The sequence below is a fragment of the Lygodium microphyllum genome, chromosome 3 (genome assembly GCF_053477565.2).
Source record: "Lygodium microphyllum isolate KBCC chromosome 3, Lygodium_microphyllum_v1.1.10, whole genome shotgun sequence".
NCBI classification, from domain to species: Eukaryota; Viridiplantae; Streptophyta; class Polypodiopsida; order Schizaeales; family Lygodiaceae; genus Lygodium; species Lygodium microphyllum.
This window is the reverse complement of record NC_141137.1, coordinates 8,410,564-8,554,742: the sequence shown is the minus strand read 5'-3', so window position 1 is coordinate 8,554,742 and position 144,179 is coordinate 8,410,564. Positions and strand designations below refer to the sequence as shown.

Sequence of the window (144,179 nt, the reverse complement as noted above, 5' to 3'; positions counted from 1 at the left end):
CCTCCCACCTCCTCAAATCACCTGACAAGCCTCTTCCTTTTCTTTTCTTGATATATAAAATTGAATTTGCATACATCTTGGCTAAGGTATAAAGACCCTTCAATTGTTGAAATGGGACAAAAGGTGTTTGACATTTTTTTTCCTTTCAACATTTTTTTAATGTGAGCCTTTTGGACTACACATTTTACATTGCTTCATAATTGAAAATTTGCCAAGAGTTACAAAAGCCAAATGCTATTTCACAAAAGATGTTCCCATGTTGAGTACATTTTGGTGCCTTTATTTGCACATATTTTCCGGTCATCATTCCTCCCATGCTTAAGTGTGAAGTGTCCCCGCAAACAAATAAGAAAAGAACCATGATCAGCACTTGAGAAATCTTCATCTTCTTTCTTCAATCTTCATTTCTTTTCTTCATCGTCTCTAAATTGTCATTGGATAGGGAAGGAAAATAATACACAAAATAGAATCACAACTAGGATGTTGAGCGCCTAGGTTTACAAGCACACCAAATTAAACCACAAGCAAAATCCAAAGATAGGGCTCTTCAATAATTTTGCTTAAGGATGATATCACACCCAAGATAGGTTGAAACACAACCACACCATGAAGCAAATAAAAAAACCCAAAAAGGATATAAAAATAAAGCACCAAATGAATAGCACCCTGCCACTGCACAAATTGAACCACAAACCGGCTAGGTAGAGGCTACAAGCACACTTGTTGGCCACAAAAACCTACAAGAAAACCCGCTTCTTCACCAAGAAACCATTTCTCCAAGAACACACAAGAGAAAGACATGCAAGAAATTGAACAATGCTTCCATCCTCACTCTCTTCCTCTTCCTCACTCTCCATTAGATTAGGCAATGAAGCACAAGAGAGAAAGAAACAAGAACAAGAAAGATGAGAGTTGTGCCAAAATGAGAGAGAGAGAGAGAGAAATGAAGTGTGAGAGAAGAAGATAAAGGAAGAGAGAGGTTGTAACCACCTCAACCTCCCATCTCCTCAAATCACTTGATAAGCCTCTTTCTTTTCTTTTCTTGATATATAAAATTGAATTTGCATACATCTTGGCTATTAAAGGTCTAAATATCAATTTTTGAAATGGAACAAAAGGTGTTTGATATTTCTTTTCCTTTCAACATTTTTTTAATGTGAGCCTTTTGGACTACACATTTTACATTGCTTCATAATTGAAATTTTGCAAAGAGTTACAAAAGCTAAATGCTATTTCATAAAAGATGTTCCCATGTTGAGCACTTTTTTGTGCCTTTATTTGCACATATTTCCCGGTCATCACTTGTTGATTAAGTACCCTAGGATCTCCAATAGCTCTCCTCTATTGTTTGGGACTTGGAATGAAACAGGATTGAGTCTTTCGAGTGGGCTTCCAACCATCATGCAGACTGGTACTAAGGGTGTATCCTTGGGCTTGCCACACGTCCTGGTGGCTTATTCATACTCCTCATTGTCCAAGAATGGCAGGTCAATGGTAGCAAGAACATGCATCTAGTCTCGCTTGTCCTCATGGCACAAGATATACTTGGTTAAGGCCCCATATGATTTCCTAATTTGGCCATCACCCTTTAGCATGGTAGAGATGGCATCTAGGCCAACCGGCGTAGTCTTCTAAGTGTCCATGTCTACTCTTACAGCCTCTGTTCAATTGCCTAAGAAGATGAGACCATTGCCCCAATCTTCTATGACTCTCGTGTTGCACATCCAAGGTTGGCCTAGTAGGATGTCGTAGTCCACTCCCTTCATGACTATAATGTCGACAAAGAATTGGATTCTTGCTATCTTTAGTGTCCAAATTTTCAATACTGCAAATGGTCTCACCTTCATTCTGTTAGCCAGTGAACCTAGCAATCTCGACCGGTGGGTTACCCCAAGTTTGTAGTACTACATGGCTTAGCACACTCACTCTTGCCCCCATGTCCACGATTCCATTTCTTGTGACATCCCCTAGAGCTAAGACTGACAGGATTGCATGCATTTTCGTGCCTTCCCAAAAAGCATTGACGTGCAAGAATTCATGCATGGAGTGCAGTGTCAGACTCGGTATTTGTATTTTTGCATCATGCTCAGGCAAGTTTGTAGTAACTAGCTCATATGATTCCTCGACCCACTATTTCAACTCTTGCCATAGCATTGGATGCTGCCTAAGCAAGCCGCCTAAGCTTAGAGTCACAAGGGTGGTCACTAGTATGGTAAGGAGGTTGCTAGCCACTTGCCTTTCTCCCAAACTCTGTGGTTCTTGGCCAATGGCCCTGACTGATTTGTTGGCTTGGAGCATTTAGAGTTTATCTAGGTGGCCCTGCTTGTGGTGCCATCACCTCCCATGATTTTGGTTGTGGGAGAGAGACTAGCATGCTTATGCTTGAGAGATCATTAATCTCATCTTCTGATATGGGCTCAGTGTCGTTTAGGTGCTCTTGGGCCTCCTTCACCCACTCTTTCACCTTCTTGATGGCTTCAAGTTGGTGCTTTGGGTTGGGGTACTCCCCAACCTTAGCGCTTCTCTTTTTAGCTATCTCTGGAGTCGACGTTGTCATGCCGCTACGCGCACACCATGTAAAAACATCTAGAGTGTGGCTTCCTTTTAGATTTAGAGAGCCAATGCCACTTTAGGCATTAGTATTAGTGTCCATGGTTTAAAATATTAGATTTTTTTAAGACAAGTTTTTAGTTAATTTTTTATATTCTAGATATTATCTCTTGTAAAAATCCATAAAACTATAGATAACTTCTAGATTAGGAGGTCATGTAAAAGAAAGCATGTAGCTTTTAGCCAATTTGAGAGGATTTTATGTAAAAAAAGAGATTAGCAAAATCGCGCGACACGTGATCGCTGTTTTGAGGCAATGAACAACACTCCAAAAGTGGGAGATGAAGAAGGAGTGATCTGGCAGGATTTTGGCCAGGTGTCTTGGTATTTAACTCCCCTTTCGGAGCCATTGGAAGCATCAAATTGGCGATCTGAGCAGCATAGAGGAAGGTATTAATTTGTACACGTTTTTGTCTATTAGAGTTATATTTTCTCATAAGCTGAAAGAAACTGACAGGCTTCATCTCTATTAGTATTCTTTTATATTTTCCAATTCTTTTTGGAAGTATTATTTTACGTCTTCAATCTCTTCAATCCCCTTCTCTTCCATCTACTCCTCTCCTTGAATCTACCTACACCCTGTTGTCTCTTATCTTCAAGAACTTGGCTTGAAACCTTCAACCCTTCTCTTATCTCTACCATCTCCGAAGTCTAAGCTCTTGAACCCCCATACATTCTTCTCTTGCCAAACCCCTGTGGTGACCTTCAACCCTACGCGCTGTGACAATGTTTCTCCTCTGGGTCAATGACTTTCCTTCGAACAACAGGTAGTGTTGTGGCACTTTCAATTTTGAGGGTGACTTAGCGTCTGGCCTTTTCTTCCTCCATCTCTGACTCTTCTTTCCAACAATTGAGATTGCATCAAGGTTGCTAGGCCTTGGCAATGATATGCCGGCCTGCTTCATCTGTGCACAGGTCATGACATGCAATGGGATAGGCGTGGCCTCCCCATTGAGTGTCTTGACACTGAACAACCCTAATGGAACCGACGGCTCATTTTTCAAATTAAGGGATGACCTCCATTTAGGGAAATTGACAAAGAGATGAGTGATTCCACACTCATCACATCTCAAGTTAGAGCCGTATCTCGATTAGGTGACCGCAAGTCCAACACACGATTGGCTCTTGGGTCTATGCTCCTAGGTCTCTGCCTCTCCCTCTATCTAATGTCATCACCAATATTGGTCAATAGTCCAAAAGGATTGTGTTTCCTTCTTCATCATATGATATGTATGGGTTTACATAAGGCTCATTGCCGCTAGGCTCATAGTGGATTGGAGTATCACTCGGTGGATGGGTCACGTAGGGTCCAGGTGGTCTAGGGATACCTGTAAGATTTATCTCCATTCTAGGGATGGATGGCTTGGCATCATTAGGTGTAGGGAGGGCCAATGGGGCTCCCCCTCCAAAGAAGTTTGGTGGCATGTTTGCAAGGTAGGGTTGATTGTAAGGCTGCGGGTATGGGAGTCTCTCGAGGTAGTCGATAATGCATGGCGTCATGGCCAAACATACCATAATTAGCACAAGGTTGGGACCTAGGATTTGACACTTGGCTGGCAAGTGGTTTCCACCACAATGTAAGCATTGGATGTGTGGGCACGTTAGTTTCCTCATCATCTCCTGCAGTTTGGATACGTCCATCCTAATCTCTGCTAGCTCTTGTCATGAATCAGTGCCCTTCTCTTTGTCCTGCATGCTTGGGCCTGCTTTGTCACTCGGTGTTGAGGCCCTCTCAAAACTCTTGGCACTAGACTCTTCTCAATTTGAGCCTTTGGAGCTTCTTTCCTTGAGTTAGTCATCCACTCTAATAGCTTTTTCAAAGACCCTTGCTAGTGTATCTCACTGCAAGCTCCAGCTGTCGGCCAAGGCTTTGTAGAGCTCTTCACTTTGTATTCCATTGATGAATACTGTGGATACCACTCTTTTAGTTGGTCTCTCGCCCATAGGGATTCTCTTGAAGAGGCTCCTCGCATGGGTTACATAATCTCGAATATCCTTTTTCTTTCTCTACTGATGTTCATGAGTCACACTAGCTGATTATCTAAGTATCCAGGTTCAAAAAATCTCTTAATGAAGAGATTTTTCAAGCCATTGAAATTGGCATGCTCTGCAGTATCCAAATTCGTGTACCAGGTCAAACCTTGTCACCAAAGCATAGTTTGAAATCTTGGGAGTGTTGAGTAGGATCAGTGAGGCTCCACAAAGCTGTACGGGTCATCATTTGCTTGGTGTTTGTCCAGCTACTTCGCCATCACATGAATTTTTGATTGGCTCTTAGAGCCTTGGTTGACTCATAACCCCGCTAGCAGTGATGTTGCTAATGTTGCATTGCTTTGCTCTGCTACCATGTTATCTAGCAGTCGCTTCATTAGGAGCTCGCTCAGTGTGAGGTCTCCTTCTAGCACTCTCTCACTAACGATTGATTTTTTCCTGCTAGGGCTAGCATTCTCTGGATCTCTTGCATTTCCATGCTTTGCGCAAGCTCCTAGTTTGCTGGTCCTAATTGTATGCGGCTAGGTCTTGTAGAGCCTTGTGTGCCAGCATCCTCTCCTCCTTGAGATATGCTATGATGTCCTCCACAGGTCTACCGCGGTGTTCTAGTCGGATTTGAGCATCGTATTTGTCCACTAACAGTTGGACAACCTCAGGAAAGTTTCCTAGGTCAAGTTCCTCATTGCTTCTACGGCATGAGCTGTCCTCTTCCATGTCTAGGACTTCTTGTTGCACCAAGTTGTCGATCAAGTTGATGAGGTCGCATAGATCCACTTCCCTGATAGTGTCGATCCTCGCTGTGTCTGGCTCTTTGGTGGCATTCCTCGCTTGATCCTGCTTTTGGGGATTCGATCACCCTTCTATGTCTTGGGATCTTCTCCTACTGGTGGGTTCCTTCAAGGTTTTATGTCTGAGAGAGTTCCTTATTATTTGCAACCAGTCCTCAACTTACCCTCACTCTGTACGTGTGTGTGCGGGTGTATTCTTTTCAGTGCACTGTGCGCAACCAGGCTCTTTGCTCTCTTTAAGTGTGTTTCAGGTGCTAGAAATCATAGTGAGTGAGAAAAAAAAGGGTCTGCACAACTCTAGTGCTCTTGTCTATGGGTTGACTTGATGGGGTACGTGTTCGGTTTCTAGTTGCCCTTGCCGGCTTATAGGGTTTTCTGTCGTGATATTTTGTTCAACTCGTTCAGGGTAAGTTTGGGTCTTACAACCAACCCACAACACCAAACACGTCAAGCTTGCAAAAATGCACTGCTACATAATTCCTGACTGTTCAACCATAATTTTTAGGTCTGTAACTACCTGTGAGGCATTCGGTGGATTCTTCCAGCATCCGACACGGGTCACGCTCCTCGTTGGCCGAGTTTGTCAAATTTCTAGATTTTCTCTCTTAGGATGTGTTCGATTAACCATTGTTTGATTCTAAGAATCAGACAGGGTCAGGTTTGATTGTCACAATTGGACAAGGTGTGTCCAATCGGATGGCTTGAGTTGGTCTGATTGGGATATGTCTGATTCTCAGAATCGGACAGGGGCACTTGGTCCGATTTGAATGTACGTCCGATCGGGGATTGGTCATTGGGTCCGATTGTTGCGATCAGATAGGAGAGCGTCTGATCGGACGGGGTTGTGTGCCCAATTTCTTCTCGTCCTATTCTGAAAATTGGATGGAGGTGATGTGTCTGATTATGAGTTAGTCTGATTTTCAAAATCGGATGGGTATGTCTGATTGAATTGGATGGGCTTGTCTGAGAATGGACTGTCCGATTCTTGGAATCAGACACTGCAAAAAATGCACGTCGATCATGTTTTGCTAAAAATATCCACTCTAGTGTCGCCACCACCTACAAAAGCTTCCAGGAATCAAGCAAGGGCATCTTATACCTGAATATTTCCAAAAGCTCTAACATGCTTCGATCGATCCAAAGTAGATTCAATACCTACAAGCTCTCTCTCTCTCTCTCTCTCTCTCTCTCTCTCTCTCTCTCTCTCTCTCTCTCTCTCTCTCTCTCTCTCTCTCTCTCTCTCTCTCTCTCTCTCTCTCTCATACACACATACACACACACACACAAAGCCAGGACTGCAAATGAAGCTTTCCTTGGTCACCCAAGACCTTAAACCCTTGTTGCGTATCACCTTAGCCTTCACAATCACTCCCCTTGTGACTTCAACACATCTAAGGACTCTTTTTTCCCTATTTTTTCCTTGTTAGTGCCATGTTTAGGCTTGTTTTACAGCAGCAAACCCTAAGCTTTCCACTTCAATTTCTCCCTCATATCCTACTCTAAATGCAACAAAAATCAAAAGAAAAGTACTGAAATGACTTTTGCTACTCAACTAATCATCAAAAACCAAAAATACCTACTTGTAGCACAGATTAAAAACCCAAAACCTTCTATCTATCTCAAGCTCCAATTCAAGGATGAAACCCTTACTTCGATGCTTGATTTGAAGCGTGCAAGAACTCAAGCTTGAATACGTTGGTCCCGGCAACAGAACCAAAATGTAGAGGTGACCGCCAAGACCCATGGACCGCTTATTGTTCAAGCAAGCACTAATGGCTACCTCTCATATAGTCAATGCACTATCCCTCTCTACGAGTGTAGTGAGATGCCCGATTGAGTTACTTTCTCTCTCAAGCACTTCTATAACTCCACAATTCATGATGCAAGCTCAAGCATCCTCAAGCCTCTTCCTCCAAGATCCATTCTCCATAGCCACACACGAGATGAGAGAAGAGAAGAGAAGAATAAGAGAGGAGATAGTGGAGGGCTTCACCTCTAAGATCCCTCACCCTCACACACTCACTCACACTCCCTCCCTCAAGCACTCACAAGCAAGCAAGAGAAGAGAAGAAGAGAAGAAGAAGAGTCCACTTTGCCACACACCAAAGAATGAGCTCTCATTCTCTTTTTGAACTTTATATACAAAACCCTATTTTCCTTTTGCGGTCATCCCTTTTTTACATGGCTAGCCATGGCCTAGGCCCTTTTTTCCAATGTTCTCCACAATTTGCATGGCAGGCCAATGCTCCTAAAATAAATCATGATGTGCCTTGCACTCTTATACAAAAGTATTGACTTACGCTTTTTCTTATGTGTCTTTCTCCTTGATTTAGGACTCTGCTGCACTTCTTGTGTTTCCCCTTTTTTTTTAGCGCACCTTCGTCTTCTGCTTTAGATTTCCCAGATTTTCTACCTTGTTTGTCTGAGGGTTAACAATCAATCCTCTTTAAATATTTATACGACCATGCAAATACATCAAAGTTCTCTTTCAGGAGGTCATGGAGGGCCGACAGTTCTTCTTCCGGAAGACAAATACCCACCTTCAAGTGATGTTTCGTACCATCATCATCTAGGAAAGTTAATTTCTTTTCACCTTCCACTTCTTGGATAAAGGTCCCATGGGCTGCTTTTGGGTATAGACTCGACTCCTTCAAGGGAGTGATCTCCTCTTCCAATGCTCCACTAGGACCGCTTCTTCTATCAATGGAGACTTAGCTCGCTCCTTGGGATGTTGAAATGGTACTAGGGCTATTTCGGGTTTTGTAGGAGGTTTATTTATCTCTTGACTTGAAGATTCATCTTTCGAGGATGCCTCTAGGAATGTTACATAATAGGAACCTTCGGAGTTTTATTTGGGTTGCCGGACTAGTGGTTGTTGGCAAGGTGCATCGTCATCATCCTCTCTTGAGAAGGGTAGATTCAAGCGACAAGAGCCGCTATTGAAGGAAGGATTATTCTGCTTAATCCATTTTTTATAAAGTTGTAGATGAGGAGATCGATTCGCCAGTCCAAAGGGTACCATAATCATTCTGTCCAACAGTATGCGGTCTTTTTCTCTTTTGTAGCCTTTGGAACTTCTTCCTCATTTGTGCCTTTTGCGAGTAGGATAAGTTTCTCTAGCTTGCTTTCATAGTCCTCTTCTTCACGGTCATCTTTCTCCTCTTTAGATTCTATTTTTTCCTATGTGGGGGCTCTATAAGAGAAGAATAGATTCTCTGTTGTATCCTCTGCCTCTGCTTTTGTGTATATCTCTGCTTCTATTTCTGTCTCTCCTACAATCTCTGACTTTGTCTCTGTCTCTCTCTCTATCTCTGTTAGAGCCATGTAATAGGGAGAAGAATGCATCCATGCTTATATCTCACTATCAAAGGCGACTTCAGAAGTCAATTTGGGTTCAGATAGGAGGTATTCACCCTTTGACAAAGACTTTGCTTCTTTTGGGAGTTGGCTTATAGTGCCCACTGTCAGGGACTATTCCTCTCTTTTCTTGGGAAAGATCTGTTTGACAGCTTCTTCAACTCCTGATGGGCCATCTGTTATTTCATCGGAAGAGTCTGTAATGACTTCAATGGAAGTGGATCCATTACCTTTTTGCAAGTCATACAACTTTAACACCACTTTGTTGGGTCCTTTGCCTAAGGTTAGGGTTCCATTGAACCAATCCATCTGTGCCCTTGCTTCAAAAAGCCATGGTCTTCCCAACAATAGAGGATATGAGGTCCCATAGGAACTTGACCACTAGATAGGTCAGCCCCAATAGTCTTTTCTTGCAAGGGTTGTCTTCACATATGGGAGAATGCCCAAAGGCTTAATTCTGCTTTGGTCTGCCTGTTTGATAAGCCACTACATAGGTTGCATACCTTGAAAGCCTAAATCCTTCATTGTCACATTCGTCATTATGTCCACTGATAAAACTTCATCAATCAATTCATCTACTATAAAGTATCCTTCAATCCACACGCCAATCTCTGGGTTTCCAGGTTTCAAGAAAGCGTTAGCCACATCCACTTCTTTCATAGGCTCTGGGACCTGATTGGACTTGGTTGCTATTGAGGGAGCAATCCTTAGGCCACATCTTCTTGTTAGTATACTTTTGAATTTCTTTCGATAGTCAGGAGACAACATCAACAACTGATAGAATGTTAGGTTTGGTTTAAAGATGTCTAGGTCTTTGACCAAGTCATATTCTTTGATAGGATCCACGGGCTTCTCCAATTGGCTAGGAAATGGGGCAACACCCACTTTTATCTTTCATTTTTCTTCCAAGAGCGGAAATATCTACACTTCTACTTTTAGAGGTACTTCAGTACCCTCCATCTCTTGGATCTCTGGTCTTAAATATGCAACTGTCTCTGTGACTCTCTGTGGCACTACAGTGCTCTATACTACACCATTCTACTCTGCACTGTTTTGTTTCTCCCTGGAAGATTGAACTTCACCATTTTGGTAGAGGGAATGTTCTCTTTTGTGGGTTCTCTTTTTTTCACACACGTTATTGTGGCAACTTCCAATTCCACCAAATTGGAGGAAGGTTCTTGGTTCTTCTGTTGAGTATCAGGGGTAGCTTTTACAGGAACTCAACTAGGATAGTCTTTTGCAATGTGGCCTTCTCATTTGCATCGACTACATAAGGGTTTGTAGTCCATGGACCTTCTAGGGTTTTGACACTATGGTGAGATATGCCCCTTTTCTCCACATCTGTAACACTTAACTTCTGATCTTTTCCCACCATCAAATTGTCGTCTTCTGTAACTCCAAGAGGGAAACCTCATTGGGCCAAAAATAGGACCGAACTCTCTAGGCTTTGTTCCGATAACTTGGGTGGTCATCTTAGATTCCAACAAGTTGAATCTTACTTCTTCATCTTTCTTCCTTCTTTTATGCATCTCCTTTCAGATAGCAAATATGTTCTATATGGTTTTTCCTTAAATAATATGAACAGATGGCCCCAAGAATAGTCGGTTTTCATGTATATTCAGTGGCTAGATGTGTCTCTTAATGGCACTTTCCACACTAGGTTAGATCGCATCACATCTCTTCCACCTCCTATAAGACTTGATATGTTAGTGGTATTCACCTTCAGCATCTGTAGCTCTTTTGTAATCACATCCATCAACTCCTTGATGCTTGCAAGTAAATTGGACATGTAGTCCTTCAAATTTTCTCCTCCTGGAGTACTTGTAGTAGGGTTTTGGGAAGCTTCTGTAATCAACACATCGACTGGTTGGGTTGATCCATAGGGTCCTCTATTCTAGTTTTGATTCAAGGCTCCTGTTGAGACTGAGGATTGTTGGTTCCAATTGGTAGGGTTCCACTTTTGTTGTTGAGTTTCCATTGGGGGAACTGTTTGGGGCCACTATTGTTGTTGTTGAACCATCATTTGAGGTACTGGCATTTGCAGCTACTATGTGGATTCAGTGTACTGTATTATAATACTTGGTTCACAGATCGGTCGCGGTATGCACGCGTTGTGAGCATCAGAAGGTCCCCAAGAACAAAAGAACTCTACTTTTTACACAAAAACCAATGAAGAAAGCTTGCACGACATGTACAAGAGACCAATTGGGTGCAATCTCCCCCCATGCCTTGTGTGAGCACTCCACAAAGCATGTATTTTATATATTATTCATCTTTAAGATCAAGAAATAGCCCAATTTACAAAATAGCACGCTTTAGCTTTTGTGTTTGCTTTTGTGCCACTAAAGAATTAAAGCTATTGGGCGCCCAAGAAGTCAAGCGGTACCCAAATACAATGTCCAATACAAATATTTAAATCATGCGCCCATGCACATACAAAAATAATATCAAGTGCTTTAATAAATAAGCGCGACAAAATATAGGTGCCATGCCTAAGATACGCGCCCATAAAAAATTGATGATAATTTGAATACACGCTATCTTCCAATGCTTCCCAATGCCACCACTGCTCGCTCTACACATCAATTGAAGCATTCACAATTGTTAGAAAAATAATACAATTAAACCGACAAAAGTGAATACCTAGCAGTCTTCAACTACAAAAATAAATTGGTTAGAAATCAATCCCAACCTTAATTTATTACGAGTGCGCACTCAAAACTCATAAATGTTTATTAATTTAAATATGTATTTTGCAGAATCACCCGCTATGGAATCACCCACTTACACATTAAATTAACAAAATCCCCGAAAAAGATAGGCATCCCCATCAACTTCTCGCACAAAGAATCCACTTTGTGTATGAGCCCTAGTAATAAAATTTTACGGAATCCACCGCAAAACCTCACGAAATCCACCGTGGAATATGCCTCCTGGCATCATACCCCCGAGGTGGGATAGCAATTGTCCTCAATTGCTATTAGCTCAATGTGGAGCTAACAGTGTGGGGAAATCACTTAGATCTCTAGCATACATCCATTGGGCCTCTTCAACAGGATGATTTTTAAACTTGACCAAATATCTAGAATATTTACAGCTAATTCTAGTGGTCATAAAGTCAGTATCTATAATAGTTTCGGGCTCAAGGATTTCAGTTTCATCATCTAGCAAAGGAGGGTTTTCATAGACAGGGTGAACATGTAATTGGCCTCTAAAAGGTCGTAATAAACTGATATGGAAGGTGTTGTGGATTTTCCAATGTTGTGGTAGTTCTAGTTTAAATACATTGTCATTGATTTTGTGTATGATCTTGAATGGTCCATAAAATCTAGGTGCTAATTTGACAACGAGGTGTTTATCTACACTTTGTAATCTGCATTTTTCAATTCGTAACCAAACATAATCATCAACTTTAAAATTCATAGCCTGTCTTTTCTCGTTTGCTTATTTTGTGTATGATTGCTGGGCTTTGGCAATCATATCTTTAACTTCATCAAAAATAGTAGCATGCATGTTAGCAATATCATCAACAGTTTGAATTTTGTTTGACAATGATGTAATAGGTGTAGGCAATCGATATCCATAAATAACTTCAAATGGTGCTTTCTTTGTAGCTGTATGTGGTGTGTTATTATATGCAAATTGAAGTGAATGTAGATATGTATCCCATGTGTGTGGTTTTGAAATGGTGTAAGCATGCAAAAGATCTAAAATAGTACTGTTAGTAGCTTCTGTTTGACCATTTGTTTCAGGATGAAATGTAGATGAAAAATCAATCTTTGTTCCTAAGTTAGCAAACAAAGTAATCCAAAAATTATTGCAGAAACTAGAATCACGATCAGAAATAATGACTGTTGATAAACCATGGTTAGTGAAAACTGTTTAAAAAACAATTGAGCAGCTTGAGATGCAGTTAAAGTTTTCTTGCATGGAATGAAATATTCTTGTTTGCTAAACCTATCTACAATAGTCCAAATCATATCATGGTTAGCTTTAGTGTTAGGTAGACCAGTGATAAAATCCATTGAAATCTGTTCCCATGGTCGTGATGGAATGGATAATGGCATTAGTAAACCATATTGTTTACCATGGTGTCTTTTAACTCGTTGACAATTTAAGCATTCAGATACAAAATTAGATACATCAGTGTCCATATGTGGCCAATAAAAATCTGGTAATCCAGGTGGTAAATCAGCAGCAAAACAATCTTGAAATTGGGTAAGAAATTGTGTATGCCTAGGATGCATCTGTTTTTCTTTAGCTTGAATTTCATTCACCCATATTAAATAGGATTTGCTACTTTTACGTAATGCACGTTTAGCTTGAGTATGTGTAAGCAGTGGAAAATTATTGGAAGCGTGTATACCATGCAGTGTGATTTGTTTTCCTTGAAAATAAATTTTAATTGAATGCGTAGAATAATCTATATCAGGATTGTATTGATGACGCCAAGGCATTCCTAAGATAATGTCACTAGACTGTAAAGGTACAACTAATAAATTTCTTCGTTCAATATATTCACCAATTTTAATTTTTATATTATGCACCTCTTGTGTTCCATTATATCTTGTACCTAGGAATGCAGCCTTGATGCAATAATGTGTAGAAACAGTGTGTAAATTCAATTCTTTGACTAATTTTGCAGAAATAAAGTCATGTGTGCTCCCATCATCATGTAAAATAGTCTTTTCTTTACCATGCACAAAACATTTCATTGTTAATAAAGAATGGGGAGTTCACATACCTGGCAAAGTATCCGAAGTAGTACCAATGTCGTCATCATCTTCCGTAAAGTTCGGCATTTTCTCACGTTCTTCATCTTCTATTGCTCCCAGATAATTGATATAGACAGATGGCTTTTTGGATTGACAATTTGCTTCTAGATGTCTAGGTTGATGACATTTGTAACAAACTATGGGTTTTGCTTTGGATACATTATTGGTAATGGCAGGAAGTTTAGGAATGTTGGGATTTGATTGTGGGGATGACTTAGTGTTTGGATTTGGGTTTAATGGCAAGGCAGGTGGTCGTGTCCAAGATTTACGGAATGAAGATGGAAGAAAACGACTTTGATTGAATCTTCGAATATTTGAATTGAATTGCTTGGAACCATAGTTACCATTAGTTGGAAATTGTTGTGGTCGCTTGTCTCATCCGCGAATTTTGTCTTCAGTGTCATGGGCTAAGGAAATTTCATCTTCAAGGGTTGTTGGCTTGAACATATTGACTTCCGCATAGAAATGTCCAAGTACTTGCATTTATGAGTTGCTTCAGGTACATCTTCGAGCATACGTAGTTGTAATAGGGCATTTCAGAAACGTTCAGTATATTGTGAAATATGTTCGCGATCCCTTTGTTGTAGAAGATCCCATTGCTTGATGGCTTTTTCGTGGAATTGGGGAGGAAGGAAATTCTGTAAAAAAATCTTTTGGAAAGTCTCCCAAGTAGTGGGACAATCAACGCTTTTACGGACCACAGTCCACCATAAGGATACTCGGTCAACTAAATGGTTAGTGACACATTTAATTTTTCTTTCTCAGCATATGTTTCTTTATGGAAGTAATCATCAAATTGACTGATAAAAGAAAGAATAGTCTTTCCATCGTGTGATCCATTGAAAGTACGAAATTTGAAGTTTCTTTTACTTATCTTTGTTTCTTTGCGAATAGATTGGGCTTCAAGTGTTGCATCGATGGTACGTCGTATAAGATCTTCAGGTTGCGATCCATCCTGTTCGGTGGTAGATCGTTGCAGATTGGCCAATTGAGCTTGCAAAGCTTATCGTGCTCTTCGTTCCTCTTGTAGCTGCATCATAATCAAATCCAACTTTTGCTCCATTGTTGGTTCGGGTAAATCACCTTCAGCCTAAGATCATCCATGTTTTGATCAGTCATCCTGCAAAATTCCAAAAGACCTCACACACTCGAAACCTTGTTAGCGGGATGAGCGTAGATCAAAAGCGGGTTTCCAAGGCTTGTATTTTTTTTAAAAAAGTGTGGCTTTTGTAGTATTTCTCTTTTACGATTGCAAAATTCGATGTCACAACCATCTTCCAAGAAAAGAATTGTGTGTACAGACTGCGTATAGTCTGTGTGTGGACTTTTGCTTTTGCTGAAACTAGTTCAGCAAGACTGCAAGTGTGAACAGGGACTTCTTGAGAGTAATAAAGTGAGTTGTGTGTTGTTGAATACGAACTGCCGCTATGGTAATCGTTGAAGATGACTTGTAGGACCTTATTGACTTGGGCAACTTAGAGAACTTAGAGTTTAAAGCTTTGTTGACTAAGCGTGATTTTTGAGGACCTCAATATCTTTTCACCAGCGTCGACGACAGCCAGTTCATACTGCCGCTGCAGGCGGAATAAAAATGATTAAGTAAGATTTTTAATAAGCTTCTTCTTTGAAGCTTATAACTTATCCCTTAAAGCTTTGAACGCTTTGAAGCTATGGAGGAAAATTTATTATCTGTATCAACGACTTGATGAAGGAACTATCTGTGTGGTCCTCCGCCTACAGAGGCTGGTCCCTCGCGATCTGAGTGTACAGCAGGGGGTTCTTGACTACCAGGAACACGTTGGTATCGACCGTTTGCCACAAGATTGACTTTAGAGCTCGATCGTTCCAGGAGCTCCACCTTCGCGCGAGATGGTAAGCGCTTGGAAGCTCTCGATCTCAGCTTCGCTCTGATACCACTGATGCAGAGATCGGTCATGGTATGCGCGCGTAGTGAGCATCAGAAGGTCCCCAAGAACAAAAGAACTCTACTTTTTACACAAAAACCAATGAAGAAAGCTTGCATGACATGTACAAGAGACCAATTGGGTGCAATCTCCCCCCATGCCTTGTGTGACCACTCCACAAAGCATGTATTTTATATATTATTCATCTTCAAGCTCAAGAAATAGCCCAATTTACAAAATAGCACGCTTTAACTTTTGTGTTTGCTTTTGTGCCACTAAAGAATTAAAGCTATTGGGTGCCCAAAAAGTCAGGTGGTACCCAAATACAATGTCCAATATAAATATTTAAATCGTGCGCCCATGCGCATATAAAAATAATATCAAGAACTTTAATAAATAAGCGCGACAAAATATAGGTGCCATGTCTAAGATACGCGCCCATAAAAAATTGATGATAATTTGAATACCGTCCTCCAATGCTTCCCAATGCCACCGCTGCTCACTCTACACATCAACTGAAGCATTCACAACTGTTAGAAAAATAATACAATTAAATCGACAAAAGTGAATACCTAGCAATCTTCAGCTACAAAAATAAATTGGTTAGAAATCAATCCTAACCTTAATTTATTACGAGTGCGCACTCTAAACTCATAAACATTTATTAATTTAAATATGTATTTTGCGAAATCACCCGCTATGGAATCACCCACTTACACATTAAATTAACAAAATGCTCGAAAAGGACAGGCGTCCCCATTGACTTCTCGCACAAAGAATCCACTTTGTGTATGAGCCCCGGTAATAAAATTTTACGAAATCCACCGCAAAACCTCACGGAATCCACCGTGGAATATGCCTCCTAGCATCAATACTATTTGCATCTGAGGGTAGGGATGGAGAACTGTCCTTGCAACTGCATTTGTTGGGTATACCATGCCTGGCATGGGAGGAGGTAGACTCCTCTTCTTGAGGTCATCGAGACAACCTTGCTTCAACTTCATTATACAGTCTTGCACCTTCCACTATAACTTGTAGGTTGACTGGTCTCCTCAATTCTACAAACGTACAAACTTTTGATTGTAGGTCTCTAAGAAAAAATCCCTTCTGGATGCCTTCATCCAATTGATGGTTGGTCCATATCTTCAGTATGGATTCCATTTTAGAGACATATGCTTCCACTTTTTCACTAGAGAATTGACTTAGGCTCATGAACCCCTCTTGCATCCACTCTTCAAAACCTTCACGCCTAAATTTAGTGAGGAAGGCCAACTTTAGGTCGTCCCATGTGCCAAAAGTTCTTGGTGCTTGTTTCTCATGTTGAGATATCGAGCTCCACTTGTGACATGCCAGGGTGACCGTTGTGCATTTATGACACCGACTTGTTAGTTGCATATGCGGTTGGTACACCGCCCATGAATAATTGCTAGATGATAGCTATCCTTATCTACTCTAATTCGTGGTTCAGTTAGTATGCCACCTTAGTTAGTTGAGTTTGGTTTGAGACCCATATATAGGGTTCTTCTATTTCTTTGTATGAGAGTTCTTTATACTTACACAACTAAGAAGAGAAAAACTGTTTTCAGCCTCCACCTTTGTGTGTATTCCCCCATTGTGTAAGTGAGAAAGCTACAAGTGAGACTCCTTCCTTCTCTCCCACAATCTTGACATGGTATCAGAGCCTTGTTCGTGGTAAGGAGCTCAAGAAAGCAAACCAAGTTCGCGGTGTTCTGGTAAAAGGACCAGTGTTGCTTTCATTTTTCTGTTTTGGGAACAAATCTCTGCAGGTAGCACAGCCAGAAAGTGCAAGAGTGCATTGTCTCAGATTGAGACGCCCTTCACGGTGTACTAAGAGGGCAGTATATGCTACGAGTGTAGGCTTTAGCCCTCGGTTGCTCTGTTTTTTTGATTTGAGGCCATTTCGGGGCCTGTTTTGGAGGTAGAAGTTTTCCGCATGCATTGAGGAAAAGGCCCTATTTATGCTGTGCGACCACTGTTCTACAGGTTGGTGAAAAGTTACCGTAGAAATTACATCGTATGCCTGTGCGCAGAGACATTGGGAGTTACAGAATCATCCTTGTTGCTTGTTGATGCAAAATCGTCACTAGGAAGTGACTGTGTGGTCAAATACCACTTTCGTTAGTTTTGCATATTTGCCCTTGTGAGGTTGAAGCTGTGTTTTTTACAGTGACAGAATTTTTTGCAGTGTTCTGTAATGGCGTCTGATTCTCTTTCACAGATTGTCACTGAAAAGCTTGACAAGAACAACTTCCAAGCATGGAAGTTTAGAATGACGAATTTTCTTATGGAAAAAGGATATTGAGAATTTGTGGCAGGAAATGAAGAAGAACCAGTTCTTCCTTATGTTCCCAATCAACAGCAAATGCAGGCATTTAAAGGATGGCATGAGAGAGCCAGAAAAGTTATGTACTAGCTGTCTATCAGTATTTCAGACTCTATGATTGTGCATATTCAGGATGCAAGTACGCCAAAGGAGGCGTGGGATACTTTGTCAAAAATGTATAGCACAAATATGCAAGCCAGGAAAATGCAGCTCAAGCAAGAGTTGCACAATGTGCAAAGAGAAAGTATGAGCATCAATGACTACCACATGAAGATGAAGAAGATTACAGATGCACTTGCTTCCATTGGGTCGCCAGTGGAAGATGATGATTTAGTTTTCGTGACCTTGAATGGTCTAGAAAAGGACTATGCACAGTTCCGAACATCCATTTTCGTCCGTGAAAGATCTCTTGATTTTGAGGAGTTGATTGCTCTTCTAATTTCTGAGGAGCAGAGAAATGGTGGTGCATCTTCTTCAGGAGGAACTTGAAAAGAAATTGTCTTCTACTCAAATACTGGAAGAGGTAGAGGCAGAGGTAGAGGAGGCCGATCTGGAGGCCGTGGTAGAAATCAGAATATGTAGCAAACTCAAGAAAACCAGTCCTATGGAGAAGGACATGGTAACTTTAGAGACACGGGGAGCCAAAGAGGTCGTGGTGGATGGCAAAGAGGCCAAAATGCAAACAGCAATGTTGAATGCTACTACTATGGTAAAATGGGTCATATGGCTAAAGACTGCTATAAAAAGCAGAATGACATTGTAAATGGAAAATTGCAACAAGGGAATTATGCATCTTCTAGTAGATAGGGTGATGACATAAATAAGCATTTGTTTATGGTACAGCACATGAACAATTCTGGGACAAGTGCAGAAGAAAGCAACAAAGTGTGGTATGTTGACTCAGGTGCGTCAAACCACATGACAGGTCATGCAGAATGGATGCAGGATGCAAGGAAAATGGAAAAACTAGGATTTGTGGAGACTGGTGATGATACTGCACATCCTATTGTGCAGATTGGAAAAATTCATTTGTCTATGCAGGATGGGAAAAAGAAATACCTGTCAGATGTATTTCATGTCCCGAATATCACCAAGAATCTGGTTTCTGTTGGTCAAATGGTTGAGCAGGGCTTGCAAGTCCGATTTAATCCTCATGGATGCTTTGTTGGGGATATGAAAAATAAAGGTCACTTGATAGCAAAAGGAAAGAAGAAGGGCAGAATGTTTACGTTGGATGCAGATATGCCTGAATTGAGTGCAGCAATGTTTGCACATGGGACCCCGGTGTAGTTGCAGATATTGATATCTAGCATAAACACATTGATCATGTTAATATACAGTGACTTAAATCAATGCAGGCCCAAAATATTGTTGCAGGATTGCCTAAATTCAAGGTTGCAGAAATGCATAAGGTATGTGAAGCCTGTCAATTTGGAAAACAAGCAAGAAAACCATTTCCTAAACATGTTCAAGAGAGTAAGAAGCCATTGGAATTAATCCACTCTGATGTGTGGACTACTAAAGCTGCATCTATTGGAGGTTGTCATTATTTTGTCACTTTTATTGATGACTATAGTAGAAAAGTTTGGGTGTATTTAATGAAAAAGAAAAGTGAAGTTTTTGGGCATTTCAAAACTCTTAAAGCTATGGTTGAAAAAGAAACATGCCTGCAAATAAAATGCCTAAGGTCAGATGGAGGGGGAGAGTACCTCTCAAATGAGTTTGCAAGGTTCGCAGGAGCATGGCATAAAGCAGCAATATTCATGTAGTCATATCCCACAGCAAAATGGAATTGCAGAAAGAAAAAACAGGCATATTGGAGAGGTATCTCGTACCATGCTCAATGAAAAAGACCTGCCAGATTTTTACTGGGCTGAGGCAGTTGCTACAGCAGTCTACATAATGAACAGGACTCCCACTGCAACAATACATGACATGACTCCAGAGGAGAGGTATACTGGTAGGAAACCAGATATTTCTCATTTGAAAATTTTTGGTTGCATTGCCTATGTTCATGTGCCAGATGAGTTGAGATCCAAGTTGGATCCAAAAGCTGAGAAATGCATCTTTATTGGTTACTCTCTGCAAGCACAAAGGGTATAGATGCTATAACCCTTCTACTCGTAAGTTTACAGTGAGAAGAGATGTTGTTTTTGATGAGATGAGTAGCTGGTATAAACCAGTAAATGTGATTGATAATGTAGATGCACAAAATGATAATGCTGCACAGAATTCACAGCAGCAGTCACAAGATATTAGTGGACCTGGAGTGTCCTCTAGCAGTGGTTCACATTCTTTGCCATGGATAGGTAGATTGAGATCAAGAGAATCTTCTCAAAGCAACGCAGATAGTGGTATGCAGGTATCACGAAAAGGAAAAGAGAAGGTAGATCAGCCCATGTTTGATGTGAATACAGGTCACTCTTATGTGGATGGTGAATCCAGTGGCTCAGAACAGAGCATTGACGATGAGTTGGGTATTCCTTCTATTGTTACACCTGGAGTAAGGAAGACCAGGATGTTTTGAGAGCACCTGGAAGTGAGTCTAGTTTGCGTAGGTCTACCAGAGCTAGGTATCCTGTGGATAGGTTGAAATATGATGGATTTACAGCCATTCACTATGCCTATATAGTCAAAGTGATACAGGAACCAGAACCCACTTCTTTTGAGCAAGCGATGGGAAAAGAAAAATGGAAGAAAGCCATGGATGAATAAATGGATGCCTTGGAAGAAAATGCTACATGGGAATTGGTACCTTTGCCTAAAGATAAGAATGCAATTGGTTGTAAGTGGGTTTATAAGGTGAAGCACAATGCAGATGGTTCTGTGAACAGATACAAGGCAAGATTAGTAGTCAAGGGGTATGCACAAACATATGGCATTGATTATGAAGAAACATTCAGTCTGGTTGCAAGGATGGCAACCATAAGAGCAGTCATTGCTATGGCTACATCAAAGGGATGGTCTTTACATCAGATGGATGTAAAGAATGCCTTCTTGCATGGTGATTTGCAAGAAGAGGTCTATATGGAGCAGCCACCAGGTTATGTGCATACTGTTCATCCTGAGTTTGTTTGCAGGTTGAAGAAAGCCTTGTATGGCTTGAAACAAGCACCTATGGCATGGTCTGACAAGATAGGACAGTATCTTGTTACTATTGGCTTTCAGATTTCCAAGGCAGATTTCTCACTTTATGTGAGAAAAATAGAGAAAGGTATTATACTGCTTGTCATTTATGTTGATGATTTGATCATCACAGGTGATACTGATGAAGATATCCTTAATGTGAAAATGCTATTGAAGCAGAAGTTTGAGATGAAAGATTTGGGAGAGCTGTGTTATTTCTTGGGCATTGAGGTGATAAGATCACCAAGTGGGATACGGCTCTTGCAGAGGCAATATGGATTGGACATGCTGTCCAAATATGGGATGACAGGCTGTAAGCCTATTTCAGTTCCTTTGGAGCAGAATGTGAAGCTGAGCGCAGATGCAGATGAGCTTCTAGAAGACCCTACTATGTACAGGCGCATAGTAGGAAGTTTGATTTATATGACTATTACCAGGCCAGATTTGAGCTATGCTATTGGATTGGTAAGTCAATTTATGCAGGCTCCAAGGAAACCGCATTTGGATGTGGCTAGACGCATATTCAGGTATGTGAAGTCCACATTGTAATATGGACTATTTTATGAGACTGGGATTCAGATACAGTTGCATGGATACACTGATGCTGATTGGGCTGGTAGTATTTCTGATAGACGATCTACCAGTGGATATGTGTTCTCTTTTGGAAGTGCTGCAGTCACTTGGAGCACCAAGAAACAGCCTACAGTTGCCTTGTCGAGTACAGAGGCTGAGTACAGGGGTGTAGCAATGGCTGCATGTAAGGTAGCTTGGTTGCATAAGCTACTTTATGATATACATCAACCTACAGATGGGTCAGTTGTCATTTATTGTAGTATACACTTGGCAAATAACCCAGTATATCATGCTAGAACAAAGCACATTGAGGTGCATTATCACTATGTGCGGGAGAGGGTTTTACTAGGTCTTATTGATCTAGTTTATGTCAGCACAGAGGATTAGGTAGCTGACATATTCACGAAGGCATTGGGTGCAGAGAAGCTGCGCAAGTTCAGAGACCTGCTTGGTGTGCAGGAATTGGGATTGAGCTTGAAGGGGAGTGTTGAGATATCGAGCTCCACTCGTGATATGCTAGGGTGATTGTTGTGCATTTATGACACCGACTTGTTAGTTGCAGATGCGGTTGGTATACCACCCATGAATAATAGCTAGATGACAGCTATCCTTATCTACTCTAGTTCGTGGTTCAGTTAGTATGCCACCTTAGTTAGTTGAGTTTGGTTTGAGACCCATATATAGGGTTCTTCTATTTCTTTGTATGAGAGTTCTTTTGGCTTACACAACTAAGAAGAGGAAAATTGTTTTCAACCTCCACCTTTGTGTGTATTCCCCCATTGTGTAAGTGGGAAAGCTACAAGTGAGACTCCTTCCTTCTCTCCCACAATCTTAACATCTCATACCACTAAGACACTACGTCTTTGAAAGTGCTAAGAAATATTGCCAACCAATGCTCGGGGGTTCTAGCATTGTTAGCTACACACACTACCATGAACTCTACTACATGAAGATCAGGGTCTTCAAAGATGGGTAATGGGACTACATTCGCTAGTTTGTCATCAATATTTCCAAGATAGATCTGACTAGGAAGGGGACATTGAGTTGCCATGGGGACTTTTGTAAAGAGTACTGCTAAGCATCAAAGGAGGCTTCTGCACTGCTAGCTCATTCTCAGCTTTGATTTTTTGTTCTAGTGCTTGTCTCTTGATTGTGTCATTCATCAAGAAGTTAGCTCCACCCAGTTTGTCTGTACTCAATAGAACAGAATCAGACGGGTTTCAGTCTCTGGAGGACTCTTTTTCCAACATTTCTTCTACTTCTTTTCAATGTCTCTAAATTCACATTTTAGTCCACTACAGAGGGGAAGATATTCAATTTTGAAGGTATCAAAACTCAATCATCTGAGGATCATTGTGGTGCCATTATCATAATAATGCTAGCTTCTAATGGTTTTAAAATTGTATGTTGTGAAGAACACTCTGTCTACTAGCTTTCAGTGGTTTGTTAATTAGACACAAACAAAAGGTTGTCAATGCACCAAGAGTCCCACATATCCTGCTGTTGAGCATCCATGAATAGATTTCAAATCTTTTCCTTATTGTTCTCGTCAACTTCAACTAACCATGACTCATAAAGCACGGCTTTGGTAGCCCCCCAACTAGGCTAACCTCACCCAAGAGGGTTCCCCAAAATACTCTCTCTGTTGATCATAATTTGAGAAACCTAACTGTCATCTTTGTGGGCAATCATAGCCATTGACCTTAAAGGTCATAAAACCTTTCATTTTCTTACTCCTCTCAATCCACTGAAGACTCTATCACTCTAGTCTTACTGAGCACTTAATTTCCAGCACAGTATCATGCTAAATCAGCAACAAGCAAGAAGAAGATCAAGCATCAACATTCAACATTGAGCTCCAAGATAGCGTATTTTTAATACTCATTCAGTGTTGTTAAACACTAATCATCACATTGAAGTACAACTCCTTTGTTGTGGCTGATTTGCTGCTGATAAAGAATGGCAGAGCTTGAACAAATAGCAAAGTTTAATGGAGAAGGCTTCCATGCCTAGAAGGAAAATACCATGTACCACCTCATGAGGAAAGACCTCTGGGATCTCTTTGAAGATGATGAAGGTGATGCAGATGGTGGGAAAGAAGATTCAAAAAGCGGGATCCTTGTAGTACTTCCACAAAAAACCAAAGAATGGAAGAAGATGAATAAAAAGGCACTAGGCATCATTGCATGGGGACTAAGTGATGATGTGCTACATCATACCTCTATCATCAGAGATGCTAGAACTGCTTGGAAGAAACTTGATAGGATCTTTGGTACCCAAGCAAAGAAGAATTCAAAGGTAAAATTACTCATGTATTTTTATAAACTAGATATAAAAGATAGTGCCTCCCTAACCATCCACATTAACAAGTTCAAGAGCCTAAAAACCCAGCTTGCAACTCTTAAGAATAATATTGATGAAGATGAAGCAATAGCCATACTACTTGCAAGTGTAAATAAGAATCCATATGAGAATCTTGTGTCCACCCTAAGTAATGTTCCAAGTCTCTCTCTTAAAGATATCAAACACTCACTACTTTTTGATGAAGAAATCAAAGTTAAAAGCAAGGATACAAAGGAACACACCACCAACAACAGTCTCTTGTACACCAAGGGCACTTATGGAGCAAGAGGCCATGGTCGAGGACTCAACACCAACAAAAACAAGGATCGGATCATATGTCATTATTGTGGTAAGATTGTCCATACAACCAATGAATGTTTCCACAAGAAAAGAGCACAACAAATGCAAAATGATCACCACCAAAACCAGTTCATGAATGAAGAAGAAGATGCTTCTGGTACCATCAACAACTTTGACAGATTGTTCTGAAGAATTTTCATTACATCTTTCATATGTTTTTTCCATAGTGGATCTCTATTTTTTCCTTAGTGGATTTGCTTTGTAAAAACCCTTACCAAAGATGTAAAGTTTCAAGCTTTAACTTGACTAGGCTGCCTATGAGGAGCTAGTCTCCCAGGCCATGTCATCTTGTAGGGGGGGAAAGCCAACAAGTGTAGGGACTCATCATTTGAGGGGGGGTGTTGAGAAATAGAAAAATGATGTATACTCTAGGAAGAGATGTCCTGAATCCCACATACATAGTGAGGAGAGTGGAATAGGGCCAACTTCTATAAAGCATTGTACTTGACTATCACTTCATCTGATGAATACAATATCATAACGCTTTCCTCTTTTCGTTAATGTCATTGTCATTGTCAGTCCAATACACAAGATTGTCTTTATGAGTCCAAGCTTCCATCTTGGAGCCTAATTCACTTGTGTAACAGTTGTCTACTCATTTTCCATATCAACATGAAATTAGTCTTCACGTTCTAACCTCCATAGCTCTTGCCATGCTCTAGATCTGACATTTTCATAGTTTCCCAGCTGCGCACCAAAAAAATGGAGCCCCAAGAGGAACACCAAGAAAACTGAGAATCTACTGCAAGAAAATCTATCTTGTATCATCAACAAGCATTTTCTTCATATTTTATGTGATCACAACAAGAAAAAGAACACATGAATAAGAAATATTCACGCAGCTTCATAGAAACAATTCTCCCACAGCTTTAACTTGAATAAAATTGATTGTGCTCTTCATATTTTTTATATAATTCATCAAAAGACCACAAAGACATAAGCGAATACACCACTTTGAATGAAAATCATCACATAGCATTCTTCTTCAATAGTTCCATAGCTTTCTCTCATAATCTTTCACTCATAGATACATTGTTTTGCATAGATTTAGCTATCTCTCACTCACTCACTCACTCTCTCATAGATTCTCTTTCTCAATAGTACAATTGAATAATAAAGAATAATCCTTCATAACCCCTCTTTGGTCATGAATACCCCTCCCAAGAGGTATGTCTGATATGAAAGGTCACCAGAGCCACTATAGTGTCTCTTTGTAGCTCAACTCTGTCATTGTCACTTTAGTCTTTACTGGAGTCTTCAACAGCTACTTCTTCCACTTCTTTGAGCTATTTTGAACTTGTACTCCTCTTTCCAAGGTTAGAAAACTTTCCCAAGCTACGCATTCATCCCACATAACACTTACAGAGGCATACATAATAGAAACAGAACAAAGATAGAGGCTCTACAAAAGCTTAACAGAGGGTCTACAGTACCATATAGAAGGTCATTAGAAAGCCTTTAGCTAATCTTAAATAATTCAAAACCATCAAAAATCAATCAATAAGCTTCTAAACACTCTCAAACTCCATCAATCATAATTCAAACCCCTCATACTACAAAAGAAAACAGAAGCTCAACATACTCAATCAAAACCAATCAAACACTATTAGGACATCAATAGAATATGTTACAACATCATATCTCCACTATAAAACATCATGAGCTTCTCAAACCTAATCAATCTCATCCAAAAAACTCTCAAACACTTCCAAAACAACTAATCATCATACAAAATCAATCAAAAATCAACCGTTCAATCCTCAAAAATAACAAAAATCAACCAAAAAATCAAGTCATTTCAACCCTCAACAAAATAATGAGCTGCCCACAAACTATAATCAAGAAACTGTAAAGTACAGGTGACTACCATCAAATAGAATACATAAAACTAAAATGCTAGGTTGCTATAGTAAATTGTAGCAATATACCAACAATCAACTATAAGCAACCAAGAGGGAAGAAGTGAAGAATAACTAGCATTGAAGATTGTCACAATTACTATGTGTCAAAAATTGTACATGCAATAGGTATAGACATCATGCACAAGGTAGATCTCAAGGGTAAATGAACAAAATTGCTAGATGTATAACCCTTTGTGAGCAAAATCTCAATACATAACCTAGAAGCATATAAATACCATTGAGAATACCCTAACAAACATTAGTACTAAGTTCAAGCCAAGAGATCAAATCAGCCCACAATATGAAAACTACATCTAATAAATATCAAGCAAGCATGTATAGGTCACAACTTGTCCCATTGTCTCACTGTAATAATATCAATCTCAATTACATAAACCAAATGCTCTATAATACATCCAAGTGTAAATTAGCTTAGTACATAAAGCCAAGTGACTCCCATTGAAGTAGAAGTCAAATGTCAAATGAGCAAGCAAAGCTCAAAACATCATGTGAATGATATTCAGACATCCAAAATCCATAGAGTATACATTCGAAAGCATTAAACCCAAGTAGTCTACAAGATTTTGACTATATCATCCAAGGAAAGAAATTATAGTCAATGTCAAAGCATCTAAGCTCCAATCTCAGCTTAGGAGCATGTGATAAACATATCCCACATGCATATATGACAACCAAAGTGTCAGTATATCCAATATGTGATACTCAAGTAGCTTCAAAGTATAATGAGCATAATCTTTATTAGATACCTCCTTGTTATCCACTATGCCCAACATGGATATGATAGTCAAAACTAAGTGAATGCAAGCTCAATCAAAGCCCAAAATCATTCAAAGACTTGTATCAAGTATCTCCAAGTGTCAAGCCCACATTCAGACATCAATACCAAGCCCCAGAAGCATCAAAGGATAAGAGCCATATGTTATTTCTAGATAAATGAAATTCAACCTTGTTATTACAACAATGAAATCTCTAAGAAAACCGAGCCAAATGTGTGCTTAAACCAACCCACAAGCATAACCATACCATTCAGACACCAAAAAACATCCCTAAAGCATCAAATATGCATTATGGAATGCATAGTTTGCTATCCAAACCAGAATAGGTTTGTTTTTCATGAAATTAGAAAAAATACAAAATCAACTCTATGAATTTGTAGATCTTGTCTTACTCTTCGTTTCTAACTATAGATCGCCTAAATCCGACATTGTATGCAAAAGTTATAGCCAAGATATAACAATGTTGTCAAGCTGCCATAGCTATCCATGACTTCTATATCATGCTTTGTATCCACTCAAAAATGGATAAAATGACTGCTCCTTATCTCAATAAGCACTCAACAAGGCTTAGTTAAGCCTTAGGAGGAAGCTCCTCAACAATCTTGAAGCAAGTTGGAATAAGCCGAAAGAAGGCAAGACTAGATGCATACCTCGAGAGAAACAAACAATGATTGCCATGAAATTTTGAGTTAAAGCTTTGAATTCATGCTAAAGCAAAGGATGAAGAAGCTCCTTGAACGGTTGGTTCTAATACTAGTTGAAGGAAGTAAGCCCAAAGTGGAAGCACACGAGCACAAGGAAGAGCTATGGTGAGAGAGAGAGAGAGAGAGAGAGAGAGAGAGAGAGAGAGAGAGAGAGAGAGAGAGAGAGAAGATGTAGGAACTCCAACAATCACAATGTGCGACTAGCCTTCCCTTTATTCAAATGTCACTGAAAGAATAAAGAATGAAGCAACAATGACCTGTAGTATATAGTGTATTAATACACAAGCAGTTAGGTGCCTTTACCCCCAACACAATGAACTTTGGAAAGGTGAGGTCTTTAATATAGTGGCCCAAGCTAGAGTGCTTGCCCAGATTTCCCTTCTGTTTGCTAACTGCATGACCATGAACCTATCCTCATATACAAAAAGGTGAAAAGTAGCAAACACACGTAGTAGATTATAATGAAATTCTTATGAAAATCAATATGATGCTCAAATGAACATAGCTTGTGAAATAGAGCTTTTGATATTTATCTAAAACTAACAACTCCTTGCTCCATGTTTGGATGCTTGATTGGCCAATCTATAAGGTCTTGGATGTCATGTTCTTGTTTGGTCAACCCAAGTGAGATGCATTCAATAATTCATGTGTTGCTGTGAACTCTTCCTCTAAAGTAAGGGTTGACTTGTATCGAAGCACATCCTTGTAGATCATGGTCAAAGTATCCGTTGTGCTATAGAGTAGTATTTTGTATCCTTGAAATTTAATCCATAAGTAAATACTTATTCCAATCTAGAACCATAAAGTTAGAATCTATTTCAATATTTTGTGCAATGATAGCTAGATAGTAGTCCTTCCTAATGTTATAAAGGGTTTGGATATTAGACAGGAGAATATATTGTCTTTCACCAATAGGGAAGGTGGGTAGTAGAGCCAGAGGAATGTCACCATCATCCTTCTCAACCTCTTCTTAATTATTAATTGAACCCACTTATGTGTTCTCCCATATCAAAGCTTCAATATCTAGTTAACCACTTTGCTCCCTCTCACTTGCCGCATCTACTATTTGTAGAACTTCTTACACCTCATCAAACTCCATTTCAACAAGTTGTGGTGTATCTTCTAGGTCTTGGACGTGCTCTTTTCCTTCATCCCCTAGTAAAAAATGTAGAAAGAAAACCAACCCATAAAAGTATTCCAAAATATTTCACTTCTAATTGTGTACAAGGCACTATAAATCCACCTTCTTCATGCCCCTAGGAACCCTCAAAAAAACCTTGTTAAACCTTCTCCTCATGAGTCTTTTGGGAAAGACATCCTTCATATGAATGTACCAAAAGCACTCAATATGAACCTCTCTAGCAAATATTTCCTCCATAAAAGTGCCCTCTTTCTCTTCTAGGTATACTCATGAGGCCCTAATCCAAAGGCCTTGATCCACTCCTCTAGAGACATTAATGGAAAACACCTAGGACGCATGTGGTAGCAAGTGTTCTTATTTCACTCGAGTAAGGAAATCTAAAGGTATGTTGCTAAGGGTGCCTTCACTCATCCTAGGCTCTTCTAGAGGAATGTTAGGAGTGCCTTCACTCCTCGTAGGTTCTTGAGCCTCCTCCATATGTTGCAACTCGATAACATCCATCTACAAACACATAACTACATAAGAAACTCCAATGGGAATTCGGTCCAAAGCTAGACCCATAGAATGTGGGAAGTGGTGGGAGGCTTGCACAACACGAGGGGAGAGGGGTGGGTGGAGCAAAAATCTTGAGGTTTCCCCTCGCATTGTGCAGGTCACCCTTAGGACCTACATAACATGAAGGGATGGGGTGCAAAAATCTTTAGCCCCCCTTCACATTATGTGGGCCAGCACTCCTCGTCAAGGATTTGCACTATGCAAGTAGGGGAGGGGGGGAAAATATCGAGCCCCCCCTTCACATTGTGGAGGCTAGCCTCAAGAGCTGCAAAATGAAAAGTAGGGTGCAAAAATCTCGAGGCCCACTCCTCATATTGTGCAAATCACTTCTGGGACTAGCACACCATGGAGGAGGGGTGCATAATAGTCTAGGGCTTTCTTGCATTATGGAGGCTACACCTGAGACTCGCACAATGAAAAGGGAGGGTGCAAAAATCTCAAGACCCCCTATGCATTGTGTTGTGGGCCACCCCTTGTCAAGATTGTGGGAGAGAAGGAAGGAGTCTCACTTGTAGCTTTCTCACTTGCACAATGGGGGAATACACAAAGGTGGAGGCTGAAAACAGTTTTTCCTCTTCTTAGTTGTGTAAGCCAAAAAGAACACAGGTACAGAGAAATAGAAGAACCCTATATATGGGTCTCAAACCAAACTCAACTAAAGGTGGCATACTAACTGAGCCACGAACTAGAGTAGATAAGGATAGCTGTCATCTAGCTATTATTCATAGGCGGTGTACCAACCGCATCTGCAGCTAACAAGTCGGTGACATAAATGCACAACGGTCACCCTGTCATATCACGAGTGGAGCTCGATATCTCAACACTCCCCCTCAAGCTCAATCCCAATTCCTGCACACCAAGCAAGTCTCTGAACTTGCAGAGCTTCTCTGTGCCCAATGCCTTCGTAAATATGTCAGCTACCTGATCCTCTGTGCTGACATAAACTAGATCAATAAGACCTAGTAAAACCCTCTCTTGCACATACACCTCAATGTGCTTTGTTCTAGCATGATAGACTGGGTTATTTTCCAAGTGTATACTACTCATGTTGTCACAGTAAATGACAACTGGCCCAACTGTAGGGGCTGATGCATATCATAAAGTAGCTTATGCAACCAAGCTACCTCACATGCAGCCATTGCTGCACCCCTGTACTCAGCCTCTGTACTCGACAAGGCAACTGTAGGCTGTTTCTTGCTGCTCCAAGTGATTGCAGCACTCCCAAAAGAGAACACATATCCACTAGTAGATCGTCTATCAGAAATACTACCAGTCCAAACAGCATCAATGTATCCATGCAAGTGTATCTGAACCCCAGTCTCATAAAATAGTCCATACTGCAATGTGGACTTCACATACCTGAGTATGCGTCTAGCCACATCCAAATGCGGTTTCCTTGGAGCCTGCATAAACTGACTTACCAATCCAACAGCATAGCTCAAATCTGGCCTGGTAATAGTCATATAAATCAAACTTCCTACTATGTGTCTATACATAGTAGGGTCTTCGAGAAGCTCACCTGCATCTGCGCTCAGCTTCACATTCTGCTCCAAAGGAACTGAAATAGGCTTACAGCCTATCATCCCATATTTGGACAGCATGTCTAATCCATACTGCCTCTGCAAGAGCCGTATCCCACTTGGTGATCTAATCACCTCAATGCCCAAGAAATAACGCAGCTCTCCCAAATCCTTAATCTCAAACTTTTGCTTCAATAGCATTTTCACATGAAGGATATCTTCATCACTATCACCTGTGATAATCAAATCATCAACATAAATGACAAGCAGCATAATACCTTTCTCTATTTTTCTCACATAAAGTGAGAAATCTGCCTTGGAAATCTGAAAGCCAATAGTGACAAGATACTATCCTATCTTGTCAGACCATGCTCTAGGTGCTTGCTTCAAGCCATACAAGGCTTTCTTCAACCTGCAAACAAACTCAGGATGAACAGCATGCACATAACCCGGTGGATGCTCCATATAGATCTCTTCTTCCAAATCACCATGCAAGAAGGCATTCTTTACATCCATCTGATGTAAAGACTATCCCTTTGATGCAGCCATAGCAATGACTGCTCTTACGGTTTCCATCCTTGCAACCAGACTAAATGTTTCTTTATAATCAATGCCATATGTTTGTGCATACCCCTTGACTACTAATCTTGCCTTGTATCTATTCACAGAACCATCTGCATTGTGCTTCACCTTATAAACCCACTTACAACCAATTGCATTCTTATCTTTAGGCAAAGGTACAAATTCCCATGTAGCATTTTCTTCCAAGGCATCCATTTATTCATCCATGGCTTTCTTCCATTTTTCTTTTCCCATGGCTTGCTCAAAAGAAGTGGGTTCTGGTTCCTGTATCACTTTGACTATATAGGCATAGTGAATGGCTATAAATCCATCATATTTCAGCCTATCCACAGGATACCTAGCTCTAGTAGACCTGTGCAAAGTAGGCTCACTTCTAGGTGCTCTCAAAACATCCCTAATCTTCCTTAGTCTAGGTGTAACAACAGAAGGAATACCCAACTCATCATCAATGCTCTGTTCTGAGCCACTGGATTCACCATCCACATAAGAGTGACCTGCATTCACATCAAACATGGGCTGATCTACCTTCTCTTTTCCTTTTTGTGATACCTACATACCACTATCTGCATTGCTTTGAGAAGATTCTCCTGATCTCAATCTGTCTGTTCATGGCGAAGAATGTGAACCACTGCTAGAGGACACTCCAGGTCCACTAATATCTTGTGTGACTGCTGCTGTGAATTCTGTGTAAAGTTACCATTTTGTGCATCTACATTATCAATCACATTTACTAGTTTATACCAGCTACTCATCTCATCAAAAATAACATCTCTGCTCACTGTAAACTTACGAGTAGAAGGATTATAGCATCTATACCCTTTCTGCAGAGAATAACCAATAAAGATGCACTTCTCAGCTTTTGGATCCAACTTGGATCTCAACTCATCTGGCACATGAACATAGGCAATGCAACCAAAAATTTTCAAATGAGAAATATATGGTTTCCTACCAGTATACCTCTCCTTTGGAGTCATGCCATGTATTGCTGCAGTGGGAGTCCTGTTCATTATGTAGACTGCTATAGCAACTGCCTCAGCCTAGTAAAAATCTGGTAGGTCTTTTTCATTGAGCATGGCACGAGATACCTCTCCAATATGCCTGTTTTTTCTTTCTGCAATTCCATTTTGTTGTGGGTATGACTACATGAATATTGTTGCTTTATGCCATGCTCCTGCAAGAACCTTGAAAACTCATTTGAGAGGTACTCTCCCCCTCCATCTGACCTTAGGCATTTTACTTGCAGGCCTGTTTCTTTTTCAATCGTAGCTTTAAGAGTTTTGAAATGCCCAAAAACTTCACTTTTCTTTTTCATAAAATACACCCAAACTTTTCTACTATAGTCATCAATAAAAGTGATAAAATAATGACAGCCTCCAATAGATGCAGCTTTAGTAGTCCACACATTAGAGTGGATTAATTCCAATGGCTTCTTACTCTCTTGAACATGTCTAGGAAATGGTTTCCTTGCTTGTTTTCCAAATTGACAGGCTTCACATACCTTATGCATTTCTGCAACCTTGAATTTAGGCAATCCTGCAACAATATTTTGGGTCTGCATTGATTTAAGTCGATGTACATTAACATGACCAATGCGTTTATGCCAGATATCAATATCTACAACTACACCGGTCCCATGTGTAAACATTGCTGCACTCAATTCAGGCATGTCTGCATCCAACGTAAACATTCTGCCCTTCTTCTTTCCTTTTGCTATCAAGCGACCTTTATTTTTCATATCCTCAACAAAGCATCTATGAGGATTAAATCTGACATGCAAGCCCTGCTCAACCATTTGACCAACAGAAACCAGGTTCTTGGTGATATTCGGGACATGAAATACATCCGATAGGTATTTCTTTTCCCCATCCTGCATAGACAAAGGAAATTTTCCAATCTGCACAATAGGATGTGCAGTATCATCACCAGTCTCCACAAATCCTGGTTTTTCCATTTTCCTTGCATCCTGCATCCATTCTGCATGACCTGTCATGTGGCTTGATGCACCCGAGTCAACATACCACACATCGTTGCTTTCTTCTGCACTTGTCACAGAATTGGTCATGTGCTGCACCATAAACAAATGCTTATTTTTGTCATCACCCTATCTACTAGAAGATGCATAATTCCCTTGTTGCAATTTACCATTCATGATGTCATTCTTCTTTTTATAGCAATCTTTAGCCATATGACCCCTTTTACCATAGTAGTAGCATTCAACATTGTTGTTTGCATTTTGCCCTCTTTGCCATCCACCACAACCTCTTTGGCTCCCCCTGCCTCTAGAGTTACCACGTCCTCCTCCATAGGACTGGTTTTCTTGAGTTTGCTGCATATTCTGATTTCTACCACAGCCTCCAGATCGGCCTCCTCTACCTCTGCCTCTACCTCTTCCAGCATTTGAGTAGAAGACAGCTTCTTTTGAAGTTCCTCCTGAAGAAGATGCACCGCCATTTCTCTGCTCCTCAGAAATTAGAAGAGCAATCAACTCCTCAAAATCAGGAAATCTTTCACGGATAGAAATGGATGTTCGAAACTGTGCATAATCCTTTCCTAGACCATTCAAGGTCATAGAAACTAAATCATCATCTTCCACTGGCGACCCAATGGAAGCAAGTGCATCTGCAATCTTCTTCACCTTCATGTGGTAGTCATTGATACTCATACTTTCTCTTTTCACATTGTGCAACTCTTACTTGAGCTGCATTTTCCTGGCTTGCGTATTTGTGCTATACATTTTTGACAAAATATCCCATACCTTCTTTGGCATATGCACAATCATAGAGACTGAAATACTGATAGACAGCTAGTACATAACTTTTCTGGCTCTCTCATGCCATCCTTTAAATGCTTGCATTTGCTGTTGATTGGGAACATCAGGAAGAACTGGTTCTTCTTCATTTCCTGCAACAAATTCCCAATATCCTTTTCCCATAAGGAAATTCGTCATTCTAAACTTCCATGCTTGGAAGTTGTTCTTGTCAAGCTTTTCAGTGACAATCTTTGAAAGAGAATCAGACGCCATTACAGAACACTATAAAAAATTCTGTCACTGCAAAAAACACAGCTTCAGCCTCACAAGGGCAAATCTGCAAAACTGACGAAAGTGGTATTTGACCACACAGTCACTTCCTAGTGATGATTTTGCATCAACAGGCAACAAAGATGATTTTGTAACTCCCAATGTCTCTGCGTACAAGCATACGATCCAATTTCTACAATAACTTTTCACGGACCTGTAGAATAGTGGTAGACAGTAAAAAAATAGGGCCTTTTCCTGAGTGCGTGCGAAAAACTTCTGCCTCCAAAATAGGCCCCAAAATGGCCTCAAATCAAAAAAACAGGGCAAGCAAGGGCTAAAGCCCTTACCCGCAGCATATACTACCCTCTTGCTACACCGCGAAGGGTCTCTCAATCTGGGACAATGCACTCTTGCACTTTTCGGCTGTGCTACCTGCAAAGACTTGCTCCAAAACTCAAAAAATGAAAGCAACACTGGTCCTCTTACCAGAACACCATGAACTTGGTTTGCTTTCTTGAGCTCCTTACCACGAACCAGGCTTTGATACCATGTCAAGATTGTGGGAGATAAGGAAGGAGTCTCACTTGTAGCTTTCTCACTTGCACAATGGGGGAATACACAAAGGTGGAGGCTGAAAACAATTTTTCCTCTTCTTAGTTGTGTAAGCCAAAAAGAACACATGTACAGAGAAATAGAAGAACCCTATATATGGGTCTCAAACCAAACTCAACTAAAGGTGGCATACTAACTGAGCCACGAACTAGAGTAGATAAGGATAGTTGTCATCTAGCTATTATTCATGGGCGGTGTACCAACTGCATCTGCAGCTAACAAGTCGGTGACATAAATACACGACGGTCACCCTGGCATATCATGAGTGGAGCTCGATATCTCAACACCCCTAGGTCTCAAACAATGTGAGGGGGGGTTGCACAAATCTTAAGGCCCCCCTCCCCCATTATGCGGGTCACCCCCTGGGACCTATACAACATGAAGGGAGGAGTAATACAAAAATCTCAGCCGCCCCCCCCACCCCTTGCGTTGTGTGGGTCACCCCCTTCCCCTTTGATACCCACACAATGTAAAGAGTGGGGATGCAAAAATTTTAAGGCCCCCCTCTTGCATTGTATGGGTCAACCCACCCAAGACACACACAATGCGAAGAGGGGGGATGCACAAAACTTGAGGGCTTCTCTTACATTATGCGGTTCATCCCGAGGACCCGAACAATGCAAGAGGGAGGTGCAAAAATTTTGAGTACCCCCTCAATTGTGCTGCAACAAAAATTGTTGAAAAAACGATTAGGACAAGGGCCTTGCCTTAAGAGAGGAATACCTTTGACCACTTGAAAGAGAGAGCATATGGGTGCACACCATCAGTTGGGAGAGCGAGAGAGAGATCACAAAAATAGGGAGAGAGGAGAGAAAAATAATGAAAATTGGGAAGAGAGAGGATAGAGAGATCGCAAAAATGGCAAGCAAATATGCTAGTTGACTTGGCTATTTATAGGTTGGGTATTGGACACATGGTAGATATATGCATAATCATATCTATGTACCCCGATTAAATCACGTGTTAATTCATATTTTTGATGATGTGGCATTGAGTGACATCATCAACACATCTAATTGCCTTATATAGCTCAACTTTGAAATTAAAATTTTCATTTCACACATTGGATGCCTATTGAAACTCCATAGCTTTCTTGTCCTGACCATCCCAAAGCTCTTGCATAGTGAGTCTTTTCCATCTGCAAAGCTCTCACAATGCGATAACACCCATAGAATCTCAAAGAGCACCCTCTTCTCACGTTGTGCTGGTCCAAGCCCTACACAACACCAAGGGGTTGAGGTTAAAAATGTCAATGATCTCCCCTCATGTTGTTCATTTCCCCTCTCCTGTCATGTTGTGTGGTTCCCTTTCAAGGGGGGGGTAATCTACACATGTGAGGCAAGGGGGATCCAAAATCCCTTAAACCTACCCTCCCATTTTTTGGGTTTGAGGGGATGCTGCATAAAACAATTTAAGGTGGGGGAGGGGGGGGGGGGGGGGGGGGGGGGGGGGGGGAGGGGGCTCCTCGTGTTGTTTTGGTCTAGGGGGTACCACACTACTTGCGTGGGGGTTTGAAATCTCATGGATCCCCCCTTGCATTATTTGATTTTCGATGGGTATATTGCACAACATGAGGAGGGGGAGGCCTTGAAATCTCAAGGACACACCCCCCCCCCTTTCACATTGTTTGAGTCCTCAAGGGGCTGCACAATATGAGGGTAGGAGGTTTGAAATCTCCAAGAGACCCCCCTCGCATTCTTTGGGTCCTCAAGGATATCGCATAATGCGAGAGATGGTTTCCAAAATCTTGAGGACTTTCCCTCACGTTTTTCAGGTCCTTGAGGGATATCGCACAATGCAAGGGGGAGGGAGTCCTAAATATTGAGGAATCCCCATGCATTATTTGGGTCTAGAGGTGTATCACACAATGCAAGGGGGATCCAAAAACTTGAGAAACCCCCTCATGTTGTTTAGGTCCGAGGGTGTTCTGCACAATGCGAGAAGATGGGGGTCCAAAATCTCGGGTATCCCTCCTTGCTTTGTTTGGGTCTGAGGGGTGTACCACACAACCTAAGGGAGGAGGTTTCAAAATATTGAGGATTCCCCCCTCGTGTTTTTCAAGTTGGGTGTGTATTACATAATGCAAGGGGAGGGGTTCCAAAATTTCAATGACTTCCCCTCGCCTTGTATGGGTCCCCCCCTGAATATTGCAAGTTTGAAGTTTTTCATCCAAAATTTTCAAATTTTTTCCATTTTCTCCCTATGGAGTTCTAACACTGTATTTTTACTTTATCATACAAATTGCTAGGACAAAGTAGACCGCCTAAATTGTATCATCATAGGACCCTCATATTGCACAGTAGGGATTTGTCTCTAGGAGAGCATGCAATAGGGATTAGCCAATGGCTCTAAGAAGAGCATGCTAGCATTACAAGCTAGAGCTCGACAAAAGAGATATCAGTAGCATGGGTCCATCCTTAAGGAACTCAAGAGAATCATGGACCATCACACGATTCTACCATCCCTAGGCTCTCATTCACAAGGATTGTCAAAGATATATGCAAAAGAAGCTATCTAGACTATTGATGGCATGCCTTGAGATTGCCTGCATGAAGCTGCGGAAGACTTTATGGATGAATTCTTTTGGGATTCACACATTCTTGCAACTCATGTATAAAAAGTTATAGTTATGCCAAGAGACTTCCTATCCCTTTGGCTTTTGAGATTCAAATATGAAAAATTGTTGAATCCATATTTTATTTTTTATAGAAAAATAAAGAAAATTTTGACAATTTCTCCCTCAAAAGGAGCAAGAAGGTGAAGGTGATCAATCTCACTGGAGAACCCTCACACTCCCACCAAAGGAGACTAAATGCTCAGAGGGGTAACAAGCCAAGAAGGAAGGGAGATGCATGGGATAGAGACCAAGGAGACCAATGCTTTTAATGTGATCAATGAAATTCATGAGTGACACATTAGGTTGCATGAGAAGAATCATAAGGCGCTTGATATGCTTAGTCCATCTTTTGACATCCTACTGCTAGCAACAAGACTTGAGTGCCATATACTTTGGAGAGGATGATATTTTAGTGCTTGCACACCTCCAGAAGGTATATTTTTTAAGTAGATAAGATAGAACATAAAGAAAAGAGGCCTACTAAATCAAACAGTGCATAGCTAACTATACTAATTAACTAATTTTAAAAGGTTGCAGAAGACTTGTTGTTTTGCATTCACTTTTGATAACAATAGAGAACAATGGAAGCCTCATCATTGAGAAGCTTGACAAGAATAATTACCCATCATGGAAGTTTCATGTGACAAGCTCCCTTATTGGAAAAGGCCTCTATGGATTTTTTTTGGGTGAAAAAAAGGATCGAGAGCTAAGTAATACTGCAATTGCAAAAGAATTAAAGGTGTGGAAAGAATAGAACACAAAAGACAAAAAGGTAATGTATTGGCTATCTACAATCATTTGATAACACTACGTTCGGGCATATAAAAAATGCAACAACTTTATATAGAGCTTGGACAATCTTCGAGAATATGTTTTCAGTAAACACAAGGGCACTGAAGGTTCATCTTAAGCAAGAATTGAATACTTTAAAGAAATGAAAGATGCTTGTAAATAAGTATGTTTTAAAAGTGAAGCATTGCAAAGATGCCTTAGTAGCTATTGATGCAATACATGATAATGATAATTTAATTTTATCTAATTTGGGTGGTCTTAATAATGAGAAGACCTGGAAATCATTTGTTGCTTCTATATATGTATGGAAGCCATTTCTAATTTTTGATGAGTTGGTCTCTCTCATGATTATTGAAGAGATCAACATGCAGGGTGAATTATTTGAAAGAAGTATTGAACATGTCCAAGCATTTTACTCAAGCTCAAGAAGAGATCATGGAACTTCCTCGTCAAGGGACCATGGCATGGAATGTGTTGGTGATAATTAAGAAAGTAGGTTAAATCAACAATTCGATGAAATGTAGGTTTTAAAAGGCTATGGAAACTTTAGAGGCAAGGGAAGCTCTAGAGGAAGAGGTGGATAGTAGAAGAGGTTCTAGCAATTTTAGTATTGTTTATCATTATTGTAGAAAAATATGTTATATTGCAATCCAATATTATGCTTAGAAGGATACTATCTATAGTGTTAAATTGTAGTAAGAAAACTATGCATCATCTTCACAACGATAGAGTGAAGACAAAATGAACGTTTGTTTGTTATGCATTTTGGCAAGTAGGCAAGACAACCTTTTTTGCATGATAGAGATGTGAGTAAGAATATACTTGATGTTGTGCATATAGATATTTGAGAGCCTACACAGAACATATCTCTTGGTGGTAGCAAATAATTTATCACATTTTTTGATGATTGTTCAAGAAAGCTATGGATGTATTTCATGAAGGAAAAGAGTGATGAGTTTGAGAACTTCAAAACTTTCAAGGCTACTATTGAAATAGAAACGTGCTTGAAAGTCAAGTGCTGGAGATCAAATAGAGGGGGAGAGTACCTCTCTAATGAGTTCACCGACTTCTTGATGTCTCATGGGATAAAGAGACAATTTACTTGCATGTGTATCCCACAATAAAATGGATTTTTAGAAAGGAAAATACGCATATTGCAAAAGTTGCATGAGTATTGATAGCTGAAAATAATTTGCTAAATTATTTTTTGTTTAAGACTGTTTATATTACTGTCTATATTAGAAATAGAACTCCCATAGTTGCACTTCATAGGATGATCCTTAAATAATGCTCTACATGCAAGAAACCTAATGTGTCACACTTAAAACTATTTAGTTTTATTGCATATGTTCATGTTCCAAATGAGCTATGAAAGAAGCTTGATCCAAAGGTTGAAAACTTTTATTATAACCCTATCATAGGTGAGTTTAGAGTGAGCAGGGATATTATTTTTTATGAGATGAGTAGTTGGTATGCATCTTATGGTGATGCATTGGATGATAATCATGATCATGATAGTTATGTGCAAAAAGAAAAGCAAGAGGCACGGAGCCTGAATGGACCAAAAACATCATCTAGTACTACATCTACAATTAGCCCTTCGTCTGGGAGACTAAGAAGTAGCTCCACATCTTTAGGTGCATCTACAAGTGTTGTAAGTAAAGACAGAGAAAAAGAAAGTGTCAAATGTTAATGATGCATGTGCTAGTCATTTGGGGTTTAATAAAGGTTCTAGTGGTTCAAAGAGTTTGGATGATGAGCTTGGTACTCCTTCAATCAAGACACTAGGTGTAGAGAGAGCACATGGTAATGTAAAGGCTTCACTGAGTGATCCAATGGTATGTAGGTCTAGTAGGATCAAATACCCTATTTAAAGATTTGGTTCTAAAGATTATACAGCTCACCACTAAAGGTGATTGAGGATGTTGAGCCCACTTATTTTCAAGATGTTGTTAGTCATGCACATTGGAATGCAGCAATGGTTGAGGAGATGGCTACATTAGAGGCCAATAAGGCTTGGGATCTAATACCATTACGTAAGGGCAAGAAAGCTATCAGTTGTAAATGGTTCTACAAAATTAAGCATAATGTAGATGGTTCTATTAGTAGGTATAAGGCTAGGATGATTGCAAAAGTATATGCTCAAATATATGGCATAGATTATGAAGAGACAATTAATCTAGTTGTTATGATGGAAATTATTAGATGTGTGATTGCTTTGGCAATAACCAAAGGTTGGATTCTACATCAAATGGATGTAAAGAATACCTTCTTGCATAGTGAATTGCAAGAAGAGGTATATATGGATCATCCAATAGGTTATGAGAATTTAGAGTTTCCCACATATATGTGTAGGTTAAAGAAGTTGCTCTATGGGTGAAGCAAGCACCTAGAGCATGGTCTGACAAGATCGGAGAGTATCTTATCGACATTGGCCTTTATGTTGCTAATGGTGATCACTCACTTTATGTGAAAAAGAATATAGGTTTGGTCATTATAAAAATCTATGTGGATGACTTGATTATTATAGGTGACAATAACAATGGGAGTGCTAAAGCCAATGATCTTTTGAAGAAGAAGTTTGAGATGAAGGATTTGGGTGAGCTAAGGTACTTTCCTGGTATTGAGGTGATCAGATATGATGATGGTATATGTCTATCCCAAAGGCAGTATGGTTTGGATATGTTATCCAAGTATGGTATGATAACATGTAAGCCTCTTTCAGTACCATTGGAGCAAAATGTGATATTGAGTGCTAATGTTGGGGATAAGATTGAAGACCCTAGTATGTTCATGAGGATAGTAGAGAGGTTGATTTGCATGACCATTACAAGCCCAAACTTGAGTTATGTTGTTGGTCTTGTCAGCCAGTTTATGCAAATGCCTAAAAATCCTCATTTGAATATAGTTATATGCATATTGAGGTATGTGAAGTCCACATTGCATTATGAACCTTTTTATAAGGTAGGTAAGAATAAACATGTGTTTGGATACACAAATGCACATTGGGTTGGTAGCATATCTGATAGAAAATATACCAGTGGATTCATGTTTTCCATTGGTAGTGTAGTAGTCACGTGGAGTAGAAAAAAGCAACATATAGTTGCTTTATTGAGTATAAAGGCTAAGTATAGAGGTGCTGCTATGGCGACATGTGAGATGATACAGCTAAAAAATTTAGTGGGTGATTTGGATATGCAAGGAAATGATCAATTTATCATTCACCGTAACAGCATGAGTAGTGAAGGGAGTGAGCCTTAAAGTGGAAGGAGTAAGAGCAAGAGAGAAAGTGACATAGAATGTGGAAAATCCGATAGTCACAATGTGTGACCGGCCTTCCCTTTATTCAAATGTCATTAAAAGAATAAAGAATGAAGTGGCAATGATGGGACCTTGCCACTTGTAGTGTACAAATGTGCGGGTACTCTCAGTGTAACTAATACACGGGTTTCTATGCAAGTGCCTACTTAAGGCCATAAAGGCTCTTCCTCAATCTGCACACTAGGTGTTTCTTGCTGAGATCTATGAAGCCCTTAGGCTACTCCATGTAAATCTCATCATGTATCATATGGAGTATATGGACCTAGGCTATTGGGGCATTAGCTACTACAATATGCTGTCTAGTTAGCTGTACAATGGTAGGAGGCTTCTCTTGAAATATCACCTTGCATGTCTCAATAATATGCTCAGGTTGCTTATGCATTTTCTCCTCATGGAAAACATCATGACCGTGGATAACTTTCCGAGCCTATCTCACCTGCATCTTTGTAATCAAGAAAGATGCATTTCCTAGGCTTAGGATCCAACTTATTGTGCTTGTCTTTGGATATATGGCAGAAGGCCTCACAACCAAAGACACACAAATGAGCATATGAAAGAGGTTTTCTAGACCATACCTCCTATGCAACTTGATAGTCAGGTGCAATACATGGGGACCAAATTTATCAAGTGTACAGTAGTAGTAACTACCTTAGTCCAAAAATACTATGGTAATCCTGCTTGGCTAAGCATACTATGAAATCATTCATGAATTGTCCTATTCATGCACTCAACCGCCATACCATTCAGGGGTGGGGTGTGCGGGGCAGGCAACTGACACTCAATATGCCTCTCATCACAAAACCGCTCGAAGGATTTAGAGACATATTCACCCCTATTATCTAACCTTCGGCATTTCAATCAATACCCAGACCAATTCTCAAGCAACGCAAGCCAATGCTGAAATATAGCCAAGACATCCAATTTTTGCTTTATGGGAAATGCCCAGACCTTATGCATATAGTCATCCAATTTTTGCTTTATGGGAAATGACTTGCAGAGCATGGGACCACATACATACTAATGAACAAGAGCCAAAGGATCACCCATGCATGTCATACTAGACTTTTCATATGTATTGTGTATCTATCTACATATAAACAATGATCACAATACTCAAAACATTTATAGTCAAGGGCCAAAAGATATTGCAAAGAGTAAGCATTTTCATTCCTTTCAAGGACATATGCCTAAGGCAAGACACCAAAGAGATACATGTGGAGCTTTATCCACTACCAAAACATGGTCAACTGACCCAAATACAAGCAAGAGGTAAAGAGTATTAGACTTAGCACCATGTGCAATGATAAGAATCCCATGGGTAATCTTTCATGAGAAGAAAGCACCACAAGATCTCTACAACTTTGTCTTCTTTATCTTCTTATAAGATTTACTTTGCCCTGTACTCTTGAGATAGTCGTTGATTCTCTATCATGAAAATGATGAAGCATGAGCTTGAAACCCTCAAACCTTGGCATGGCCATGGCTTCAAAACCCCTCTTCCTTGTGAGCTCCATAGCCAGCACTTTCCCCCGGCCAGTGCAACAAATGAACAGCACCCTACCACGACACATAATGAACCATAACCCAGCCAAGAGAGGTTGCAAATGGCTTGCTAGCTATCTTGAGGAAGTTACTATATGTATATCCTCTACATCACGTGTGTTCAAGGCCTATTTATAAATATCCTTATCGGTGAAATTTTCTTGAATAAAACGTAACCCTTTTCTATTCAATTTGTAAATAACCCCCTTATACTACACCCTTCTATGTGTAAAAAATGTATATAAATGGTATTTTAAAAATACCTTATTTTGAACCTACGTAATGCACACATATATTCATGAGTAACTTACCTGAACAGGCTATGAAAACCTGCAAGAAAACCTTCTTCTTCACCAAGAACCATGTCTCAAAACACACAAGGAAATGGCACATAGGAAATAGATAAATGAAAACCATCCTCACTCTCTTCCTCTTCCTCACTCTCCATGAGATCTTGTAAAGGAGCACAAGAGAGAAAGAAACAAGAATGAGAAATGAGAGTTATTCCAAATAAGGGGGAGAGGGAAATGCATTATGAAAGGAGAAGATAAAGAAAGAGAGAGGGTGTAACCACCTCAACCTCCCACCTCCTCAAATCCCACAACTACAACAACCTCCTTTTCCTATCTTGAATTATAAAATCAAGTTGCATACATTGGCTAAGGTCTAGAAGACCCTTCATTTTAAGAATGGGACAAAGGTGTTTGACCTTTCCTTTTCCTAGCACAATATTTTAATGAGCCTTGGACTCATACGTTTACATTGCTTCATACATCATTTTTGAAAAAAGGGTACAAAAGCAAAATACATTTTTACAAAAGACATTTTCATTTTGGTACCTTTATTTGAGCAAATTTCCTAGTTATCACTTCCATTTAAAATATTCCTTAATATAACCTGCTTTACCACAATGGAAGCATTCAATATCTTTCTTGGACCTAGATTTGTTGCATGACTACACACGGTCTTGAGTCTTGCCCTTATATTGTTTTCTACCTCTTTTTTCCTGAATTGCTAATGCTTGGCCATTTTCTCCTTGGTGCATGGATTTCTTGCATATTTCTTAGGCCAATAAACTACCCTCAATATCATTAAACTTCAACTCAACATCTGAAGTTGAATTATTAATTGAGACTATCCTAAAGGTATCCCGTGATGTAGGCAAAGAACATAACAAAAAGATCACCTTAACCTCATCTTCAAAATTCAATTTATGTGCCTACATTTGTTTGAGTATTGTGTTGAACTCATTAAGGTGGGAGAAAATACTAATGCCCTCCATCTGCAACTTAAATAGTTGTTTCATCATGTACACTTTGTTTGAGGCAATCTCCTTCTCATATGTTTCAAATAACTTTTTTGATAAGTCATGCACAATGACTTCATTCCTAACAATAAAATCAGATGATTTTGCGAGGTGCAATCTAATAGTGGACTTAGCTAATGCTTCCAAATCCATTCAACCCTCTTGAGATACATCTACAAGTTTTGCATGTATGCCTCTTATTAGTCTCAACTATCACTTCTACATTAAGACATCCTAGTTTTTCTCTTTCCACAAACTAAAGTTTGTGCCATCAAATTTCCTAATATTATAGATTTACCTTTTTTATAGGGAATGATAAATCAATTTTCACAAACTACAACCAAATATCAAAAGAAGAAGCAACTAATAAGTCAAAAAACTGCACCAAAAAACTGGCAAAGTTTTTGCAGCAACTACTGTCAATATAATCGAAAATAAGTCAAATGAATCACTTATGAGCAATGAGGCATATAATACTATCCAAAAGCTCTGAAAATCATATGTTATATATCACAATTAATAGTATATAAATATCATATACTGCAATAGCACATTCATCACAATGGTAGGATGCAAGGTAGAAGCTACGGAGTGCAAGAGAATTAAGAGAGAGAAGCACACAAGAGAGTTTAGTGGTTACAATGAATGATACCCTTATTCTTTATTAAGGCTTCATTTATATATGTCTATATAGTGAGTACTTATAAAAGGGATGCCCTCTCAGATATTGGCCACCTTTATCTCAACAACTTTCCACTTAATGGTCAATGTATCTTTATGGGAATATAAGAGGAAAGTGAAGATAATATATAATGCCCATCAACACTCTACAATGTGCAAAGGCACTCAAAAGGTGAACCCTTTGTGGGAAGATCTACATGGTTGTTATTTTTATGTATGTTGATAAGCTCAATGCCCTTGTTGTCAAACACCTCCGTGATGAAGTGATACTTCACCTCAATGTGCTTTGTCTTTACAGGAAAGATAGGGTTCCATTGGTACTCTAACTATTATAGTGTAATGTAGGTACCTCTCCTATAATGCCCAAGTCTCTTACTAGATGAGTAAACTATATAGTTTCCTTGCAACAAGCCTCACAATAGTTGCAACATATTCAATCTCAATGGTAGATAAATCTGTATGTGGCTGCAATTGAGAGATTCAAAAGATTGCACTACCTGTGAAAGTAAAGACAAAACCTATAGTAGATCTCTTAGAGTCTACATCCGTACAAAATCAACATCTACATAACCAAGAATAGATGCATCCTTTCAAAGCATATGAACATATCTTTAGTGTCATTCAAGTATCTCATGATACTCTTCACTACCTCCCAATTCTTGTTTTCAACGTTTACCATATACCTACTAACCACTCCTACTACATAGGCAATGTCTGATGTGTAGCAACCATAGTATACATCAAGCTACCAATTGCAAATGCATAAGAAACCTTAGCCATTTCAACCTTTTGCTCACCTAACTTGGGTGTGTTCTCTTGACTAAGTTTCAAATATGGAGGCAAAGGAACTATAAGAAGCTAGGAAGAGACATCATTTTAGTATGATTTATTAAATAATACCATAACACTCTAGAATAGGTATATAAGGTGTTGAGACTTGTAAATTTTCACCAATTCATTAATACATACTACATTCTCTTCATCTTACCTTCTCTCTCATAGTTTCCATGGCTTCTCTCACTTCTCTCCTATTTTTCTAGTATTTTTCTCTCCTCTTTTCTATCTCTTTTGCACTCTCTTCTCTCACTTTTTCCTCTTCTTGAAAAGTGCTATCAAAGCATTGGTCTTTGATCCATTTGTCATAATCTAACCATAGATTTCTCTCTTAGATCAATTAAATTCCAATTACTCAAGGACAGATTATACAACTCTTGAAGTGGGCTAGTGCAAAGGCCAAGGAGCTTTCAAGTGCAAAGGATAGTCTAGTTAGAGCTATTTTTAGGATATGGAGGCCAAGTTAGAGGCACACAATCTAATTTCAGAGTACATTCCAAGTATTAGATGCACATCAAGGCTTCATTTCATAATTTTAAGGAACATTCATTTGCAATATCATAATATTTCTCAATGATTAATACTTGTGCAAGATATCCTAATCTATTACATACTCTTATGTATTGAAGGGTTATTGGGAAGATTATGCGTACCTAAATCCCATAATAGCATACTCATTATTTACCAAATTCTCAGTTTACTTTTTTTTTTTCCAAAAGGAAATTCGTCTATCCCTACTTCTAATGATCAACTTTCTTTGTTGAATTAAGCGTACGTATAGATTACAAATCACATTCTCTTTTTTTTTTTTAAATAGCAAATAGCATGTCAATCCAATCCATTAATGCGAATAAGCACTAGGATCTAGTACACTTGCTATACGTTATGACCCAATCATACACACAATAAGAACTTACACCTCTTAGTTTTCTCATTACATAATCAATTTAATAATGCATGTAATTCCCTAGGTTGCAACTGTTTCTTCATTCCTTTTATTCAAACCCCTTTTGAAACATTTTACTCTAAAATAATTTTTAGTTAACACACGCATAGCCTCCATTTGATATGAATAGTTAGTCTATTGGAATACTGCTTAACTTAACATAATGTATATATGAAAATAATGAGAAATTCAAAATGTGTCTTTGATCATTTTGAGATTATTGTATTATCAATTTTATTTTGATGGATTAATTAACCTTATATTGACTAGAGATTTCTTAAAAGAAACTTTTGTATGAACCTAACTTAAATTCAACAAATTGAGAATGGCATCAATTTATTTTTTGGATTTGTCTATTATTTCAATTATAAATAATTTGAATTTTATAATCTTTCAAAATAATATTCTTAATATTATTTTAGACATATTTTTTCTAGTGTTTATGGTCATGAGTCATATGAATCACACGAGAGGAGTACCAAGTTTTGTGCATTTGAGACATTGGCAATGTTGATGAATCAGTGGCTGTGTTTAGGTTGTTGATGATGGACATGTCATGTTGGATGGCCCTTCCATATCGGATAACCCTCGCATATTGAGCATCTTGCATGATGGTAGCATTGTCAAGTGAGGAGAGAGAAAGGGTTGGGGATTTAGAGAGAAAAGGATTTGCCCAAGGTGGACACAATGATTTCACCTTTTGTCTTCACCCTCCTTTACTCTTTCTCACTTTCACTCTCTCTTTCTTTCTTCTTAAATTTTTTCACTATTGTTTTCTTTGTCAGCATGGCTTTACCCTGTGCCTTTCTTGCTTGTACCATCTCACCTTGGCCTCTATTTATAGTTGGGGATGGGAGAGAGGGATCATTTCTTGATCACAAGACCTTAAGGTATCATGAAGTTGCAAGCGAGTAGTATAGATTTTTTGAGAGGGCTTGTTTGTCATTTTTTGGAAAATTTTGATTTTTGATTTATCTCTTCTTTTTATCTAGGGAGACCATGTATAGGTCAAAATCTTACAAGTTTAGGAGAGTGGGGGTGAAGTTGTCAGAGGGAGGGGGAGAGGTTCCATTTTCCCTCTCTTCTTCTTTTGTTAATAAAATCCTTTTTATTTTTAAATAAAATGTGTGTGGGGGGGGACACACACACACACACACACATGGGGGGACATCTATGTCCCAATGTATGGGGAATTTTTCTAAATTTTAAAATTATTATTATTATTAAAAATTTAAAAAACATGTTCTTGTAATGTCATGGAGGGGGGGAGAAAGTGTTGTCAAAAGATAGCAACAATTTTGGCCATCCTCCATTTTCCCCCACTTTTGCCCCCTTATAACCCTTTATAAAGGCCTTTTTTCTCTATTTTATTTTATTTTATTTTATAAATTTTTAAAATATATATTACATCCATGTCCTCGACTTAATCATATAACATTTGATTGGCTTCGCATATTGTTCTTTTGGTTCAATACATCGTAGATTTGCTCTTTCTAGTATGAAAATTTGATGCCATCAAAATGTGCAATATTAAATAATTCATTTTTTGAAGTAGAAAAAGAAGCTATAATAGCTGCAATATATGATACACACACAAATACCCGATTTAGAAATACCAATTGATTGTAATTTGAGTGCTCTCCCACAACAGTTGTAAGACCAAATACTGCAAAACCAAGTGCTCATGGAAACAGCAAAGAACAATTCTTTTTGGAATTTATGAGTTATTAATCTAAGATCAAAGAACCTTCAAAAGATACATATCTTGTTTCTGTTGTATGAAACCGATTCTAGATTAGCTTATCTTAATCCAAAGTTTATCAAAAATGGATTTTGTAATAAAGTAGATGGTCTTTAACTTCTAAAATATGAAAAAACATGGAAAAATTACATGACTATATTTAATCAATAAAATACATTTTTATATGTCACTTTTAGCATAACCAACCTCTTCATGCATCTATATGAGTAGCATAGTCCATGTACATTGTGATCTTAGTAAATCATCAAGTCTCTCTTTCTCTCTTTTCTTTGCTCTATTACAAATTATAGTAAGGTCCCTACTTAAAGGCCCTACTTAAAACCCTTGCTTTAAGCGATGTGCTTTTGACAAGCAGGTCTCTTGCTTCCAAATGACAAGTTGCCTCCTACTTAAGTAGGCCATGTGCTTGCATATATCAAAATTGATTTTCAACAACTAACAGCTGCCCAATTGCAACCAAATAGAGCTATGGAAGTTCAAATTAAATCTCAATGGATCCTCAACCTAAAATTCATGTTTGACTTAGATGTAGAGCTTGCAGATGAGAAATAGTATCTCTATTAAGATAAGACAAAGTTGCATTGCCCTTTGTCTTAATAATGGAACCAAAATGTTGGGCTAAGGCACAATAATTGGGGCATTAGATAGACTTAAATTCTTTTAGAAGTTGCAATTTTCTTTAGCAACAATTTCTCACCTTGTCTTCTCATCAATCCATTCTAACTAACCATGCATCCTTCTCTCCTAGCCAAGAAAGCAAGAACATAACACTAGCTTGGAGGTGTAGTAAACTCACTAACTTAACTCTATGCATTGTAGTCCAAAATCTTGAAGGTTCAAAGATTTTTCCATGACCTAAGCAGCACAATCCAATGATGTCACTCCTTTGCATCCACAATCAAGTACGCCAATAATAAGAGAAGAAGATGAGAGAAAAAAGATGAAGAAGAGCTTCGCTTCACCAGATCCCTGGGTCTCTTGAAAGCTTACAACCTCACACACAAATCCAAACTCAACCCTCTTACTATGGATGAAAAGAAGAAGAATAAAAGCAAGAAGATGTAGAGCTTCTGTATTCCAAGTCCCTTATTGAGTATACCTCTCACTTTCTCTTTCCCTCACTCTCAACAATGAAGGCAAGATAATAGAATAGAAGAAGTGAATGAAGAGCTTTAATAGTTGCACTGACACCCCAAGAGGGACACCAAGAAAATGGAGAATCTAGTACAAAAAAATCTATATTGTATCATCAACAAAAATCAACCACAAGAAGAAAAATAACAGCAATCTTCTCAAATATTCACGCAACATCATATAATAATTCTCCCATGGATTTATCATAACAAATCTTCAACATATTCTTCATAGAAACCATAAAAAAAACAAGAGAACCAAAAGAATGATCAACTTTGAAGGAAAATCATAACATAGTATTCATCTTTCATCATCTCCATAGTCTTCATAGTCTCTCTCATGTAGATACAATGTTTCTCATAGAAAATTGGCTATCTCTCACACAGACTCTCTCTCTCACATGCTCTCTCTCAATAGCACATTGAAATAATCAAGAATAACCATCAATAATCCCTCTTTGGTCGTGGATACCCCTCCTAAGAGGTATTTCTAATATGAAGGGTCACTAGAACCACTACACTGTCCTTTCATAGCTCAACAATGTCACTGTTACTTCAGTCTTCACTTGAATCTTTAGCAGCTACTTCTTCCGCTTCTTTGAGATATTTTGAACTTGCATTCATCTCTTCAAAATATCAAAAAACTTCCCTAAGCTATACATTCATCCCACAAAACACTTACAAAGGCATATAAAACAAAAAGAGAACATAGATAGAGGCTCTACAGAAGCTCAATAGAAGGTCTACATAGGGTCTACAGTACCATACAGAAGGTCATCAGAAAGCATTTAGCTCAACTAAAACCATCAAGAATCATTCAATAATCTTCCAAACACTCTTAAAATCTATCAATCATTATTTCAACCTCTCATACAAAAAGAAATCAAAACAAAAAAAAAAAGCTAAATAGAACCAATCAGAACCTATCAGGCACTCAAAGAACCTTTCAACACCTCTTCAACATATCATATCTCCACTAAAATAGCTATTCAACCTTTTTCAAACCTCTCTCAAACACTTTCAAAACAATCATTTACCATTCAAATCATTTAAAAAAATCTAACAAAAACATCCAAAAACACAGTTATATTAACCCTCAACATATCCCCACAATCACGGAGCATCCTTGCAACCTTAGAAAAAGAGAATAAAAGTTCAAAATAATAGCTCATCACTTTATCTTCAAATATCCAATCAGTAGGAGCAAGAAGGTCTCTAGCTTCATCTCCAAAAAAGAAAACTTGTATCTAATCCATTATTTAAGGAAAAATCCCAAAACAAGAGATTAGGAATAATACTTAATCAAACCAACCAAATTTAAACAAACCCTTAAGGGATATGAGAGTTTCTTTTATCTGCATCTATTCTTCTGTCTCATCACCACGAATCTTCAAAAAGGTATTTTCTCAAACAGTTTGAATATCCAATCATGACCCCACCATACAAATAATACACATAATATATATATACTAAACACAAAATAACAATTTGAATGGCACCTCCAAAAGAGCGATATCACATTGTAAATCATCAAAATACATCCAAGGATATCAATGAAGGTGATCCCTCTTAAAACCTTGGTGGTTTCGAAAACGATCCATGGATAGAGATTCATCTACAAAAGCCTTGGGAGGATTTTGGAAAATTTACAAGCAACACATCCTCTCCACCAATACAATATACCGGCTAGATAAGCAAAGGGCATGAAAGTAAAAAATATCCGATTGTTGGGGATCAATATCCACATTCACATTCATACACAACTTTGGAATTGACTTTTGATCATGATATGAATGCCAGTGAATGTAGGCAAGATACTAAGCAAAGTGAGCAATCAGTCTTACTAAAGGATTTGAAGATTGAGAATACTTTTAAGAAAAGTAGTGCAAATAAATTTGAAAAGCTTGGCTGGTAGTTATCCATTCCCTTGGAATCAACAATCAATTTATTTGAGATTGTGTTAAACTCCATCCTCATCGTCTAAGAATCGTGAGATCATAGCCTATGCAACCACTAACCAACTAATGGGGATGAGGGATATAAGTGGTAGGAGATGGAAGAGGAATAAGCAAGGGAGGGTGAAGGTATGGATAAGCAAAATCATAAAAGAAGGAATGGGTTAAAGAAGAATAATTTGTTAACTTAGGGGAATCAGCTAAAAAGGTCGTTAATAAGTATGCTAGAAAAGTAAAAAAAGTAGTTGTGGATAGGGAAGGACAATAAGGAGGAGGGGAAAAGACATAATTCTCAATAAAAGAACAACCAGTGAAAATAGGGATTTGAGAGGCATCTTGGGGTTGAAAAAGAAAGGGTAGAATAATTTGTGGAGTAGATTGATACATAGAAAGGTAGGCTTCATATCTATGGGCCATCTGTTGATAATAAGATTAAAAAAGCACTGATGGTCCTATCACATATCTATGACGATAGGCATCAAAGAAAGATGAATCAAATGGAGGTTGTTTGGAAAGGTGAGCTAAGAGATCCGCCCTTAGTTGGTTAGCATTTTGCACATGAGCAAGGCTTTGGTTTGACGATTCAAAATCACAAACCAATCATTGTATGCCAAGAAGTTTCAGGGCAATCAATCACTTTGGAAGAATATGTTTGGAACATCTCATCTATATGCAACTCTAAATTTCTTACATATAAAACAGCTTGCAATACCACATCTCCAACATACCAAGACAAATCTTCATCATCTAGGATCAACAAATCACATTGCAATTACATATATGGCATAAGCATGGTATCTAGAGTCACAAAATTTTCAAAAACCATTCTAACAACCTCATTTAATAAATTAGCAAACAAGCTTCACTCTATATATCCTCCAAGAGAGACAAATCTATCGTGGAAAGCTTAATATAAAATGCCAACTTATGTTGTTGATAATGCACAAAGGAGTGATCTGGAGGAATAAATTCTTGGAACTGCTCAAAACAAGTCCATTCTTTCCTGAAGTCTTTTTGCCTTAGCTTGGAATAAAGGACATAATGTCATATTTCTTTGAAGGACAGCTAAATCTGCAGGGGATAAGGAAGAAACTGGCTGCACATGACTATGTGAAGCAAAATGGGACTAAGCCAAGTGTTCCTTACTTTGTTGAATTTGAGATTATTCTAGTCTATGATAGTATTGGCTGAATTGAGCTCTTCCATTTGGACAACTATCAAAGCTTTCAATCCTTGGGCTTCCTTCAACAGCCTATCCCTCTCCTCAGTCACAGTAACTACTTTAGATTTGGTATATGCCAACTAAGCTTTGCAAAGTGGACATCTCTCCTTTTTGGGTATCAATGACTTTAGTCTGTTGCTCCATCTGTGTACAAAGGTCAGAAATTTTTTATGTGGTAGAGGCTAGCTCAGTATTGGCCTTGTTCAACTCCTCCTTGGACTGTTGTACCTCCCCATAAAAAGAATATTAGAGTTGTTGAATATAAGCAGTAAATTGAGAGTTCAATAGAGCTTCGAATGCATTGGTACAAAAATAGAATTGCATCTCATGTCACCACACATTGCACAAAAGGAATTGAAATATCCAAAGTACCATCTCTATATGCTCTAAAAAGATTGGATGTTGTAAGGAAAGCAGTCTACTGATTACAAGATTGGGCAAGAATTGGAACTGAATGAGTGAAAACTTGTACTAATTCAGTCAATCTCTTAAGACGTTTCCTCTGAATGACCAAAGAAGGAGGATCAGTATCCGCAATAATGACATCAAGATCTTCGGTAGGAGGAGAAAGGACCACTAAAGGGGTAGCATATACCAAGAAAACATAAAGATAGAAACCAAATGTAATATTAGTCACATTACCCCTCATGATTCATATGAAATCCAATCAATAGTGATATCCTTCAGCACCATGCAAGAAACTGTAAACAATTCCTTCAAAAGATAATTAGAAAGGGTTTTGGGCATGCATGAACCTGTCTTAAAGGAACCAGCACAACTATTTCTAGAAAGTATTAGAAATCTTGGACACACTAACTCCCAAAGTAGTAATGACCCGCTTAGGATCCAAGACATTCATGTTATGCTTCTGCAAAAGCTTCAAAATATCCTCGTTTGAGAAAAGTTAATGGGTAGTAGAAAAAGATTTCCCATGGTAGGGTAAAGAAAGAGCTTTGCCCAAGCTCTTAGATATCGTGAGGATAACTGGGTCACGAACAGAGCTAGACCTCTTGTTGTAAGAAGTTAAGAATTGATCACACATGTCAGGATCATCATGAACAAGTGGCAATGTAAGAGCCACAAATTTGAATAACCCGGTCTTAGAAATAAGATACAATTCTAGCAACTGCAAATAATCATGAGAAACTAATGGAACATATTGGACCAGAAGAAGAGTAGGAGGTGGCATTCAAATGGATCACACACACAACAATCACAAGGAATGCATGCAAAACAACATAATAGCAAACAGATAAGATATTGAAAAAAGAAATAACTCACATGGACACGACTGATTGACCACCCTAGGCAATCCACATCCTGAAAAATTTTCAACGTGACCTCTCCACTTATGTGACCGAAAGCTTCAATGGTATGTAGATATACATGCACCCAATATCCCCGTAATTAGACAAAAAATAATAATATACACCATACCCTGACTCAAATCAACATGACCAAAAAAACTGGACTAAACCAAACCACAACACACTGATAACCAAACCACACCTAACTAAGATAATTGATAGGGATTGAGACTAGCAACCACATCACCCACCCCACACGTAGCGCTTCATTTAGAAGGGGAATTGTGCAATGTGAGGGAAATGAAATTAATAATGGATAAGTTTTATTAAGTGATAAATCTTAGCAAGAAAATGATGGTTTATTTTACCTATTAATTAAAAATTATTAAGTTTCACAGTGCTTAAATGTTTCTCGAATATCGTTTCTCACTCAAGTTCTCTAAATACATATTCATTTTTAGAAATTTAATGTGTGTGGAGTGCTTTCTTTTTTAGATATGTCTTTGTGATGACGAGTTTTATTACAAATTAAAAATGTGTGTTTAGCACACGAAAAGTGCATGATATGTGAATAGCTAGTTTATTTTATTAAATTATATGTATGTGTATAGCAAGGATGTGCGTAAAAAATGAGGTCAATTGATTCTTTTTAGCAATTAGTTGTGATGTTTGGTGCAAAAAAGAAAATAAGGAAAGGAACAGGATACTTGGAGTGGGCGTGAATGCAAGTGTATCCAAATGCACACAAAAATCGACTCATAGGATGAGAAACGATCACAACCATGATTGAATTCAAAATACACTTCAACTAGTTGAAATTTTTTTAGTGTAACTAAAATGCCAAAACAACATGTGTATTTTATTTGATTTTTTAAGATATATTTTTTAAAATTTTCATTTGAATGTGTTTGATTTGGTTTTGGTTGTTGTCATTTCTAGCATATATATATATATACATACATATACATATACATATACATATACATATACATATATATATATATACATATACATATACATATATATATATATACATATATATATATATATTATTCAATCAACAAGATAGAGGTGAAATTTTAATCATGGAAATTTACTAGATTCTTTAAATTTTTAAATAAATTTTTACCTATTTTATAAATTTTAATTATTTTTCATTTTTATGAGATTTTATTTTTTATCTATTTTTATTTATATTTTTAACCAGTATACATAATCAAAATTTTAATAATTTATTTTTTCTATTTTTATAATTTTGTTTATTTTGAATTTTAATTCTTTTCGTTTAATTTTTATGAATTTTCTTAGTGATTTTCACAATTTAAAAAAGTTACAGAAATGTGTGTGCCCAGGGGATTGGACTGGATATTGGTTGCATGTGAACAGCAATCAGCCCACTGTCGCACAAACAAGAGCACACGCGTCCTTGCACATGAGTGACTGCTAGAACGATCACAAACTATGTCCCACGTGCAAATGACCACAAAAAAGTGTGTGCGAAGGTAGGGGAGGGGCAATTTTTTTTGCTTGGAAGGAGGGTGGGAAGTGGGGTGTTTTATATTTATTTTTTATTTATATTCATTCCATGGGTTGGGCGGGGGGACATGGGTTTTGTTTTCTTTTAAATTAGGGTGGGGGGTCAAGAGGGAAATGGGTAGCCAAAAGATGAGGGTGGGAGCAAAGGGGTTTTGGGCAAGCAACAGGGGAAAAGGGGGGTGGAAGGGTGTAAATGGGAGGGACAAAGGAGGGGTGGGCAAGGGGGGAAAGGAGGAAAAGGAGGAAAAGGGGGAAAAGAGGGGAGGACCAAAAAAGGGGGGGTGGATAAGGGATTGGTGGGCAAGTGGGCAGGGAGATCCGATGGGTAAGGGGGAAAAGGTAGGGTGTTGGGTGGGGGGGTTTAGGCGGGCGGGGAAGGGGGGCAAGGGACGGTAGTAATGGGGGGGGACAAAGGAGGGGTAAGCAAGGGAGGAAAGAAGGAAAAGGGGGGAAAGGGGGGAGGACCAAAAAAGGGGGGGTGGATAAGGGATTGGTGGGCAAGCAAGCAGGGAGATCGGGTGGGGAAGGGGGGAAAGGTAGGGGTGTTGGGTGGGGGGGTTTAGGTGGGCAGGGAAGGGGAATGGGCAGGCAAAGAGGTTAGGTGGGGAAGGGGGGAGTTGAGCGAGAGAGGAAGGGGGCAAGGGAGGGTGGTAATGGGGGGGACAAAGGGGTGGTTTGGGCAGGGAAGGGGAATGGGCAAGCAAAGAGGTTAGGTGGGGAAGGGGGGAGTTGAGCGAGAGAGGAAGGGGGCAAGGGAGGATGGTAATGGGGGGGACAAAGGGGTGGTTTGGGCAGGCAAGGAGGTTGAGTGGGGAAGGGGGGCAAGGGAGGGGTGATAAGGGTGGGTGGGGGAGGGGGGGATGTGATAGCAAGTGGCAAAGGAGGGGGAGGAGCACGGCGGTAGTAGCACGAGGCAAAGGCAATGGCGCTAGGACTCAGCGACAGGCAACGACATCCTCGACAATGGCGATAGTGGCGCCCTCCAACACAATGGCAGTGGCAATCGATAGTGCGACGGGCGGAAGGGGAGGAAGAAGGGAGGAAGGAAGAGGGAGAGAAGGAGGAGGAGGAGGAGGAGGAGGGGAAAGAAGAGGGGGAAGAGGTAGGAGGAGAAGGAGGAGATGGGAGAAATGGTGGGAGGAGAAGGTGGAGAAGGAGAAGAAGGAGCATGAGGAGAAGAAAGAGAAGGGAGGAGAGAGTGAGAGGAGAGGGTGGGGATGCAAAGAGGGGGGAGGGTGGGAGGGTGGGAGAGAGAAAAAGGGAGGGAAAAGAGAGAAGGAGATAAGGGGAAATGAGACGCTTGAAGGGGGGGAGGGGGGGGGGGGGGGGGGGTGGTAATTTCTTTTTTTTTTTAATGGTTTGTAATTCTTTTTTCAAATAAGTGTGCCCCTTGTCCCGTGCACTAATGCGGACGAGGGTTAAAAATTTTTGCATCAGTGGGAACACATAAGAGCGAGAGAGAACCGAGAGAGTCGGACACGTGACACATCGAACGGCTAGCACACATTACAAGGTGGAAACTTGTGTGCAACACACGGGGGCAAGGGAACTAAAATTTTACGAAAATTTTAATTCAAAGGAATCCAAGCATCGGATGGACACGCCGTAAAAAGTAAAACTGGGCAAAGCGACTAAAGGAATGTCACAGACAACACATCTAGCGCATTTGATAGAAAATAGAGGGTTCACATTGAAAAATATGAAAAATTAGCCACGAAAAATCACACAAAAGCTAATTCTGCAAAATTCGTCTCTCAGAACGAAAGGAAAAATGTTTGGGATGAGGCTCCAACAAGCTATCATGTCAAAATACAATTCTAAGGAGAATAGAACATGTTCGCATGGAAAAAATAGAAAAATAAAACCTAAAAATATGATCAAAAATTAATAATAATAATTTAAAAAGTCAGAATGAAATGCAGCAACAAGGAAAAATGTGTGGGTCGACGAGTTGGATATGGCTATCTAGTCGAAGCATGGTTTCAATGGAAAAGCGGGTTATTTGCATGGAAAAATTAATAAAAACACACCCAAAAATCTGAATAAAAATTAATTCCAAACAATCTGTAAGGCAAAACAAGGAACAAAAAAAATAAGTCTAAGAAATTGTGGGCAATAGGGTTATCTAGTCAAAATGCGATTCTGACGAAAGAAATGTGCATTCACATGAAAAAAGAGAAAAAACGCATAAGGGAACACAATTAAAATTTAATAAGGGAGAGGAAAAAGGAAAAATGTCTATGGAGACTAACGGCTCAATGCTATCCAAAGAAAATGCCATTTGGACGAGAAAAGAGTGCATTCACATGGAAAAAACAGAAAAATCATGGAAAAATAAACATGCAAACACACAAAAATAAATAACAGCCAATCCATGCATTGAAAAGATGGGCTATAAAAAGAAACATAGTGTAGGGGACTGATTCTAATAGAAGATTCTTCTTTTCATAGCACTAGAGATACCAGGAGGATACTATTGAGTAGCCAAGAGGTTGGCCATATCTATGTACCATGGAGTTACAATTTCAACCAAAAAGCGGGATTCAGCATCATGTAGGTTTGGGTCATCACGCTCCTTTTCATCGCTTTGAGGGATTCATGACAGATAGCAAGGACATGGGAGTGACTAGGCTTGGTAACCACCTCAAAATCAAACTCTTGGAATAGAAGGAGCCACCTCATCATTCTTCCCTTCACATTTACTTTGTTCATCAAGAAGGATAGTGCCGCATGGTCCACATTGAATTTGAAATGCCTCGACAGTAGGTAGCGTCGAAATGTTTCCAAGGCAAAAACCATCGCAAGACATTCGAGCTCGGTCACGGTTTAGTGTCTTTCTCGATCTCAATTACTTTTTGGCTTATGTAGTAGATAGGCTGATCTAACTTTAAGGAGCATTTTTTACATAGGACTGCACCTAGCCCTTCTACATATGCATCAATGTGCACATGGAATTCCTTCATCCAATTAGGAGGTTGCAAGATGGGTGCTTCAATTAGACACTACTTTAGAGTATTGAAACGCTTTATCACAATCAGCAATCCATGCCAACTCTGCATCTTTCCTCAAAAGCTTATCCAAGGGAGCTACCTTTTTTGCAAAGTATGCAATGAACCATCTATAATAGCCCACATGGCCAAGAAATCCCCTCAACTGTTTGAGGTTGGTTGGTGGTTAGAGCTACAATCTTCTCAATCTTCGCAAGGTCTGTTTGCTATTTCTTGTGCAGAGACAATGTGGCCTAGAATAACTCCTGAAGAGACAATGTGTCGGGTTAAAGACAAGTCCCATAATCTCAACATCTGTCCAAGCACTGCTCCAGGTGTCCCCAATGCTCACAGATTAGACTATATACACAAAAGTCATCCAGGTATACCTCAATGAAATCATGTAGATTATTTTGGAATGCAATCATCATTACTCTTTGAAAGGTAGCAAGAGTATTATAGAGCCCAAAAAAACGGCATCACTGTAAGGATAGGTTTCTCATTCAGTTATGAAGGTTATTTTGGATTGATCTTCTTCTTTGAGATCTGGACTTAGTTATATCCACTAAATCCATCTAGTAAGGAGTAAAGCTCATGTCCATTCACTATATCGAACAGTTGGTATGTACAAAGCCCAAACAGCATCACTCTATAAGCATAGGTTCCCCATTCGGCTATGAGGGTTATTTTGAATTGATCTTCTTCTATGATCTAGACTTGGTTATATCCACTAAGTCCATCTAGTAAGGAGTAAAGCTCATATCTAGCCACTATATCCAACATGTGGTCTGTGAAAGGGATAGGAAAATGATCATTCTTAGTCTTGGAGTTCACCTTTCAGAATTCCACACATATTCCAGCTTTTCGTTCTTCTTGGGTACTACCACGATGGGCGAAATTCATTCACTATTGGCCACTAGATAGATAAACTCGGCTTCAAGGAGCTTCAACAATTTAGCTTTCACCAGGGCTGAGAGTAATTTGGATTCGTGCAACTCAGTCTTTGTCTCACTACCTTGGAATCAAGCTCTAGGGCCAATGTGATGCTGACATACCATAGGATCAATCCCCTTTAGATATTTATACTACCATGCAAACACGTACAAGTTCTCCTTTAAAAGGTCATGCAAGATCGGCAGTTCCCCTTCTGAAAGATTGATTCCCATCTTCAAGTAACATTCAGTACCATCTGTATCCATGAAAGTTAATTTATTTTCACCTTCCACTTCATGAATGAAGGTCCCACAAACTGCTTCTGGGTATAGATCCAACTCCTTTAAGGGAGTGGTTTCCTCTTCTAATGCTCCATTGGAACTAACTTTCTCTTTCAATGAGGATTCTACTTGCTCCTTGCGATGTTGAAATGATATCAAGGTTGTTTCGAGTTTTATGGGAGGATTCATTATCTCTTGACTTGAGGACTCATTTTGTCTAATAGCATTGGGTCTTCAGCTTCTCTAGTCTCTGGAACTTCCTCCTCATTTGTATCCTCTTCAAGCTGGATAGATTCTTCTAATGCGCTTTCATAATCTTCTTCTACACTATCATCATCATCCTTTTCAGACTGTCTATGCCTTTGTAGTAGGGTCTCTATAACGAGAATAGATTCTCTATTATATCATCTGCCTCTACGTCTACATCTGGCTTTGCTTCAGTGTCATCTCTATCTTTGCTTCTGTCTCTAGCTCTACTAACTACGACCATATAACAGGGAGAACAGTACATCCATGCCTCTATCTCACCGACAAAAGTGATTTTCAAAGTCATTCTGGCAAGAGGTATTTGCCCATTGACAGGAACTTTGCTTCTTTTGAGAGTTGTCTTACAATGCCCACTGTCAGGGACTGTGCCTTTGGTTTATTGGGAAAGATCCATTTGATAGCTTCTTCTCCTAATGTGCCATCTGTCACTTTGTTGGAGGAGTCTATTAAGACTTCAATGGAAGTGGATCCATTACCTTTTTTCTACGAGCCAAACAACTTCAATACCACTTTGTTGGATCCTCTACCTAGGGTTACGGTTCCCTTGAGTGAATCTGTTCATGCTCTCACGTTAGCCACGTCTACTTTTTTCACATGCTCTGTGGCTTTGTTGGACTTGGGAGTAAGTTGTAGGATCAATCCTTAGGTCACCTCTTCTTGTCAGTATGCTTTTAAATTTCTTCTGACAACTAGGGGACAACATTAGCAACTGTCGAAATGTTAGGTTTAGTTTGAAGGTATCTAGGTCTTTGACCAAGTCATACTCTTTAATAGGATCCACAAGCTTCTCCAATCGGCTAGAGAATGGGGCAACACCCACTTTTATCTTTTCTTTTTCTTCTAACAGTGGCAGCATCTGCACTTCTTCTATCATTGGAGGTACTTCTACGTTCTTTTGGAAGATTTAACTTCATTGTTTTGGCAAAGGGAACATTCTCTTTTGAAACTGTGGGTTCTCTTTTCTTGGCACGCGTTATTGTGGCAACTTCCAATTCCACTAAGTTGGAGACAGGTGCTTGGGACTTTTGTTGGTATTAGTGTGCTATTAGCTTTCACAAGAGCTGGATTGGGACAATCTTTTGCAGTATGGCCTTTTCTCCACATTTGTAACACTCTACTTCTGATCTCTATCCACCACTAGACTGTTGTCCTCTATAACTCTGAGAGGGAAACCTCCTTGGGCCAAAATAAGGACCAAACTTTGTAACTCTAAGAGGGAAACCTCCTTGGGCCAAAATAAGGACTAAACTCTCTAAGCTTTGGTCCTATATCCTGGGTGATCATCTTGGATTCCAACAAGTTGAATCTTGCTTTCTCATCTTTTTTCCTTCTTTCATGCATCTCCTTCAAAGAGCAAATATATTTCTTCTATATGGTTCTTCCTTAAACAATACTACAAACAGAAATCTCCATGGATAGTTGGTCTTTGAGTGCATTCAATGGCTAAATGTCCCGCCTAATGGCACTTTCGCACCATGTAATAGATCACATCACATCTCTTCCACCTCTTGCAGGACTGAATATATTGGCGATATTCACCTTTAGCGTCTGCTTATATTCTGTAATCACATCCATCAATGACTTCTTGATGCTAGCAACTGAATTAGACAGATAGTCCTTCAAATTTTCTCCTCCTAGAGTACTCACAATAGGACTTTGCGAAGCCTCCATAATCATTGCATAGATTGGTTGGGTTGATTTAGAATGTCCTTTGTTTTGATTCTGATTCATAGCTCCTATTGAGACTCGTGGTTGTTGGTTCTAGTTAGTAGGGTTTCACTATTGTTATTGAGTCACCATTGGGAAAATTGGTTGAGGCCATTCTTGTTGTGGTTGAACCATCATTTGAGGTACTCTTGTATCTATGAACATTATGGATTCGGTGCACTTTGCTGTGGCATTGGTTGCATCTGAGAGTAGAGATAGGGAACAGTCCGTGGGACTGCATTTAGTGGGTATACCATTCCTAGCATGAGAGGAGGTAAGACTCCTTTTCTTGGGATCATTAACAACCTTGCTTCCACTTCAGTATATGGTCTTGCACCTTCCACATTAAAGCTTATAGGTTAATTGGTCTTCTCAATTCCACAAACTCACAAACTTTTGGTTGTAAGCCTCTAAGAAAAACTCCCTTCTCAGTGCCTTCATCTAAATGATGGTTGGTCCATCTCTTCAATATGGATTCCATTCTAGAGATATATGCTTTCACATATTCTTGACTTAAGTTCATGAAATCCTCTCGCATCTACTCTTGAAAACCTTCACGCCTGAATTTAGTGAGGAAGGCCAACTTCAAGTTGCCCCATGTGCCAAGATTTCCTGTTGCTTATTTCTCATACCATTGAAATGCCACACCTTTGAAAGTGGTGGGAAATATCATTAACGAATGCTAGGGGGTTCTGGCATTGTTGACTACACATGCTACCATGAACTCAGCTACATTAGGATCGGGTTCTTCATTCTACTCTCCCTTAAAGATGGGCAACAATGGGACTACATTCAAAGGCCTATCATCAATATTTTCAAGATGGATCTGACTAGGAAGGGGACCTTGAGTCGCCATGGGGACTTATATAAAGAGTGCCGCAAGGGCATCAAAGGAGGCTTCTATTGTTAGCTTGTTCTCAACTTTGATTTTTGTCTTCTCTCTTCTCACATATCTCTAGACTCATTCTGGTGCTTGCCTCTTGATCGCTTCATTCATCAGGGAGTTAGCTCCACCCAATTTGTCTATACTCCAAAGAACAGAATCAGAAGGGTTTCAGTCTCTAAAGGTTCTTCAACAATTGTAGGGATTATCCAATCTTCCACTGCTTTTCTTCCTCTTCAATAGTGCCACTTCTTCCATTTTCAGCCTCTGTTGACATTGTTAATGGCAATATTCCCCAACTATGCACCAAAAACATAGCACCCCAAGAGGAACACCAAGAAAACGGGTAATCTACTACAAGAAAATTTATCTTGCATCATCAACAAGCAAGTTCTTCGTAATTAAATCAACCATAAGAGAAAAAACAACTCCAATCTTCTCAAATCTTCACACAATATCATATAACAACTCTCCCATAGATTTATCACAATAAATTTTCAACATATTCTTCATAGAAACCATCAAAAGAACAAGAAAATACAAAAGAATAATCAACTTTGAAGAGAAATCATCACATAGTATTCATATTTCATTATCATTTTCATAGTCTCTCTCATGTAAATACAATGTTTCTCATAGAAAATTTACTATCACACACACACACTCTCTCTCTCTCAATAGTACATTTAAATAATGAAGAATATCCATCTATAATCTCTCTTTGGTCATGAATACCCCTCCCAAGAGGTATCACTGATATGAAGGTTCACCAAAGCCACTACATTGTTCTTTCATAGCTCAATACTGTCACTCTCACTTTAGTCTTCACTTGATTCTTCAACAGCTACTTCTTTCGCTTCTTTGAGCTAATTTGAACTTGTATTCATCTCTTTCAAAGATTAGAAAATTTTTCCAACACATTCATCCCATAAGACACTTACAGAGGCATGCAGAACAAAAACAAAACAAAGACATAGTCTTTATAGAAGCTCAACAGAAGGTCTACATAGGGTCTATAGTACCATTTAGAAGGTCATCACAAAGCATTTAGCTCAACTAAAACCATCAAGAATCATTCAATAGGCTTCCAAACACTCTTAAAATCTATCAATCATTATTTCAACCTCTCATACAGAAAGAAATCAAAACAAAACAAAACAAATCATAACCTATTAGCCACTCAATAAAACCTTTCAGCACACCATATCTCCATTGAAAAACATCATTAGCTTCTCAAACCTATTCAACCTTATCCAAAACTCTCTTAAACACTTCCAAAACAATCGTTAATCATTCAAATCATACAACAATCACCCAAAAATCCAAGAAAAAATAGCCAAAGACACAGTCATATCAACCCCTCAGTATGCACAATAGACGTTTTAAAGCATGGATATACCAAAAGGGTAAATACAACTAAGACCTCCACCCTTATATAGGCCAAATTTAGGGTTAGAGTTAGACCCTTGCTCTAGGGTATGCTCTAGGATAGTACTATGTTTATGTTTTAAGGTTTGCATCCCTTTTGTATTTTAGGGTTTGCCTCCCACTTTGTGTTTTAGGATTTCCACATTGTGAATTAGGGTTTGCCCCCTCTTTTGGGCATCTTACCTACTTTTTGGGCTCTAGGCCAGTCCTTGCATGAATCATAATTTTACCTTAACCTAATTAGACCTATCATATGCTATTGCAATTACATATTCATGTGTGCAACCCATACAATTGTTCTGGGTGCAACAAATACAATTGCAAGAGATAATACAATGTGCCTTGGAGTGAGTTGGCTCTCAAAAAAGAATACATCCATGATAGTAATATGATCTCCATGAAGTATAAAGAATAATACAAGTGCCCAAAAATACATTGAAGCTCTCTAGAAAGTAGTATCCTTCCAAAAAAAAAAATGACACTTATGCTTTGTTTGTCTTTGACTTTCCTTGAATTTTCCTTTGATTGTAGCATTCCATATTTCTATTAACATTGAGAAATTTAAGTATGTACATAACCATAGGCTCACATAAATTCATTCCAAATCTAGCCTTGGAAAACATATGACCAATTGACACCGTGCTAATTACATACACATAAATAGAACATTAAGTAGTATTAGCAATTGTAAAGGGCCATTATCATGTGGAGGGCCATGATAAGGACATAACTAGTAAGCCCTTATCATTTGGAGGAGTATAACACAAGCATCACTTAAAAGTACACATTGTCTGCTTATGGGCGGACAAAACCATTGTGAGCTACTAGGAGACACACTATTCCCTAGTTTATGACCCTAATGAGCCATCAACTAACAAGAGTGTGTCATATGGATGGGTGTGATGGGCTTCATCATCAAGTGGAAAGGAAGCTTAAGTAATTTCTTCCATACATTTTCCTTATCCTTGCACTTGTCACTCGTCTTAGAGGCCCAGATCGTCTAATTACAAGAAATCCTACTAAAAGCTATTCATGTAGGATAGCTCTATATTCTAATTATGATATGTTATAGATAAAGCACCCCTACAAAAGTTATTCATGTAGGATAGATCTATATTCCGATTATAATATGTTTCGGTTACATATCCTCTTTTCATAAATTCCATAAAGATGCATTCCAACCATGTATTGTACTTATTGTGTTGTATGTATAGACACCTATTTTATTTCATTGATTTAGCCAAGTGATCTAAGTTTCAAACCTTTTTGTTTGTAGCAATACAATTCTTAGCAACATCAAAATTGGCAGCCTAGGAAAGTGTCAACTTTAATCAAGAAGAGAGTTCAAAGGAGGGAAATCCACAAGATTGGATAAACAAGTGTTGGCACAAAACTTGATTCATGGAAGAAGGGTCTATTTCATGAGCAAATGCTAGTAAGAAGTGTATAATTTAGGAAAGAAAAATCTAATGCATTTCTTATTTTCTCTATCTTTTTTACTTTTTTAAAGATACGCAGACACATTGATACTACCACACACCTTCACTCCCCTACTTTAGACTTCCGTATTTAGCATACATACATCTCACACACAAGAATAAAACAATGAAATACACCCCTTCTTTGAGTTTGACATTAGAAACATTGCATCATGTGACTTTGGACTACATTGCTTAGTTTTTCCATGCCTTTTTTCTATCCTTGAAAATCATAATTCATTGTATAAGCACCAACTTTCTAACTTCAAGATCCCTATTGAACCTAGATCATTTCTATATGTTGGTAATATCTACACTTAGTAAAAAGTAGACACAATAAAAAAGTTGTTGGAGCTACAAGTAGAATGGAGATTGCAGAGAGAGAGAGAGAGAGAGAGAGAGGAGACAAAAGGCATTATGTTTGTGGTGCCTCTAATAGCTCTATGGTGTTATGGTGTTACTCCTCTAATAGCTCTATTGTGAGTAACACCTTATTACCCTATCACTCAAACAATAAAGAATGAGTGTATACACATGTAGTCAGGGTTAGTGAGTAAGATGGGCGGATGGCCACATTGACCTTTATCCCAAACCTCCCACTTAAAGGCCAATGTAACTTTAAAGAAGAAAAAATAATAAAAGAATGTGTGAGGTAAATACATGTAAGGTACCCTCACCCAATGCCCCATCAAGACCTCTATGATGCACAAAATTTTTGAAGGTGAGAAAGTCTATATGGTTATCATAAGTATGAACTTTGACAAGCCCAACTCACTTATCCTCAAGCGCCTATTATAAATGGACAAAATATGTTACTAAAACACATGTTAATATTATCATAACCAAGGGGTAAATGACAATGTTGAATTAGACCACCTTCAAAGGAAAGCAATGGCATATGTCCTCATTGATGTCAATATGGGTTTGACGGCGGACATGGTTAATTTGACTAAACCACAAGAACAGGCTTGTAGATAAGCAAATGATATTTGGTTGTTCTCGGTGGCCATCATAAGTTATTACTGGATCCAAAGTCACACCAAAAAATGGCATTACAAATCTTTGTTACAAACATAAAGCTTTGATGATAATGACAAAATAATAAAGAAGTGACCATTACAACTTGATAACAATGCTTATAACCTAGAATAATTACAAAATGCATGACAATAAAAAATATTGATAACACTTGGAATAAGAGTCTACCCAAATCAAATCTCATGATAATATAATGTTTGGCACATGGCTTCCTCGCATGCCTCTAAGGCTAAAACATATTCAATTTCCATGGTACCTAATTCCATGCATGAGATTGCATTACTATACAAGGTAAAAATCTATCATGTGGTTAATTTTTGTTTTCAACATTCCCTATATAGTTTGCCATCTATCTACCCAAGTACAACGCTACTACTTCTTCCAAAGTTTATATATGTATATATCCCTTGTTCCACTCGAGTATCTCAAGTTGCATCTCACCACTTCCCAATGCTTTGTTGACCACATTTGATATGCACCTAGTCATTATTCCCATTTGTAAAAGCAACATCCCAAGCAAGTTGCAATTATAGCATATATGAGACTGCTCACACATGATGAATATGGAACCTTGGCTATTTTAGCCCTATCCTCATTAGATTTTGACAATCACTCATTACTAAGTTTTGCAATGGAGTACTATTTACCTTCCTTTTCTCCATATTGAAATGTTACAACACTTTGCTAATATAGTTCTTTTGGGGAAGATAGAGCGATCTCTTTGTTCTATCTCTAATATTGCATATACCAAGAATGTGATTCACATGTCCCAAATCCTTCATTTCAAAGGTTTCCATTAACCTTTTCTTTGGGAAATCAATCTCATATTTGATTTTCCAACTATCAATATATCATCAATATAGAGGATCAACACTTTCAAGCTGTGATCTTTAGCCTTTGTAGTGTATAAGCAGTGATTTATATCACTTCTCTTGTCGCCATGAGGTTGCATAAAGGCATCGAACTTATGTACCATTCCATACGGTCTTCTTTAATACATAAAGATCTTTTTTAGCTTACAAGCACGCTTCTCTTTGCCATGTTTTACAAAACCCTTTGGTTGCTGCATGTAGATCTCATTATGAAGGTCATCATATTTAGTATCACCGATAACCTTCAACTTATAGATCCACTTGGATGGCAAAGTATTTTTTCCCTTTGGTAGCATTCATATCCTCCTTCTTATCCTTTTACTCTTGCTTCCATTTGTAATAGTCCTTTCAAATATGATATGTTTTACCACAATGGAAGCATTCGATGTCTCTTTGGACCTTGATTTGTTACATGAATGCCTACACTCTTCATTCTTACCTTCATACTATTTTCTACCTTTTTTTCTTAAGTTATCAAAACTTGACTATTTCTACCTTGGTCCATGGATTTTCTACATATCTCTATAGCCAATAAACTGCCAATAATTATTAGTATAAAGGCCAATGGCCAATAGTTGGGTGCATACCCTCAAACACTAAGTATTACTACTTACAATGTAATCAATGAATAAAGAATGGGTCATCCATAGCCTATATCTACACATTAGCTACCCAAATGGAAGTTATTGTCCTTTGTAATCTTATGGAAGTTGTAAAGTTTTTATTAGAGAACCCCCCCCCCCCATTTTTCTCATATGGACAGTGAATAAATGACCTAGGCTTTATAGCCATTTTCTAATAGTCAATGCTTCTCTCGCCTTGCACTTTTCTTATGAATATTCATCGCATAACCTCACGGTCTAGGTCAAAATCCTTCAAGAGAGTTGCTTCTTCTTCTTATGCTCCACTAAACTTGGCCTCTATTGCATGGTCTTTAACTCTTCTAACGCCACCATGGGCTAAAATGGAACAAAATTCATATTTGATTGCACCTCAAGTGGAACCACTTCTCGAATGGATGATTCATCTTTTGATGATGCATCTAGAAATATCACATGACAAGGAACATCTGAGCTTCTATCCTTTTTCTGGTTTAGTGCTCTTTGGCATGAGACACCATCGTCATATTTCCTTACAAAAGGTTGGTGGTCAAAGTGACAAGAGCCAGTAATAAACAAAATCCTAGTTTGCTTGAACCACTTCTTGTACATCATTTATATACTTTGAGGACCATTAATTAGCCCAAAAGGGAAACATTCTCATTCCATTCATCATTGTGGGGCCTTCAACTAGGGGGGTTATTGTGACTTCTTCATCGGTAGTGTCATTTGTTGATTGTATGAATTCCTCCTCGTCACTTTTAGACTCATTCTCTTCAACCTTTGTTTCTACTTCTAGAAGAGTTGTGTAAGAGAAGAATAGGCTTTTTGTTTCCAACTTCTCTTTTGTCTCTAGCTCCAAGGTGACCACGTAACAAGGGGAGCAATACATCCATGCATCAATCTCCATATTAGAACTAACTTTATAAGTTACTCTTAGATCATGCATGAGGTATTTACCCATGGATAAGGGCTTTGCTTCTCTTGGGAGATGGCTTATTGTACCCACTGCCAAGGATTATGCCTCCATTTTCTTTGGAAGGATTTACCTTATAGCTTCTTCTTCTCTTGAGGTTTTGTCTACAATTTCTTTGGCAAAGCCCAAAGAGACTTCTATGGAGATGGATTTGTTTTCCTTTTGAGGGCCATATGGTTCAAGATTACATTATTTGGTCCCCTATTTAGGGTTACGATTCCTTTGAACCAATTCGTCCTTACCCTAGCTCCAGATAGCTACGTCCTTTCCCATAGAAGTCAATAAGACATCTCGTAGAAGTTAGGTTTCACTACAAGATAGATCAACCACAATAATCTCTTCTTGCCAAGGTTGTTTTGACATAGAAGAAGATGCCCAGAGGCTTTATCCTACTTTGATCCGCTAGTCGAATGAGCCATCAAGTAGGATGCATGACCTATAATGCCAAATCCTTCATCACCACATTTATCATACCTCCAGCAATAAGTACATCTACAATGAAACATCCCTCAATCCATATGCAAGTCTATAGAGTGCTAGAATCCAAGAAGGCATTGGCCACCACATCCACTTCCTTCACCGTCTCTAAGGCTCTATTAGTCTTAGTTAGATCATTGATGGATTGATAATCCTTAGTTCATATCTTCTAGTTAGAATGCTCTTGAATATTTTTTGACAAGTAGGGGATAACAACAACAATTGACAAAATGTTAGTTTGGGCTAAAACATGTCAAGGTCCTTAATCAAGTCATACTCCTTTACTGGTTTCACTAGCTTTTCCAATCAGCTTGGAAATGGAGCGATGCCCGTTTTCATTTTCCTTCTCGCTTCAAGAATAGACTGCATTTCTTCCTCTCCTAGGATTAAGGATATTCTCACTTCCTCTGACTCCTAGACTTGTTGGTCCACCTCCTAGACTATCTCTAGAGTCACCAGTTCTGTTGGTTGGGCTCTGCACTATTCTAGCCTACTATCTTATACTCTTCTATGCCTCTGCTAGCAATTTGAATTTTAACATCTTTCCAAGGGAATCATTATTTTTTAAAATTATTGCTTCTTTCTTCTTGGCATACATAATCATGGCTACTTCCAACTCCGCCAAGTTTAAGGTAGATTCTTGAACCTTTGGTTGGCTATCTGAGGTGTTTACACTTGCGTGGGCTGGACTCACGCAATCTTTTGGAGTGTGGTCATGTCCTTTATATTTACTGCATAAGGACTTATAGCCCATTGATCTTCCCAAATTAGGGCACTCTGAAAAATATGGCATTTTTCTCCACACTAATAACATTTAACATTGGCCCTCCAACAACTACCAAATTGTCATTCTTTGTAACTTTGGGATGGGAACCATTTAGGGCCAAAGTTAGATCCAAACTCTCTAGTTGGCCTAATGTTCTAGGTTGTCATTTTAGACTCCAATAGATTAAACCTTACTTCTTCCTTTCTCTTTCTTCAATCATGTATCTTGTTCAAAGAGCATATATCTTCTACTCTCCCTTAAAAATTAGCAATGTGATTATGTTAACATGATGATCATCAACATTTGCTAGGCACATATGGCTAGAAAGGGAACTTTGATTGGGTTGAGCCATTTGGACTTTTGTAAAGAGTACTACAAGGGTATCAAAGCATCCGTCCCCTACTAGTTCGTTTTCATCTCTAGCCTCAGCTTTCTATCTTCTCACATATCTCTAGAGATGCTCCAATGCTTGTCTCTTTATTGACTCGTTCATTTAAAAATTCGATACCACCCACCTTTCAAGCATCCAAAAGGACATTCACACACACACGCACACACACACTCTCTCTCTCTCTCTCTCTCTCTCTCTCCAAAAGACCTCTGTCACTATCTTTGTAGGTGAAACCTACATCATCCTAGAATGAATATTTTGGGGGGCAACCCCTTCTCATATCCACATTTCTTTCTAGCAACTAGTAGGTGGCTGCTTTTCATATTCCTCATATGCGTGAAGGCACCTAGTATCTTCAAAAGTCTCTAAAAAGCGACTCCTCACGTCAGCTAATCCATAGGCTACTACTTCCAAGGGAAATTGTGCTAAGACCTCGTGAAGGGTAATAAGGTTGAGTTGGTATTTTGGACTTACAAGCTGGAAGCCCGATGAATGTTGCGTAATGCGTGCAAACAACAACGTTGCAAAAGAAAAAACAAGCATTTGCAAAGAAGAGTTTTATGATGTGTTTGTGCCAACTGGAATGCTAACATATTGATTGGAATTGTGTCCTTATTTTTACAACTAAAAATTAATTTGCCTTTAATATTTAGTTGTAAAAATGACAAATGCGCGTAATTTCATTCCGACATACCTCCAAGGTTTATGAAGGTTTTTTCAACCATGTTTCTCATGAACACTGGACCACACCCATAAGTCTTCAGAGGACCTGCTGACAGAAAGACATACTATTTCCCATTGAAGAACACTCCTTGTTAGAGAAACTGGTTTCACAATACCAAGTTACCCATCAGTTTCTGCCAGTCAAGACAAGTATAAACATTTGAATGTGACAAGGACCTACAGGCCTGCAGAGAACCTGACAGAAAGACGTACTTCCTGTACAGCTCGAAAGTACACTGTCATTGAACAATGCTATTCTGAGACTAAGCCTCTCCTTCCACACTATCTCTGGTAGATAAACTAATGGTACGGACAAAATTGTTCTGTAATATACAAGATGGAAGATTTCAGCAGAAATCAACAGGTGGCATGGTAGCATGGAGATACACTGCACAGGAGATGTTATACACTCTGAAAAACTAGAACCTTCCCTCTGTATGCACGCTGCAGATTCCTCAAGTATCAAGAATCAAAGACCCCAGCTCTCAAGTAGTTCTGCAACATGTTCACCTGTCAAATACCCTATAATGGCTGTCAAAACTCCGCCAAACACATAGGCTGCCACTGTCCGAAGATAAGACTTGTGTGAGACTTTAGCCTTCCCCAAAGAAAGCAAAGTCACACCTACTATTGTCACACCGCAGCACAACATGAACTTCCTGTCCCTGTTGTCTGTCTCTCTGAAAGAAAGTGCATATATTAATGGTGAAAGCACACCAAAAACGAAGTAGGATATAAGAGCCACGGTTCCATGCAAAAGCAGCGTCATACCAACCACATCTACGTAATGATCTTTGTGATGGTGGTAGAGATTCAAAACCTGCAACATCCACATGTGAGAAGAAAATCACCATTAAGAATATATATACCTTCACATGCACCTGTTCGTAAGATCTTCATGGATATGGAGTTCGGAACATGCCCAATATGGGCTAGCATCTTTTCAAAACAACCTAAATATCATCAGACATGCCACTTACATTGTGATAGAATCCAATGAGCCCAGATAGCAATGTAGCCACACCCATATATACAACTGTGCCTGTGAACACATTTGTAGCAATATCAGGACATCAAACACGTACACAATAGTAAGCTCTTTCGCACCTTGTTAAAATGCAATGATCAGACGTTAAGTAGAGCAAACTGCTTCTTACGAGTGATAGCATTGCCGCCTGCTGCTGAAGATGTAACACCTAAACTGGCGATGGAGATGTCAAGACCACCGTAAACAATACTTTTAAGAATCTCCCAGCCACCTGCAGCAACCTTCGCTCTAGGAACCGACACTTCAGTGGATGGAACTGTCCCCACTTGTACATTTCCTGAATCCCTTGGTGACACATCAATAACTGCATCTGATGTCCGTTGACTATCACCAGCTGGCTGTGATTCCCCAGTGGTCGGTTCCCCTTTTCGCGGTGCTGGTAACAATGGCTCCAGAAGGCTCTCACCATCTACCAATACCATAAACACATCCCTTACATCAGTTAAGCATTTCCTACTCGTTGATCAGTTTTCAATCTCGACATACTATTGATTGTACCTGAAGACTTCGACAACTTGAAGACAGAAACCAACTTTCCAGGGTCAGATCCCTTTATATCTTCTGAAGACTTTAATATAGAGACGATGGCTTCTCCCTTGAGAGGCAATCTAGGATCATTATCTATAATGGTGTAAAGAAGGTAAAGTTAGAGCTGGTCTGAAAAGATCATACATGCATTAAAGAGAAAAGAATGACAATGTCACATGGAAGAGGAGAACCTGAAGTCACTTTCCCCACAGACCAAGAGAAGTTTGGAATGTCCCAGCCAACCTTCTCGCCCTTGTTTGTGGGCTTTTCAGTGCTAGAAAATTCAGTCCATGTCCTGTCTGGTATTTGACCCTTTTGTACATCAAGCATCTGTTGGACAGGATGTTGTACTGTGGTTGTGCTTGTCTCGATAGAAGAAGTATGTCCGATGGAAGGCCAAGGCATGAAGGTACCTGTCTGTACTTTTTGAGGCAAGGGATGAATGATTTTTGTTGGCATTTGGTCTTCAATATCTTCATCTACTTCTTCAATTTCCTGGACATAAGCAGAGCTTGTGGATGTAATTGAAGTGAAGGGACCAGATTTGGAAAAGCCAAACTGTACATCTTGCCACATTGGCCTCTCCCTGCTTCCTTCTGGCATGTCCTTGGCTGAAGACCCTACCTCTCCAGCTAACAATTCTGGAAGTGCATAACCTGTGGAAGGCCTAGTTGTGAGTGTACCTTGTCCAAGCAACCCTCCATTCTCCAAGTCCAACATGGCAAACCCGGTGGATGGTAAAGATTCTAGAGAATCCGAGCCTAAGTTGTTTGTCGAATCTCTGTCTATTCTAATTCTTGCATCCATCGTATTTATTGTCTGATCCAGTGTAATCGATTGAATGAGTGTCGAAGTTTTCTTTGGTTTATGCCATTTCAAATCATCAGGTGGCTTCTCCCCTATGTAATCCTTCTTTTTGGAGACAACTGTGTATACATCTGCTTCAATCAGCGTCTCTTCTTCAATATATTTTTTGACCTCTTTTGTACCTTCGGTGAGAAAATCAGAACAGGAAGGATAAGGATCTCTCTCTCTCTCTCTCTCTCTCTCTCTCTCTCTCTCTCTCTCTCTCTCTCTCTCTCTCCATTTGTGTTTGTGCACACACGCAAGCCACGCGTGCATGTGCAATGAAAGCAGTTTGGGCGAAAAGATATGAGCCTCTGCAGCATACAGACAGACAAAGTTTGTGACGACTATCAAGTGGTAATCAACTTAGTTCCAAAACAGGAAAAGATCTATTAGTCATCTGGTAGATCAGGCTGTAAACAAGTTGATCATCTTGCATTGACTATTAGCTACATGGCTTACAGAAGTAAGGTGTCACTTAACTGTGCAAGCAAACAAGCTCTAAAAGGTTTGCAGAACCACATTTGGTAAGCAAAGCCATGAGGCAAGCTCGTCAAGTCTTGAGAGTTCAATGCAGCATTCAAGGTATGGAGGGCTGGAAAGTATAATTGTAAGGAATTCTGATTCTACTTCATGTATTTGGTCCAAGATACTCCTATGGCATTCACATGCCAAGAAAACATCCAGAGCTCAGAAGAAATGCATTGTGTTTATGATGGACGGGAACATCGATGGTGGTTCATCCTCACAGAAGTCTCACCTTTGCCTCAAACGAGTTGTATACACTGTTCTCAGAGAGGTGATGGCCTCTGAAACGACCTACATTTGAAATGTTTTGGACCTACATGAAGTTTCAGGCATGTTGTTTCTTTCATTTTCTGTCTTGTTAGAGTTTGTATGTAACTACATAATTGACTTTGTATGGAAACCACTGGATAACAAGAACCGCAGGATATAGCTCTGGAGCACCAACATCTATTAAGGGCTTATTTATGATGGGATGGGAGAGTTTGATTAGTAACAGTACACGCGAAAGAATACACCATATTTACTTAACAGTGCAAATGTTAACAGATCTGAAATAGGAAATCATGGAGGTAACACACAGATCGTAACCATGTATCACTTTTAGATCTAATGCATGAGACTTGTCAAGTAGTTTCATTTGTATCTTACACTCTTTTTGTTTGCGCTACATCCAAGACAAGGGGGATAATGCAAATCGACAAGTGGCACAGATCCGGAGGACCTGTTTACAGCCCTGCCCTTGACTGCAGTTTCCTTCTTAAGGTAAATCTTAGATAGCCGCCAGTGGGTGGGGCTTGACATCTGAGACTCGTAAAGATAATCTACATTGATTTTAAAAGATTTACTTGGGTTGTCCGCTTTTTCCCTTCTTACCTCGGTGTGGCTGTCTGAAGATAGAGATGCATGTTGGATGCAGGAAGCTCCATAAGTTATCGTTGGATTCCCAGCTCGTCTTAGAGCTCTCAGTACCAATATAGAGAATAAGGCATGCAGTATCGTTTCTGGCCAATGCAACAAGTAGTCTAGATTCGGAGAGCTGTAATAGAGAGAACTACTGATCCAGCTCTTCTTTTTTTGGGGGGGAATGAGGTTTATGACCTAATAAAGTCATTGTTGTCATACACCATCTTCAATTGAGACTGCAAATGAGAACTACTGATCCGGCCTTTTTGAAAAAAAATAAAGTTTATGACCTAATAAAGTCACTGTTGTCACACGACATCTTCAATTGAGGACTTGCATGGTCAGCAGTTCAGAACTCCAAACTCCTAGTACCTTCTTCTAAATTCCTCACAACCTCAAAATGCACACTATGTTCATTACATGCAATTCAAATAAGCAATAGTGCTTCTTTTCATGGCTACATGTACTTTAGAAGATCTCTGCACCAATCTCTTTCCGAGGGCCTTGATCGAGGATTGGTGAGACCTCAATATGGTGTTTTTCATGACAGCCTTTGAGCTTCTTTGGCCGCATTAACTTAAAAGAGTGTTCAGCCACTTTCTACATCGATAATCAATACAACATCTTTCCATCCAATAGCATAGAATTGGAATCTCATAAGATTGAAAATATGCTGAAAGACAAAGAAATATAAATCTGGTAGGCGAGCAGACAGCACAGAAAGCATACCAACGCCCAAAGAGAGATTTCAAAAAAACTGTGAACTTTATGCATGAAGCTAAAATGTGCTCTACAAATAAATCATGTTAGCATCATATATAAAACGATCTAGAAAATTCAAAAGAACATGTTTCAGGCTCGACGAGGATTAATCCCTCACAAATCATATTTACTTTCCTGACTTGGGGTTTGAACTCATCAACATAACAGCAACATCTACAATCAAGAACATCTCACGAATGACCGAAATTACAAAAATAAAAAAGAATGATGTAAATAAGTGCTTTTTGTGCCCTTAATATTGCAAGGTTAGAAGGAAAAATGGTTGGAAATGGTTAATCTTAGCCATAAGAAGTATGGTTCCACCCCTCCCTCTGCAGCGTTGTGCCATAAAACAGGTATAGAAGGTTGGAATCACAGGACATCAACAATGCTAACAATTCCTCTCAGCAGTTTTCAGACCCATAAAACAGTTTTATTTTAGATATAATACAATGTTATTTTGCTCATATGTATTTTGAACTCCAAGGAGTCAACTTGGACTTCATCTTACTGTTCTCCATCCTTACATCAGTGGTCTAGTCACTTGTGGAGGTAGAGCTGCTACAAATGTCTTAAACTTAAGCCATTGTATATATAAGTGTAATGCAAGACTGCTTTAACAAACAGAAGTGTTAGTTTCTGTAGTTCCAAAGTGAGTCAGTTTCCTGGGTTGACTGAAGGTATTCCATAACTGCTCCGAGGGAGAGACAGAAAGCACTGGTCTGTCAAAATCCAAGTGGCAAGGCTTTGTGATTGTAGTTCTCAATTTTGATATCTCAGTCTTCCTACCAAGTAGGGGCACGTACACAAGATCTGCAACATAAATGCATATGATATGTAACTTGTAATTGATCATTAGTAAGTTTTTCCTATTAGTTCAAAATGTAAGCAAAGAGTAAGAAACCTACATCATGAGCCTTTCTACTCTCACTCTCTCAACTTTCTGTCATCTCACTTTCTAGCTTGATTGAACAACCCTCAAAGGTCAGCTGAAGCAGGGAATATCAACCTGATAACAGCTGAAGTTTAGCTACATGTACTACTCTTTCAGACACAACCAATTGTATGAGAGTTCAATGGCTCAGCTCAATCTACCCCTACCTGAGTACCTAACAAGAGCATTCTCAATATGCAGGAGGGTTTCCAGTGCAAACCTTCAAAAATATGACTTACAAGGGGAGCTGAATCTCAGGAAAAAGGTAAGCATGCGTGGCAATGTCAACATTGACTTGCATTGATTGAATACTTTGCATAGGGTAGGAAGATGTTAAAAATTCCACTCTCAAAGATGAAGATGCAAAATAAAAGTCACACACAAGCTTGTATCAAGATAAAAACAACCTTCATTCTCCTTTTTCTTTTTTGGATTTTGTTTCTTCTTTTTCCTTTTTTTTCTTTTCTTTTCTCTTCCCCCCCCCCCAGCATGACTGAGGTATGTGTTGGAATGTACACAAGTATGGTGTCTTATCAGCAAACACCTCCCCTCCATACCTCCCTCCAGATATTGACTCACGGTGCAACAACACAGTTTTCTATTGGTGACACCAACAGGTCCACCTCATCTTTTTGTGAGCACCATCTCCTACTTTGAGCCTGTCAATTGAGCCCCATCGATCCCTACTGTAACATTTCTAGTCTTGCTCTCCTTCCTCTTCTTTTGCTCCAGCACAGCACACCTAGAGACATTACTGAGAAGTCTCAGACAAGAATTCCTCGATCCATGCTCATCTGGGTAACTGTGTCCCACCTGGAACCCATCATTGGATATAAGCCAGATAAAATGTGTATCCTCTGAGGAAACTATATGTCACCTACTACAAGACTGCCCCAATTGGAGCAACAGCTGGCAGTTCCTTTCTAGCATCATTTCTTAGCAGACTCTGCTCACGCCTTCACAGATGAAGGTCCACCTTGATTCATTATGCTTACTCAGACAATATCTTGGGCTCTCCATTTGGTTAGCAAGAGATCTCTTGGTCTCCCATTGCATTGACAGGTATCATTACTACTGCCTGCCAATCAGGCAGTCTGTGGTTGATAGGAAGGAACTCCAGCCTCCAGCACCTCAATACTGCATTCGTTTTCTCACTGTTCTCTATGGTATATGGCAGTTTTCCACTGTGGTTGACAAAATGAAAACAATATTTCCCTGAAAAACAAAATGATTTGTGCATCTATGGTGTGCGACTGTGGCATGACTACGATGCCTCATATCTAGGTGTTCACTTCCATCTGTAAGACTCTTCTGCACAGGAAGAGTCTTACATCCATCTGTTTGCCACACACAAGCAAGGGCACTGTCCAGTGTCCACCTTCACCCAAGTGTAGACAAGCTTTGTGTCTCACTTGCCATTGAACTTCTGAATGGTCAATTTCTTCACCATAGCTGCTTGTTCCTTAGGTCCTAATTGCTAAACTCTAACAGAAGACCTTGATCACTCTAGATCTAAGATTGTTGAGGAGAAAGAAGAGGCAATGTTAACAATGCTCCCTTCCTCAACTTAGGACCAAGAGTTACAGCTTACTTTGAATAGCCTGAATTTCTTGAAATAAATTATGAAGTAGGCCAAAGGTTTAAAATAATTACAAAGTCGGTCAAATTATTAAATCCCACTTTTGACCATTATGACAATCATCAATAGGATCATTTTAAATGTCTAAAACTTTGATCAAGTACGTATCTATGGTTTAAGAACATTTTTCACAATCCAAGAGAGGGGGCAAAAGCAAGGCCACAACAGTCCTATGTGTGTTCACACACATCATTTCCAAGATATGTTTACAGATCCCCCCTGGGAGTGATGCAATGAACAAGAGCTGCACTCGTGTATACAGAAGTGCCAAGCTCGATGGACAACGATCAATCCACAAAAGGGAGTAAGACCAAAGCCTTACAAAAAGATTTGAACTTCTCACATTTGTCAAAACATCTACAAGGTTGTCCTATGTTAGCACATAGACCAAGTTGACCTCTCCTACAATGAGCCTCTCCCTCACATGATTATAATGCACCTCAATGTGCTTAGGATGAGCATGGAACACTTGGTTCTGTGCGAGTATCAATGTGCTCCGACTATCAATGAAGATGGTAGTGATAGATAACTATCCAACACCCGAATTCGCCAAAATGCATCTGAACTAAACACAATAGTAGCTGTAAAAGCTGACTGTACTCAGCTTTACAACTAGAAGTGGCCACATTGGGTTGCTTCTTGCTCAACCACAATATGCACAAGTCGCCAAGCAAAAAGATGAGAATCTGAAAAAGTATGGTAAGTCCGCCGGCAATAGCGATTCCCCCTTGGATAAAACAGCCCAAGTGCCACTCAAATAACAAAAGATACATTTTACTATCTACCAATACTTCATGTTTGGGTTATACACAAGCCTACTCATCTATCAAGCTACAAACTGAATGTCAAGTTCGTATAGCATACATAAAGCAAGCATCCAACAGCCTTCTAATGGAGAAAGACATCAAACCAATATTCGGCATCATAAAGACTCACTTCAAACTTGTCTCCATAGAAGTAGCATTGCATTTCTCAAAATCAAATCTCTACAATAATATCTCAACATACCTTGTTTGGCACAAAGCAATACCCCCATCACACTACTTGGACTCAATGCCCAAAACCATGATGCAACAGGCTCAAATCTCACATGTAGGACCAATGAGAGGCATGCCATCAATATAAACCATAATGGTTAGAGTCACATTACTCTCACACGTGACATGTATTGGACTACTTTAAACCACATGTAATCAAGTATATATGTATTCTCTCATACCAAGCCCAAGGGCCAAGGTTCTTGCTTCAGACTATACAGTGGCTTCTTCGATCTGCATACTTTGTTTTCCGACCTCTTCTAAACAAAACCATCAAGTTAATAGACATACATTTCTTCATGCAAATTACCATTCAAAAATACAGTTTTAAATATTCAACTGATGTACATTCCAACCATTATGAGCTACCAATGCATAAATGGTATGAACTTTTGTCATATGGCAAGTGGAAGCAAATGTTTATCATACGACAAGTGAAAGCAAAGGTCTCGTCAAAGTCAATGCCCTTTTACTAAGCATAACCCTTTGCCACAAGTCTAGCCTTACAGCCATCAACACTACCATTTGGCTCATGTTTCAACTTCTCAACCCACTTAGTATCAATGGCCTTTTTGCTAGGAGGCAAGTCACACAAGAACCAAATGTTATTTTTTGCAATGACATCACATTCAGATTGCATTGTAGCCACCTAATTTTCTGAATTTTGTGCCTCTTCAAAGTAAACAAACTCATTCTCGTTACACATACTAGAAACAACCAATGCATACTACATAACAATCTAATGCATTAGAGATACTATGAGAGCCCTGTGTAGTTCACTATATGTATACCCTCTATATCACGTGCGTTCAAGATCTATTTATAAATATCATTATTTGTGAAATTTTCTTTAATAAAACATAACCATTTTCTATTCAACCTGTAAGTAATCCCTTAATATGGGACCCTTCCATATGTAAAAAAACGTATAAAAATTGTATTTTAAAAATCCCTTATGTTGAACCCACATGATACATACATATATTTATGACTAACCTCCCCAAGTTGAGAGCCAAAACAAGTATGCCTAGATAAAGATGCATCCCATTTACTATTGTGTAAAATTTGCACTGACCATTTTGGCATAGACTTAGAATGCTTGATTTCTGCTCTTTCATCAATAAGTGCATCATTCACATTTGCATTGGAAATAGATTAATTTGTGAATTTATTAGAAACCTTCATAGGCTCAAAATTTGTCTCATTTGGTACTATATTTAACTACGCACCATGAAAAAGAGACAACAAAGTGTCATTCATATCAAGTGAGCATATTTATCTTTTTGGTATATGAAATTAAAGATTTCACATCTTCCATAAAGAAACACCATGACTAACCAAAATATGCCTAATTCATAGATGATATAACATGTAACCATTACTTTTAGAACTATAACTAACAAAGATACATTTCACAACTTTGTCGTTTAATTTCTTGTGTTTTTCCACAAGTACTAATGCACAAGCCAGGCAACCAAAAATACACAATTGAGCAATAGAGGGCTGTTTGCCATGCCAAGCCTCATATAGAGTGATAGACTACAAAACTTTGGTGAAATACTTATTTACTACATTCAGTTGCACACATAACAACCTCAAGCCAAAAACCATGTGAAAAAACTTGACTTTTGATCATACATCATCCCATCTCCATGAGAGATCTATTCTCTCTCTTAGGTACACTATTTTATTGTGGTGTATACGACATTGTATATTGTTGTTTTATCCCACATTCAACCAAAAATGCATTACACTCTTTAATGGAGTGTGTTCACTATACATCCGGACAAATTCTCACCCATATATACAAACTCTTTGAGGCACAAAAACACTTTAGACTTAGCTTTCAAAGAATACATCGAGGAATGCCTGGCGTAAACATCAACAAAAGTCACATAGTATAGGTTATTGCCAAAAGATGATATCCACATTGGACCATACATATCAATCTAAACAAGCTACAATTTGTCAACAACTCTCACTAACATCTAAAGGAAGCACAATGCATTTTATCCAATATGAAGCCCTCATAAATATGTTTTGTAGATACCTTGAGAGTAGGCAATAAAGATAGTGGACACTCTTAGATTTCTACAAGCATAGCAAACTAGAAAATTTGCAATGACCAAAACATTCATGCCAAAGTTTTACATCTAAACTAATCCAAGTCTTCTTTAGCAGGATAAGAGAAGTTGTTGGCACATGTGATAGTACTACCCTTAAGGAAAGACTCCAAAAGTGAACAAACTATGTTGCAAAAAAATATACTTAGTAGCACCACTATCAAATTACCAAACATCTAAATCCACATTAGACATGTAAAAATAATGTAGAGAGGTTCATAACTACACTGTTTGTCCTACACAATAATTGCAGATTTTAAATTAGAAAAAGAGGCATTTGCAACAACCATACTAGCCTCTGTTGTTTGCCAATTTAAGATAGTCCTTAATGACATGATCTCTTGCCTTACAATATCCACAATAGCTTTTAATGTCATTTTTCTTATCATCCTTATTAGCCTCCTTTGTTTGAATGACATTTGCATTTTTTTTATTAATAGCAAAAAAGGTAGCTTTTCCTTAACTTTTCTGACTAGCCACAAAAGCTTGATTTGCAATGCCCATAATGAACTTGTTTCACTAAGATCCTTCTTTATGTAATGAAACAGAAACCAACTCATCAAATGACAAAGCATTGGGATTGCCTTTCATCATCAAATGGAGAGTAGATGTAAAACTCTGATAAGAATCAAAAAACCATTAAGAACAATTTACACAAGTGAATTGTGTAGCAAAATCTCATCTGTAGCAATTATTTGCTTCTTAAGATCTCTAATCTTCATTAAAAAACCATTCATAGAATCACCTTCATCCATGTCTTCACTCTCAAATCACTTATATTGGTAAGCAACACAAGCCTCATTTCTTTCTTGATACAAATGTGCAAGGGTATCCCAAGCCTCTTTAGCTCTTTTCTATGAGCGAACGTACAAGATCATAATAGATTTTACAAATAATGCAATCAAGGAATGAGCTTCTACATCTTTGCTATTCCATTGAATCTACTCAAGAGTAGGTGGTGGTACTCTAGCATTAACTCAAGTAGAACTGGAAATTGCAACATTCTCAATAGCACTTGTTTCTATTGCACTTCCAAAACCACAACAGGACATACTCCCATTCCTTGTACAATATTCTAGAGCCCTTTTGCAACCAATATCATACAAGCCTAGCTAGATAGTTCTATCCAACTTGTCCTTGATAGCCAACAAATGGAATTTATCATTGTTGCCAATCATGGCCATTAACTATACTTGATGCAAAAGTTACTTGTATGGAGAAAAATCTACACAAAACCAATCTATGCTATATAGCAGAGTTCAAAGCAAACTATAAAAGCCATTACTGACAAGAACAACCACTATCAAAAGTTTTGCACAAAAGTGCTTGTCCAATCTTGTCCCAATCAAATGAAACGAAGTGGAGGGTGTTGATGATCTTGCCCTAAAAGGTCGAAGCCTGCTATGATACCAATTACTGGATTTAGGGTTGCAAAAATGTATACAAACAACTTGGAGAAGGAAGCTTGAGAGCAGACAACACAAAGTGTATTGAGAGGTATTAAAGTAAAATATTTACAAGACGAAGCGAGATGTATGCATAAATGTATCAGAGATGCGTAGATTCTTGGGTGCATGTGTGTTCTATTTGATATGGATTCCTCACTTTGCACATGTAGCCGATGTCAAAAATTTCAATGGGAAAGGAAGCATCAGAAAACAATGAAGAAATTGAAGCAACTCTTAAAATCTGCCCCTACGCTGAGAAAGGCTGACTATTTACATGGAAATCCTATCATTATTACTGTTGATACAAGCCCAATCGGGATTGGATGGGCAATTGGGCAAGATGATGAGGAAGGGCAAAGATATGCAATACGCTTTGGTGCTAAAGTATTGATTGAACAACAGAGAAGATATCCACAGGTTAAAAGAGAATTATGGGGAATTGTGACAGCCCTTAAATGTGATAAGGAGTATTTTATGGGTGCTCATGTAGTTATTGAGACCGATTGTTTGCCAGTATTGGGTATGCTTACTAGTTGTGCTACTCCGGACATTGCTATGCTCTGGTGGATTGCATACATCAAATCTTTGAACCCTGAATTTCAGCATATTGCAGGAAGAGATAACCCAGTGGGCAGACATGTTATCTCGAGCATGTTATGAGAATGAAGATGGGATGATGGATGAGGAGGAAGAAGATAACTTTCTTATGGTTGTAAATGATGTTGCAAGAGTGAATTTAGCAATGCAAGGTGTTGCTATAGCATTAACAGAAGCTTGGACAACAAAGAGAAGACACTTTAGATGTTTTGCATCTTGTATAGAAGTGTTTCTGAAAGATAAATATACAGGAGAGTGGCTGAGAATTGGTCAATATCTCAGTACATTAACAAAGAAAGATGAATGGTCAGATGAGGAGTTTAAGAAGATCAAGAGGAAAGCCTATGGATTTTTCTTAAAAGATTGATACTTATGGAAACATGCTAAAAAGAAACAATGTATGCCATTGCGAGTTTTGGGTGATAGAGCTTCACAAGTAACTGTTATGCAAGAATTTCATGAAAGCTTATGGACTGGTCATAGAGGTTGTCAAATGTATTCAACTGTGAGACATCCGGATGGATTGCAACCCACATATCCATTGTCTCTTCATTTTAAGTGGGTGGTGGATTTGGTCACAATGCCTACAAGTCTTTGGCAAATGAGGTATCTTGTGCTTGCTCGTAAAGACTTGACTAATCGAGTGGAAATGAAAGCTTTACGTACTAAGACAACAAATGTTGTGTGTACTTTTCTCTTAGAAGAGATCTTTTGTCGGTATGGCTGTGTAGGAAAAATTACAGCAAATAGGGGTGAGTTGGATGCAGATGAAGCTCATGATTTCTTTGCACGGTTGGGGATAAAGATTGCTTTAACTTCAACCTATAACCCTGAAGGAAATGGCAAAAGTGAAAGAGGTTATCCACCTATTGTGAAGGCATTGGCAAAAGCATGTGGAGAGAAGGTAAAAGAGTGGCCACAATTGCTCCCTTATGCTTTGTGGGCTGACAAAACAACTCATAGTGCTGTTACAGGATATATGATTGCAGAGTTGATGTATGGTCAAAAACCTATCATGCCGATAGAAGAGATGACAGTCACATGGAGTGTGTTACCTTGGGAGAAGGAGTTGAATCGAGAGGAGTTGTTGGCCTTACGCATTAGACAGTTGGAAATAAAGTCAGAAGACATAGAGACAGCAACTGCAAAGTTAAGGGCAATAAGGGTACAGAACAAGAACCGGTATGACAAAAGACATAGACTGAGACCAAGAACCATACAAGATGGGGATTGGGTATTGGTTTATAATAGCAGTTTAGATAACCAGCATAGTGCCATGCGTAAAATTTCCAAAAGATGGTTTGGACCCTATGTGGTAAGACAAGTGTTTGATAATGCTACTTATGCATTAAATGAGTTGGATGGGACAGCCATCAAACTTCCGGTATCAAGGAAAAGAATCAAATTATTCAAAAGGCGGAAATCTACTGTCTATGAGTTGCCAGAATTGAAAGAAAATAGTGGTCATGATACAGGGGCTAGCCAGGAAGATAGGGAAGATGAAGAAGCAAAGGATATGGTTGCAGAGGATGAGGGCTCAGAATCTGGTGACAACTAGGATTTTGGCACATACCGGAGGATGTGCAGGTTCAGAGAGGGTGGATGTCGTGATGTTATGAGGACACAATGTGAAAAAGTATGGAATGCATCATCATCCGACTTCTTTATTGATCTAGGGAGTCAATGTGATCTGAGTCATTAGTATTAGTGCGAGTTGCATGGATTATCCAAAAATACTAGATTTTTGGATAACTTTAGCCTATATTTGATATTATTTATTGTAAAAATCCGAAAAATTCCAAAAACCTTCTAGATTAGGATGGCATGCAAAAAACAAGTTGCTTTTTCAGTTAGTTAGGAGATTTTTCATAAAAAGACACATTGACGAAATCGCGCGGGTCGCGATCGCTGTAAACAGGCTGAAAACTGCAGATTGAACTGAAAGAAGGAGTGATCTGGGAGATCCGAGACCAGGTGCCAACAGAGCCATCAAATTTGGGTTCCGGGCAGCAGAGAAAAAGCTGATTTTTCTGATCCACATTCTTGGTCTGCGAAGGAGCTCTAGAAGAACTAATGCTTGGAGATTGCTTTTGAGTAGTGCAAAGATTCTAAGTTCTTTCAATACATATTGATTCAATTCATTGTGATTTGTTTTTGTAGTGTTTACCACTTGGGTATTCTCTATCTTCTCTTCCATCTCTTATCTCTACTTCTGATCCCCGGTGGATTCGACCTTTCGACAAAAACCCCTCCGACAACGTGGACAACGGGCAACTCAGCTTGTTCAGCCTGCTTCAGCTCAGCCACTTTCCCAGATATCAGCAGCACAAAAGGCATGGGATACTCAGGATGCATAGGCTGTCGCTGATTGCATTAGCAGTTCAGCGATCTATCATCCCTCACATTCAATTTGCAGCTTCTTCACGAGAAGCCTGGTTGACTTTAAAGCAGATGTTTGCTGAAAAGAAAGAGACGCGCATCTCCTTCTTAAAGAAAGAGCTTGAGACAGTGAAGATGGATGAGGGTGATTCTATGCAATATCATCTAAATAAAATTCAGGACTTGCGTAAGCAGCTTATAAATATAGATGAGTATTACTCAGATGCGCAAATGAAATCTACTACCTTGAATTCATTGCCGCCCTCCTACTTGGCCTGTCATACGGCCTTGAACCTCACCATGAGAATTGCCCCACAACCACTTACTTTCCTTCAGCTGGTCAGTTTGCTCTTAGAAGAAGAGCATACACGAAAGAACAGTGGTGTGGATGTTATAGCCTCTGAGCAAGCTTTTATGGCAAGGCAGAAGGGCAAGGGCGACCAAGCAAAGAATGCTCTGCAAAGCTCTGGGACTTCAAGCACTTCACATGGCAATAAGAAATAGGGGGGCACACAAGCTAAGACGGGCAAGTGCCACTATTCCAAGAAGCCAGGCCACTACATCACTGAGTGTAGAAAGCACATAGCCAAGGAGAAGGAATCAGGGATATTTGTTTCTGATGCGCCTTCTATTGCTACTGAGTCAACGTCTTTGTTGCAAACAAGGACTATTGTTTTTACACATGCAGTTATGACTCTTCTTGGGTTGGTAGTGCATTTAGCTCTACTGAGGATACAAGCACATGGTTTTTTGACAATGGTGCTTCCAAGCATATCATATCTCGCAAAGATTTGTTTACTTTTGTTATTGCAGTCTCGGTTGGCAAGTTTGTACAGTGTGTCAACAATGCATTATACCCTATTAGAGGTATTGGGGAGATTATGTTGACAGCCATTGACGGCTCTATTCTCGACTTGCAAGATGCCTTGTTTGTGCCAGGTATAAAGAAGAATTTGTTATCTATTTCTTATTTGGCAAGGTGTGGTTTGCAGGTCACCTTTGATGATGAGAGATGCATGGTGAGAGATAAGGAACACATCACTTTTGTTTTGACTAGCAGTCTATCTCATGGATTATATGAGTTGGATGCTTTTTCAATTGATTGGTCGGTCTATTTAGTGTCCACTCTTACTCCTCCTATGTCACAGGCAAAGTTATGGCATGCTCACATGGGACATGTAAACTATGGTAGCTTGATGCTTTCACAATATACACACATGCTTGATGGTTTGCCTCTCTTGGAGAGACCTCTTGAGCACTTCTGCGAGGAATGTATTTTTGAAAAAATGCGTCATTTTTTCATTTCCCCGTGATATTGCTTTTAGAGCCACAGCCAAGTTACAGATTGTGCACTCAGATAGTCCTCTATGCTGAATTCTTTTTTGAAGCAGAAAGGCATCTGTCATGAGGACATGTATTTTTGAAACCTCACTTAATATGTGGATTAATTTTTAATCACATGATTAAGTAAATTATACACACGTGAGGTACAACTGGGGTTAAAGTAAATTTATGAGCTCGAGACTCAAAGAAATCACGAGATGTTAAAGGCAAAAGTTGCCATAAGTTAAGCCGCACAAGTACTTGGTGGTATCTAGCATTAGTTGTTGGCCTAGGTCATCCATTTGGCCATAAGTGTCAATTGGTGACACTAGAGAAGTGGTATTTTATAGTACCTAACGCCAATTTGATGGTCAAAGATGGTGCAGAGACACTTGCGAATGGAAGTTGCCTAACCAATTTAATTACTGGCCAGTAAGATTATTTTTCAGGGCACCGAAATAATTATTAGATTAATTTTCAGTATTTAAATGCTGAAATTTAATATTTAATTATGAAAAATACTCGAAAAACCATTTGGGAAGTCTGCCACTTTGTCAAAAATGCCCATGCAAGACTGAAAAACGTCTTTGGAGGTTGGAGAGAGGCATTTTTATAAATCCAGCCTGCAAGAGAGAGGGAGGGGAGACTGCTGGCTTAATTTACAGCCATTGGAGGACCTTCTCAAGCAACTAGGGGCAAAAGAAGACCAACCAACAGTAGGAGACAACATCTACAGGTTGTTAAGGCACGGTAGCAACAGTAAATGACTGATTTTCTTCAGTTCTTTGCATCTACATGCTGTTGTGGCAAGGCAGCAGCTACACTTGACTGATTTTCAGTCATTCTTCGCGACAAAACTCTGAATTTTCTCTCTCTACATCTTTCCCTCTTATCTCCCGGCCATTTCACAACCTTGCTCCAAAGATCTCAGCATTTGGACCCTTGGAAGCTAGGAAATTGTAAATTTCTCTCTTGTAAACCCTAATTTATAGCAGAAATTAGGGTGTAGCAGCAACCTTGGGAAGCATGCCAGAAATTGGAAGCTCCAAGACTTGGATTCAACAAGGCTGAAGGTGAATTTCAACTGAATTCAGGTGGAGGACTAGCCAACCATTGAATTTGGGGCATTTCCATCGTCTATGAAGTGGACGAAGGCCAATTGAGTGCCTGAATCAAGGGGCAAAATAGATTGAAGACTTGCTGGTCACTTTGGATAGCAAGGGGAGTTGAAATACCGAAAGGGATTGGAATAATCCCATTGTAAATCAACTTTTTCTTCAATAAAGCTAAAGAAATACCAAAAGGGGTGCCAATTTTGAGGCCAATCGGGTGTGCATTGTCCAAGATTAGTAGGTAAATTTGTATTTACAGATTTGCATTTATTGTTTGCTGCTGTAATTAAATTGTAATCAGGGATTTACCACCCTATCCGAGGAGGAAGGCTGGTTTTGACATCGTTCATCAGTACACTACTGCTTATACTCCATAGCAGAATGGGGTTGCAAAGAGGAAGAATCGGTCACTCATAGAGATGGCCAGATGTATGTTGAAAGCAAAGAGATTGCTACACAATTTTTGGAAGGAATGGAAGCAGTTATGTGTGCTTGCTATGTCTTGAATAGGTGCCCCACCAAGGCATTAAAGAATGTCACGCCTTTTGAGGCTTGGGATAGCCGAAAACCTTCTGTTGGGCATTTTCGTACTTTTGGGTGTCTTGCATATACACACATTCCCAAGGTACTCAGGAAGAAGTTGGATAACAAGGTTGTCAAATGCATTTTTGTGGGGTACAGCAATGAGAGCAAAGGATATAGATTATATGATCCTGTCTCTAAAAGGGTATTTGTCGGTAGGGATGCGGTTTTCGATGAAAAATCAGAATTATCCCTTACTAGTTTTGACACATGTCAGGCTACTAATGATGTATTTGAAGGGCTGCTGCCAATTTCGTTTGGTGATACAGCTGGAGCTTCAACAAGTGAACTTAATGTTCAGCCATTTGCTCCATTGGGTAATGCAAAAAATCAGCCCATGGCTGATCTGAATACTCAGCAAGGTGTTAAATTTGAAATTCAACAAGAGCTTGTACACAGTCATGAGGCTAGACAAATGCCTAGATGGTATTTGCAAACTATGAAAGATAGTCATTTGGATGCTCCTATTGCTGGTCGTACTAGAAGGCAAGCTCATATGCATGATGATGCACATAACATGAAGTTTGTTATGGCAGCAAATACATTTGATGATGAGGAGCCTGAATGTTTCGAGGATGCACAACATAGTGTGCATTGGACGACAACAATGCAAGCTGAGTTTGATTCCATCATAAAGAATCAAACATGGGATTTAGTGTCTTTGCCTATTGGGAAGAAAGCCATTGGTACAAAATGGGTCTATAAGCTGAAAAGGAATGCAAATGGATCCATTAACAAATATAAAGCTAGGCTTATGGCCAAGGGCTACGTACAGAAGAAAGGTATTGACTATGAGGAGACATTTGCTCCTACCTCCCAAAAGACTACCATTAGGTCTATGATTGCTTTGGCTGCCCATTATGGATGGTTTGTGCATCAGCTTGATATAAAGACTGCATTTTTACATGGGGAACTTCAAGAAGAAGTGTATGTACAACAACCCATTGGTTTTGCACTTCAGGGATCTAAACACTTGGCCTATAAGCTGAAAATGGCTTTATATGGTTTGAAACAAGCTCCTCAAGCTTGGTATGCAAAGATTGATGCCTTTTTACTCAGCCAAGGGTTCATAAATAGCTCATCAGAGTCTACCCTTTATGTATGTAAAGAGGGGATCCTTGCTGGTCATATGCCTATAGGTTGATGATCTTTTGCTTACAAGGACAAATGCTGATCAGATTTCAGCATTCAAACAAAATTTGCAACAAACTTTTGAGATGTAAGATTTGGGGCCTTTGCATTATTACTTGGGCATTCAATTCATTCATGATGCTAGAGGCATTGGATTGTCACAGTCGAGATACATTGGTAAACTTCTTGAGAGATTTGGATTACAAGATTGCAAGCCAGTTTGTACACCAATGGAACTTGGACTGAAGTTGTCATTGCATGATGACAATGACTTGTTTGATATCCATACATATGCTCCAGCAGTTGAATGTCTTATCTACCCATACAACACTAGGCCCGATATACAGTTTGCAGTTTCAGCCCTGAGCAGATATATGCATCAACCACTTACGTCACATTGGCAAGCTGTCAAGCATGTTTTCCATTACTTGCAAGGTACTAAAGCTCTTCCTCGTGACAAATTTGAAGCATTTCGCAATGCTCTAAATTTGATCTCCTTTGGTGGATGACCCTTCTATCTTGATCACTCTTCACTCCAGGGGGGTTTGTTGGGTTTGACTCACACCTACGCTCACACAGGAGTGTCGGTGATCTTCAGTAGGACATTGGGGCACTTTTTACTCTCTGTACGAGAGGTTTTTTCCTCTATATTTATTTCTTTCATTTTATGTGCCTATGTTACACAATTTTAGGCACTTATAGTGTTTCACACACTTCGGGTGTGAACATCCTCTTACAACCCTAAGGTTTAAGGATTGTACTTTGTACTTGCACCTTACACTTCAGATTATTGCATTGGGTGTCATGCTCTCACACTCTACACTGTCTACTCCACTCTCAGCTGAGCTTTGATCTCTTCCTACTGTTACAGCCTGTAGTCGTGGTTCACAATCGGGCAGGGAAAATGTGCTATATAAGGCTGAAGCATGCAGTATAAGCAACTGTAGGAAGCTTGCAGCCTGTCATGTTCAGGCACTGCAGATCTATCCATTACAGAAAGCAGACCTGCAGTTAGTTGAGACCGATCGGAACCCAATAGACTAAACCGAGCTTTGCAGATTAGAACAGTGTGGTGTGAGAGAGATTTGTCTGACCATCACTGAACTATGGTGAATATGCCTGAGCTCAATGTTTCCTTCATTGATGAGATGATCACAAGTGATGACCTCCTCACAAGGGTGACTTTTTTTTAAAATCATCAGCTAGTTCATGTTGTACAATGGAGACCTATGGCAGATTTCCAACATCTGCTTCAACAAGAATGCCCAATCTGGGTGGAAGTTGAAGGCTATCCTACAGTGTATTGGCCTTTATTAAAAGATGCCATGGTGGCTGCTGGCACTATTTTGGTGCTCACCTGCACGAGGGCTGCAAATCGAAATTGCTTGTGTATGTTATGGGATGTCTCATAAAAGACCCAATTGGTTGTGTTTGAACTGCTAAGGTATGCATCCACTGAAGTTTCATCTTAAATGGGGTAATTTCACAGGCCATTGCTTTTCCTATGGGAAATCGGGTAATCTTATGGCTGAGTGTCTAGAAAAATGGAAAACTTGGATGCCAAGGTTGCTCTATCACTGATGCGGATATGATGGTTGAAGGTCCTAATGTTGATGAGCCCCAGCCCCCTGTGCAGAGAAATGTAGATAAAGGTAAACAGCTCATGCAGTCCTCGGATCAATCTGAACCCAATTGGGTTGATATTTGTTCGCAAAAAGTGAAAAAGATTGATGATGAGTTGCCAGCTGCTATGCCCACAAGCTCTCAAGATTCCTCCAATACCTATGTACTATGTGCAAAGGAAGGATAAGCTCATTAAGTATGAGAAACTTCAACACCACCTGCCTCTATGGAACAGTACACAGTCTCTTTATATCCTTGTTCTTTGCAAGTAACTGATCAAAATTGATGATAATGTATTTTCTGGCAGTGAGTGTACATGTGGAAATGAATTCTTTAAATTCTTTCGTCATATTTTCTTTGTAAGCATTAAGTTATCTTCCAATGCAAAACATCTAGCTGTGAGAAGACACCTTGAACAGAGTCAGCATCACTGCAAATCCTTCATAAGATCTACTTGTTTTTTCATATGAAAACTTAAGAAGATGCTTCTAAGTCTAAGCACAATATTTTGATGCACAGAAGACATCCTATATGCCACTGTATGCAGCTTAACCAATTTATACGGAAGGCACCAGGAGATACCTGTTATGGTGGTGTAGCCCCATGGAAATCTTGGAAAAAATGTGGGACCTAACCCACATGCACATTCACTATCTGACGCTTCTCTGGCTTCTCCAACTTGCAGATTATCTGGGTATACTCGTAATTTTGCTTCTCTTCTGCTTTTCTGCTTGCCAATTTCAGCATCTTCATCTACAGAAATGGAGTTCCAGATTAACAATTTGGTTGATAAATGATACTCACTCATGCCAAATGAAGTGCGAGTAGTCACTGTGCATACAAGTACACACATACAGAAAGCTCCTGATCATTTAAAGGCTGGAATACTTGAAAAGTCGTTTTGTGTGCACATCCGTGCATGTGCACTCTTATTATATGTTGCTACATCTGTAAGTTGCCTGCATTGGACTGACGAAACAAGCACAGTATGTACCTATAAGTTGTACTAGAATGTCTAGCAATGTTTTATAATGTTCCATGCACTTTCTTATTAAAACCTAAGGTGTAGATCATTCCTCATCCTTGTCAAGTACTTAGTTTTCACTTGTTCCATTGTTTCCCGGTTTACTTTCAGATTGAAAACAAAAAAGACTGGGTCCATAGATTCACAAAGTTCATTACCAATTCCCCACAAGTATCTTTGAAATAAAAAACAAGCTGAGAGGTATTGCTAAGCACAGTTCACTATTTCACCCTCCCACCAGTAAAGGTTTATTCCTGAAAATAAGTTTGAAATAAACAGAGCTAACACAGCACCTTGACTGAAAATAAAGTGACAAGAAATTTCACCAACCATAAGGAGAGGTCAATGGTCATCCATAATACATGGACCTGAAATGTTGATTTTCATGCTCTTCTCGTATTGATATTTCATAGCATCTATTTCAACAAAATGAAAGCTGGATTAAACAAGCCTGGTGATATTATCTCAAAACCCGACAGGAAAATTTTACTATTGTAACTCATGCGAGAAGCAGGTTTGCACTGATCAATCTTTCAAGGATTGTTTGAGTCAATCTCCCACAAGCAATCCTTAAGGAGCCCTGTGAGAGAAATGGAAAAGGAGCAGCTGCCACAGTTGGCATTGAGGGATATCACAACATTGACAGAAAGCTGTCATGGCAATGAGATACTCCCCAATTTCTTCTAAACACAAAGCTTTTGGAAGTTACCACCAGGACTACAAGGAATGACTCTGATGTCTGACTCCATTGAAGGGTCTACTGAGCACAGAACCTTCACAACATACCAGAGCAAAGATTGTAGTCTTTTATTTCCTACATGTAGTAGTTATTGTTGCTGTTTTGTTTTTCTACATCAAGAAACATATATAGTGAACCTAAAACTGTTGCAGCACTTGGTCCCCATAGACCAGCTTGCCTTTAGACACATTAATCCTTCCCTTCCTTCCTCACACAAAGCCCACCCCTAATTTCTCCAAGACATTAATGCTAACCCAGGCCTAAAAGCACAATTCAATGTCGAAAGGAAATTTGCCAGTGTTCACCATGATCAGCTCCTTGTCCTTGAACCATACTCTCATCCCAATATTCGACATCTTATAGAATAAATTAGTCTTGTGGTTATTGCTGTTTTGTTGTTCCCACATGATAAGACATTCCACAGATGTAATATGATCACTTCATTCAGCCTCAGAGGCCAAACCTTACCTTTGGACACGTAAATCCCTCCCTCCCTGATGCAAAGGCCACTACCTAGCTCATCCGAAACATTACTCTTAACCCAGGTCCAAAAGTATAATTCTACAACCGATGAAAATTTGCAACTGCTCACCATGATCAGCTCTTTTCCCCGAGCATACACCCCAAGGGTATTGAGGTAAAATTGAAGAAGCCACCTCCTGAAGTCCATGGCACCCATTTTGTACAAATGAAACCTCATCGTCCTCGTCTCTCTTTCTTTTTAGCACTGGAACATCTTCTGGAATTTCTGCAGCAGACAAAGCATAAAACAGAGAAAACATCAGCAGTTTGAGAAAGCAAAACAGATTTGCATGATATGGTGATGCAGATTGTAAAGAAACAACCTGGGTCAAGGCTTAGAGAAAAGTATATCAGGATCTGTCGATGTCTGATTATTCATCTTCATCAGAAGATCCCATGCATAATTGTGTTTTTGAAAATGATGCTGTTTGTGACAAAATGACACTAAATGCAAATCTCAATTGCAATAAAATTATAATGAAGTTTCATACGAAATAGGAAGACAACATCTGTATGGTGCAAATGCAATGTTTCAGGCTATAATCTACTTACAGTAAACTATTCAAACAATTTTGCCTTTATACATGGCACATTCCTAAATCAACAGTGCACTCATTCAAATAAAGTTAACTAAGCGACAACAAGTGTTTGTGTCAATGGCATTCAAATCTTAAACATACTCTTAGTTGAAAATCATTTACAGTTAGATACTGTTTCTTACTGTTAGCCTGTGAACTTCTAATCTGGGCTGGATATTTTTCCAATATTTGCAAAGTCAAAAACACAACTGGCCACTGGACACAAATCTGTCATGGAGTCGGAGTGCTGTTGTAGGAAGCACTACGTTGATCTATTTCGTACCCCTGATTTTATTACTCCTGATATAGTTGAAGCTAGATCTACTTTCTTACATCATGTTCAGTCCATTGTTTCTCAACAAGATGCTTTGCGTTGGAACAACCTTTCATTGAGGCTGAATTGGAGGGATGCTTTGCACTCACTGTGTAGATGAATCACCCACATCAAATGGCTTGATAATGGAATTTTTTAGGGTAAACCAGGATTTTCTTGATGAATACCTTTCACTATAATTAAGGTGTGAATTTTGCAGGGGTAGCATTTGGTTGATGAATCAATACTTTTCATGATAAAAAAGGTGTGGAATGAGAATCTTATGCCGGGATCATAGAAAGAAGCTTTCACCAAGCTATTTTCCGAGTAGTTTGTGAATCACTCTCTAAATGGAGACCAATAACATTAATGCAAGTGGTTAGACATCTAGGTTATCCATTGGGTTGGAATCTTACACTACGACAAATAGTTCAATGATAATTGCATCAAAATTAAGATAATTGGAAAATATCCACTTGGCCTCTTCATGTGAGTCTCAAGATTGTTCAATCCATAATAATGGTGTATATTCACTTCTTTTTTCTACTTGTTATGTCTCAAAATCATATATTTATAAATTCATGTCTATTTTTACAGCAACCCACTCATGTTTCTAGGCCTTTACCTATTTCTGCATTGACTACTAATCAGTGTACCTTCTTGTCCTCTCCACTATAGACTCATGAGCATGTCAATGCTTGTGGCATCTGGATAAACTATTGAAATGATGATGCAAGCATCTTTGCAAGATTTGGAAAAGTAAACTTCCTCTCCAATAAAGAATTTCCTTTGGTATTGTTTAGTTGGTGCCTTGCCAATGGGAAGCTTCCTTGCTAAGCGTGGTTTGGTGGAATCAAATTGCATACATTGCACAGCACGTCAAGAAATAGCCCAACATGTTTTTTGGGATTCCTGGTCTCACACCCTCGTTGATTATGTTTCAGCATATCTTTGAGAGCTCATTTTCCCTCTGCTTTTGGGAACTTCTTTTGGCTCTTTGGCATTGTTCTTACAACTTTAGGTTCTCACTTGTACTTCTTGGACTAGCTGAGATACTCAGTTTTATGGATGGTTTGTTGATCTTGCAATCATGCTGTTATTGGTGACATGTCGTTTGACACTTAAAGTTTCTTTCAAGATCCCTTCAGCAGCCTTTGTTTGATTGTCTCTCTCTTCATGAGATTGATTGATGCATTCATATTGTTTTCAGTGCTTTTTGATGTGTGTTGTGTTCTGACTGAACACAATATCTGCTATACATGAATGAAGTACATTCAGCTCCTTTCATCAGAAGAGTGTGTGTGCATTCATGCATGCATGCGTGTGTGTGTGTGTGTGTGTGTGTGTGTGTGTGTGTGTGTGTGTGTGTGTGAGAATCAAATAGATAGACTTTATGTAAATAGGACAATGAAGTACTTTGGCCTCAAAATGACTAATTTGAGAAATTAGAATCATTCCACCCCAAACGAAAAAAAAAAGGCAAAACACTTATATAGAGAGAAGCAAACAATAGAACAGAGATTGATGAGAGAGAGAGAGAGAGAGAGAATATATTAATAGAACTAATATTAATACAATTACCCCTTACACCAAAAAGATTTTTCTCTTTTATTTTTCATACCTTGACATAAGGAAAAATAAGCACTCCTATACCAAATACTAAGGCCTTCTCTTTGGACAGGTCAAAAATTCTTTTACAGTTCTTGTGCCCTACCAAGCTCTCTATTTATGACCCACAACTTTTGGTTGACCATCAATCCTGGACAAGCCCTACTAGCTTCAATCCTTCCACTATAAGCAAGTACTTCCATTTCATTTTCTTGTCATGGCATGGCTTTCAATAAAGCAAGTACTCAACTATTTGTTCTTTCACTTACTCCATCAGCTAAGGATGATATGTACTTCATGTGAAAACTGGAACTTCAGCCCAACCTGTTTCTTTAAAATATATGATCACTCTTAGATCTTTGTCTCCTACCATAAATTCATACAGCTTCAAGACATGCAGCATAAGTAGCTTCACTAACTTAGGGCCCTCTTTGTCTTCTTCACTTCAGAGAAATGAGTTCATTGAGCTTGTCAATAATGGTCTATATAGTATCATTCTGCGGTATGCTTTGTGATAGTTCCATAATAAATTCATAACTGTGCTGTTCCAAGGGTATTGGAACTCGCTAAAGCAATACAAGTTTTTATGGCATCAAACAAGTTAAGCACGGTTTTTAAACATCTCCATGTCTTTTCCACAAGGGAGGTGATGAAGATGGCAAAGTCAATGATAATGAAAGGTAAAGAGCAGGTGAAGGTCATGTTCAAGTGATGGGGTTCAAGTGCAAAAGTTTGGACAGAACTACTCTACATACTTTCTATCCTCGAACTGGGTATGCTACGTTAACAACAATCCTATACAAAAACAGTCATGAAAAAATCTGTAATGCACAAGGAAAAACAAACTCTAGGCCATACACAACTTCTTCATGAGAAATATAATAACAGACGTTTTCTATGATGGTTCTCTGCATTTGCAGTGCAAACACAGTTTTAAATTAATAGCTCTCAATCTGCTTACAGACATGCAAATAGCTGCAGTTATTGATTTGTAAAAATGTGTTGGCATCTTGCACATGAAGATCTTCTAACCTTCGAGTATGGTCAATGGACCCCAAGGGTATTGAGGCAGCAAGGCAGGGACAAGCCCACAAGTACAATTTCCATCCTTGTTAAAAGGTTGTGCTTTTGTTGGAACCGCTTCATTTTGCATTGGATCTTTGATGATTGTTTTCTCCACTTTCTTAGAGTATTGAAAATGTTTGTCATCTTCAACACCCTCAGTGCTAGCATTCAAGGAACTAGAGGTTTTCTGCATCCTATCTGCAGGTCAAACCTTTCAGATAAGTCGTTTGGTTTCAACTGTGCAGCTTGGTAATGTGAAATGTATGTCTTGGAATCTCTCTCTCTCCCTCTGTGTGTGTGTGTGTGTATGTGTGTGTTCAGATTACTAGACCGGATGATTGGCATGAATATGCTTGCACACTTTATGATGTTCCTGGCCAAGAGCCTATGCTACTCCCCTCAACCCCAAGACCAGCGAATTGCAGATTTTTCACAGAAAAAAAAGTGAGGAATGCCATATGGAAACTGAAAAATGGGAAAGCCCAAGATCATGATGGTTTAGCAGCAGAACACCTCACTCATGCTTGTGATGTCCTGGTACCAATGCTGGCTCACATCTTTAATAAGGCAGTCTGTGAGGGATTTCCAACCAATTGGTTAGACCATACTATTATTGTGCTGCTCTTTAAGAGTGGAGACCCCACCCTACTTAGTAACTATCGAACCATTATGATTGGACACATGTTGGCCGAAATATATGACTCTATTTGGAACAAGCATTGAGTGAATGGGCCAAGATGCATGGCCTGAAATCAAAAGGCCAGGCTGGCTTCAAGAGGGGATATACAACTCTAGACCATATTTTTACATTGAGGGAAATTATTGAAGAAGGCAAGATATTCAAGAAAAAGATCTACTACTATTTTATGGACTTTCACAAGTCACATGCTAGACTCATGAGAAGAATGTGAAGAAAACTGCTAGGATTTGCACTGAGGGCACACAGAGTGTACAACTATGACAGAAACACAAAGAGACAAACACAAACACAAAGGGCAAAACTCAAACCCTAAACGCAAAACTCAAAACTCAAACACAAACAGAAGAAGGGAGAGAAAGAACACAACTCTGAAGTGAGGTATAGTTTTGGCTAATTCTAGGATAGACATTGTGACAATAAATACGTAGACGGATCCCAAGTCTGTGACCACCAGTCGGAGTGCGAAAGTAGAGGAGCTGCAAAACGATGGTACCAGAGGCCATTGGAGAACCAAACGCAAGCTGTAGAAGATGCAGAGGGTAGAGGGCGGCCCCAGAAAACTGCAAATGCAGCAGACAGAGTGTCATGTGATGGAGGAGAGCATCAACCAGCAATCGCCTGGCAGTGGAGGACCAAAACACAAGGTACTGAAGGTCGCCTGATGGAGGAGAAGGGCTGCCTACTGTCGCCAACAACTAGAAGCTGCAAATGCACAGAGCAAATGAGGGTGGAGGTGCTAGCGATGAGGAACAGGGCCAAACACAGCAAGAGGGATGGCGCCAAATAGTGGGCGACACCTGAAAGAAGGCGCTAGGGCACTGCAAGGCTGGAGGGAGTCGTGGTAGCATTCGCGAAGGCTTGACAGCCACATGGAGGTAGACTGATGGCTGAAATCTGCACTGGAGAGTGTGAAACCTGCACAGACAAAATAATGCTGAATGGGGGCAGCTTGTCTATTTATAGATGTAGAAGGGTGCCCCAAAATTTAGAGTTTTTGGGAGACCACTAAAACTCTCTCGAACCACTCCCGTTTTTAGGGTTTTCATTAATTAGGTGTGTTTTAGGGCTGTTTAAGAATGCTAATCAGCTGAAAAGCGTGTTTCAGCTCAACACCCCCTCTCAAGCCCAAAATTGAGCCGAAAGCTAAGGCCAGTCATTGTGATGTTTACTTACCCCAAGGCGTCCGATCCCAAAGCAACCAAGGCATCAGACAAAGGGTGCACATCGACTGCCTAGTGGCCTACCAAGACTACAGAGGCAATGGTTATCATACCAAGGGAATCCAAGTAGTCACCCCGGAGAGGACAAGGCATCGGATAAAGGGTGCACGTCGGCTACCCAATGGCCTACCAAGCCCTACAAAGGCAGATGAAACCACATTAAATCTTTTTTTTTTAATGAATTAAATTTTATGAGATACGGCCGATTGAGTAATAGTGACCCAGAAGACGGGTGTAGGGAGGGTACACCCAGCACATCACAAAACAAAAAAAGCTAACCCATCCACTCAAGATGTTGATGACGAGGGAAAATAGGTGATGAGGTATCCATGTGATGAAGGAGAATGGTGGTGGGGTAACAACAGCCGCCAATGGAAACAGCTTAGGATCAGCTCAAGTGGTGCTCTACACAATGAGATGCAAAGTATACTCACACGTTGAAGAATGCTCATGCAGCAAGTGCCACTTGGACAGTATCCCTCATGGGGAAAAAGTTCACATGCCCAAGCGCCCTAGTACAAAGACAATGAAATCATGCAATGCAAAGGGTAAGGTACAACAGGGGAAAGAAGCTAATATCAAAGACAAAGTGCAGGTGGCCCGATCCTGTGGAGAGGCATTTTGCAAGCAAAATTGTTCCTTTAAAAGACTCATCTTGGCAACATGGTGGCACGTCCCAACATCAAACAAGTTCTCCTTGCAACAATCAATGACACGAGGATGCACTGGTAAGTGATACAAATCTGCACGAGAACCAGGAAGATGTCCCTCGTGCAGGGCATTAACCCTTATAGTGACTTCTTGGGCTCCATCTTTATACTCCACTTGTACCTTGAATGGGCAACCACACTTCTTTGATATTCTCAGCCTATAAACTTGGGAGCCCTTGCGAGTAACACTATCACCACGATGGCATCCAAACTCCACAATCACCTTGGATGGACCGTGCTTTTTGGTCAACCGAAGCTTGCACAACCTAACCTTGTGTTGTATCATTCTCTTCAACATAAGTATCATGCATCTCATCCTCCCCTCGCTCGATCCGTCCGCGATCCCGGTTCCGTCTGCGGTGTCCAACACCCCCCCGAACCGCCAAAAAAAACAACAGTCTTTCCCCCCCCCCTCACCATTGTTTTCCCCCACCCTCCAGTTGCTCCCTCTCCTACAACAACTTTCCCCCTCAAATAGCACCGTGAAGTGATTGGTAGTTTTCTCAGAAGGCTCGCGCAATGGAAACCTTTGATCAGACACCGACGCACTCAACGAGTGCCCCCCAGTCAAACACCTTGCATATCGTCCTCTCTGAGGAGCAGCTCTTAGCCATCCGAGCTAAGGAGTTGGAGCTAAAGGAAACAATGATTTATGGTTAGGTAGTAGGACATTCCCCATCCAGGGCCCAGCTTCGCGACTGGCTTCACTCCACACTGCATATCGGCACAGTGCAGATTGTGAAGGCGATCCTAATGGGCCAAGGGATCTTCATGGTGAAGCTCAGTTCAGCAAACACAGCTCGCGAGTTACTTACTAGTTCACCATATGCATCCACGAAGGGGGTAATATACATGGTCCCTTGGTACAGTGGCTTTACTGTGGAGGCATTTGCACTCCACAATAGGTTTCTTCGGCACCCGGTCACCCTTCTTTTCTCCGGCCTGGCAATAGAGTATCGCCAGCTGGTGAAAGACTTTGAACGGCTATTTGGCACTGTCCTTCCCGTGTCTTTCGCGGATGCAATGACAGCAGCAAGAGTTCCAAAGGTGTGGGTGGCAATGAAAGAGGCCAAGAATATCCCACAGTTCCTAGAGATTGAGACGGGCGGGCACTCCTTTAGGCAGCAGGTCATTGTGACGGGGCAGCCGGGGCAATGCTGTGCTGCCACAACTTTGGGCATCATACAGTAATTTGTACGTGTTTTAGAGCCAAGGCGGCTCCGCCGACAAGCCCGCAGGTGAACACTGACAGCTTCACACAGGTCCAAAGACGACAGAGAGGGAGATGGCAGGGGGGGACGCAGCTAGCTTCTCAGACCCAACCTCAACAGCAGGGAGTAGGTGGGTGAGCGACGCCCCCTCGGCAGAGCACTCCACAAACCCCCCTGCCTGCCCACCCGGCAGGACCGCAGCCCCCCACATCCACCACCCGTGCCACAGATTACCTCACCTGAGATCCCACAGCCCCCACACCCACATCCCATGCCCCCCCCCCCACTAACCCTGGCCCACAACCCCCCCTTTCCAAGGCCACCAAACCCCCCCCCCCCACACCCGCCATGCACTTCCTTCCATCCCACCATCCCTCGATCCTCCTCCCCCCCACCACCTCCCCTACCGAGCACCCCCTCAGTGGATGGGAGAAGAAGGACTAGCACTGTTTGCACAGTAGTGGCATGGTTGCATGATGGACATTAACTGGTGGGCTGGTGCCGAGGTCGCACACTTGAGGATTATCTTTCGATCCCCTCCACATTGGGGAGATCTCCTAGGGATGTGATCGAGTGACCCCTGGCAGCACAGGCGCCCCGTTTCTACCAATGTACAGAGTCAGGACTCTCAGCATGGCTGATAGATGCATTGATAGTACCACCTGGAGCATCTATCACCCCTATGGTCTGGCCGAGGGCCACCATGGGGGACTAGAGTTCACCGTCCAGATCAGTACCAAAGCGTACTTACATGCCTCACAGCTTCTCCTCCTCATCAGCAGCCTCCACACCAAACAAATGCCTGTTCGATTAGTCACAAGTTTCCCAATGAGCTTACACCTTGCATTCTGAAATGTGAATAGTCTCCGCTACAGTGGGGCACGTGGTTCCAGGAAGTTGATTGTTCGGCAAGAGCTGCAGCCTACCCTTCCCAGACAGATCGACATCTTGCTTCTACAAGAGCACAAGCTCACCCCCACCCAGGCCAAGCAGATTGGGAAGGTACTTTCGAGCAGCTCGCACTCTTACTAGGAGCACGCCATAGGCACGCACGGCAGGAGTGGAGGCGTATGCACCTCTATTGGCCCAAAGTCTCACTGCCTTTGTACGAGACCACGGAACGATAGTGGCAGGGAGGGTTCTATGGATCAAATTGGATATTGGGGACTCATGCCTTGGAGTCCTCAATGTCTACATGCCCCTAGAGAGGTTAGGGCACACGACAAGTTCTGGGTGGAAATCGCGGATGGACTCCTAGAGGTAAACTCCTGGATCGTTGGAGGAGACTTCAACAACCTGGAGGCTTTAGAGGACCAGCAAGGTAGAGGTAGAAACTACTAGGGCATGGCTAGGAAGGAGCAGGAGGCATGGAAGGTCTTTTTGCTAGCAATAGGAGCTTGGACAAGAGAGTGGGGCAGGAGGGACCGAATAGCAGAGGAGGTTGTAGAGGTCCTAGCCCGAGTCGAGCGCAATCTGCCAAAAGGCATCCATACAAGCCAGGCAACAGAGCCGGGAGAAGGAGAGAGCACTCTGGTGGGACCTCGCAGCCATGCACAGATTATTACAAGAGGCACCAGGGGATCCCACCCTCCACACACAGGAGATGCGAGTGCGAGCAGCTATGGCTTGCCTAGAGGACAGCCGCTCGGAGTTCTCTTTCCGAACCTTGACAGCCTTCTAGGTGCGGAAGGGGGACACAATGTGTAGGGAGTTCTTCCAGGTGCACCAACCTCGCACCGCAGGAGAGCAGATACGCAGCCTTCGGAATCAATATGGAAGCACTCGTTCTAGCCCTGACGAGGTGATGGAGATTGCCACCGACTATTACACGCATCTTTTACAGTAGGCGACAGCTTCAACTAGAGGATAGAGATGTAGACAATAGGTCTGGAATCACATCTCGTCCCTCGTCACACAAAGATGGGACGCTCCCTCCTAGCCCCCTTCGCAAAGAAGGAACTAGAGGAGGCTTTCCATACACAGGATGGGCAGAAATGCCCAAGAGGGGATTGCCTCTCTAAGGCCTTCTTCACTACCTACTGGGAAGTGGTGAAGGACCCCCTATTGATGGCCTTCGAGGAGATTTTCACTTCAAGATAGATGCCAGGGAGTCTTTCGACAGGCCTTATTAGTCTTCTCCCCAAAGGAGGAGACCGGTTGGAGCTTTCCCAATGGAGACCGATCACCTTATTGTTAGTGGCCTATAAGGCACTGGCAAAGATGATTGTAGGCGACTACGCCCCGTGCTTCCAAACATCATCCATGACACACAAACAGGCTTTGTCCAGGATAGAAGCATCCTAGACAATGTATTTACCTTCTTTGAGGCAACAAAGTGGGCTCAGCATAGTGGGCAGAGACTGGCCGTACTACTCTTGGATTTCGAAAAAGCTTATGACAGGGTGGACTGGGATTTCCTAGAGGGCACCATGGTGAGGTTAGGATTCCCCCACGTTTGGATTCATGGGGTCTCCGCCCTTTACAGATCGGCCACCAGCAAGGTTCTCATAGGCGGACAGCGAGGGGAGGAGTTTCAGCTAGAGAGATCGGTTCGATAGGGCTGCCCCCTGGCCCCATACTTGTTTCTACTCTTTGCAGAGGCGATGTCTCACTTCCTCAGGTCACATGTGAGTGGATTACGCGGCCTTCGACTTCCAATAAGAGAGAAGACTGAGTTGTTAGACTCAGAGTATGCAGATGATACAACATTCTACATAGAGTACCATGAGTTGATGTTGGAGAGAGTGAGGCTGGCTCTTGACGTGTTCTATTTTGCAACAGGAGCGAAAATCAACTGGCGAAAGTTGGTTGGTTTCCTCACAGACCTGGACTTTAGCACGGAGTGGAGCGTTCACCTGGGATTTGGATGGATGAGCAGAGGGCCACCAGACCGCATCCGGTACCTAGGGTTCCAGGTGGGACTCGACATCACTCCTGCCCAGCAGTTTCTTCCTGTCCTTGATTCTATTCGAAGGAAAAAGACCTACTAGAGTACGGCTCACCTCTCACTAGCCGGCCGAGCCTTGGTGGTTAACCACGTCCTCCTAGCAACGGCCTGGTACATCGCCTCATGTCGGTGCTTCTCCTCATCATGCGTAGTGCAGCTTCGCCGCCTAGTGTGGAATTTCCTTTGGTCAAGGTCAGATGGTTCCAGGGATTCCAAGGCCAAGGTGGCGTGGGCGACCATCATACGGCATCGGTCAGAGGGAGGGCTTGGGATCATAGACCCAGAGTATCAAAGTATGGCCCTCTTGGGCAAGCTAGTTGTCTACGGCCTCACACCAAGTGGACAGACCTGAAAGATCTTATTGCATAAGGGCCTCCAGGACTATAGACCAAGGCTTGGCAGTGAGTGGAGGCCGTCCCTAAGATGGATCTTCAGGTCAGCTTAGATTACCCCTCCATATCACCCTGCATTACTCCGCATGTGGCAGGGCCTCTATAAGGCCCTAATCCAAAGCCCCTTGGACTGCCAAGAGGAGATAGACCGTCAACTGATGATCAGGAACCCCCAAGTCAAAGATCGAATAGGAGCACAAATCGGCGAGCGCCCCCACATCCAGTGGGCTGGTTGGGAGAGCGGCCCGGCTCGTACCATCCGGACATGACAGGAGGTGTACAGGATGGTGAACGAGAAGGTGCTACAGTGAGTATCAGGCTACCAAAGAGGAGTGGAGTTGAAGAGAAGGAAGATAGACGCAGCAATACCTCTAGAGTGGCTTGCTCCCCCGATACGAGAGCCAATAGAGCCCGGGGAGATATGGGCAGCTAGGTCTTCACCAACAGGCATCTCCCTACAAGTGGCACGTAGAGTGAGCGGGCCCCGCAGGGAACTTTCTTTGCCGTTCAGAAGGGGAGGCGTCTGGCCCTTGACACAGGGTAGAAGGATGAGGGGATAGCCGCCCCTCCGTGGAGAAGGATCCCGGTGGTGGGCCTTAAAGGGAAGACATGGCGGCTAGACCCCTATGTTTTATGGAAGGAGCTCAGGAAGTGGCACCTTTGGATCTAGGAGGGCATACCACTTGATGAGCTGGAGTGGGATCTAGGAGAGTGGCTATGGCCGGCCACTGCGGTCGCCAAGAAGCCATCTAGGTTCCTGGAATACACTGCCACGATTGGCAGACACGTACTGATGCAAGAGGATATGGATTGGGCGCCGTCGCGTAGCAGGCACTGGGCAGAGCACAACATCATGGAGCCTTTCCGATAGACCTTCTGGCACCACCTATGGGATAGCTGGAGGCCGAGGAGGGTGTCATATTTCTTATGGCTAGTGGCACATGGAGGCTTGGCGGTGGGAAGTTGGCTTGCCCAGATACAGAAGGAGGGAGATTGTAAGTGTTGCACACAGCAGCCTCTGGAAATCCCAAAGCACTGTCTTTGGTCATGTGAGGAGGCACAGCTCGTGTGGAGAGGAGCATGCCGCATCCTTCGCCATATAGCACCCAGCCTTGGATGTATCTCATGGGGAGCTTTCTGTTGGCAGGCAGTCAGTCAGGGCTATCACCTTCTGTATAAGGCTGGGATGCAGGACGCCATATTCATTCTCGAGACAAGGTCTTGCCTAGTGGTCGGTTTGGAGGCTCTACCCATCCGCCAGGTACTGGAGCCCACAGCAGACCGCTCGAAGGTATGGGAGATCATAGGGAGTCTTACTGGATGGCATATCTAGAAGGCGCAGTGTCAAGAGGCTTTCAACGGAGAGAGACTTTTAGTACAGGCGACCTTAGCGAAGCTCTGGACCTCCATCCTCCACTCCCTCCGTGGCTGATGGGACCAGGTGCAGGGCAAGTCCAGGACTCATCAGGAGCTCCGTTGTCATTTCATGCGCACTTGGAGCGGCCAAGACCTGTTCTTCATGATGTAGGCAGGCAGCCCCAGTTGGCGATACACCCCTCCTTCCCCATGGCTTCTTGCCCCCATCCCCCCCAAACCACCTTGAGAGGCTTGTATACATGATGTAGTTGTGACTTTGCATCAGCTCCAGCTAGTCTGTTGAGCATGAGCACCCCGTTGTAATCAGTTTTTTTGAGTAATATAATCAGCCACATTTTACTTGCAAAAAAAAAATCCTCCTCTCTCGATGTTTCATCCGATGTTTCCTCATCGGTATCACCGTCACCAATCTCAACATCGCTCTCTAAAATCAATTGCCATTGACTAAACAAGCACACATCATCAATCTATTATCACAATATCGCAATACATACATTATGAGCATGAGCGGAAGAGGTAGAGTGAAATGCACCTTGATACGGAGGCCATCATTGGAGAAACACAAAGATTTCCACTTCTCGGGCAAATGTGTTGTTGTAGTATGGGTCTTGTATCTTAACACGAGTCATTCCCTCAGCACGCCTTGGCCACAATGAATTTTTATTGGTTATAATGAGAGCAAAAAATGCACCCACTGTCCTGAATTGAATTTGCACACTTCGCAAGCAAGGTTTATCTTGTTTTTTGGGTTTACTACAAAAGCTCGGTTTACTTTTGGTCAGGGTCAGAATCCACGATTTTGAGAGGGACACCCCAGCCGCCAATAACATTCAATGGCAATGTGGGCCCACGAAATTTTAGATGCGCCTCACAACACATTGCCGCCTCGGTTCAATGGATTCCATGCAACTATTTCATGTGGAATAATAGTTATTCCACAAAGCCCGAGGTCACCAGCCAGTCGGATATACTAGCTTGACTAGGTTTACTATCCTCGAAATCATGGCGTAACTCCCGAATATACGCTCTTTTCCGACGTGTATTACTTATTAGGTTGAGAATACTGTACTTTATGGGTTTACTTAAAGAAAAAGAAGCGGTCGAGATTCCGTCCTTTTTTCGGGTGCATTGTCCACCGTTGATCTCATCTCCCCGGGGTCATAAAGACCCCGTGAGAGATAGTCCTAAGGATCAGTCACCTACCATCTAATGTGCGTAGTATGGGGGGAGTTTCGAAAAACAGGGGAAACGAGAATGGAAAAAACCAGAGTTTCAGAGTTTCAGCTAAATTTTGGAAATGAAAAAACGTCGTTTTGGATTGTACACTAAAATAAATACAATATTACATGGGGATGTAAATATATCAATACCTATAATAACATATATCAAAATTTCGTATAAAACTCTGAGTCTTTATGTCATATGATTGAAATCATGATTCATTACACCTGTCACGACTCACAAGTGAAGAGTCAAGACTCAATGGTTAAAACTTGAGACAACTTAACACAATTAAAACTCAGTTTTCAAAACTTAAAACAACAAAATGAATCATATTTATGACTCATGAATCATCTATGATCTAAAGAGCAGTTAAGACTGACATCAAGAACAGTGGAACAAGATGCATAATAAGTAAAATCAAGATACAATGATACATGTAACTATGTCATGTGAATAATCTGTCCAAACTCAAAAGTCCAATGAGCACTGAGCACTAGGTACTAGTCTCTACACTCTAGTAACTATTGAGTAATAAATATCAACATCAATGAAAAACTCGCAAGTGCAATTTGCAATGCTAAATTAACTCGTGTGTATCTACCATCATGAGTCATGACTCATCTAGACTCCAAGAATCCGTGCACCATCTATTGAGAAACCACTTCTTCAGTTCACATATTTCATTTAGGTTGTTTTGCATTGGCAACCCCAAAAAGGACTAGTATCCACATTTTGACCACTTTTTTAGTGGGCGCCCACATGCTGATACACCACCCTAGACAGCTTATGCCTATAAATAGGCAGTCACTTCATTCATTCCAACCACTCTCTCTTCAATCATTCTTCACCAACTTCTTCAATCACCACTACTTCCCTTCTCTCACTAGCCCCTTCCACTGCCCTCACACCCCTTCAGGAGGACATTGCAGTTCGTAGCTCGTGAGGCTGCCTTCACCCTTCCTCGTGCTTCAAGCACCTTGTTCCAGAATCAAGCCTTGCATTTGGAGCATCCTCCACCTAGTGTCAACATCATCTGCTTGGCGTCAACACCCTTCTCCTTTAGACTCTACATTCACCTACGTTTTTAAATCTCGAGATCTCCTTGCCTGGCATCATCATCTCCAGCTTGGTGTCAGCATCCTAGCCTCTGGCGACAATCTACACCACCTAGTGTTAGTGATTTCACCATTTGTCTATGACAAGGGCTATTGGGACCTACGTTTTTGCAGCCTAGCTTCTCCTCCATCACCTAGGCTGCTAGGACCTCCGTTTTTACAGTCTGGCTCATCATCCATCATCTCACACCATCATTATCCACTTGTTGTCAACATCTGGGCTGCTCTTCCTACGTTTGATAGATCGGACACTCTGGGATTTGCATTTTGCTGCCCAAGTCACTCCCTAGCATCAAAGGACTGTGGTTGGCTTCCTCCACAACTATCCTTCACCTTCCAGTGATTACTTCGATAGCCCACTGCTCGAAGAACTGTGTTTCACTCCCTTCACTGTGCAAATTTCCCACAAGTGCTACCGTCTGATTTAGACAGGACAATGCAATTATCTTCTGAGCTTCGACTCCGCTATATCAGCTTTTTCTCTCATAGCATGATTCAGTGCATCATCACCGTGTTCTTCTTATTTCTGAGTTTCTCTTCTCTCTCAATGTTTGCCATACACTCTGTGTTACTCCCTGCAAACCCTACTATGTCTCTGCACTGTCACTTATTTTGACATGGTATCAAAGCATACCTATTATTTTTGACATGGTATCAGAGCGCAGGAGCTCAAAGAGCTAAAGACCCTGATCATCAAAGAAGGCAAAGACAGGTTACTAGTTCGGCATCATCTACTGATTTTCCCCTTCATTTCCATTGCATCGCCAAGAGACAGAGATACCCTTCTCTTCCTCTCCGACCCACCCTCCCCTTACAGTTTGACACTCCATGCTATAACTTCTCCACACGCAGATAGACAAACCACTAGGTGCTCCTCTTTAGGCATCAACGGAACCCCCATCGATGCTTGCCACCATGGATCTTTGCTCCCTAACCCACCAGAGTATATGCATCTACCCCAGCACTCGTGCCACCTCTCTCTTCTAGACCACAGAGTTTATTTTGCACTAGCTTTTAGATTTTTATGCTCAAGGCAATAAGACGCATCCGATGCACACTAAGCCCTTTCAAGCCACAAGAGAATCGACTGGTACCAAGGCCTCCTCGCGACCATCACAATGCCCTCTGGAGGTTGCTTCTACTTCTTCTAGGGTTTCAAGAATGCCACCTCAACAACCCGCTTCTACAACCCGCTCCCCAAAGAGATGATGATTGTTGGATACCGTCCCCTCAGCAGTCCGCTCCTTTGCAAGATAGTAGCTATTTGACACCTTCCATTACTTCAGCTCCACAATCTGCTCCATTGAGAAACAACAACTATTACCTACCCTTGGCTCAGCATGAGCCTCACCTTCCCCCACCCTCCACTACTCGAGTTGGAGAGGCCACCTCTAGGAGTTCTTCAACATCTTCACTACCCTAGATACCTTCTTCGGCACGACCAACAACACTTCTTTCATCATCAAATGATTCGGAGTCCGTAATCCATGAGTTTTTAGATTCCCTATCTCTTGCAGAGGGGGATGTACTCTCTTTGTCCTCAGAGGGGGCTTCTACTTGTTCAGCTTTGGAGAGGGCTTCTACTTCTTTGGCTTCAGATGTGACCCTTGCGTCTCCACCCTTTGGGGGGACACCTACTCATGATGAAGTTTGTCACCCACCAGGGTGGAAAGCATCGATCTCCTTTTGTAGCATGATGTGAATATGCAGCTAGTTTGGGCAACATTCATTGAACATCAATGGCATTCTTGAAAGCATAAAAAGGCCCATCATCTGCATACCATAATCATATGACATCATCTTTTATAGTTCTTACCAGCTTTCTCAAGCTGACCTACCAAATCAATAAGTTGCTGCAGTCTCTCAAAAAGTTAGGACCGTCAAGCTTAGATTTGACAAGTTGTCTTTCTGGCTGATAAGACCAAAGGCTGTCCACTCCAATGTATCTTGCAGTGAAATAAGTCTAAAGAGACTGGGCAGTTCTGTATTCACATGTTGTAGCAAAGATGTTCAAATGGGAAAAATAAGGGCAGCCGAAGGTGCTTGATCCGCAGTAAGAAACTGCAAAGACCTTCAATGTGAATCTCATCCAGTACGGGAGTCAGGCCTTTGATCATCTCCCACCTTTAGGACATGCTCAAGACGAGTGGTGAAGCCATTGGTGCCAGTGGGCTGCAAAAATGCAAATCTAAAAGAGAAGAAATGGTGCTTCTTACGAAACTGACATCTGCCAAATGTAGCAATTAGCTGCCAGGAATGGATGGGAGGAGTACTATATATCATTGCAGCAGCAAACACAATCAGCTGTGAAAATTTTGATCCCAAGAAATGCTGATCCAGACTGCAATGCTCCCACAAACAGCAAGCAATCTTCTTCCATGGAAGCTTCAGTAGCTTCCATGGAAGAAGATTTTGATCCCAAGAAATGCTGATCCAGACTGCAATGCTCCCACAAACAGCAAGCAATCTTCTTCCATGGAAGCTTCAGTAGCAATGATAGACACTGTGCTCTAGTCCCACGATGGAAATAAAGGTGCAAAAGTGCAGAGAGAGAATGGACACAATCAATGAGCCAAAAGAAGAAGGGCCCAGGTTGAAGACTCAGTGAAAGAACTGAACTAATGAGGACTGACACACAACTATGTGGGCTGCCAAACATATAGGCAACTGAGAGGACTCTAGCCAACCAGACGTAGGAAATTGGCTGACTTTCCACCTGTCAAAATGCGCACAGCAGAAAGAGAATAGGACCCTGGGCAAATGGCTGTGAAGTATGATATGGAGCCAGACATGCTAAATCTCAACTTTCACATACCACTTTGTCAAACAGAGAGACACAAAGGTTACATGTAAGTCACAATTGTCGCATTCAACTAAGAAGATAGATGCTTGCCAAGTTCCTAGTTTTCAGTTCATATGTTTGAGAAGGAATAAACTTGGCTTGAAGTAGTTTTAGCAAATCACAGAAGAAGTATGCTTCTAAGTACCAACAGCAGCTCAATATGCTACTATAAATAATCAGACCATCCAAAAGAATGTCTAATGTCTACTGCCAAATTCAAAGTCAACTGCATTATATACTTATAGCCACGAAATAAAAAGAAAGGACACTTCTGACCTTCTAACTTTCCTCCAATGCCCCAGGAGTATGGAGGCAATATAGCAGACATGAGATCACACGTAAGATTTTCTCCATCAGCCAATTCACTTTTTTCTTGTGCAATGACCTCAGACTCGCACTTGCTCTCAGCTACATTGGGAGTTCCTTCCAGCTCAGAATCGGACATTTGATCTTTTTCTTGTATTTTTGACTCAATAACCTTCTGAGCCTCAATATCACCCTTCTTTTGCACTGTGATTCCAGAAGGCAAAAACATCACACAGAACAACCATTATGAAACGTGTGGTCTATTTCTTATCTTAAACTCCAAGTAAGCAACTTCTACCTTCATGATCACTTGAATATCCCCAAGGATATTGAGGAAGTAATGCTGGACCAAGCCCACAGGTTAAATCTTCTTGCTTAGCAGGAACTTTGATGCTCTGTGAGGGCAGCTCACCTTCTAGTTTTCCCTTTTCCTGCTCTTCACTCTGTACATCAAACTGCGAACTCCCAACTGTACCAATATTTTCAGAAACATCGTCCTTCTCTTCCACTTGAGTAGAAGGTTCAAAAGTAGCGCCTGTAATACAAGAGACTTTCATTTTAAACAAGTGATAGTTACGTTTCCAGTCTAAGGGTCTTGAACACTAAAATCATACAATGTGAGCTGAGCTTACAGTTGTGTGTATATACTCATAAGCCCCTGATGAGATCTTTGCACCCACCTCACACCTACCAACTGACTACTGATACATATATAGAAGCTAGAAACATTCCAAAACATGTTCAATGAAGATGTTGACAATATCATTTCATTGCATGTGGGAGGGAGCAAAGGGTTCCTCTAATCAGGCGTACAAATTTTGCATAATTAATGTCAATTTGAGGAGATACTTCCTCACCATTGCCTTGAGTACCGTCAAGTTTTCTTTCCATTCCATTAGTTTGGACATCCCTCCAATGAATAAAAAATTTGGCTATCAACATAGGCCATCCAAAATGCAAATTAAAACTATCAAAATTTGAAGAGGAGCAAATGTTTTGGGTCTTTCCCATGTTATATGGTGTAAACCCAGACAGCAAAGCTGCTAGACAAAACATAAGTTGCTTTGGAACTCTTCCACTCTTTTAACCATGCAATGTGCAGACAATTTTAAGATTGACAAAATCACCTTCCGAATGACGAGTCATAATCCCCCACGGATAGTCTGGAACTAGAGCAGAGCCAAGTCCACATGTAAAGTCCGACTTTGCTTCTGCAGCTGATTCCTGTTGTATGTTGACATCCTCAACTCCCAGCACAGGGCTGTACTGTAAACTTGGGGTCCCAGCAGTGATCGAACCCGGCCTACTTGGAAAAAATCCTGATAATAAGCACATTATGGAATATATGTTAGCATCCAGAAACCCTCCTTGAAATCCAGACCTAGAACTAAGTTTAATATGACACCTTGGGAAACCCTTATGTCGAGGGTATTGTTAAGTTTTCCAAATAACAAATATAGAAGATCATCAAATAATAATATTCTGATTAGTGCCAAGTGGTGCTAAGGAAAATTAAGTCATTTGTCTCAGAGAAGCAGAGCACAGTTTGAAAAGAAGAACTAGAACTGTCAGATGCTATATGCAACGATAGAGAGTCTGAACATAATAGATGCAAATCCTCACAGCTGATACTACATTGTGCTTCTGGCCTATTCAAAATATGGCCTTAAAACAGCATAAACAACTAGCTAATAACTGAAATGACGGGTGAAACTACTATTGCTAAAAGTTTACCAGAACCAGCATCTCACTTTGAGTCATCCCCCATGGATATGGTGGAAAGAAAAATGGTAAACAATTGAAACTCTCTCTGTCACCATCAGTTCGACTCCAATTCCATATGCTCTGGCCTGAAACAAGATTATCTCAAAACTTAAATACATAATCAGCAATGGATGATCAAGAAGATGAGCAAGATGACCCATCTAATTCAAGTGACTTGCTCTTTGAACAGCTGATGCAAAATATTACATCTTTTTAAGATAATATAGTTTACTGAAAGGAATCAATTGTTGTGGCCAGAGCTAAGAACAAGTGAAAGGTCTAGCACAATGACATGACAAAATCAATGGAAAAGGGAACCTCATACAATTTCTGCATTTTGGCAATAAAAAGCCTACAAGAGAAGGGTTTCTTTCCTTCTCTCTGCTAGCTATCAGCAAACAGAATTCAGCACATTTCTCTATGCTACACAATTTATCAAGAGAAATTTTCACTAATGGAACCAGAGTCGCAGTGCGAGCTCCTAAATACTATTTCTTCTTCAAACTGCTTGGCTAGAGGCCTATACTGCCTCTTACCGCTTTCCATTTATTTTCTCTAGCTGTAGTAAAAGCTCCTTTCATACTCGGGATCCACCTTGAGAAGCATGCCAACAAATCCCAGCCATCAATAAGGCAATTTGCTGAAAAATTGTGAAATTACAGCAGATCTGAGAAGAATTGCTCGTCTACAGGAAAGGTGACCCACATGCAATTGAAAACAACGCAATTTGTGCCCAAAAGAGCTTCAATTCAGGGAGCAAATCTAGGGATTTCGCTGCTGATCATTTGTGACAGCCAAATGTTCCAGATTTTGTAGGAGAGTTGACTCAAGTAATAGAGGAAATGGAGATTCAAGAGCCTAGCTCTTGAGTCCGAGGCAAGGCTGCTAGCAATCTAGTCAGCTCATGGGAGAGTCTTGGCTATGCTTGACATTACCGGGTATCTTACGCATTTTATGGTGGTCATATTAGTGATTATTTAAGCATTTATTGTTGGCTGACCAGCTGCCATATTTGGCATATTTTGGGCCTATTTATTCAATGGCTCCTCCTCCTCTCATTCAGTTGTCATCATTCTTCAGGTGGTCTTTCTATTGGAGAGAGGAGCCTCTGCCCACACAGCCAATGACTCACTATTGTACACGTCATTCTTGTGTTTGGTATATGGATTCCATTTCCCGAGCACATCTCTGAGTTCTCTTCCTTTGCAATGTTCTTTTGTTTCCTCTCTTCTGTCTTGTATTCAATAGTTTATTTCAGCACTTTGTCTTTGCTTCCATTGCTGCACCACTTCTAACAAAGACCTACTATCTTCTCGATATTCAAGTCAAATCTCACTTGTACTACAAGATTGCAGAATAAATGTAAAGAAATACTGCAAGAGGCACCAAATTGGGGCCAATCAAGTTTGGTTGTCTACCCTAAAGTGGTAAAGTGTTAATTTCATTTCATGTTAATTTGCTGCTTGATGTACATTGTTGGTTAATCGAGAATTCTACCACTCTATCCAATAAGGCCTGTTTCATCCTGTCATAGGGATGTGAATTTTAACTTATTACTTTGGCATAATTAAGTTGTGCACATGTGAGGTGCTAATGTGAAGTACAAGTCAGATTATTGACACGATGGCAATCAATAGCTTGGGCAGTGGGGGACATTGGCAGAAGTTGTGATGGATAGGTGGGCAATTGTCAATTTTGAGCCAGGCCAAGTGATTTTTAATTTCCACAAGTCACACTTGGAAATTCATTTCCAGAGGCTAAATTATGCATGGGCAAGTTTGCCACTTGGCAAGAGGAGAGGAAGCATGCCATGCAAGGATGGATAGCTAAAAGAGGCCATTCTAAGCTGGTGAAAACTCAGGTGACTGTTGGATTTGACTCCCTGCCACCTGAAAATGTCCTCTCTTCTCTCATCTACTGCATATCCCTTCCTCGCTCTTGTCATGAATGCTGAACACTTGATTCTCAGCAATGCAGCAATGAATTTGTTGTCTTAGATCAGAATTACTACAGAAATCAGGGCTTCTCAGCTGCCTCGAGAAGTGTGCCATCCAATCCCAACCAGGCAATAAGGGGATTTGCTAGAAAGTTGTGAAATCATAGTAGATTTGATAAGAATTGCTAATCTATAGCAAAGATGACCCACATGCAACTGAAGAAAACTCAACTTGTGCCCAAAAGAGCTTCAAGACAAGGGGCGAATTTGGGGATTTTGCTGCTGGTCATTTGTGAGGGATTGGTACAAGGGTTACAACTTACAGCAACATCATGATCTCAAGCCCACCTTGAGCTTGTTGGCCAAGGGGAAGCTTGCAATGCTACCACAATTGCGGCAGACTAAGGCTGACCTAGGTGGCAGGCAGCTGTACAGCAGGGCAACAGTGTGAAACGCAAGTGTGGAAGCTCTCCATCCCACTCACAAGAGAGAGGGCTACTAGACAGCCTCTGCTTGAGCACACTCAGCTGCATCTCTTCCCTTCATGTGGTGAGGGATTGCGACGAACTCCTAGAGGGCAAAAGCATTGGGGATGCACTCGACTTTGCATGACTATAGAGAATAATTTGTCCCATCCAGCTTTTAGAAAGCAAAGAAAGAAGTTAGGACGGGCAGCTAAACAAGTGATGCCATAATGGACAATCATAGACTCAAAGCCACGAAAGGGGGAACAAGGAGAGAGTGGTATGAAGATGGTCGGGAGGGAACCCAATCACGTCCGCCCGTCAAACTGTGTCACAATCTCTGTCTCATCTTGGCAGTGTTCACGATGATCCTCCCTATCATGGCGATAGGAACACCTCTTTTCTCGGTCTCAATCATCAATGATCACTCCAATGGTCCGTACGGTCTTGGTCCACATGATCCTACCAATTGTAATGGTATGCCATCCAAGTCCTCCAAAGATACCAACAAAAAATAAAGAAAATGGGTTGGATGCTGTACGCATCCCGCAAAATGATGACGTTAGCTTGAAGGAGAACCCGCCGCAGACTACTACTGCGGCAGAGATAATGACGTCAGCCTTTGGTGGGCACTTTGGAGCAAATACCCACGAGTACTCCAAACCCACTCCCTACCCTCCATATCCTTCACTCAACAATCATATTCCGATTGCTACAACTCTTCAAATGGACTTTAATCCACAAGGCCATCTCGTCACCCTTGTTGGGACTTATGATGCGTCTCTAGTCCATGCGGCTTCACCTCCATCACCATCACAACCTCTCTTGGCAAAGACATGCCAAAGGATGTGCACAATGGTGGCCCTACCCTTAGGCTAGATCTCTGTTTCTCTAGAGTCAGTTAGGCTAGCACCTTCTTAGGCTAGTCTAGTAGTTTCTTCTACTCATAGCTCCCTAGGCTACTCGAGTTGGGCCCATACCCTACTTTGTCCTTAGGTTATCTTTAGGACTTTCCCTTTTCCTTCTTCCACCCCACTCTATTACTTTATTTTGCACTTACTTTCTCTTAGCTTAGCTTTATTTCTTTCTTAGCTTAGCACCAACGCATCTCAATACGAAGCACTGGCAGCTGATTCTATCAAAGCGGGAAATGAAAGAATAGAGTTGTATAAAGATGCAATTGCAAGCTTCTAGGTTAATATAAATATATTTACATAGACTCGCCTGTTATACATAAAGAAGGAACTTTTGTAAGACTGAAACAATCACAGAAATTGCAAGCCACCAACTTTAAAAAGCACCTGGCTACCAAACTAGATGTGCATCTGTCCTAGATACCTCTAGACAAGCAGCACAAGCAGGCATTACTAGGGGAATATACCGAGCTTCTACGGATCCAACAAAATCCAGGAGGAAGTATCGAAGCCTAGCTTGTTTGAGACTTGGGTAGGGATAACTATAGAGCTGATGTTTCCTTGCAATGAAATGATATGTGCCATGCACGCCTGAGATGCAAACAATTGAAAGCATACAAGATATGCAGAGGAATGCACAAGCAGTAAATAACGTGTCTTTTAAAAGCAGCTGCTCCTCAGAAAAAGGACGTGGAAGTTTGCTCTAGGAAAACCTAACAATTTACCTTTCTTGAAAAAAAGAGAGAAACACGCCATGCAACCAAAAGCCTCAGTATCTTCCTCTTGTGTGTTTGATTCAGCTTCAGGTTCTTCCATAGACTGTCCATTCTCAGCTGAAAGTCCCTGCAGTTCACTTTCAGCATCTTCAAGTGGATCAGAATACCATCTGTCAACAGAAATCATGCCTGATCTTTTCCTCTTTCGCAGTATGACTCTTTTTGTTACACAAGAACCACACACAGGACAAAGCAAATCATGTGTCCTCTGATGATGTTTTAGAACTTTTACTATTTCTTCAACAAGTTCTCCTGTGGATGAACTACTTTCTAGCGTACGTGTCCAATACTCCCTCAGCTGTTCATCTTCATCTTCAGTAGTGATGTCGCATGTAAAACCCCTTTTAATGTACTCATCCTTTGAGACTGGTTCATTCGAGAGTGGATACTCCAACTCACGCCCAACTTCCGGTGACTTTGGAGTGTACACTCTGGAAAGCAGAGTCTCACTGTGTTCACCTGTCAACAAATTATTAGAGGCTGCCATTTCACCATGCGGAGAAAAGCTTCCCTGCTGCAACTTTGTTGCTGTCTTTGGAGCAACCTCTTCCATAGAGGTAGGATTGACATCAATGGTGGGCAAAATATCTTTCTCCCCTTTACCCTTATCTGTCCCTACAAGCACTAAGGATTCTTGTGCCTGATGTGGATCTGACCTGGTAGATCCTGAACCTGCAAACCATATATCCACTGGGGATGTATAAGGTTGATCTAATTCTGCTCCTACAGAATATTCTTGTACTTTAGTATGCTCCGTCCCTGTAAGCAGTGTATTTGTCAGAATATCTCCACCTGATTGCAAAGGAAGAGATTGGCCCTCTTCTGAATATGGAAACTCTTCTTGCGGTTTATCATGATCGACTTCTACTGTTGCACCTATCAAACTTCCCGTGTCAAGCTGTGGTGTATCAAGTTGACCGACTTCTGCTTCCAACACACCTCCTTGCATCTCACCATGACTTGTCCTTGTAAGTCCATCATCTGTTAAACTCTCAAAGTCAACCTCTGGTGTATGAGCAGATTGACCTTCTGCCAAATCCGAATCAGCCACTTCTCCTCCTTCTTTCACCAAACCTGTCAGTGAGGAACTTGCAATGGTTTCTGGGGCATGCAGTACACCAACTTCTGCTCCTGTGATTGTGGAATCTAAAGCAATGGATTCAACATCCTTTTGCTTCATATCGTGGTCAGTTTGTGACAGAACAGAATCTGAGGATGACTTTGTGTCCTCTTCGACTTCTGAGCTTATGTCATCTGAATTCACTGGTAAACCAGTGTGCTGACCCAAATCCCTTTCACGTGCTGTTTCCATAGCCTCTGTTTAAGGGCCTAGATTCGTAAGAGCATAACAAAGCGTCTCTTTGGTTGATATTCTGTAAGCTATGTTTCCTGCCCCCCGATCCATTCCAACAAAGGAAAAAAAAAAAAAATTAGTGATCTTCTGTACTGGCAAAGCTCAGGATTCGAACTTCACTTTCCCCCCCCCCCCCAAAAAAAAAAAAAAAGATTTTTGAAAAATGCGAGATACGAGCTCATTTTTACTGTGATTGAGGCCTCTCTTCCTGTCATTACGAGCAAAAGCTCAACAAAAGAGTGCAAAACGAACACAAGTGCGAAGGCATGGGGTGGCTAGCACCGCAAACGGCATGTTAACCGTCTCACAGTCTGCTGGTGTAAACAAAATGCAAAGAAGAAACACGATTTTGTGTTCTATACACACAAGATTCATAGAGTAATCCTGCAGGATGTCGTGGACAGGGTCAGGGGTGTGCCTTGTGAGTCTCCTACAAAGCTCTCTCTTATAACAGAATCCAGGTTCCAGCAGATGCAGCGTCTGCTATCTTAATTCGTATGCTAGCCTGCTCTGACAGGCAGCTATAATTTAATTACTGTTGCGAGCACCAATCTTCCATCGTCTAGCTTCTACCCTCCAGGCTGAATCGCTCAATTCAAGGTCACAAGTGACACACACACTCTCTCTCTCTCTCTCTCTCTGTGTTTTCAATGGTGTCATCATCAAATTTGTAGTTGACGTACTCTGTGTGTGTGTCTGTGTCTGTGTTGACGTACTCTGTGTGTTTGTGTGTGTCTGTGAGAGTGTTCAATGTCGTCATGACATTGGAAGTTGACGTACCCTGTCAGTTGCCTGCTGCTAGAAATGCACGCACTGCATTTCTTCCAGTTGCCTCTAGACTCTAGAGTCTATACTAACTCTCTCTCTCTCTCTCTCGCTCTCTCTCTCGTCTCACATGCTCTCGCGTCTCAACTCTCGTGCCCCGTCTGCTCCATACGAGAGCACCCTCAAAGGCTCAGAGCCCCTTCTGCTCCATACACACGAGAGAGAGAGAGAGAGAGAGAGAGAGAGAGAGAGACGGAGCTTGTCAGAGTTGACATAGGTAGTGTAGATGGGGACTGGGGAGAGAGAAAAGCCCAGCAGCCCCAGCTCATCCTTACACGGCCACGGCCCACGAGCTGGGAATTTGTGCTCGAGAGAGAGAGAGAGAGAGAGAAAGAAAATGCAAGGAGATGGATCATGGGAGGAGAGAGAAAATGCAAAAGATGGATCATGGAAGGGGGGGATATGTCAAAAAAAATAAATAAGGAGCAAACCGTACTGCACGCCTTATTTACTGTAGTCCACGTGATGGATCACAAAACGCCTATGTAGGTTATTTTTAGACCCAGGACTAGTCGAGGTCTTGAGACCTCGGCGAATCCCACAAGTCAAGCAATTCTTCTGTGCTGGTCGTTACACACTCAATGAAAGACGTCCATTTTTTAAGCTTTAACTAATCAAAACATTTGTTTAAGAATTGGGCGTTCACAATCTTTTTATACATTGAAGAAGACGTGATCCGTTCACTTTTGGAGAGGGAGTCTCCCCTCTCCACTTTGTAAAGTGTCGAACAAGGATGCACTTTTTGCATTTGCAACCAATCAAAATATTTATAAGTTTGTTATTTTATATTTTTTATAAATTATGTTCATTTGGTATGTAAAGATATGATGCCCATGTCCACACCCAGTTTCAAAAAATGCATGCCCACATTTTGGGCGGGGGTTGGTCGTCCATCACTTGATGTGTAACCTAGTGTTGACCTGCAAAAGTTCTCGTGCGAGTTCTTTTTTCAAGACTTGACCCAATCCATGTAGTCCTTTCATTTTTAGAGGGACGACAAGGACTCCCACAAGTCTTACTATTTGGCATCCTCTCTCTCTCTCTCTCAATGCTTTTTATAGCATTTATGGATCGTTTAAATATTGTTCGCTGCACACAAGCTCACAGGGTCCACATAAGTTGCAAGCGAAGCATGGCTACAAGCTTTGCATAATAAGTCCCCACCACGCCAAGTCTTCAAACTTAGGCATGGTAAAGCTATTATTCACATCACTGTTGCATGATATCCACACAAATTCATGATTGAATTCGTATCTTTTTGTTGCTTACCCCCCGTGGAAATGCAAGGAGCCTAGTCCTAGAGCCTAGACACACACAAGTCGATGTAGTTTGTATGTCACAAAGGACATGAATTTTTAATGCTTTACTTAGCATGTGATTAAATGTTAATCAAATGTGCAAATGTGGCTTGCATATGTGATGTGTAAGTTAATTATTTTGCAATCTAGGACACAAGATCCTAATATATCACTCGATACCAAAGGCCAAAGTTGTAATAAGTTATGTGTCTTATAGGTACTAGGTGATACTAAGTGTCAAAACTTGGCTTATAACATTTTATTAGCCAATAGTATCAGTGGTGGTGAGACTAGGGAATTAATGTCAATTTGAGGCTAATGAGTACTCAAGGTCACTTAGGTGATAAATTGGCTTAGCTAATTTGATTGTTGGCTAATCATATTATTTTTCTTAGCCTTAATTAATAAAGTTAATAAAGCTAGATAATCTTGGAAATTGTTTTGGAAAGCTATCACTTGGCAGAAATTGCCCATCATCCATGTGAGTGAGAAGAACATTTTTTAGGCTGGCAAAGAGAGAGAGAGAGAGAGAGAGAGAGAGAGAGAGAAAGTCATTCCAACCTTGTGCAAGCTAAGAGAGAGAGAAGGTTGCCATTGTTGCTACATCAATTAACAAGCCATTTCCAATAGTAGGAGACACTCTAGGAGTTGGTGATGACATATCCAAATGAAAGTACAATAGTAAGTGACTATAGTTTGAGGGTTGTTTTAGCCAAGCAACATCATATTTGGGATACTTCATCAATAATGAAGACAACTTTCATGGCTATTTAAACATGGTAACAATTGCTTTATTCCATTTTCTCACCAATATAAAAGTCAAAATTCTCTCTCTCCTTAAGATTCTCTCTCATCCTCCATCCTATTCTCATCTGTCCTCAGCAATTTCTAGCAAAATCAGTCATTTGGAGGTGGAGATTTTAGCTAATCTTTGCTACGAACCCTAATTTACCGTAGAAATTAGGGTTTGACAACCACCTCAAGAAGCGTGCTAAAAAATAAAAGACTTGGGGACTTAAATTTCAATATATTGAAATTGGGGCAATTTCAAGAGATTCGAGTGGCCACTCAATCAACAAACATTTGGGGCACCCAAGGAGCACAATTGAAGGCCAAAACCAAGGTGCAAATCAGTTTGGAGGCTTGCTAGTCATTTATGACAACAAGAGGCAATCTGAGAGTGAAGGAGATTCAAGGGATCTCATTGTATTCCATGCAAATTGCAAATCAAGATAAAGAAATGTTGCAAGGGGCACAAGATTTGGGGCCAACATGCTATCCATCGTCCAAGATTAAGGGGTAAATTGTGCATTTCGATTAATCATTGATTAGTCGAGCCATTACCACCCTCTTGAGAATGAAGGTTGGTTGCATTGTAACCAAGGGTGTGTGCAATTGACATGCATAAGTCGATATAGGCTATCGCTAGGGTGCATGTTTGGGCTTATCTCCAACACTATGGACTTTCTTGATGTGTTTGTTAAGACCAAACATAGCAAGGGAATACCCTCGTTTTTTTGGGTACTCTACAAAAGCAAAGCATATTTAGTAGTGCTCTATTATTGAAGATTGTGTCGATTGTTATGTCTCTCATTGTGGTTTCTCTCTCCTTCTCACTCTAATTTTGATTCCTCTTCAATGATTGTTCAAACTTACATATGTAGGTTAATCATGTAAAAATTAGAGTGCAACAAACAAAATCTAAACTAAGCATTCGACATGGATGAAATAGGGTTTATCATAAAACTATCCATTGGATTCAAATCATACAGCCTTATAAGGGTTTATCCAAGGGAATCTAGTGGGATGCACTAACATGCTTAAATACATTCAACTATTGGAGTTCCCATATACCATGTCTCTCTCTCTCTTGCTCTCTTGCTCCATCCACCATAGCTCTTGCTTTGATGTTGCTTTCACCTGTGTGCTTCCACTTGGGATCTACCTTGCAATGGGTATTAGAGTGGGCATTTGAGGAGCTTCTTCATTCTTTGCTTCACTCTAGATTCAAAGCTTCAGCTCAAGGTTTCATGCCAACCATGGTTTCTTCCTCCCAAGGTATGCATTGCCTTGTTAAGTGCTTATTGAGCTAAGAAGCAACCAGTCTATCCATTTTGAGTGGATATAGAGCAGATTATAGAAGTCATGTATAGTTATGGTAGCTTAATATCATTTTCGTATTTTGGCCAAAACAAAGAGTATGACAATAGCTAAATATTTGAGCACTCATAGAGTTGTTTTGGGTCATTTTCAATTCTCTGTTTTACATAGAACAGAATAGTTTTGGTTTGAACCACAAAAGTAGTTGATTAGTTTATTCTCTACTGACGCTTATAGGGAGTGCTTGCGATCCCCAAATGATGCATTGATGCTTTGAAAGGCTTTCGAGCTTATTAGAGCTTGAATAAATCAGTCATTGAAGTGTTTATTGCTATAATAATAGTTTGTGCAGCAAGCATATGATAGTGAGCTTTATGCTTTGAATGGCTATTGTGCTTACATGGTGTTTCAACTAAACTACATGTCTAAGGTGATGTCTAGCATTGATATACGACCCTGGATATGGTTATGACATGCTTTGGCACTTGGATTTGAGCAACATTTAATGTACTTGGGCTTTGTTGCTTTAAGCTTCTGTGGTTACTCACTTACGAGTATTGAAGCTTCATTGGACACTTATGCTCCTGGATGTATTTGTGATGCACTTAGGCTTCTTGGATGCTTTGACATATGTCTTGAGCTTTGCATTTTAGATTTTCTTCCAGTGGGAGATGCTTGCACTTATTTGGCATAACTTGATTCTTTGAGACAATGGGACTCTTGATTCATGTATATGTTGTCTTGTATGCTATTGGATACAATTACTCCCGCTTGTAAGATGATTTGATTTCATATACTTTGGATACTGGTACTTACCTTTGTCAACAGTTTGTTAGTGATGTATATGCTCATGGGATGTATGGTTTACTGATACTTTGAGTTTGTTGCAATCTTTGGTATCGGTTGTTTATGCTTAGTTGCTGCTGCTGCTAGTTGCATTCTTTGTATCTCAATTGCTACTTAGATATCCCTAGCAATGGAAGCTTTTTTTCTAGCCTATTTGCCAATAACTAGATTGACATATAATGTTATCTTTATTTCAACATTGTTGTAATTACAGTTTTTTAGTATTGCCTTAGAGAGCAGATATTGTACTTTGGCAGTCTATTGCTTGGAGTTGGTGGACAGCTCTATACTTTGATATTTTCTCCTATTTTGCCCTTGTTTTGGTTGAGTTTTGGGGGTTGATTTTGAGTCATTTATAGTAGCCCATTCTCTTAGATTTTGCATTGGTATACTGTCATTATGGTTGATTCTTTAGATTATACTGCTATCTTTAGATTATAGTGTTATCTTCAATACTGTCATTATGGTCGATTCTTCAGATTATAATGCTATCTTCAATATTGAAAAGCTTGATGGCGCAAATTTTACCTATTGGAAGATATAGATATGGCAAGTACTCATTCAAAAGAAGCAAGTTAGGTTGTTGATGACAACCAAGAGTGTAAAGCCCAAAGACATGGATCAAGATGATTTGGATGAGCTAGGTAAATCCACTCTCATACTATCATTGCCTAAACTTGTTAACTTCAATGTTGTTGCACTTGAGGATAATGCTAGGCAATTATGCTAAAAGATATGCGATCTTTATAATAAGCAAAGTCTCACATCATAAATGTATTGGTTGAAATAGCTTATGGACATTGGTATGAAGGAAGGGACTCTTGTATCCACACATTTAAATGAATTACATTCTATTTTTTGCTAGTTGGCTTCAAAGGGCATTGAGTTCAAGAGAGTAATCTACCTCCCTTATTCTTGCTTGTGACACTTGCCAAGTTATGGGACTAGTGCTATTCAATTAACTAATAATTTGGTCTTCCATGCAAAGACAAGGCAATGCTCATTGAGCTACGCTATCACTTCATCGAGGAGGTGGTGAATGACAAGTCTAGTGAGCTTGTCAAGATTTTAATTGATGAGAATCTTGCATATTTGCTCACTAAAAGTATATTAGTGGAACTTTTTGTCTTCCTTAGGAAGATGATGGGTGTAGGATGAGATGATGTCCATTGCTCATCATGATGTACTTCATATACATTTCTAATTTATCACTTTTCTTTTCTCTCCTCACTCGAGGCATATTCACATTAAAGTGGGAGGTTGTTGGGGTTAAAGGCATCTATGCCTATATTGCCTTGTATTTATTACACACACCATGATCACACACACGTATATTGCAAGTGGTGGCTCTACCTTTCATGTAATTGCTTGCATTTTTTATATCTAAGCTAGAATGAAGTCCGAGTGTTGTGGCTGTCTTGTGTGCTATTTGTGATAAGTCCATAGAGATGCCATAAGCTCACTATCCCAGTTAGTTCTACCATAGAGACTATTTTTGTGAGAGTGTTTATCAATGTTTTGTTCATGGATTCTACTTGGCCATTAGTTTCAGGATAATATGAAGCTCACTTTTTATAGATGACTAAGAACGTAGAGACCAAGTGCTCAATAACTTGATTTACAAAGTGCATTCCTTGGTTTCTTATGATCTTGATGGGACAACCAAATCTAGAGATGAATTGCTCCCATAAGAACTTAGTTGTGGTTCCAACATTATTCTTGCAAGTGATGTGAGTATTGAGTCATTGGACTGATGGGCCCTATAAAGTCTATATCCCATTTCATGAAAATATTGGTGGCAATAGCTAGTATGAGTTCTTTTTTTTAATAAACACCTTAGTACATTGGCACTTGTCATAGTGCTTGCCAAAATGTGTCATGTTCTTAAACAAGGTAGGTCACCATAGCTATGCTTGCAATAAATTTTTATATGTAATATTAGCATCAAAATGACATATTTCTATCCCTTGGTGTGCTTCTTGAGCTCCACTTCATGTTCATGAATGCATCTTCTCAAATGACCAACGTGCCTCAATCTATATAAATTTCCAACAATCATTTGACAAGGTCAAGTCTTAATGAGGAGACTACTGAGTTTTGCCTTCGTTGGGGTAAAAGGCCCTCGAGCCTGCCCGTGTACCGTGACCGCCCATATTCTTTATTCATATATATAAGATAGTGCAATAAGGCTGTCATATCAATCTTGACAGCACCTACATTGTGTATGCTCTTCTCTCCCGCATCTTCCTCTTCTCTTTCTCCACCGCCATTGCAATCCCTTCAACTGGTATCAGAGATTGATCGTGGAGCTTGGCTTGACTTTACTTCAGCCCGGATTGAAGACCTAGAGCTTGGAGCTTCAATGCCAGCCATGGCTTCTTCCTCCCAAGGTAAGATTTCATCTCCCGCCTCTCCTCGGCCCTCATAGGCTCTTTGCAGGTGTTTCTTGGCTTCATTGGACACCTTATATGCCCCCATTTGACCCCTTATTCTTAGGATAACCAGCAGGTCCCACATTAGTAGCTCGCGTTTTTTTTTTTTTTGGGCCTGTTTCAAAATCTAGCTCAAAAATCCCATTTTTTCTCATATCTCGGGCATCTGAAACCCGACTTAGGCAAGGTAAGAGGGTAACATGGGGTTTTGGCATGCTCCAGATGCAATGGCAGTGTCAAATCTGCCAAATTCTGATCACATAATGTTCTGCAATAGATTTGAGTTTGATTTATAACAAGAAAATGTCATGCTCTTAGCTTATGTGATGCTCTCGAGGCTTGGTATTTGATGCCCAGATGCTTTGGAGATGTTTGCCCAATGTTTTGAGATGCTTTGGGACTTGGTTTGAGCTTCCATAGCTCAATTTATGCAAGGATTTACTGATGTACATTGTTTGGGTAGCAAGGTTTTATTAGGGATGGCTTATGCACAATACTCTTTGTTGACATTCGAGTGTCCTGTTGGATGTATTGATGCTTGGTCATCATGGTTTATGCATGCATATGCTATTTGAGAGCTCTTGAGCCTTGATTTGGATGCAGACACTTTGTTGTTGGTTGGGATTTATGCTACCTTAGTTGATAGATTATTTTACCTCCAGTTTGGTTATTTTTATGGTCTACGAGTGCTCCCACTACTCGAATGATATTCTGATGTATTTGGATGATGCCACTTTGATGTTTATGCTCTAGGATGCTTCTTGAGCAAAGAGCTCAATTCTTGGTTCACTGTCATTTTCTTTGCAGCTGACATTTCACTTGATAAGGTTTATGCCCCATGCTACCCATTATGGGACTAATGTCTGATGTGGATGCTTTTGGGTTCTCAGCAATAGTATGGCAGATGTTTGGGCTTGAATCGACTTGCATTTGAGAATTTTGTGGAGCAGTTTGCATTTGGTCAGTTTATCACTTATGCAACTTGGATGCTATTTGGCCCTTAATGCCCCGATTATGGATCTTGGATTTACTTGGATGCAAATACATGTTTGAGTAGCGCTTGCTCCATTGTCTTGGTAGTTGGTTATTGAGCTTTCATTGCTCATTGATGCTTGGCTCTTTGTGGGTTACTCCTTGATCAGCGGACTTCTTGATAGTGCTTGGGTTTAACAATTATGGCTTTGTTGCTTCTATGTTGTCTAGCTTCTATGCTAGTTTGGTTGTTTTTTCCCATATAGGTCAGAGAGCAGTTGCTCTTGATGCTTACCTGGCTATGCACTTTGTCTACTGTCATGTACTTTACAAAGCCACTTATTTGGATGTTGTTGTACAGATACTTGGGCTTTTCCTAGAGCTTGACTCTTACAGGATTTTTTGCCTCTTGCCGGTCTTGGCTTGACTTGGCTTTTCCTAGATGGCATTATGTACTGTAGAGCTATGATTATGCGTATGGTTATGGGCTGGTTTTATGGCTGAAATCTGTATGCTCTTATGATAGATGTCTTTTGCTTTATGCTACTGTGGTTGGCTATGTCATGCAGTTACTGTGGGAGCTTCTGTATCTTTGCTTGATACCTCTATGTTCCCTTTTCCATTACGGATGGATGAGTCCTTGCAACAACATGCTCCTACCACTAATGTACTTGCAGGCAATTGTCTTGATGAGAAGGTTCCCTCTATTGGGATAGCCCTACACTCCTTGAGATCTTCAGATGTCTTGGATAGCCCTATTGATCAGGCTTTAGATGCTTTGTCTTCTTCTTCTTCTATAGATGTATACTTCCATCATGGGAAGCTTGGGCATGTTAAAAGAAAATGTTTCGGATGGATTAGAGAGCAGCAGAGACAGAGACAAACATGAGCAAAGAGTTAGAGATATAGGAGATGCAGCATTGTTATTAGTGGTGAGGTACGCGTTGTTACCCACGATGATGCAGTTGAGCATGTACTCCTATCATCTAGTTTCCCTACAACTTTCTTGCTTAGTGATATGGCCTATGCCTCAGATTGGCTATTGGATTCTATGGCATCTTGTCATGTTACCCCTCATAGAGCATGGTTCTCTTCTTATAGGGAGGTTGACAAATGTATTGATTTGGGCCTTGAGCAGACTTATGCTATTGTTGGTACAGGGGACATACACCTAGCTTTGCTTGATGGGACTTCTCTTATGCTCCATGATGTTTTACATGTTCCTATGCCCAGCAAGCGCTTGATGTCTATCCGTCAGTTGCATGATGCAGGTTTTAATGTCTATCCTTCTCTATTGGGTGTTCAAGTAATCCTTTCTCTAAGACATGCACAATATCGTCAATTCAATGGGGTTTGACATTAGCTTTAATTATTTATGTCTCTTGATTAATTTTAAATAAGTGTGTCTCTAGTAGATTATCATCAATTTTGATAGCTATTTTGCCACTTGTTATTCTAGACATGTGATTGGTCGTATAATGTTGTTTTCCTTTGTGCATGATCCCTATAAAGTCAAATTCTAGCAACATTGGCAAGCATCTAGCTATGCATCTTGTAGCACATGGTTATTCACTAAGTAAAGTAGTTGATGGTCTACAAAGAAGGTAAATGGGGTGGCAAGCAAGTACATAAATAATCCCAAAATCCCTCTCTTTCTATGTCAGAGTGATTCATTTCACTTTAAATGAGCCTTTTGCTTACATCTCATTGGAACATCCATGATGTATTCACTAAATTGTGACAATTTTGCTCAAATGGCTACTTTAGATGCATCGACGTGCACCCAAAAGTTGTTATTCATTATAATTGGATATGTAGACTCAATTCTTGTGAATTTGCTACATCAACCCCTTTACCATAATCTCCTTGTGCTTTTGGCTCTATTCAACTAGCAATGAAAGCATTTAAATATAGTGCATTTGGAAAAACACAGAGTGCTATAGGACAACTAGACTTACCTTCTCACCAAGACTGCAATCTTGTGCATGTGTAAATTGTTAGAAAATGTGTGTGTGGCGAAGTGGTAAGGTAGTGGGTTTTGGGCATATCCCTACAAGGTTTGAATCCTTTTACCCTAGATTTTGCTATCAATCAAACATGCCCCATGGAGTAACCATGGGGCAAAGAAAAGTAAAAGAGGCTAGCACATATTTCTTTACATTTTGGCTATATATCATGATCGTGGAAGAGGAATAATGTATGCATGGATCTTAGAATGTCAAGTTCTTGCCTTGTAATGTATGGAGCCTTTTAGTGCCATATATGAAGAACATCAAGAGTAGCTAAAATTGTTATATGTCTAATATCACAAGCCTATAAAGGTCTAATGAGTCACGCATTCATGCTTAGTTTTACTGACACATATTACTCATACGGTTGTGTAGAAGTAGGGTTAACATTTCTTCAAAGTTGCAAGGAAATAAAAGGCATAAAATAAGGGAGTAATGTAATAAAATGTATGCATCTTCCTTAAGGGATTCATTGCAAGAGATTTAAAATTTTAACCTAGCTTTTTTCTAAAAGAATTAGAAAAGGTATTAGACTCACATGCAAATTAGTGGGGCCAATGCTTTGGAAAATTTAACAAATATTACAGTGCTTTAAGAGATATAATTAGTCAATCTAGTGATACAAAAAACTATGCTCACATGCCCTTTATACATGAAAAGAGTAGCGTGTCTATGTAAGATTCAAACAATTGCTCATAGAACTTTTAAAAAATCTTGACAACCTCCTCAATGATAGTTTTCTCTTAAGGCATGATTCTTTTTAAGTAATAATGTGAAACATGGATAGCAATATAATGTGATTTTTAACAACACTTCACTTACTTTTGGGACTTTTAACGTGAATACATGAATCTCTTGCTTACTTTTGGCATAAGCAAGAGAATCATAGGAATAAATAAATGTTTTGTTGTGTCCACATCATTAGCATATGTAAGAAGTGATAACCCCCTTTACACGACAAGTGATCAAAATTTGTTTATTGTTTGAGGGATTTCTATATTTGCCTTTACTAACTCATCCTCCTTCGCAGTTGTTAACTTGCTACTTAGAATTTAGAGATACACAAATTGATGTGGTCAATGATAGCAAAGACACACAATAAGATTATGGTACTGTTGACTTATTATAGATATGCTAATATGTACTAACTTTTCTTGGCATGTGATAGTTTATTTTAATGGTAATATCAAGCACAATACTTTTGTCTATATGTTTCTAACTAAAAGGCCTTGAATGGGTCTTTATTGAGCCTCCAACATCGCAATGCACCTTTCAAACTTACATGAATGACAAACGTTTGAAATTTGAGTGGAAAGCCTATATGATCACACTAATTTGCTCCAAAACAATAAGACTTTTAAAAAGTCAAAGAAATAGTTACTTTTAAGGGTCCTTGTGAATACGTATTGGAATTAATGTTGACGTTTTTGGTACATTACGCAAGATTTTTAAACTTCTAAGCCTTAAATTCATTTCCTAAACAAATCGAGGCTTTGGTCATTGATGTTTTCTATTAGCACCAACAATTTCATTCCCCTTTACACCAATTAGTACTCCTAATTTCTCCTTCCATGATCAATTTATGGATGTCTCACTATTCTCACATTCATGATTCCCTCATGGTGTAGAGGTCTTGAACTCAAAATTATCTCCCCTCACCTTTCCCTTTACTAGGAATCTTCATCTTTGTGTCTGCTATACTCTAAGATCAATACCCTTTTCCACCCAAGCTTGGAAGCACCTCTACAAGGTCTTCACTACAACGAGTTTGGTTGTTGATTTTCCAAAGTATACTATTAGGAGACTATTAGATAATCTCCCTTTTCAGAAGCCTTGTAATGCATTCCTTAATACTTATTAGAATGATATCTTACTAAGAATAAGCATACATATTTTATTGATAGATTTCACATTTTTCAAGTGTATAATATCCTACATATACAACTTTGCTCCCTAGATTTGCTGCTGACCAAAGTCAAAAGGTACATATGTGGATTCAAATTCTTCAATGAAATATGTGTTTTTACTAAGGTTTGGTTGATCGTGTATATGGTTAGAAAAGCTATACATGCAACAAAAGTGTTTTTGTCAAAGAACCTTCAAAAGCTCTTGGGCCATGTTTGTTGTTGTGAGGGGGACTTCTATTATATTTTTTAGTAATCGGTCCTCCTTGCACAATTGTTGACTTAGCTTGCAATCTGGATTTTGGCAACTAAAAAAGAAGATGATGTGGTCAATTGCTTTAATAGGAAAGACATACAATAACTTTATGGTGGTGTTGAGTTGTTAGCTATGCTAATATGTACTACATCTTTTTGCACGTGATGTTTGATTTCTTTATAGAATATGTACTGCATCTTTTTGCACACGATGTTTTATTTCTTTATAGAATCAAGTACAATAGTTTTAGCTCTACAGACATAATAAAAAGGCCATCAACATAAGAAAGTCTTCATTGAACCCCAACATCATAATGCACCTTTCAACCTACCTAAATTCATATGTTTGACTCATGCACTCCAAAATAATGAGACTTAAAACATCAAAGACATAGTAACTACTATTTTCATGCAATTAATTGTTAGCATTAACATTGACATCCTTTGTACATTGTTTTGCTAGCCAATCAAAAGATCTCACTTCTAAGTCTTAAATGGATTTCCTAGCCAATCAAAGCTTTGATTTTGTATTGTATTTGGTCCCTACTTGGAAAACATTGGTGCCTTGTTTACTTGGCAATGTGGCAGAGATATATTATTTGAAAAATTAATGCTTATATCATCCTAAAGGTTTAGGCTAGGGGTTTCAATCTCTTTCCAACCACCTTAAAGGTTAATGCCTTCTTACTATAATGAGTGCATAAATTGAAATATTAGTCAGAAATCTTAGGAGATCTCATGGTCCTCATCTTAAATGCCTCTAACAACACTCCATTAATATTCCCCATGTCACAGAAAAGAATATACTCCCATGACAAAATTTTGAAAACCCAATTGACCCATTACCTTCGTTATCTTCTTGCAAACAACTTGAACTTCATAAGAGTTCCCAAAAAAATGCTTAATATATAGATTCTTCTTCCTTCTTGCAAACAAGAAATATTTGCAAATTTTCATATGCTTCCTAAGCCTATCTTTTGAAGCTAATTTATTAGCTACAATATGCCATAAGACGACTCTTAGCTTATAAGCAGCTTTTCATGTCTTCTTCAATCTCTTTCTCAATGTTTGGCATAAACCTTGGGTCAAAATTGACCAAGAGCTCTTAGTCTTTTCAATCCACTTTGAATCTCTAAATTCAATGTACTTCTTGCCTTTGACATCTTAAATCTCTCATTAGGATGAAATTTCCATCTTTTGAAGATTAGCTAAGCAGTAGGAACAATGAGTAGCAATTTCCTTTAAGTTTGTAGATGCAATACTAAGCCAATCCTTCTTAACTATTGCAATAAGACCATATCTATGTATCGAGGCATCCAATTAGTAAAATTAAAGGCCTTTACTATCACAAGCATCTTGCCATTTGCACAATGCTTCCAATGACTTGAAGCAAAGAGCTTGGATTATGCTCACACTAGTAAATTCATCCATAAAAACATGATTGATAATCACCATAGGAAGTGCAAATGAAGGATCCACCCTCCTATGTTGACCCCCTTTCCAAACAAAGTGTTAAATTATACTTCTCCATGCATCCTCCACTTTGTGCGCAATCTAAGCACTTAATCCTTACTTTGACCTTCTTGGCAAGAGGAACATCACATCAATAAACACAAAGTGTTTTTTATTTTCATTCCAATCTTACATTCTTTGTTTGATAACCTTGATTTCCTTCCATTTCTAGATTGATGGTTACCTCATTGTTCTTACAGTGGTGTGTTAGGACTTGAAATATCACCTTAGGACCTTAGTTTTTATGCTCATGTATGCTATCTTGTAAAACAACCCATGAACTTCAATAGATAGGGTGGTTGTCTTGATGTAGCACAATTGTATGTTTATGCCTTTTTGAATTCTTTGATAATGCTATTATTTAGGACAACACTCATTTATGGTTGTTCTTGATGTGAACTAAACATTTGTATAATTTTTGTGAAGATTAGTGTCATTTTCTATTAGTTCCTTGTTCAAAAACTATGTAAATTGCAATGTGGATCTTTTTGTGTATTCAAATTGTGTGTTTGTGTTGGATGTTATTCTAGTTTATGATGTTTGAAGGAATATGCCTATACAGTTTGGCAATCTCTACCTAGCTCATGGTACTACATACCCATGATTTACATAGTAGGTTCCTGGAAGAAAGAAACTTACAAGAGTAGCATGTGAAAGGACAAGAAGATAATGGGAGTTATGATGCTTGAAGCACCTATGTGGGGTAGCATTTATATCTAGCCAATACCCTCATTATGGGGATTGGATTGTCTTAAGGTCTTAGGCAAGACAATGGAGGGAGTACTTAAGGACAAAAACTCGGCATTACTTGCAAGGTGGAAATGCTAAAGATCAACTGCAAGGAAGGGTGATGGAGGGTGACCTTATAGAGGAGGATGTGCTATCCACAAGTGCATTAGGAGATGAGAGTGATTCAAAATTAGAGTCTAGAGATGAATCAAGTGACTCAAATGACGAGAGTAGCAAGAGGAAACTTAAGAGAAAGAGGAAAGCAGGTTCAAGTAAGGACTCTAAAAAGAGTAGGAAGCAAGGGAAGGGCAAGGACAATAAGAGGATTGATGATAGTATGTTAGATTAAAAAATTTGGTAGAAACCCAAGGACTTGGGGATTATTTGATCAACATGAAAGAAAAGTGTTGTGAAATATGTTGGTAGAATGGTCATGAAACTAGGGGATGCTAGTATAATCCTAATGTTCAGACATCCTAGCAAGTACCACTTATGTAGCCCAGTGTGAGACTACAACAACTTGCTATAGTGAACACATTATCCTAGAGAGGTTTCAGGGGGCCAAGAAGGATTTTGGTTAGACAATCATGTAATATTTTTGCAGAATAGTAGTAAACGAGCACAATTAGGAGCATGCCATTATCGTGGAGGTCAAGAACACTTTGTGGGACCCAACTATGATTTATGGGTAAGGGATAGGATCAAAAGAGAAATGCTGGTAGCAAGGAACCGGCAATCTTGATTGAATTATGTGACCAAAATGAACAAAGGCAACATCCTAAAGACATAGCTACTACTTCACGAGAAGATAGCCATCAATAAGTTGAGTATCAAGAGGAGAGTAAATTGTTAGGTAACCTGAGTGTCACTACTATTCATGTGCAATGTGATTTCTCTAATCATATTAAAGTTAAAAAATGACTTGAAGAAGCCCTAGTATTAGGACTAATAGCTAGAAATCAAGCCCATAAGAAAGTTGATTGGAAAAAGCAAGAGGAAGCCAGGAAAATCACTACTAAGTAAGTTAATAGGTTTCAAAAGAAGGTAGCAAAGTCACTACTAGAATACTTGGAAGATTAAGAATGACAACACTTTTGTTTGACTCCTAATCAAGAAGATTATCAACTTGAAGATACATGTGTAGGGAACATATAGGAAGGAGGCTCTAATGAGCTCTTCCAAGCTTTGCAAGGCGTTTGTTGTAGTTGACATTGGATCAAATATTGAGCTTGATTCCAAGATTCAAAGAGAAGCTTCCCTTGAAAATTAGGCAAAAATAAGAGGATGTTTTTTAGGGAAGAACTTTGTAGGTTAAAAAAGCTCCTAAGTGTTAGGTAGTAGTAACTACTCAGAAGGAAGTGGCAGACTATCAAGTCCTTACTATCCAAGTGGAATATGCAAGAAAGAAATATGATGATGTTCTTTTGGATGGAGGATCACTTGTGAACATTCTTTCTAAATAAATATATGTAGACAGTAAATAGAATGGGTTAATACCTTCTTTGTTTTAGGTCAAGATGGCTAATCAAAGAAGATTGTAGCCATTAGGCATTTTGAAAAACCAAAAAATCAAAGTTGCAGGTTTAAAGTTCAAAGTTAGTTTTATGGTGTTATCTGAAATTGGAGAATCTTACCACACGCTTCTAGGTAGGCCATAATTCAAGTTGGTTGAGTTGAGGTAGAACTAGGGTGTAGACTATGTTTGCATTCCTTATGGCTTAAAGGAGATCATATTATCTATAGTAAGCAAAGTCATCATGAAGAACAAGTTGAGACCATTAGTGGCACAAGCCATAAACCCGATGGATGAAGTAGGGGATGATGAATAGAAATTATTTCTTCAAAAAAATCATTTCATAGTACCAATATATGAAATAGATGTCGATAGCACTATTCAAGGGTACCAAGAGCAACCTAGCAATGTTGGAAATGTAGCTCTTGAACGATGAATTGCTTGAGGTGCAACTTTTGAGTAGCATGGACAATAACTTGAAGAGATTTTGAGGGGTAGGAATAGATTGAAGTTCAAGAGCTCGACTTAATACAATATATCAATACTTTGGGGATGAGCTCCTTGATCCTCAATAACAAAAGGAACTTCAATGTTAGCATGCTGAAGAATTTATGGATGCATATCTTTGTATACAGCACACTTTATATAGCAGATTTTCATCTTCCACTGTCTCTCTCTCTCTTCTCTCTTTGCGTTCTCTCTCTCTCAGTCCTACGCTTCCGCACCGCTGCACTCTCACAGCTTTCCATACACAGGATGGGCATTCAAGCTAAGAAGAGGTATGAGCATACCATGAGAAATTTCACAAGAGTTGTGGAAGATGAAGTTTAAGAAGTCAACTTGAATGTGGAAGGAGAACCAAAGCTGATTAAAGTATGCATTTATGTAGAGGAGGATTCCAAGAAAGATGATATAATCATGCAAGGAACTTTAAGACATATTTTCATGGGATTATAATGATATGAAAGGCTTTGATTCTATAGTATGTTAACAAAAAATTAACTTGAAGAAGGATTCCAAACCAATCATACAAAAGAGGTAGAGGATGAATCCGAACTATGCTAAGCAGGTCAAGGCAGCAATTGATAAGATCTTGAGGATTGGTTTTATCAAACTAGGTAATGAAATGACATGGTTATCTCCCATTGTTTCAGTATATAAAAAGAATGAAAAATTTTGCATCGATTATAGAAAGTTAAATGCAACAACAATATTTGATCCATTTCCTATTCCATTTACAGACTTTCTTCTTGATGATGTAGTAGGATATGAGATGTATAGTTTTTTGGATGGATTTTCAATATATAACCAGATCAAAATGCATCCTAATGTTATGGACAAGACTACATTCATTACTAAATGGGGTGCTTATTGTCAGAGAGTGGACTAGTGAGAGAGAAAGAGGAGAGAGAAGACTATAGGAGAGAGAGAAAGTGAGTGAAGAGGAGAGAGAAGTACTAGAATTGGAGAGAGAAAGACAAGAAAGAGAGAGAAGCCATAGAAGTTGTGAGCAAGATAGGAGAGAAGAACAGTAATTGTATTAATGTGTCAAAAGATGTGAAAAATTACATGTCCTCTCCTTTTATACCAATGTCAGTGTGACATGGCATAACATCCATATTATTTGTATACTAAATCCTTATTCTTCCCAGCTTCTTACACTCCATCCCTTCCCAAAGGTTAGTGCCCTCAAAAACAAACTTGAAAGACTAGAAAAGGATGGATAGAATAGAGTACTACTCTGTTTTTTTACAGCTTTACAAATGGAAAAATGAATGAAAAATGACTCACATATGGGCTAAAATAGAAGAACAAGATTAGGCCTCACTATATACATGATCATGAATACTTCAAAAGTATATGGAGCTATAAAATCTTCAACTGATAATCTCAAAATGAAGTAGACAACTTGTTGTGTAAACAGACCCTGCTAGACCAAATCTGCCATAACTTCTAGTAGAAATGTCCAAATGAGACGTGCTATATCAAAATGTAGCTTTTGAAGAGTACTTTGATCCCATGTAGGTAGCTTAATTCTGAAAATTAGGCACAATAAAAACTGTTCTAAAATAGCGTGATGTCCTAACCCTATCTGCACCAAAACTAGCTCCATAATCAATAGGCTTCAGCCACCACTAATGTATCTCTTAAGAAAGGAAACTCATCCAATATAGAATCAGGCCTCCAAGAAGCTTCCTCAGGTGGTAAACCTCTTCATTTGATCAAATATTCTATGATAGAACGAGATCGAAGCTTCTTCTCACGTTGACCTATAACAGTCTCTGGGATGTACTGGATAAGCCCTTCTTCATCAATAGATGGCAGCGCATCAATTCTATCAACTGGATCACCATAGAAAGGCTTGAGCTGAATAACATGAAAGACATTGTGAATCTTTGTGGAAGAGGGGAGCTCTAATCTGTATGCCAAGTCTCCAATGCGCTTTAGGATCCGGTAGGGGCTATAAAATCTATGAGCAAGCTTATTACTAGATCCATTTGTTAATGTAGAGTACCTAGACTTGGGCACCTTCAATAAGACCAACTCTCCTTCTTGGAACTCTAAAGGCCGCCTCTTCTCATCAGCATACATCTTCATTTGATCTTGAGCTTTCCTAAGATTCATCTTACATTGCTGAAGAAGGGTTTGCATTCTTTCCAACTCTTCCTTCCCATGAGGGTTGATCCTTTCATTAAAGATGACTGTGGGTAAGGGCACCTTGTAGCCATACATAGCCTCAAAGGGCAAAACTCCAATACTAGCATGAGTAGAGTTGTTGTAGGCAAACTTAGTCAAGTGTAACCAAGAATCCCATGAATTTTGGACATCATAGCAGAAATGACGAAGATAAGTCTCCAACCATTTATTTACTCTTTCTATCTCTCCATCAGTTTGTGGATAATAGGCCGTAGAAGGAGTCAATTTAGTGTCCATAGATGTGAATACTGCCTGCCAAAAGTTACTCATGAACTTTGAGTCTCTATCACAAACAATCACCTGCAGTAATCCATGCAGTCTAAAGATCTGCTCCATGAACTGACTGGTCACTTGTGAAGTAGTAAACTGGGTCTTGGTTGGAATGAAATGGGCTGCCTTGGTGAGTCTATCCACCACTACATATATACTATTCCATCCCTTTTTGGTAGTAGGCAAGTCAATAATGAAATCCATGGTAATGTGAGTCCATTTACCTGTAGGAATAGGTAATGGCTGCAACAAACCTCCTAGCTTATGGGCGATGTCCTTATTCTGCTAACAAGGTATACATTTCATGACAAAGTCCTTGACATCTTTCCACAGCCCTTTCCAATAGAAACTTTTGCTGATCCTGCCATAGGTCTTGAAAACTCCCAGATGTCCAGCTAAAGGTGAAGAATTAGTTCCTCCATAATTTTCCATGTAAAAGAAGAGGTAGAAGGAATGACAATCTTGCCTTTCAACCAAATAAAGCCATTTTTAAACTGATAATGCAAGTTTTCTTCCATAAGACCCTACTGTAATTTTTGAAAAATATGGTTGAATTCTTCATCCAAAAGATAAGCCTCCTGTAGTTCTTCAATCCAATCACTATGTAGTTCAATCATGGCTGAAACTTTGCATGCCCACATACGAGAAAGAGAATCAGTTACTATATTGTCTTTGCCCCTGGTATGAGTGATGTCAAAATCATAATTCTGTAGTGTAGCTACCCACCTACGCTGCTTAGGAGTAAGATTGGATTGAGTAAGCAAATACTTAAGAACCTTGTGGTCCCTTTGGACTCTGAATTAGCTGCCATACATGTAATGGTGCCATTTCTTTATTGCATGAAAGATAGCCAACATCTCTTGGTCATAAACATTCATGACCATTTCTTTATCTGTAAGCTTACGGATCTCAAAGGCAATCATTCCATGCTCTTGTAACAAAACAGCCCCAATGTCACAGCCACTTGCATCACACTGTATGGTAAATTCTTTGGAAAAGTCCTGTCATACTAAGATAGGAGCAGAAGTAAGGAGTCCCTTTAACTGGTTGAAGCTACTATCTGCAAGAGCATCCCAAAAGAAAGCCTTCTTTTTCAACCTGTTAGTCAAAGGACATGCAATAGTTGCATAATGCTTGATGAATCGGTGATAGAATGAAGATAGACCAAGGAATCCTTTAAGAGAAGTAGTAGTAATGGGTGTTGGCCAATCTTTTATACATTGCATCTTCTTAGGATCAACCTGTATCCCTTTTTCATTGATAATATGTCCCAATGATTCCACTTCAGTCTGCATGAAAGAACATTTCTTCCCCTTGGCAAAAAGCCTGTGATATCTCAATACATCAAAAACCCTCCTCATATGTGCTAAGTGATCCTGTAAAGTCTTACTGTAAATCAGAATGTCATTAAAGAACACCAAGACAAACTGAAAGAGGAAAGGCTGCAAAATCTTATTCATCAGGCTCTGGAAGGTAGCTGGAGCATTTGTAAGCCCAAATGGCATCACTAAGAAATGATAGAGCCCTCGATCAGTCTTGAAAGCAGTCTTGACTTCATCACCCTCTCGCATGCGAATCTGATGATACCCTGACCTCAAATCAATCTTCGTAAAGAATCGAGCCCTCTTGAGCTCATCAAGTAAATTATCAATCCTGGATATCGGATATATGTTCTTCACTGTGATCGTATTAAGATCCATGTAGTCAATGCACATTCTGAAAGATCCATCTTTCTTTTTTACTAACAAAACTGGAGATGCATAAGGTGATGATACCCTGACCTCAAATCAATCTTTGTAAAGAATCGAGCCCTCTTGAGCTCATCAAGTAAATCATCAATCCTGGATATCGGATATATGTTCTTCACTGTGATCGTATTAAGATCCATGTAGTCAATGCACATTCTGAAAGATCCATTTTTCTTTTTGACTAATAAAACTGGAGATGCATAAGGTGAAGAACTTGGTTCAATGAATCTCATCTCAAGAAGTTCCTTGATTTGCTCGGCTACTTCCTCTCTCTCACACTTAGACAATTTGTAAGGTGGCTTATTGATTGTCTTTGAGTTGGGCTCCAAATCAATAGGGTGATCTACTGCTCTTTTGGGAGGCAATGAAGTAGGCACCTCAAACAAATCCCTATACTCCTCAAGAAGAGCTATCAAGGCTGGATGACTTGTTGAATTATTGGGCTGATCTTGCATCTCTTTATTCAAATGCAAAAGAAATATTTGTGAACGTCTCTTGTACTTCCTTTTGAGTTGTTGAATGGTGATAAGCTGAAAATCTGATCTACTAGGAATTCCCTGTAAATGGATGAGCTGTCAATTGAAGATAAACTCCATATACAATTGTGAGAAATCCATAGTGATTTTGCCTAATGTCATCAACCAATCACAACTGAGTACAATGTCTATAGGCCCCATTTCCAAAGTAATCAGGTTTACTTTTGCTTCAAAATTTTCAACCAACTGTAAAGAAACCTGTGGGCATATTTGTGTGCTGATTTCTTCTTCACCATTGGCCACTTGAACTCTAATGGGCTATTGTAAATCAATGGGAATACAATTCAGCTTGTCCATAATGGACTTATTCACAAAACTATGGGTACTGCCACTATCTATCAGGATGAACACAGCCTTTCCATGAATGTTACCCTTCATACGGAGTGTATTTGGGCTCTTAGAGTCTGTCCAAGTATCCATGGAAATAGAACAACTAGTGGCAGTGTGGCTCATGACAAGTCCCACTTGAATCAAAAGGAACACTTCCACCTGGATCAAAAGGAAAAGAGTCGACTGGATCATAGAAATACTCTTGCCCAACTTCTTCGTCAAGATCTTTATTTTCAGCATTAAGTGCAATTGCATTAGCTTCATCAATCTCATCTTCAGGATCCTCAAAGACTAACATACTCTGAAGCTTGGGTTTGACATTTTTGTATACAGACTTTGTGGCATGATCAGGTGTATACTTTTTCCCACAGTTGAAACATAACCCTTTCTCCTTTCTTTCTTTGTAGAGATCCATAGGAATAGACTTAGGATTCATGTTGGCTGAAATGGATTTAGGCTTGTTGTCCCCTTGTTTGAAGTCAACTCTAGGATTGTTTGTTGTCCTGAAATTACTTTGAGGTCTAGAAGCATTGAACGATGGATAAGTTGTCACCCTTAACCCTCCACTTGGCACATGATTGCTACCATAATTGTTACCAACTTGCTCCTATTTTAAAGCACTCCTTGGCTGTCCAAAACCAGGTTGAAATGAAGATTCTCTTCTATATTTCCTTCCATAGCACTTTGCAAGCTCAATAGCCTTAGAGAGAAGTAGGTTTTTAAGCCATGACATCAGATGATAAAGATGGCTCTAAACCATACATGTACTTGTGGAGCTTAACCTCATCACTAATGCTTTCTACATACATGGTTAGGTTGAGAAATTGTTTAGTGTATTCTCTTACACTTAGTCCTCTTTACTCCAAACCATACCATCTCCGTGCCAATTTCTCTTTTTCAAGAGGGGAGACAAATACTTCAACCATAAGTTCCTTGAAAGCTTCCCAATTCTCTACAAGTATGTTTTCCCTTTTTATATACCTCCACCAAGTATGGGCAAATCCCTCAAAATGCAAATAAGCAAAATGAATCTTCATGTCATCAATTTTGGGGAATATGTCAAAGTAAGATTTCATCTTAGAGGTCCACTCCTCTAAATTAGATGGTGAAGATGATTGTCCATTAAACTTGGCTAAAATGATATTGTCTTTCAACTCTTTTTCATGGAATGATTGCTATCCCAAAATAGACAGATCATGAGTGCCATGCATTGAACCCCCAATTTGAGATGGAAATCTTCCAATAGGTGGCTGAGAACCACTATGCAATCTTTCCATCGGTAGAGGACCCCTAGGAAGTTGAGTATTTAGCCCAAAAGCTTGAGAGTTGGCTCCATTCAAACTGCCCAAATTGTTATCATGCCTTTGTGAAGTCTCACCTACTTCATTTTGGCTATTTGGGATGCCTCTTCGTCCAATAATTCCATTACCATGACCATTTTGGTTAGATGGTTGAAGTGGGATTGAAGGCTCAGTGTTTGAATAAGCTTTCTCCTTTGCTTCTTTAGATCTCATTTGCATTTGCATCCATTGGGAGAATTGAGCCATAATTTGAGCATTGGATTCCACCAACTTGTTAATAGAAGCCTTTGTTTGAGTCATTGAATCTACTAATTTCTCAATACAAGACTCCGTTTGATGATCAATAGATAAAACTATTTACTCCATTCTCGATAATAGGGCCTCATGACGATCTCTATGCCTTCGTTCATGTACACACAAAGTATCATTAAGTGCACTGATTTTCCCTTGTTGTTGAGGCTCTTTATGGCTCTCTTGAGGTCCATTATCCAATATAGAATCTCTAATTTCAGAAAAATGGCTATAACTTTGGCTAGGGAACTTCGATTTCAAATTTTTTTAGTTCAAATCGAAGTCAAAAATTCCCTCTTCGAGATGAGCTATAGCACGCTACAACAGATTTAGGATAGAAAATTTTGCAACTCAATCTTTGAGTTTGAACTGTCCAGGCCTGCACCAAAAAACCAGTGAGTGCCCTGTTTTAACCCTGTAAGGTAAAATAGTAACCCCAAATGGCTACCAAACCCTGTAGAAGGCTGAGTAGGACATGTGAACACCCTGTAGTACATGCACTTATACTTCAATAATGAAATTTGTACTTGTAGCCTGTAAATGCCCTGCAGTGTCTAGTAAAATCCCTGTTTTATCCTGTTTTGATCCCGAAGATACTTGAGCCTTTGGAAACTCTTCAATCTTCAATTCTCCACTTGCTATACATGTGTGAGGGATAAAATGGCATGATAGGCTCTCTACACGGGCTCTGAATAACTGGAAGTGGGCAAAGTTCCCCTCGGGTCAGTTGGTTGTACCCCTTTGGGATCTTTGATAGTGAGGAGGGTCACCTCTCTTTTGTCCCACTATCTCCCTCGGCATCCATCTTTTTCCTCGGTGGGTATATCAACATGGCAATGGCATTCTATTCTAATCAACTAGCATGAAATGCATGATTGAAATATTCATTCAGCCCCTTTCATGAGATGTAATTGAATGAAATCTCAAAAATTTGGATAAGAAAAGGGTCTTACCAATGCAATTCAATGACTCACTGATTGCTTTAGTACTTACCCTTTTTACAATATTTCAGCTTGGGCAAAAGAATTTAACCAAACAAGTCAAGGTTATGCATCAAACTTGGCAAATGATACCTATGATGAGATTATGATTGAATCAATACTGAAATTCAATGGAATAGGCTAAGATTAATGGAAATAATACTAATCTCTAATCTATTGATCAATTTAGAGAATTAATTGATCAATAATATCTCATTAACAAG

At 39.9% G+C, this 144,179-nt stretch overlaps 1 protein-coding gene and 1 long non-coding RNA gene across 3 annotated transcripts; one reads left to right on the top strand and one right to left on the bottom strand.

The window, feature by feature from the left end:
* Positions 1-71,661: 71,661 nt before the first annotated feature.
* On the bottom strand, positions 71,662-120,447 carry LOC148038040 (uncharacterized). Of its 2 annotated transcripts, XM_087668232.1 has the most exons (14): positions 120,188-120,447; positions 118,003-119,442; positions 113,951-114,049; positions 113,327-113,518; positions 112,498-112,734; positions 112,170-112,403; positions 94,662-94,817; positions 92,889-93,059; positions 73,531-74,328; positions 73,310-73,432; positions 72,921-73,220; positions 72,744-72,805; positions 72,535-72,583; positions 72,259-72,443 (listed from the first exon to the last, which is right to left on the bottom strand). In XM_087668232.1, the coding sequence occupies exons 2-14, from the start codon at positions 119,363-119,365 to the stop codon at positions 72,397-72,399; spliced, it is 3,831 nt and encodes a 1,276-aa protein (XP_087524358.1). In that variant the 5' UTR covers positions 119,366-119,442; positions 120,188-120,447; the 3' UTR covers positions 72,259-72,396. The 2 variants fall into 2 exon arrangements, with proteins under 2 accessions (XP_087524348.1, XP_087524358.1); XM_087668222.1 differs by having other exon boundaries at positions 71,662-72,583; positions 120,188-120,440.
* Positions 75,154-76,124, top strand: LOC148038041 (uncharacterized). Its single transcript, XR_015688902.1, has 3 exons — positions 75,154-75,282; positions 75,389-75,475; positions 75,630-76,124. It is a non-coding gene; the product is annotated as an uncharacterized LOC148038041 (long non-coding RNA).
* Positions 120,448-144,179: the final 23,732 nt, after the last annotated feature.

Excerpts from the sequence above, each read along its gene's own strand:
- LOC148038040 (XM_087668222.1), bottom strand. The coding sequence starts at position 119,365 with ATGGAAACAGCACGTGAAAGGGATTTGGGTCAGCACACTGGTTTACCA. Across the intron at positions 94,818-112,169 it reads CATTGGAGGAAAGTTAGAAG|AAATTCCAGAAGATGTTCCA; the intron begins GTCAGAAGTGTC and ends TGTCTGCTGCAG. Across the intron at positions 74,329-92,888 it reads GGGCTACACCACCATAACAG|GTACAAAAGAGGTCAAAAAA; the intron begins GTATCTCCTGGT and ends TTCTCACCGAAG.